The sequence below is a fragment of the Molothrus aeneus genome, chromosome 14 (assembly GCF_037042795.1).
Source record: "Molothrus aeneus isolate 106 chromosome 14, BPBGC_Maene_1.0, whole genome shotgun sequence".
NCBI classification, from domain to species: Eukaryota; Metazoa; Chordata; class Aves; order Passeriformes; family Icteridae; genus Molothrus; species Molothrus aeneus.
Genome location: NC_089659.1, coordinates 7,366,771 through 7,510,949, shown reverse-complemented (window position 1 = coordinate 7,510,949; position 144,179 = coordinate 7,366,771). Strand labels below are relative to the sequence as shown.

General features: G+C 43.1%; 3 protein-coding genes across 10 annotated transcripts; 1 reads left to right on the top strand and 2 right to left on the bottom strand.

Moving 5' to 3' along the window:
* The first annotated feature begins 27,471 nt into the window (after nucleotides 1–27,471).
* CD99L2 (CD99 molecule like 2) lies at nucleotides 27,472–58,254 on the top strand. Its single transcript, XM_066559485.1, has 11 exons — nucleotides 27,472–27,578; nucleotides 43,401–43,466; nucleotides 45,435–45,473; nucleotides 46,895–46,990; nucleotides 47,214–47,294; nucleotides 48,198–48,290; nucleotides 49,886–49,948; nucleotides 50,958–50,996; nucleotides 51,078–51,191; nucleotides 53,612–53,677; nucleotides 54,118–58,254. Exons 1-11 carry the CDS (start codon nucleotides 27,521–27,523, stop codon nucleotides 54,180–54,182), a joined length of 780 nt encoding a protein of 259 aa, XP_066415582.1. The 5' UTR covers nucleotides 27,472–27,520; the 3' UTR covers nucleotides 54,183–58,254.
* A 2,518-nt stretch (nucleotides 58,255–60,772) lies between these two features.
* MTMR1 (myotubularin related protein 1) lies at nucleotides 60,773–98,083 on the bottom strand. Of its 7 annotated transcripts, none has more exons than XM_066559478.1 (17): nucleotides 97,981–98,083; nucleotides 95,101–95,206; nucleotides 92,593–92,616; nucleotides 90,362–90,415; nucleotides 88,931–89,006; nucleotides 88,061–88,155; nucleotides 87,748–87,855; nucleotides 87,245–87,346; nucleotides 86,471–86,554; nucleotides 85,735–85,884; nucleotides 84,810–84,998; nucleotides 83,662–83,847; nucleotides 80,900–81,106; nucleotides 80,045–80,137; nucleotides 75,008–75,121; nucleotides 73,420–73,596; nucleotides 60,773–62,046 (listed from the first exon to the last, which is right to left on the bottom strand). In XM_066559478.1, exons 5-17 carry the CDS (start codon nucleotides 88,974–88,976, stop codon nucleotides 61,882–61,884), a joined length of 1,716 nt encoding a protein of 571 aa, XP_066415575.1. In that variant the 5' UTR covers nucleotides 88,977–89,006; nucleotides 90,362–90,415; nucleotides 92,593–92,616; nucleotides 95,101–95,206; nucleotides 97,981–98,083; the 3' UTR covers nucleotides 60,773–61,881. The 7 variants fall into 7 exon arrangements, with proteins under 7 accessions (XP_066415575.1, XP_066415576.1, XP_066415578.1 ...); XM_066559479.1 differs by having other exon boundaries at nucleotides 90,359–90,412; XM_066559481.1 differs by having other exon boundaries at nucleotides 90,362–90,412; nucleotides 97,981–98,066.
* Nucleotides 98,084–98,397: 314 nt separating this feature from the next.
* On the bottom strand, nucleotides 98,398–140,757 carry MTM1 (myotubularin 1). 2 transcript variants are annotated; one of them, XM_066559455.1, is made up of 16 exons: nucleotides 140,684–140,757; nucleotides 138,411–138,562; nucleotides 130,169–130,240; nucleotides 129,225–129,297; nucleotides 127,656–127,750; nucleotides 126,525–126,635; nucleotides 125,505–125,606; nucleotides 116,940–117,023; nucleotides 115,662–115,811; nucleotides 113,671–113,859; nucleotides 110,454–110,639; nucleotides 109,213–109,419; nucleotides 105,192–105,284; nucleotides 104,245–104,358; nucleotides 103,752–103,928; nucleotides 98,398–101,537 (listed from the first exon to the last, which is right to left on the bottom strand). In XM_066559455.1, exons 3-16 carry the CDS (start codon nucleotides 130,229–130,231, stop codon nucleotides 101,370–101,372), a joined length of 1,812 nt encoding a protein of 603 aa, XP_066415552.1. In that variant the 5' UTR covers nucleotides 130,232–130,240; nucleotides 138,411–138,562; nucleotides 140,684–140,757; the 3' UTR covers nucleotides 98,398–101,369. The 2 variants fall into 2 exon arrangements, with proteins under 2 accessions (XP_066415552.1, XP_066415553.1); XM_066559456.1 differs by having other exon boundaries at nucleotides 98,398–101,534.
* Nucleotides 140,758–144,179: the final 3,422 nt, after the last annotated feature.

Genomic DNA, 144,179 nt, shown 5'->3' with positions numbered 1-144,179 from the left:
AACTGAAGCACATGAGGCTCAAACCTGATACTGGACCATGCAGGTGTTTTGGCAGATCAGCAGGAAGATAAAGAGGTCAATAGGATGATGAAGGAGAGGAAGGGAAGTTTTGCAAGGCACAGTTGGGATGTGCATTAATATCTTTACATCACTGAAAAGCACAGGAAAGTCATAAACTGTGACAAGGTACCTAACTCAGGTTGCTACCAACAAGTGCTTACACTGATCCTTGATGATGTTGAAGGAACAATTGTTTTGGGGAGAAATTTAATAATAAAGGGTGTAGATTTCTGCCAACTGCTCCTGAATTCTTCTTGCTTTACATTTATTGGACATCATGTTTTCTTAACATATTTGATTCCTGTTTTGCTTCAGAGTGTAGGACCATTACAGCGAATGAATAAAAAATATATTTGAAATATATCTTGAAAGTGTTTTGAAAAATATATTGAAAATGTTTTTAAAATTGTTTCATTTATGCACATTCCTTTTAGTGCCATACATATGTACACAAGATACATTAAGAATCACTTTAAAGGAAGATGAACTTCGCCCAAAAATTGTGCTATTCAAATTTTCTTTTAAGTTTGTTAACCCATTTTAGGTTTAAAAGACATTGTCTATTGAGATTGGGGAGTGTGTTGTATATCTATAATTAACTTTTCTATTAACTACAACTTCTCATATCAAGACAAGTGTTGGATAAAATTCCTCCAAATATCTCAGCTGTCTGCACTTTTCCCCAACTAAAAGTAGATGCTTTTCAAAGAAAAACAGCTTCAATGACAAAAGAAAGACAAACATATTGAAAATATTAAAGCAAAATAAAAATAAAAAAATCTGCCAAACTTCCCAGTATCATCAGTGACAACACACTTTCAGGATCTCAGCAGCAGCCTAGTGTGGCATTTAGGAATATCCAAATAGCTTAGACCCTGCACAGCCCCTGCTGTTCTTTGATTCATAAATTAATGTTCAAATCCTGACCTCCGGATACAAAACCCCACTGAATTCACTAGAATTTCACAGATGAAGTTCAAGACAGAAATCAGCTTTGAGCTGCTTAATTTTAATTGGCCCATAGTATGTTTGCTGCTGGGAGATGTTTTTTCCCACCACTACACAAACTGGGAAGACAAAAATTTAGTAACTAAAAATGTCTTCCAGAATCCTACTTTCCTAAGGAAAAAAAAATGTAATTACATTTAAATGGCAGAGTTATTGATCTTACTATGAGCATGGTAACTGTGGTGTCTGGGTTGTCTTGTATTCTTTCTGTCCTGCCATCAGCTCACTTGTTTTCCACGTGGCTGCTCGTGTACTTACAATTGTGTCTGGTTATCATATGCTGAACATGATTGTTTTGCACTCAGATTTATTCCCAGCATGAAAATTATTTGAAAATGGGTGGAAGAGAGAAACACAGCCATCATTTGAGAAACTCACACAGCAGAGTGCTCAAGGGCTTCCTTTCAGATTTGCCTTCCATACCAAGAAAAGGCATTGTTGCAATGACAAGTGTGTTACAATAGGAAAAGCATATGGGATGCAAAATTAAAATCTCAGTCACAGGTGCAGAATCAAGGCAGCAGAGCAGTGCCTACACAGAACTCTTGCACTGCTCTTTTCTCCCTGCTCCGAGGCAAAGCTGGCAGTGCCTTGTCCCTGCAGAGGCGACTCTGGGAGATGCCCAGTGCCCAGGGCAGGGTAGTGAAGCGCCCCCCAGCACTGTGTCCTTCCTTGGCTCTGCTCAGGGCACTGCCTCCCCAGTCTCCAGTCAGCTCCAGTGCCCCAAGCTCCCCAGCCTGGGTCCTGCTCCTCTCTAGCTCCATCTGCCCCTCTCCCAGCTCCTGGCATGGCTCAGGGGGAGGCTGAGCCCACAGCAGGGGCAGCCAGTGGGACAGGGCACCCTTCCAGCCCCAGCTGAGAGCTCTCAGCACAGCCAGGCCCCTGGAGCCCACCAAGGGAACTGGGCACTTTCTGCTGCCTGTTCCACACCAGCAGGGCTCTGCAGCATGGCCACTGGGACTCCTGTGCTGTGGCAGGGCTTCTTCAGGGGAGCACAGGGGGCACCTACACTCAGCCAATGATTTGAATCACACCTGGTGACAATTTAAAGTCACACTTGTCAAGCCAGTGCAGATCCAGATAGAAATCAGGTGGGATTTCCCATGCACTGAGCATTCTGTATTTCTGAATGGCAGATTATGCTCCTCAAGTTCCTCTACTTCCAGCTATGAAGCATTTCTTCCCTCTTGTAGCAATTCTGGCCAACAACCCCCACTACTACTTACCCTCTTTGAATAATCACACCCTTACAGTACCTCTCACAGCCTAATGTTTTACAATGAAATCTGAGAAGCTCTGAATAATCCTAATAGCAGTGAGGCAGCAGCACTCGCACAATTATGATATAAAAGGTAAGTGTGCTCCCACCAGCTCTCCATTTAAATTTATAGTGATTGGTTCCATACAGTAACATGGTAAATGAAAAACATCCCCCAGCCTTCATTTAAGAGGTTTATAGTAAATAAAAAAATGCTGAGGGTTGTGTGTTGGCATCCAGCCTGGCAGCTCCAGTGCAGGAAGGGGATTCAGGCTCCTTTTCCTAGGCACACATAAAATGCTGGGTGATGTAGGGCTCTGCTCCATCAGCAGCGTGGCTGCAGCAAAAGGCTGAGCAAGTCAGGCTGCTGGTCCTAAGGAACCTTCTCTGCCAGCCTAGGCTGGGAGGGCAGAGGCAGAAATCACCTGTGCTGTCCTGCCCCTGCTTTGCAGAGACACTCCAGCATCTCTGCAGGGTTTGGTGATGAAGCATTTCCCAGCCACGAGGCAGAATGGAGTTCCCTGATTAATTCAGTACACAGTGCCCTGATCACACTGAACAAGGGCTGGCAACTGTCAGATGTGTCAAGTGCTGACTAAATTTTTTTTACAAGGAACACAGACCTGGAAGATTTTTTTAAACCTTCTCCAGAGACTAAAGACTGCTCTGTTGTTCTGAGCTTAGACTGCAGGGAAAACAGGTCTTCACTCACGAGAATTTAATTTCAGTTCCTTCACTAGTACCTTTAGAAAATGCAACTTGGGTCTGACCCTGACTCTTACAATTAACTTGCACCAGATCCTGTGCAAGTTAATTAGAAGAAAGGTGTAATTCTGCTACATAAAGCCAAGCATCTGGGGGATCCTCAACCCTATCCTGCTACAAAGTACATCACTCCTGGGTGAAAGCACTGAGGTACCTGTTCCTCTGTGCTCCTGCTGTCCGAGGCCACCCTGGCAGCCTGCAAGTCCCCTCTGCCCCTCGGCACCAGACCCACAGCACAGCTTTGGAGTAAGGACAGCCTGCACAGCCACACAGGAGAAGTGCCCGTGGCTGCTCTCCTCAGACCAGCCCCAAGAAGGGTCCTGCAGCCCAGACAATCAGTACAGCAGGCACCAGAGAGGCTTTCATCATCTTTACACTCCCAATATCACCTGTGCCTTCATTCTATGGTGCCCAAACTTCCTTCCTTACCATGAGCCTGCATTGCTTCTCCTGGTGAGGAAGGGCAGATCCTTCAGGCTTTCACACCTTCATCAAGCTGTTTCTACAACAGTGCTCAACACTGCTGCAGTGTCCTGACACTGTTGTCCCCTCATGTTCCTCTCCATCCATTTCATCCTTACAATAAATAAATGAAAGAAGGTGTTGCTGGCTGAGCCTCAGCCCTACAGAGCCCACCCTACTGACAGTCCCTGCAGTGAGACTCCTCTCCCCAGAGCTGCTGGACACCCTGACCTGTCTCCATCACCCTGCTTCAGCCTTCCCCGTTGCACACCCATATAAGGGATACTGTCTGTCTCTAATTTGCTGGGATTTCACACCAAGAAATGCATGCCAGTGTTTGTGGGAAGGGTGAAAGTCACCAGCTGTGCAACATCCACTGTCAGACTGCAGCTCCTGGCCCAGCTGGTTGTGGCTGGCATCCACCTTGCAATCCCCTCATTATTATGTCCCAGGGCTCACCCTATACTTAAGGAAGTTCTCCCCTCCCTACAAGAGGACACAAAGCAGAACAGACCAGTTTGTGTTTCTCAAGGCACCCTGGGAAGTCAGTGGTGAGGGAAGGGTTGTGCCAAACTGCCCCAGTAAATCCCTGAGGAGGAGCAGTGACTGTGCCCCCTCTCCCAGCTCCAGCAGCGTGTTCCTGGGCCGCCTTGCACATCTGCTGAACCAGGGTAAAACCAGACACTGCAGAGCTGTGATTGATGTCACCAGGGCAAGGCACTGCTGGAGAGGTCCCTCCCTGCTGCAGGAGAAATACTCCTGCACATTTCTCTCTCTCTGCTCACACATCCTGCCCCTGGGATCACAGCACAGCTAGAGGCAAAGCCTGATACGAGATTGTCACCTCTGCTACGAGATTGTCACCTCTTGTCCTCAGACTCTGGCAGTGCCCAGAAGTCCCAAGGCTTGTGGCTACTGTGCTACCCTGTAAAGGCAGAGGAAGGGCTTGGGCAGCCCTGCTAGAGTGCCTTCACACAGTACCCCTCAATCCCTGTGCTTTGGAGCAGCACAGGCAGCTCCACCTTTCAGGAGCACTGAGTGAAGAGCTCCAGCAGAGCTGGCAGCCAGCTTGCCTGCAGGAAGAGTTAAATGGGTGGAAGGAGGCAGAGGAATAAAAGGCCTTCCTTTCTCTGTTTGTCAGGCAACAGGTCACACATGCTTGCAGACAGATCCCAAAGCCTGTCTCTACTCTCACATTTCCTCTCTTCCTTTCTCTGACGCTTTCCTGACATATCTTCTTGTGCACTTTGCTCAGCTTTTGAAGTAACACTCCTCCCTGCTTGTTCTCCTTCCCACTCCTTGTCACTGAAGTCCTGCTGCTGTCATCACACTCCCATCAGACTTCTCCTTTCAACTGTGCGTTTCCACGCTGTCTCTCCCAACTGTCACACACGCTTCTGGTTCAAACATCTGTTCCTCCCCCTCCCAGGGAAGTTGCTCCAAAACAAGCTGCTTTCTGTCTGAATGGCAGGGAGGAGAGATTTGGCTGTACATGTGGCACCACACGACCATCGTGCTGCCAAGGGAAAGGCTCCTCTTCTGTGATTTGGTCACATCAGTTCCCAGGGCTGCAGGCTTAGGACCTCCTTATTCTGCCAGGAAGGAGAGTGAGGAGCCTGTTTCCTGCACCTTACAGCCTGGCTGCTCAGGGCTCAGCCTCTGCTCTGCAGGAAAGCAGAGGAAGGGCATACTTGCTGCCCTGCACAGGGGGAAGGTCTGCATGATCACTCTGCCCGTGCAAGAACGGCTCAGCCCAGTGGAGCACCAAGAGGCCAGCAAGGAACTGACAGATTACAGGAGCATTGTGGCTACCTAGTGCCCACTGGCTGGTGCTGCCTGCTGATATCAAAGGTCTTGTGTCACTGCAGGTGAGTCCCGGGCCAGTTCCAAACTCAAAGTGGGGCTAACCCAGGCAGCATGGCCAGCAGGGTGTCCTGCACAGCCTGCCAGTACCACGGGGCTCAGAGGCAGAGCACATCTCCAGACCTGTGCAGAGGCCACAGCAGCCCCACTGCCTGCACATCCAGCCTCAATGACACCATCAGGAAAGAGAACAAGTGGTCTCTGACCTGCTGCTTGCTCTGTCCCCATGTGCTGGCTGGAGGCAAGGCCCCAAAACAGGTGTCAGAGAAGAAGGTTCAGAGAGGTTTTATCAGCATTGCTAAGTTCTGCCCATTGTGAAGAAACAGAAATGTAGTTTCTATTCTATTCCCTTTTCAGCTGCTTGTAAGTTTTTCAAACAGATTCCTATTCAGGGTGAAATGTTCAGTGCTTGGTCTCAGATCAGAGATGATTTCTTTTATTTTCCCCTACAGGAACTGTGAGCAAAATACTAAATGGAGTAGATTTGGAGTTTGGGGAGCATGAGCAATCAGATATTTCCCCCTTGTTCCCTCTGATACCATATGTTCCAGTTGGAAATTTTACACTTGCAGACTGGTAACTCGTAAATGGTGGAGATGATAGACTTCAAATGTTCTCATTGAGAGGCAGAAAACAAACCCAGATTTAACAAAATAATTGGTTCAATACTGTTAAGATGAGTTTAAAGAATTCTGATAATGCTTTCCCCTCCCGTCATGTCCCAGGAGAGACAAGTACACACATTTTATTTCAATCTCTGTGCTATAATTTTAAGGATAGCTGACAAAAGGTGGTCTTTGTTAAGATGTATCTATTTGCTTTGAAATCCAAAGAAGTTCAGCATTTCCAGGCTGCCAGAAATCACAGACTTATTATTTAAGGAACTTTTGAGCTGTGCTGTCAAACCCATCAGAAGTCTGTACACTGCACAGCTCCCATTCAATGCATTTTTGTGCTCATTTACAAACTCTGCAGTGGAATTGCTTGAAGCTTTATTCCCTCAACTTGAAACTCACTTAAAACTAAAGCCAGGGAACCCCAGTGTTCTTGTAAAGGCATGTGTGGAAACCCAGCTTACAGAGGGCTATATAGACACCTATGTTGTCAGCTAGGTCACTTAAAACATCACAGTCCATCTAGCTGATTTTTTTACTTCAAAGTCAGGCCTGCAAACCCCAGGTGAGCTTTGGATAACCTGTTAATGCCCTGCATGTTGGTATAAACGCAGAAGTTACACGACAGACAATGAGCTCTGAGCACCGCGGGCTCCTGATTACAAGTGCTCTGCCACGGTCAGACCCATGCATGCACCACACCCAGAGATGGTTATTTACATTCTTTTCCAGGGCCAGGTTCACTAAGGGAGGCAATACTCCTGTTTCCCACTCCCACTGCACAGCACAGATGCCCTTTTGTGTCTGGGGAGACACTGCCCAGCCCATCCTGCTTCCCCCACTGCATCCACAGTCCCACTCAGAGCTGAGAGAGGCACCACTGACAGCTCACATGTATTCAACAACTTGGGCAGCACCAAAACAGCCCAGCACACTGTGGCATAGTAAAACAGAACACAAAAATCACCCTGTTTGAGCTGGAACTCACCACACACCAGGGCTGGCAGGCCATCCAGGAGGCAGGTGATGGCTCTCTTCCAGTCCCACTGACCAAAGTGACCCAGCAGCCACCTGGAACACAGCAAGAGATGAAATCTCTGACAAGCAGCTCCCAGCCTGTTCCCTGCCTCCACAGCATCTGGCACCAGCTACTTTCACCTCAAGCCCCTGATCTCTTTGATCTCCCAGATAGTTATGGACCTTAATGATTCATGATTGTTACATGAGTCCCACCTGCAAGCAGGGAAGCCTCCACACCAGCCTGCAAAGGTTATGGGATAGCTGTGGGCTCCCCTCCAGCCCCTCCTGGGAGTACTTCCTTACACCAGACTCACAGCATGGCAATTCTATTAAGTGCTATGGAATTAATCATGATTTATGCCAGTTGAAAGGAGAGAATGAACCTGTATCCTCACCTCCTGTACCACTGGTACTGCTCGAATCTTGCTCGTACTTCTGAGTGCTTTATTCCAGGCAGGTTGTTAGAATTACTCTGTGCCTGTACCCTTAAGCTCCGGTCATTCTTTGCTGTAATTCCTTGCTGTGGCTTCTGGAAAGGTGTTTTTCTCCCTCCACTCCCCACAATAAATGAGTTTGTCACTTGAAATATACTGCCAATGTGTTACATGTCCCACAGTGTTTGTGGTTATATCAGAAGTGTTTGTTTATAGCACCATAATTCAGCAATATCTTGATTACAGGAGAGATGGTGTTGTAACTCACTGTGGCTTGAGAGAATATTATTTTTCTTTTCCTTTAATATAAAATGTTGATTTTCAGTCAATACACTGAAAGAAAAAGGTGCAGTTGTTGCCCTAGTAACCAGCTGCCTTGTAAACCATGAGATGGTAGGAGCACAAGGTGTTAATTGTTCCAAGTGCTGCTTGTGGTCAAGGGTAGAATGGGAGAGATCACAAGAAACATCTGGGAAGATAAAGTCAGCTGGTGTGTGGTTGGAGAAAGCCTAGCAGGTAAAGTGAGAAGTACCACTGCCACAGAGGTGCAGGACGAGTGCAACCGTGGCCTCACGTGGAAGAGTCCCTGAGTGGAGCCTGCAAGAGCACAGCACACCCTGGGAGCTCGATGGGTTTTTACCAGGCACACTGAGGGTTCAGCACTCCATCACCACAGGCAGTAGCTCTCCCTGACAATGCTCATTCCCTTCTCCTGACCAGACCCTTCTGCTCTGTGCCCTGGTGTCTGGCTATGCTCTGCTCCAGAGGGTTCCTCCCTTCAGCATGAATTTAGGCTTGTCCTTCCCATCACACACCCACCTGGGCTGCAGCTCACCTCACTGCCCTGCTGAGCAGGTCCTGCTCTCTTTGCATGGCACAGCCTGGCACAGCTCAGTACCAGCATCTCCCTGGCTGATCCTGCTGTGCTCATCCTGGCTCTGCTGATGGCCAGGAGGGCAGAGGAGCACAGAGCATCTGTGCCTCTGCCCCAGCCCTCTGTGAGGCACAGCCCCCAAATCCAGTGGGTTTTGTGCTGGGAGGACTCTGTGTGCAAGGGAGAGAAAGGGAGAAGGGCTGCATGGGGCTTCCCTCCCGTGTCTCCTCCCTCAGACCAAAGCAAGCTGGCAAGCAGCAGCCTCATGCTCCACAGCAGCTGCCACCTCTCCCCTCTCTCCCCCTGCCCAGTCCTTGCCACCTGGAGAGCAAACAGCAATACTGTCAGGTCTGGGGGGAGCTTTTCTGCTTTGTAGCAATTTACCATGTCTGAATGCCCACTGAACCTGCCAGCATGTGCATTCCCCTAGGAAATAAAGGTAAGGAGCACAGGAAACACAGTGTATTTGCAAGATAAGCCCCTCCCAGGGGCAGGGTTATGCTAAGCAGGAGCCTCTGCCCCAGCATGGGACGTGGATTACATCTACACGACAGCAACATATGGAGAGGAGGGCTCATGTCCTGCAGAGAAAAAGGATGGGACACCAGGATTTTGCCCCCTTGGACTCCATTGTCCAGGGATGTATTCCTGATGTCTCATTAACTTCTGGGGGGGCATTTTTTTCCCCCCTGTTGCTTTTATTTACTAACTCTTGGTGTTTGTACTTTGCAATAAAGGCATTGCAGTGAACCATGCCACAAAGCCCTGAGTGCAATCTAATGACATATCACACTGGGGATGAAGCCTACATTTAAGCAGAGGCTTATTTTCTTTCTCTTGCTTCCCCTGGTCCAGCTGGCCATGACAATGCAGCCACCTTCCTCTCAGCACAGCCTGATGCAGACCTCTGCTGCTGATCAGGGCTGGGATTCCTGCCATTCATCCTTTACACTAAGAAAACACAGTTTGAGTGAATAAAGCTGAGAAACCATGAAGTTTTCCAAGCAGAGAGTGTCTGGGCGGCACTTCAGATAGCAAAGCTGCATTTTAACTGGGATCTGTGGGAAAGGCTGAGAAATAAAGATGAATGAGTTTGGTTGGGTAATTAGATAATAAATTTGAAGGCTCTGGAGTTTAGCCCAGAAATACAACCCAGTATATGTGGCTGGCCAGCCTGCTCACTCTCCTACTGCTGGCAGCACTGTCTTAACCCAGCAAGGGGACCTGTCCTTCAGAGTCCAAGCACAGAAATGCATTTGTGTAGCACAGGATCAGTGGCACAGGACAATCCTGCCCTCTGCCAGACTCCCAGCAGCTGGATTTGCTCCCCACAGGTGCTGCAGGACTCAAAGTTGGCTTCCCAAACCCAGAGGGGAGTTGGGCACTGGAACAGGCTCCTCATGGTCACAGCACCAAGCCTGACAGGGTTCAAGAAGCATTTGAATAATGCTCTCAGGAGCATGGTGTGATTCTGGGGCTGTCCTCTGCAGGGTCAGGGGTTGGACTTGATGATCTCTTCCAATGCAGGAGATTCTGTGGACTCCCATGCATATCTTGTGCCAGTAAATACTACTGTGGCTCTGTAGAGGGTGGTGTTTCAGGGTAAAAAGGGCAGCAGAGCCAGTCTGAAAGGAAAACTGGGAGTGATTTTGCTTCTGGAGTGACTGTTTTCCTAGATTCAGTTCTCAAATTGCTGCAGAGCCGAAAAGCAAAGCAAAGGCAAGTTCTCTTTGACTTGGGAAATACTTCAAAAATAAAGCAAACTCATTTTGAAAGGCACTTTGTCAGCTGCCCTATTTTTAGAATTGACTCCTACAGGTCCTTCCTTCAATGATAACAGTTTTGCCTGAGCAATGACTAGGGACTGCAGGATTTAGGCTTTTAATAAAGCAATTGTGTAATTAAAAATAAATGGGTCTCTAGTGTCACTATTTAAAAGAAAAGAAAACTTAGATCAAATAAGGCATTTCTTTCTTTTTGGTTTAGTCTGCTTGGATCATGCAGAGCTTTAATGACGCAGTCACAAATGTTGTATTTAAAAGGCCTCTTAGTTGCTGAGAGGAGCCCCAGGAGAGGGCTATTAACTGGCCAAATCAGGCTATTTATTTTTGTGAGTTTTGCAAGTTTGAAAAAGAGAGGCACATTTTCACTTAGGAGAGTGATATTTCAAATAGGTCACAGGAAACTCTGGCAGGCGGGGAGCAGAGCAGAGCGTCAGTAGGAAAACATTAACCAGAGACATTTTGCAAGTGTAAGTCGACATTTGGGTTCCTAATGGCTTCTGAAGTCCATTCAAAAATCTTTCAGGGAACATAAAATAGGGGCAAGGCACTGCAGCTGTGCAGGAGCCCCAGCCTGATCCTGAATCCTTTAAAAATGGCAGAGCCATGCCCGAGGTGCTGTGAGAGAGCCCAGGCTGCCAGCACAGCCAGTGGGACTTGTTTGGAGGAGATGGACTCTGCCTTTGGTCAGGAGAGAGCTGGGGCTCACAGCCAGTCAGTCCCAAAACCTCACTTGCACCTTCCCTGCCTTTAGCTTTGATTTTGATTCTTAGGACAAGCCATGAACTTCATTTTCCTCTCACATAATCACAGCCTGGAGCAAATCAGGAGTGACTTCAGTAAATCCTGTAAAGCAAGCTGCATGTACACCTTCAGCATCAGACACAATATATTTTAAATACTGGGTGGAAAAGGTCCTCTGCAGGCACAGCACATGCTCACCAATAGTACACCTTTGCAAACAGGATCAATTACCTTAAAGCCCACTCAGGAATGATTCAGGTGAAATTACTTTGAAGGACTGCTCCACCTCCCATTACCTTCAGCAGCTGAAGATGAAGCTACCCAGGAGTTAAGAAGCCTCTGGGGCAATGTCAGGCTGGGTCCTGTCCTGCTCCAGCAGGGCTGGGGTCCCTTGAGCTGCTGCCACACAAGCAACAAGAGCACCACAGCAATGGATATGGAAAAGTTTTGCAGGATCAGGGTGAGAAAAGAAATGATATAGTAAGATAATAAAAAGCAGTGTTCCTAGAAAGTGAGGTCTAATGGGTTCCTCTTGGTGGATTATAAATCCAGCAGCCATACATGTCATAAGACAAAACCAAAGTTAAAGAAAAAGTAACCACATCCCTATTAGAGCAATCTTCCTCAAGTTCTTTCCCTACATAAACTGAGTAATTCAGGACTCAAAGTACTGGCACGTGTGAGGCTGCAACTCTTGCTTCAGTTCTTCCATCAGTGAATAAGAAATCTCTATAAAAACACCTTTCTGTGACTGTGGTGGGACAGGCTCTCAGCACCACATTCTGCTCCTCTGGCTGGGTGACCAGGAGGAGCTGGGGGTGCTTTGTGCCTGGTGTTTTCACAGGAATTCAGGTTTTACATGACTCAGACAAACCAGTGCTTCACTGGATCAGAATTACTGGTGTAAAGGGAGCTGAAAGGGAAATTTGGAGCTTCACCAAAAACCTTGGCAGTCCATACACAAAATGTCAGACAGACCTGGCCCACAGCTTTATTCTTCTCATAATCACTGTACTCTGTCATAGTAACATAAAACAGCCCATCCCACCCTGAACCAACCCAACCAAAACCAGGAGGGGTTTCTGCCATGGCCTTGTCCTGCACTGTAAACAACACTGCACACTCAGCAAGAGGAAACCAGAGGTAGAGAGAGTCCCTGCAGCTGTGTCATAGAAGAAATCCCTGCTCTGACCCATGTGACAGGGGGGGCATATTTTTCAAAGGTGAGGAGGGAATTTATAGGTACAGGGAAAGCACAAGCATATTGCTTGTTTGTTTGGCATGAAGGAAGCTATAAATAGTGTGACAATTGTCTCCAGAAAGTCAGGACAACCTCTGCCCTGATTAGCAGCCACACACTGTCCCTTTGGACTTTACTGATGCCATGCAGGTTGCAGTCACCATCTCGGCTGGCTCAGTTGTCTGTTACTGCCTTTAAAAGTGCCCTAGCAAAAGCTGCCTTTTCCAAGGAGAGCCAGAGGCTGGTTCTCTGCCTCAGACCAGCTCCAGTGCTGGTCATCATCCAGTTGAACAGTAGAGCTCTCCAGCTGGACCCTGTGCCTGCTTCATGGCTGTAATTTTCCCAGACCTCCTCTGTACATTAGCTTAGCCTGGCAATATTTATTTAGCAGATAAAACTTTAATGCTGCTCCTGTAGAAATCGTTTGCAATATATTAACAAGGCCCTAATATTAGTCAAAAGCATTTTTCATGTGCCCCCAAATGTTTGGTGTAAAAGAATTAGCAGATGCCAAAGATGACAAGTTAACCAACAGGTAAAACAGAAGGATGAGGGTGATGAGGGGTACCATAAACCACTCTCTCCTCCAGAACCCTGCAGCTCACAGCATGCTGTGTATAATGCATGCAAGGTTATTGCTTAAAACAATTCAATATGATCCAAGTCCATCCAGACACAAAGCAACAATTCATCCTTTTCCCATGGATGGGCACAAAACAAACCATGCCATAGTGCCATCCAGGACAAATAGGTGTTTCTTGTTCCATGCATTTGTATGGACTCTCACTGCCTGCCTGCCTGAAGTGGGGTTTCAAGAAGGCCTGCAAAGATTTGGGGTCACTCTTGCTTTCCCTAAACCACCCCATCCCCTGCTCCCCTCCCAGGCACAGCCAGGGCCATCAGAGCCCATCCAGCCCCAGTCACAGACAGCTCCTCCTGGCCCCATGCTGGGCTGAGGGGGCCTCTCCAGGGTCACCTTCCACTGGGAAGGGCAAAGGCATTCCTCATGGTGATGGGGACTGGCAGTGCCCGCTGCACAAACCTCCCCCTGGCCTGTTTTCTTTCTTTCTCTGTTTCCCCATTCAGGAAAAAGCTTCTGTCACAACAGCTGCTGATTCATTTTCTGACTTGGTGCCGAGCATGCCAGACATAACATTTGTTTGCTGCCAAAGTGGTAAAAACAATGACTTACCAGCTCATTTTTCTTCAGTTGATTATGTGGTGGGGGGAGATAGGAGCTTTAATTAAAATTAGATAAGGAGGAGAATAAATCCACTGAGATGCAAAGAGCAATACTCTGGAAGGCAGGAGAGGGAGGGCATCTGAGGAGGTGCAGGAATAACCATCACTAAACAAAGGAAAACAAGGGAGTCCATGGTCAGTGGTGAGGGACTCTGTTGTCCCTTGCTGGCCTTCATCAACTTCTTGTCTCTACACTTTCCACCATCCAGATGTCAACAGCCTCCCAGACCAGTAACTCTCAGATCCAACGCTTTGCCTGCCAGACTGAGAGGAGAGAAGCCACCTGAAGATGGCTCCAGTGAGGGCAGACAGGTATACTGGTCCTTGAGCCTTTCCATTTTTCTTCCCTGATTTTTCTTCTGTGATGGAGGAGTCCCACCATTAACATTTATTTGTTTCTTAATACACTGACTAATGATTTGCTCAGCAGAGACAATCTACATCCAACCCACATTTTGGAATTGCTCAGGGCAGAGTGACTGGACTGAGATTTTGGTTTGCCTATTAAACACTAGAACCAAGTCTGGCTCCAGTGAGTGAAAGTCATGGTAATAACCAGAGAGAGGGTGGGGACCTGCTGTGGATGAACCACCCAAAGCCATTATCCCAACATGACCATTATCATTTCATCTGATGATAAAGAAAAGCCTAAATCATTCAGAGGCTACAAGAGAGATTTTTAAGGCAGATGTGCAACAATCCTCCCACAGGTGGAATGTGGCTGTGTGGTCAGATGCTACAATTCAAACCAAGGACTCATCAAGGACTACTTATCCAATGCCTGGTAACCTCTCCAAACATATGAGGAGGAAAAGCTCACTTTTAACTTCACAAGCTCTTGCATTCTTTGCTTTAAATAGTTGTTTGCTCTCTTCATCTGAAGGGAATACAAAGAATGGCTATTTGCAAATGCAAAACCCAAGATCAAGGAGTCATTCTTGTTCACCAGAGAAAATAAAATAGACACTAGAGAAGCTCTTTAGAAGGAAGGAAGGATTTTCAAGAATACCAAATAAGGCACCTAGATACCACCAACAAGCCACTGAAAAAGCTACACACCTTCTTGGTGGAATATTTTTGGAAAATCACTTCATTATGTCAACTTGTATTCAGAACCTGAAAGGAGTATCTTCACCACAATACTCTCACAGAATGGGGAAGAGGGGATTTAAGAGGTATATTATGTTCTCCAGTTCTCCACTCTTATCTCTGCTACACAACTAAACATTTCTTTCCTTGACTTGCTCTACCTGCATCACTTCACAGATCCTGTGTACACTGTTTCCTTGGATGGCATTGCTAAATTTCTTCACTATAGAAAAATGTAAGTGTTTATGTAAGTGTAAGTTAAGAAAATCTCAAGTTGCTCTCTCAAGCAGCCATGTTACAAGAACACCACCAAGAAAGATTTCTCCCTCCCATAACCTTTTGCTGATGCAGATCCCACAGAAAGCAGTGCTGCACTGCAGAGCAATGCTCAAGCTGTGGATTGACATACCCGACCATCCAGAGACACCCTGCCCTTCTGAGCTTCAGCTGGACCTCAGTTTCCCAGCACCTTTGCAAATTAAGTCTAGAAAACATTAAATTGTATTGCTGCATAAGGACCTTCATTTCCAGTCTTTTATCAGCAGGAATGATATTGCCATTCTGTACACTAGACCTGTTTTTGTAATACTATGGTTCATCAGAAGTTTTTATGTTAATACCAAATCAGAAATAATACACATGTGATTCATAATAATCTAACTGAATGGCTGCACTGAATGTATTGTAAGAAATTCTGGTTAGGCAAGAAACTCATTAAAGAAATAGTGACTACTATTATCCCACAGCATATATTGTTCTACTGGAAAGTTTCCTTGAGTAGTTTCTTTAATTAGCAGTTTGATATTTTGAAAAAGTGTGATCTCCACAACACACAATTTGTAACACAGAACTTGGCTGGCAAAACAAAGGAAAACAAGCAATCTTTTCATAGTTTGCATCTCTAGGGCATATCTTGTCATTTCTGCTGTATATATGTGTATAACTTAGTGACACTGTTCTTGTGGGATTTTGATTCTTAAAAGTTACTTAGATAAAGAGCTTTTTTATTGGAACATTATATATTGTCTTTCTTTTCCCCTTTTTTAGAAAATCCACATAAAATATTTGCATAACTTTGGGCTATTCAAATAGAAGACATTGACCCCAGCTGTGTTCTGGTGAATGAATCATTTATGTAGGAGCTCATTGCACAGAACGTATGGTATTTTATCTTTGCTGGGTTCCTGCCAAATACAGTCTGCAACAATTTTTCCCCTTTGCAGCATTTACTGCTTGATATCCTTTAAAATATCCCAGCTCCAAGTGTGAGAAAGCAAAACAGATTCTGGCCAGCTCTGGCTGAGAGATGTTTGCGTGGATACCCCTGTGCTGGCACTGAGGTGATCTTGTTTTTGGAGAACATCCATTCCAGATCTGAGACTCTCCTTGCACTGACTGCTTTTAATAAACATTGAATCAAAGTTAATTTAAACCTGCAGGGAACTGCAGAAGCCCAGGAGCAAGGGAAAACAGGGATCCTCTTCATAAACATAAGAACTGCCCCAGTGAGAGAGACAAACTTCCACTGCCTTGAACATCCCAAGCTCTGCACCTGCAGGGAAAGCCTGCAGGGAGTGAGGGAGGGTGTTTCTGCCACTGCTCTGCTCAGTTACAGCTATCCTCCAGGTATCACTTAACTGGAATTTGGGCAAGACACATTTCTGCCCAGAAGGGCAGGGAAAAAGATTATTTCATTAAGTGACTGAGGCAGTGCATGACCAAAGCCACTATTACAGCAGGTTTGATTTGAAACGCTGAGGGAGAGGTCAGACTCTCTCCACACTGATCTCCCAGGGGAGAGCAGATAAGGCAGAGTGCTAAGGTTTCCAGCTCCCACATGAATAGATAAGGTCTGAATGAGCAGCCTCATCTGTAGGCTGCTTCCCTAAGTGTTTTTCATAGCTTTCACTGGAAACCCTCATACCTTTCTGCACTGAATCACATAATTATGGTTTCCACAAGAAATTCAGAGCAGGATCTCCTCCCACAAAATTTCCTCTCACCTGCACTCCTTTCATCACCAAAGATGACTATTTGTCAGCACTATCTCTGCTGCTGAAAGGGTTCACAAGCAGCTCAATTTAGCAGCCAGAGTCAAGAATATTTCCCCATGTGCAAGCTTCTAAAATGTGTTTGTGTGTGGCATGAGCATCTCCATGAGGAATCCCTCATTCAGGACACACTTGCAGCCTCGATGAGCTCTCCCTGCTAAGCAAGGAGCTTCCTTCACAACAGACACCTCCACCAGCAGGAGCTTACCTTCCAGTTTCCCAGGAAAGCCTTGCTCAGATGGAGATACTGCTAGCAGGATGCAGCCCCATTAATCTCTGCCATCCCATTCCTTCTGCCTGAGCTGTTCCCTGTCACAGGAGGCTCTCTCTCCATCACAACCTCCCACGTGCAACTGGAACATAATAGCCTGGTTAAACCTGACCTGGGTAAACTCCAAATACAGACAAGACAGTGCTCTGAAGGTCACCAGTTAATTCATCTTTCAGCAGCAGATTATTTCTGATGTGAAATGTTTGCTCCTATTCCCTCAACAAAGCAAGCCAGAGTTTATCTGGTGTGAAGGACAGCTCTGCAAGTCCTTCCTGAGAGTCACCCCAGAACCTGCACTGACACCAGTGCCAGTGTTCCAGGGCTGAAAGTGCTGCTGTAATTACACTGTTGTACAAACTCCAGTTTTGGTTGCTCATAACTTCATCTATAATTAATTGTTTAGGCTGAAAATTTCTCCAGCTGGATTCAGCCTCAGGCTAAACTCTCATTTTGGCTGAAATGGCTTGCGTCTCTCCCAAGAATATATTTAAGGAAAAAACTCTCTTTTGCCCCTGTTAAAAGGGTCTTTTTGTAATTTACTGAGATGTTCTCACAACTCCATGCTTCTAAAAGCAGCACTTTGAAATACTGGCAGACTTGGCTGTTGTGAGACACGTCTCTTCATATTGTCAGGGGGAGAGAAGGATCACAATTTGGCCGTTTTCAGCCTCAGACTTAAATATATATAAACCTGTATAGGTATGTAGATACATAAACACACACATGTTTAACTCTGACTACCCTCAGTGCTGAGCAAGCCTGGTGCCCCACTGTGCCAGACACACCAGTGAGGGGACACACACAGAATCCAGCAGAGACCAAGGACACCTCTGCAGCTACAGGGCTTGCAGAGCTTTCACTGCAAACAAGCCCTTTGCTGCAGATTCTCTGGGGTACCAGGCCAGGAGAGAGCTGGGGTCAGGTCAAGCTGAGCAGCACACAGACACTGCATCTCAGTGAACACAGGAGAGGCAGCTACTGAAAAGAGCCTGTGATGAGCCTGGCCACAGAGCAAGGTGTGACCTGCAGGCAGTGGGTGCACACTGGAGCAGCAAACACGAGTCAAAATGTTCAAAAGCAGCCCAGTAAAGAGCTTCTGTCTACTCTGAGAACAGCCAGAGGTTTCTCTACAGAGGGCTGTTCTACAGTGAGACAGAAGTGGAGAAAATGAGTATGTGATCACTGATGATAAATAGCACAGCACAGTGCAAGGGGGCTGAATGCAACCTGCATGAACAATCTAAAGCTTCCTTCTTTAGGAATATCTGAAGTTGAAACCTTATGACAGGCTAAAGATGTACCCGCTTTCAGAGAAAACACATCTAGCAGTGGAGAATAAACCCTAGAAACCCAGGAAGTCTTGGAACATCTGAACTGAAAAGTAAAAATTACTTAATTAAATTTTTTACCAATTCAATAGAGTCCAGAGCTGTCATTAGGAAAAAGAAACCCCAGCACACATCTGCCTCCAAGCTAACCAGGAAAGCAAAATGGCCCCGCTCTAACTAAGAAATTAAAACACTTTTAGACAGTTCTTACTACTCTGTGAACATGAGTCAGTACAAGTGAAAATGGTGCACAGATGGGCCAGCACAGAAGCAACAGAAGTGCCGTGATATTTACAAGGGGAAAAAAAAAATCTTCCTTTACAAGTGTAAATATACCAGAGAAATCATCGGCTCGCAGCACAAACTGGGCTTTGATGTAGCAAACACTCCACCAGGGACAGCACCAGGAGGAAGAGGCATGGCAGACACTGCATCTGGAAAACAGTAGGCTCAAAGCACTGAGCTCTTCCAAGGAGTCACAACACACACAAACATGCCAGACACACAGACCATCCCATAGTCTTCATGCAAGCAGCAGCAAGGGGCCAAGCACTGAGCCAGGCCATGGAGAGATGCTGAGAAGGAAAGAAGTCTTGGGTCCAAGAGCTGGAAAGAGCATCGTGACAGCCCCACCAGCCTGGGCTCTGGTGCACTGCCCACAACACCAGACATGCAACAGCTCAGACACACGAATCAAAGCTGGTGGTGTTCTGCATGGAGCCAAGAAAGCAGCACCTGAAGCACTCTGTCCAGATCTGGGGTCCTCAGCACAGCAAGGACATGGACCTGTTGGAACAGGACCAGAGTAGGGCCATGAAGATGACCAGAGGGAAAAGGATCCAGGAAGACAAAACACCTTCCAGTACCTAAAGGGGCTACAAGAAAGATGGAGACAAATGTTTTACCTGTTGTGATAGGACAAGGGGTAATGGTTTTAACTAGAAGAGTTCACTTTAAATAGATACAAGGAAAGTTTTTTTGCAATGAGGGTGGAGAAACACTGGCACAGGTTGCCTAGAGAGGTGGGAAATGCCTCATCCCTGGAAACATGCGAGGTCAGGTCAGATGGGGCTGTGAACAACCTGATGTTTGGCCTGAACTAAATGACTTTAAAAGGTACCTTCCAACCCAAATCATTCCATGATTTTTGGGTCCCTCAGCCTCTCACAGAGCAGCTAACGGGGGGGGGGGTCTTTTTCTTCAGCCTCTCTCAGGTCTCCCCCTCAGTGCAAGCTGCTCTGAGTTCACAGTGAGAGCATGGGGCTGAGCTCTCCAGACTAATCACATTCCTCCCCACACGTCTTCCCCTCACCTGTAAAACAGCAATAACAATATTTACACTTCTGCAGTTGGCTCAAGATGTGGAATGAAAATTTAATTATCATCAGTGTTATTCACCTGTGAGGAACAGCTCCCAGCCTGACCACAGCAGGAATGAGTCAAGCCTGAGGAGCCCAGAGTGGAGGTGCAGGAGACAACACAAATCTCATCCCCGTGGTAAAGAGGTGTGGCAGCTTTGAATGGGAGAGAAACAGCTTCCCCATCCCTTATGAACTTGTTTATAGTGAATTATTACAGAAGTTTGTTATGGGTTTCCAGTTTGCAGGTCAGGCAGACTCCTGCCATTCAGTGCTCGGCTCACTGACTCTGCAGTGACACACATACTTGTGTTCTACGGGAAAACCATTTTTAAACAATAAATCCAGCTTTCCAAACCTCTCACCTCCCCTGGGTCCCTCTAACAACTTTTGTGGGTTTGTACTACATTGTCTCACTCCTGAAGACCTTTTTTCCCCAGTGTTGCGTGAAAGACCCAAGCACAGCAGGAGAAATTAATTAACAGAGCAGACAGCTATTCTGCCATCAAATGAACAAAATTAAACAGTACCAGAGACTTACACTCATAGTCACCCCTAAGTGTTTCACATGACAACAGCAGGGAAAACACAGTCCAGACTGTTGTTTTAATGTTGATAATATTCCAAAATCCACAGCGCTTACCAATTTCTCAGTGGAAATAAAACCTTTGACACCAATGGGAATTCTGTCTGGGCATGAAAGCTGGTTGTTGTACTATGATCCAGCAGTAAGAGTCTGTTTTGATTGTCAGATGTTTAGCACCATTCCCTTCTATGCCTGCCCAGAGCACCTGGGCTGACAAGCTGAGGACAAAACTTGAATACATCTGTGCACTCACGTGCTTTCTGCCAAGGCTTGTGCTGCTGAGGAGCTGATTCTGTTCTCCACTACAGGCAGGGTTTATTTATGCTTTGCAATCACCTCCCAGCAGCTGGAGGGCTGCCTGATGTGTCAGCCTGCTCTGCTGGCTTTTTGCATCTCAGCTGGTTTGTTACTGCTCGGATGCTGACCAGGACTGGGCTGTTAATTTCCCCCAAAATCATGAAGTTGTTAAGGAATATAGGGGGAGGGAAGGGGAGAAGGAAAGCATTATGATACAGCAACAGTAAGAGGGAAAAGAGTTAAAATGAAGACAGGAACAAAATTCAAAGGCGCACGAGTGTAAGACAGCATCACTTCAGGCATGTGTCAAAATAGTGTCAGATTTCTCTCTGTTCATTAAGTCAACAGTTAAACACCCACCAGCTCTGCTTTTTACTAGCCCTGGAGTTTTGCTGCACCTGGATAACCTCTCTGTGACATCAGCAGTAGAAACAACCGGGTTTGTCAGCAGATAACCTCATTCATGAGGAGGCTGAGTACCCCCTTCCACTCGTGTCACCATGAGGGCCACGAGCAGGGGTCAGGTCACAGAGCCCAGGTGGTGGAGAGCAGCCCAAGCACAACAGAAGCAGTGGGAAAATGGCCTGAACTTTAACAAATTTTCCTAGTTTTAAGTCACATGTAACAACACTTAGTATTTGTCCCCAGAGTTTGATAAAAAGAAAATTATGCCTGTAATACTAAAGTAAAAGCATCAAATTCATATCTGTCCAGCTAAGGTGGTAGAGATCACCAGCCTGTGGTGAGGAATGGTCCCAGCTATGGAACATCTGTGCATTCTGAGAAGAATTTCCCCTCTCCAGCACTTGGGGTTCTTAACTCCCTCATTTACAGAAGATTCACAGAGAAAAAACCTAACACATGAGTGCTTTTTAACAGGACTGTGAACCTGTAACAATATTTGCAATAAAATTACTGCCCTATTATAAAATTTTGTGCTGTGGTTAAAGAAAACGCAAGCAACCCACATGCAATAACTTAGGAATAAAATGTTAGTTTCCCTTTTTGTACATAACTTTTATTATACTCATTGGAACTTTTCATTCCAGGTAGAAGGATGAGTAAACAAGCAAACCCTTATTTACAAAAGAGGGGTAACACTGTCCAAGGGAGAGTGCATATTAGATTGAGACTGCAGTAATTTCCTAGGACTGTATTTAGATGAAAGAATCTGGGGCTTTTAGTGGTTTTGGCCTCAAAGGCCTTCCCAAGGGACGTGTATAATTTAGCTCTGATAAGTCTCCCTTAGGTTTAGGAGCCAAGAAGACAGACTCATCTCTCTTCTGCAAGAGCCAGCATCCAGAACTTGGCAACAACCACACTTTGCTCCCAGGCAGTGTTAGCCCTGAGCTGTACCTGCTCTTTGCCATTATACCAACCCAGGCACATAAATCAGCCCTGTCCAGTCTGAGGGAAAATCCCACACAGACACCTTGGCTGCCCTGACACTACCTGTTCTGCACTCCAATTTCCACACTTCTCAGTCCAAATAAGGCTGCTTTATGCACTGTTTTATTACTTCAGGTAATACTGCACACTCTCAGCAAGAGGAACAAAGACTTTGGTGAAAGCAAGCTTGTTTGTCTGAGGGTTTTGGGGTTTTTCCCATAAAAAAAAAAATTCTCCCCACTTGTAACTATGAACAGTCCTCAGCAGTCCTCACCTCAGTCAGCCAAAAATCACATGAGGTCTTTCTGAAAAACTAAGTTCTGTGCAATGAAGTTATTAACTGCTGGGAAAGGCAGAAAAGCTTTTTTACAGCTGTTCATTGATGCACTGAACGTCACCTTACACTCTATAGCCCTTTTGGATTCTGCAGACTTCTGGAGTAGGCTAAGAAAAAACAAAAATCTTAGCCAGAGCAGTCACACTGCTTCTTGAGACATGCTTTTTTTTTTGGGTTCAGGCCTCAGATTCTCAGCCAGCAATTTCTGTCCCTGCTGGAAATTGAAAAAACAAAACAAAACCCCCCAAAAACTGAAACAAACAAACAAAAAACCCAAAACAAAACAAAAACCCAAACCAAAACAAAAACCCACAAAAAAACAAAACAAAAACCCAAATAAAAACAAACAAACAAAAATCCCCCACAAACCACCAACAAAATAAAACAAAAACCACCCACAAAACACACCAGGTTTGTCTGCTTTTTAGGAATCCAGAGAACAAATATGAGTTCCTAAGGCATTTGCAAGGGATGTGAACTGACCCCAAAGCCCCAGCAGCCTTCCATGGAAGATCACAGTTATTATTCTGACAAAAGCCAGCAGTGCCTGGCTCAGGACCAGTGCTCCCAGACACAGTGCTGGGGAGTGGGAGAGGAGCAGCCTGGCCATGGCAGCTCCCATCTGGCACCCTGTGAGCCCATCCCTGTGCACACTCCAGTCCAGCTCCCACAGAAGGGGACAGCCAGGTCCACCTGATGCTGAAGTCCCCACACTGATGATTGAGCCTGTCCACACAACAGCTTTAATGACTCAAAACCTTTTCACACAGGGACCATGGCTTGTGCTGCTGCCTTCAGTTTCAGACAGGTGCACAAACCCCTTGGTTTAACCCACTGGCTGTCATCCTGCTGTGAATGAGGCCAGAATTCATTTTCTCTGTTTAATTTATGTTTCAACATTTTTATTCTAAAACTGTGCATGGATGCTGGGGTACCAGCAGGTGCATTTCATTGGTACACAAACCATACCGAGCAGTCCTGCTCTCACCCCTGTGTGCTGCAGCAGCACACCACTCCTCACACCCAGCCTGCTGCTCGGCTTCCTTTCCTCTTTCCCTTCTAAATGGCACAGACAGCCGAGGAAGAGCCAGGCACTCACCTTGACCCAGACTTTCTCAGCAGGAACAACCAGGTTTGAAATGAGAGAAAATGCTTGGCAGGTGCTCCCAGGGGACTGGCCAAAAATAACTGCACTCTCTAGTTAACGTCCATCCGAGTACTACTAACATTTCTCCTTTAAGAGTGCGGCTGAAGCATTTGGTTTACACAAGGTGAGGCATTTGTTTGCAGTTGCCCGGCAGACGCAGCACACAACAGGCAACAGTCAAACCCATTTCAATCACCGATGTAAGGTGCCCGCGCTCTCCGTACACACAAGGCATCTTTTAGGGTGTGATTAACTGTAATTAGGAACCTACCTCTCACCTTCGATTATAGCAGTAGTCTAGACAGCCAGTGTTGGCAGAGAACTGACAGACTTAAAATTACCTTGTACAAATATTCCCCAATGCATCGGTTATGCAAGGAAACAGACCGGAGGCTCTCTGGGAAGAGGGTTACACCGAGCAGCACTCGGCACTTGGCAGCAGCGAGGAGCAGGTAAAGCTGTTTACAGGGAGCTCTACTCAGCCGTGACTTCCACCCGGAGCGCCGCGGGCTGAGCGAGCCGGGGCCGAGCCCCGAGCGGCTCCTTGCGCTGGCACCGGAGAGCAAAGCCTGCTGGATGTCAGCTCTGGCTCAGCACCAGGGCCGGCAGCGTGGCCAGCCGCCAGCCCACTGCTCAGGAAAACCTACAGAAACCTGCTCCTTCCTTCGGCACGGGCGTGCAGCTGTGGCTGAGGAGCCCGGGAATAACCATCCTCCGGTCCTGCTGCGCGGGGCAGGCTGACGGCGGCTGGCAGCTCTCATCTATCTCCTACTACTACTTGTACCTCTCATCTCTCTCCTACTACTCCTTGTAGCTCTCATCTATCTCCTACTACTGCTTGTAGCTCTCATCTCTTTCCTACTACTCCTTGTAGCTCTCATCTATCTCCTACTACTGCTTGTAGCTCTCATCTCTTTCCTACTACTGCTTGTAGCTCTCATCTCTCTCCTACTACTGCTTGCAGCTCTCATCTCTCTCCTACTACTGCTTGCAGCTCTCATCTCTCTCCTACTACTGCTTGTACCTCTCATCTCTCTCCTACTACTGCTTGTACCTCTCATCTCTCTCCTACTACTGCTTGTACCTCTCATCTCTCTCCTACTACTGCTTGCAGCTCTCATCTATCTCCTGCTACTGCTTGCAGCTCCTACTACTGCTTGCCTTTTTTTTCCCTTTTTTTTTTAAGGAACCATAACTTGGATCATAACTTTAATCAAGACTTTAGAAAACAAAGCATTTAAAAAATTCGGCCAAATGCATTCCAGCTTCATTAAAGAATTTAAAAGCTCCCCGCCAAATTAGCAAATTTTTTAACTTAAAAAAGAATTGTTGTATTTGAAAATGCTGCCATAAAACAAGATCTCAAGCAGGAGATAGACTAAGGTCGAAACATAGTTCAGCCCCTGAAATTAGTTGCTTTAAATTGTGTATTTTCATTTTCCATCTCAAACAACTGTGTGGCAAGGCTGTGCATTGCTACATGACAGCTCGTTCTGCTTTTAAAACAGCAGCCCTTCAGTAGTAGCTAAATTGATGCCTTTTATGGGTCCATCACTTCCCGAGGGTAATTGATTAGCGCCTGTGAGGGGCTCTGAGATCTAACAGATTACATGTTCTGAGCCTGCTAAATTATTTGAATAGATTGAAGAAGAAAAAGATTCAGAATTTTGTGTGATCCAGTATTACCTTTCCCAATCAGCATTTCCCCTTCCCATATTTTGGCTCAGTTACAAAACAAGTGTGCTAAGCCCAGGGAGCAAGAAGAGTTGAGCATGACACCTGTTAAAATATAATAGAAAGCGAGTATATTTTTCCACGGAGAGTTTCTCTGATGACTGTTTATTCCGCTATTTAAAGATTACAGCTTTAATCTTGCTCAAGAGAAGAAAACGGAAAGGTCACAGCTCCGTGGAGCTCGGAGCGATCCGCCGGGCAGACTGCAGCCATACAACATGCTGTGCTCGAGGCTCTAGCCTCACAACACATCCTCTGTGGTGCAATTTGGAACCATTTAAACTCAGCTGCCTTAAACACAGCCCGAACCAAGAATAGCCTCGGCTCCCGGGCACAGGTCAGGCGATGCTGAGTCACTTGCTGGCCGGGGCCCAGGCTTTCCAGCTGCCTTGGGCTCGGCCTCCTTAAAGACACAACTTGTGCCTGCCGCCCGCAGCCCAGTTCCAGCTGGGCACGACCAGCCAGGGCTGGAACCCTCGAATGCCGGGGGTTTAGCCAGATGCTTGATTCCAATACGAAATCCTGGTTCGTGCCGCCCTGTTTCCCTCCAGCTTCGGAGCGCAGCGCTGCTGCTGCCTTCCTGCCCATTCAAAGCTACATTCATACATCTCTTTGTAATTATGAATCAACTCCCAGGCATCGGTGCACACCCCAGGCTCACACAGAACGGCAAACAATATACTGTCACGGGTTGCATCAGCTGCACGATGCTCTCTCATGCCTTCAGGCTTGCTAAAGCTGATCCAACGCTAATATAATAATAGCCTTTTTACCCGCCTCCTCCCCCAACAATTACCGGAGGCTTGGAAAGCCATTGAAATGCAAATAGCACACAGAGAGGTTATTGGGAACCAGGCTGGGAAGGTACAAATGCTGTCCCGTTAGTTTCCTTTAGTATGACACGAACGGGACTGTAGTCCTGAATTTCCCTTTGTATAAACAGGGAGAGAGGCAATATCGTGGATGTACAGACGGCCAAGTGTAGGAGCTGAAGTGCATCTTCTCCAGCACGGCTTCTCTTATCTGGGACTCCTGTTACCCTCCTCAGCTCTGCAGTACCAGAGAACCGCACAGCACACAAGTGTCTGTAGCTCCGATAATACCAGCGTGCCCAACTACACGAACTCACAGAAACGCGCGCAGTGTGGGTGTGAAAGATCTTGCCCCCACAAGGCAAGGCACTGTGGAGCCTGCAGTTTGCTCTGTGGCCAGATAAAAGTCAGAAATACAGCATCCCTCTCCCTGCTACCGTACCGCATCCTTCAGCCCAGGCGCTTCTACAGAGGACAGGACCCCCTCCCTGCCCCCCGCCCCATCATGGTCTGTTTGCCTGCTGGCTTTTCAGGTAATGTTTCCACGGAGGACAAAAAAAAAAAAAAAAAAAAAAAAGGCTTTCGGGATCCAAGGTAGTTCTGACACTCGGCTGGAGCAGCTGCGAACAGCAGTGGTACCAGCTGCTATGAGGTGAAATGGGACTACGATGACCCAGCCACTTCTTCAGCCTCTCAGTCCCCAGTAAAGCTTTAGGAATACCTCCTAAAAATAGGCTGCATCCTCATCCCCTTTTCTGCAGCAAAACAATCTATAAATATCGCAAAGAAGATGTTTACCCTGTTATAAACAAATTCCTACCCCCGTTCAAAAGAGCCATAGAGAAGAGGGTCCAGCAGCCGGCGCACAAGGGGTAACTTGTTTGCTTTGTCGAGAAGGCGGCTGAGGCAAATCTAACGGCACTTACGGCTACTCAAGCGCAGTTATTAACGCGACAGAGCCAACACAGCTGGGGGTGATGGCTAAAGGGTCAGTGGGAGGGGCAGACTGAACCCAGGAGAATCTTCTTGCCAAGGCAGTGAGACAGCACGGCCACTGGTCATCTCTGGGGAGCTTTCAGCCCTGGAGGTGTTCAGAGATGGCTGTGGCTGATGTAACCTGGTGTCCATGGGTCCCGCTCCGATGGGGCCTTTGGGCTGGAGACCTCCAGAGGTCGCTTCCAGCCAACAATTCCATAGCTCCGTAACCTCCACGTTAAACACTTGGCATTAAAGGGTGAAACTGCAGCAGCTCCTTCCCCTGTACTTCTGTACTGTCCCCGGAGCAGGGCACAGCTCCCAGGCCGTGCCACCGCCCCGTCCCAGCGGGAACGCGCGGCCGTCCCTGCCCGGGGCTGGGGGCACACGGGGCTCCCCCGGTGCCGGGGCTGACAGCAGCAGTCCTAAGCCCTCCCTCGTTCCCTGCGCGTCCCCCATCGCTGTTTGCCGTCCGCCTCTCCCAGCTCGGGCGAGCGGATGCGGCACTGACACCGATGCGGCGGAAGGATGCGCGCCGGGGCCGCGTTTTCGGCAAAGGGCGGCAGGTGCCGGGGCTCGGCCGTGCTCCGGGGCCGCAGGCCTACGGCAGACACCCCTCGGGTCTCCGCCGGACACCCCCTGCGCTGCGCGGGGCCGGGCGGGGGCGCGGCCCGGCGGGGAGGGCGGGGGGCGGTGGCGCGCAGCGCCCGCCCCTCACGGCCGCGTCCCGCCCCGGCGGAGACGGGAGCCGAGCCCGCGGCAGACGCAGCCGTGCCGCGCCATGGCCGGCCGCCGCCTCCTGGGGCTGCTGCTGGCCTTCGCCGCGCTCCTGGGCGCAGGTAGGGCCGGGCCGGGCCAGGCCGGGCGCGGCGGGAGGGGGCGGCCCGGGGGAGAGGGCCCGGGGGCGCGGTGAGCTGTGCGCATGATCGCGGCACCGGGCTCGGCCCAGGAACGGCGGGACCCCCGCCCCGGCCGGGGTCACCCCGCGGGATGCTGCCCCTGAGGGATGCTGCCCGCCAGGGATGCAGGCGGTGCGGCCCCCTCGCCGTGGGGGCTTCTCGGGCTGGACGTTCCCCCAGTAGCACGGAGCCTGCCCCGGGGGGGCTCACGGGGCCGGGGGGATGCGCCCCGAGGAGAGGCCCCAGCTGGGAAGGGATCGCCTCGGGGAGGGGGCTGCACCCGTCGGGCCCCACCCTGCGCAGAGCACCCCGAGTCCGCAGCGATGGCGGGGTGCCAGCCGGTGCATCAGGGCCGGGCCGCAGGCCGTCCTTGTCCCCCTCCTTCTCCCGGCCCCCACCCCTGGCCCAGCTCCGGCCCCTGACCCTGCTCCCCCGCTGGCCACGGGCCAGGCCCGCACGCAGCGCTGCCCTCAGGTGGGGCGGCTCCAGCCTGCCTTAGGTGACAGTGACAGTGCTGCTGACGGACGCATCGCGGCTGCCTTCGGGTGACAGTGTGACAGCGATGCTTAAGAAGCGCGATGCTGCAGGTATAATGCTCTGGAGCAGCCTGGGGCTCCGTTAATCCTAAACAGAGGTAGCCATGGAGTCACCGCCAAAGGAGTTGGGGTTTGTCTGTCTGCTCGCTGAGCTGTTGGATTAGAAGATTCTGTGTGTGACCCAAATTTGTCGAGCTGCTGGTTGTATTCTCACTCTTTTTTTGTCCCACTGTTATTTCTGCAGATCAGAACAGTCTAACCCAGAAATCGTTCCCAGCTAAGCAGCAACTAGGAAGGAAAAAAATAAAATACTGTTTTAAGGAGAGTAGGAAGGAAGAAATTAAAATCAATACAAAGTTTACCACAACTCTTTGTCTCCTTAAAAAACCCCAACAGTACTTTAAAAAAGCTGTGTTTGAATTCAAAAGAAACGTCCTTCTAAAGATTATGCAGAGGAAATATACAAGAATTATGTAAAAAAGCCTCAGAAAAGTTTTTCTAGACAAAATCTGCTATTAACCAGGAGGCACCTGGCAAGCACAGACTGGTTAGAAGATAACAGCATCAAAGCAGATAGCAAACTGAAACCCAGGGGGCTTTTGCTGTTGGAATAGATTAGGTTTTCCATGAGTCAGCCTGGAATTAGTTTGTTTGCATTTGGTACCTACCTGTTTGTGCACCTGGAATGGTAACAGTGTGGTACAGAGTTGGTTATGCTGACCAGGTTAGTGGCTGCATTTTTAATTGATGGATATCAATTTGACAGCCTGAGCTGAGACGGTGCATAAAATCTTGATTTTGGGTTTAAAAAAAAAAAATCCGGTTAGTCAGTACTAAAGCTATTTGCATTTTGTGTTTTTCGCAATGTGGGTAAACAGAAATGTTGTTTTGGCGCTCTTGGGCTGCAGAGTCCAGCTCTTAAATATCCTTGGCTGTGTTTGTATCAAAATGAATTTCACTGAAACATTCATAAATCATTCCTGCCAGCGTGAGGCTTCACAGGTAATTGAACAACATTAAGTTTGTCTCCTCTCCGAAGTGTTTGAATTGCCTCTCCGTGGCAATCACTGTGCCAGGGGGAGTTCTCTGCTCTTGGCTCCCGTCCCGTGCAGAGCCTTGCCGGCACGGGGCACGCCGAGCCGGTGCCGCTGTGCAGCACAGCCTCTCCACCTGGCCTCTGCTCCCTCCCCCGGGCATCCCGGCAGCGGCTCTCCCAGCACGTGGCTGGGAGCCTGCTCCTCCATCCCTCCCTCCCTCTCTCCCAGATGTGTTGGAATGGCTTTGCAGCAGCCTGAGAGAGCCTTGGGAGCCCTTCCCCAAGGGCACAGCCTCCCTGCCATCATCCTGTACCCACGGGAAGGTAACAGGTGCTGGCAAGGCAGTGGTTTCCCAGGCAGGGCATTCTCTGCCATTTCTTCAGAACAGCAGCAATAAAAATCACACTTCCGCATTGCCTCTGTTCCCCAGCGATTGTTGGGTTTTTTTTGGCTTATTGTTCTGAAATAGCTGCTCCAGTAGTGCTGAAGGCAGGCTGTGGGCAGCCCAGTCTCTTGGAAGCTCAGAGATTTACAAACTACCCAGAACTAAGAATAACAAACAACAAAATCAGTGCCTAGCATGATTCCTGCAACTGTGGTCCACCTGCACTACTGACACAAGACTGATGTGTGTGTTGTCTGTGACTGTCCAGTAAAGCAGGAGCAAACTTCACTTTTTAGTCGGAAAAAAATGGGTTTGGGTTTCTCTTTGATCACGTTCTAGTGCATTCCCCTTCATTGATGGCTGTGTGCTTCAGTGCCCTGTCTGGGCTGTCAGACACAGCTGTGCCACATCTGTCAGTGCCTCCAAGCTGCCTCTGCCCACAGCCTGTCTGCCTGTGGCTGCAGTGCTGGAAACAGGCGCTGCTTGTAGGGCCCCAACCCACTGGCCAGTGCTGCTAAACTCTGCCCCATTCCCAGGGTGCTGGGGGGCAGGAGCATTAAAGTATTTTGAGACGGTGGAGAAAACCAAACACCCTGCAAAGCCTGTTGGCTATAGCCAGAGGCAGGCATTCCCTACATGGTACTTTAAATTCACAGACTTTTCCAGAATGTAGTTATGTTTCATGTTTATGAGTCATTCAGGGTTAACCACATGCTTCTGGAAAATGGTAAGAGTCGAGCAAGAAACTTACCAGAATTGTTTTCCCCTCTCCTGTCCTCAGTCTCATAAGCCAGTACAGAAGTGCATTGATGTGTTTTCTTTGAAAGCTGGCAACTGAGGGCTTGTGGAGGGAGCACAAGGTTTCCTCTCACAGGCCAGGCAGAAGAGGCAGCTGCAGGTTTTGCGCTTTACCTTTTGTAAGGAAAGGTTGAAGAAAACCTTCGCTCTCCAAGCCGCAGTAGGGGCAGTTGGGCGTGTCCTCCGAAGTTGCCACCTCAGCATGACAAGCTGTGTTGTCTCCCGTGTCCTCATAGGCAGCATCTCACAAATCACCTCTCCTCCCGAGTGTGGCTGCCAGCAGCCAGCAGCAGTCACAGTGATTGCTGGAGTGTGAGGGCAGTGTCAGACAGTGCACTTAGCTCCCTGTGGCACACATGGCCGCAGTCCCTGGGGCGGCTCCCCTGCACCCGCTCCACACCTCAGTGCCCAGCGGAGGGCACGGGCAAAGCAGAAAGGAGCCATCTCTTCTCCAGATGTTTTTTTCAGCTGTCTGGACTCTGTTTTGCAGTGGGCAGCTGTGGATGCAGCTGGCAGAAAAGGGATGCCAGCTGCATCCCTGTGTCTCTGTGCCCCATCACTTGCTAGGATCACTCACCATGGATATTCCAGAATTGCAGGGAGGAATTATTTGAAGTAGAACAGAAGAGCTGGCTTTGGCATTGTTGTAGAAACTAAAGGAGATAGCAGCATTGTATAAAACTGCTAAAATATTTCTTATAATACATTATTGTGTTATTAAAGTTATAATTACCAGGTATCAGTGGCGAGTCAAAGTAATACATTTAAAGAATAATTTTTACTTAGATAATGTCTTAAGTGTGTATGACAAAGCAGGAGAAGCCAAATTGGTTTTCTTACAAATTATCTCTCATCTTTGAACACATATGCATTAATTAAATGTGCCATGCTCAGATATTTATGTACACAACTGTGGAAATAATTAATTTCCATGGTTCTACTTGTATTTAGATTTTTTTTCTTCTACCAGCCTGATAAACATGCTTGGAAACTGCTGTTTAACTCTTGAGGTTTTTTTTCCCCCTCTACAAAAATGTGATTTTTTTCTTACATCTGTTGCAAGCGTTTCAGCCCTTAAAGCACATAAAACAGAAGTGTCTATTGATCTCCTGAGTTGACTAGAATAAACCTTTAAAGCTACTCGGTTTAAACCCATTTTTTTTTTCTTCTTGGAGGAATATTTCCTGGAGGTTTAAGGCATTAACTTTACAATTAACTAAAGGAAAAACTGGGGTTTTATTAGACATTGCTTCTGAAGCCATTCTAACAACAAAACATATGCTTAATAAACTACAGAACACTGATGGCAAAGAGAAAAGCTTTGCAATAATTCCTTTGTAAGCGGATTGATACAATTCACAATCGGGGAAGTGCTCAAATAGAGGAAAGCAGGAGAAGACGAACGTGGCACATCAAAATGTAGAACATGAAAGGACTTTGAAAGGGAAACTTCAAAGTTAGGGATCCAGATGCTGGAATCACTAGCTGTGATTTAGGACGTGAGCACAGGAACGTGAGTGCTGAGGGAACAATGTTTTTGAGAAGGAAACAGAGTCCTGATACAAGGCATGGCACAGAGAGAGGTGAGTGCTGCCTCTGCACTCACAGGAATTTCAGTGGAGCTGCTCAGGGTCAGTTTTGGGTTTGATCTTCTGAGAGCTCAGCCTGCTGCAGTGATGGGGGTGAAGTTAATACTAATATATATTTATGAAACTGCCTTGCAGTCACTCCAAAATCCTTTTCCTTTGCTTTTCAGTCTTGTCTAGGAAAACCAGAAACTTATTGTGGGAGGAGAACTGGGGCCACAGGCAGAAAGCTGATGTGTGAGCTCTGTTCCCCAGCCACATGAGCAGCACCTCCAGGGAAGGAGATGGCCAGGTTGCTGTAGGGTCTGGTGCAGTCACCACATATACATGTGGAAAAGCCAAAGCAAGTGAAACCAGAGGCATTGGCAAGATTTTGGAGATGGTGGCTCAGACAGGGAGGAGGGACACTGAGAACAGCATCATTCTGCTGTTGGAAGGCTCTGTAGGTTGGTATAGGGTTGTCTCCAGCAAACAAGGTGCTGGGGAAAGAGAGCTGCACAGAATTTTCCTTGCCCTTTGAAATGCTCTCTTTGTGCACAGAGAAATCTGGCTAAAAAGAACTTGTCAAAGTTGGAATAATCTTACTGAAATCCTGCTTCAGAAGGACGTGCTCCAGGTTGTGTGTTCAGGGGTAACTGCAGCTCTGGCTCTGGGAGAGTAGAAGGCAAAAGCTAAACAAGCAGAAGAGATTTCCAGCCCCAGATGTGGATGGCAAAAGAGGTGCTTGTGCTGCAGAACAGATGTTAGATAGCTGATGAGATTTTGAACAGCACATTAGTCTGTGTCCCTAAAGCTTTGTCTGCTGGCAAAAGTGTCCTTGTAGGGGTAGGAGCTTGGGGAATGTCTCTATCTTAAATGTCTTATCTCTATATGATCTTTCTGTAGGTTGAACTTGAGCAGCTTGGTAGAACATGGCTGTGGTGACCAGCCACCTCCATTCAGGTGTTCCTGCTACTGCAGGACTTGGGTCATCTATCCAGACAGCAAAATCTGAGTGAAAATAATGCCAGGCTAATGTAGACTCAGAGTAAAAACCTCCCAGGTCCCCTCCTGCCATCTGGTACACAGCCTTCCTCGTGGAGCTTTGCTGAGTTTCCACCACAGAGCCTGGAGAGGGAGATTTCCCAGAACTGGTGCAATTTCACCCCAGCACATTTTCTCACCCTGGAAGTTCTTTTGGCCAGAGAATCACAGAATCAATTAGGTCAGAAAAGTCCTGTGAGGTCCTTGAGTCCAACCTGTGACCAAAGACCACCGTGTCAACCACACAATGGCACTGAGTGCCACGGCCAGTCTCTTAAACATCTCCAGGGACAGTGCCTCCACCATCTCCTTGGACACTCCATTCCAGTGTTTCATCACCCTTTCAGTGAAGAAATTCCTCCTAAAGTGCAACCTAAAATCACCATGCCACCTTACACCAATGCAGTGCTAGGCAGAAGAGGTTGCACCCCCCAAAATCAAACCATCCCATCCCATCCAGTGTTCTGTTTCCATCTGCTGCCAGGCTGCTCTGAGCCCCTGCTTTGTGACCCAGCCACAGGCTGGCTTCAGCCCCAGGTGCTCCCACTGGGTGTTCAGCCTGGCCCCACTCACCAGACCCCAGCTGCTGCTGCTGGTGCCAGCCTATCCCTTGCCCTGTGCAGAGACACTGAGCCCATGTCATGCAGTTCTGTGTAATTATTTGAGGAAACTGGAATGTGTTGTTTTCAACCAGCACTCCCCCCCACCCCAGGACAGCACTGAGCCTTGACCTCATTATGCTTTAAAAACACCCACAGATCCTAAACATGTCTTTCACCTCATGCAGAAAGTAGAGCATTTTTAAGTGAGGTTAAACATATATTTGAAAACACAGTGTATTCCTTCTTTCTTTTTTGTAATGATGGTCTTAACTGAGTGAATTATTTATACTTTCTCAGAGAAAATCTCAGAACCACAACAGCTTGCAGACAGTTGGGTTTGCAAGTGTTGGTGCTATTTCCTCTCCAAGTAGGGTCAGAGAGAGCAAGAGACCTGTTGCTGGACTTCTCTTTAAACTCACTGAGCATGGTTTTATGTTTAAATTATTTCATGCCATATTAATAGCACAGAGTGCTCTGTTTATACAGCACCTGGTCCCCAGGTGATGGGGATGCAGCAGAAGCTGGATACACACCCCAAACTCCCCTTTTCAGACTTCTCCAGACCCCTCTGTGAAAGCAAGGAGCCAAACTCACCTTACTGAAGACAAGCTGTTGGGAAAGGCTGGGGGATGTGGCACAGCTTCCCTCGCTGTGGGTGAGCCAGGAGGGGTGGTCTCACAGCTGCCGGCTGCGCGGTTAAAAACCACCACCAGCTCCTGCACCACCTGCTCAGAATTATCTCCAGCAGGTCTCAGTTCTTGCTTCCTTCTTGGAGGGTGCAGCCCCCCAGCCTGCTGTCTCCCCGTGCTGTTTCTTCCCAGGGCAGCCCCACCTGGATAAGGGATGCTCCTGGAGCACAGCGGGGGTGTGGGTGGGGCAGGAGGGTGCAGACAGCGACAGCACAGGCTGGGCTCTCAGCCCTCCCCACCTGACCCGAGCATTCCCCGCTTGCACGGGAGGGGCTGTGGGGAGGCGGGGACAGCAGTGGCCAGGCGGGAGCCCCGCGGTGACGGGGCAGACAGATGCTCTCAGCCACGGGAGCAAACTGAGCCCCCCATGCTCTCCCAGAGCCCTGCTCCATCTGTCAGCATTACCCGAGTCTTCTTCCCACTGCTGCTCTCCTTCTGATTTTAAATAGCACTGTATGACAGGAGCATCACATCCCAGGTGATGAGCCAGCATTTTTACTGTGTAATTCCCTATTTACCTACTTTTAACTACAGCACCTCCTCTTGATCTTTGTCTGATGAGTGCAATCTTTTTCCACTGGGAATCAGGTGATAAGCATTTAATCTCCTGCTTCAGTTTCTTTGGGTTCCTGCATCACTGACTTTGTCATCAGTTGTTCCTGCATGAGTTATGAGCAAAATGCTTTTGTGCCACAATTTGTTGTCTGGTTGATGAGCAGGCATCTTTGGCAATACACAAATTCATAGCCATTACTTAATGTGTAAGTAGAAATCATATGGCTAATGTGAATGTACATTGTGATCTTTCTGGGTGGACAGCAGGCAGGAAAACATGGAAGCAGCTGTTGTGGTGTAACCCCAGCTGGCAGCTCAGCCCCACAGAGCCATTTGTCAGGATGGGGGAGAGAACTGGGAGGGTAAAAGTGAGAAAACTGAGTGGGTTGGATCAAGGCAGTTTAACAGGTAAGGCAAAGCAAGGGACTCATTGCCCACGTGCCATGGCAGGCACGGGCTCAGCCATCCCCAGGGCAGCAGGGCTCCATCACCTCTAACAGTGGCTTGGGAAGGCAAACACCATCACTCCAAACGTCCCCCCTTCCTCCTCCTCCCCAGATTGCCATGCTGAGCTGGTGCCATATTATGGGATATCCCCGGGGTCAGCTGGGGTCAGCTGTCCTGGCTGTGTCCCCTCCCAGCTCCTTGTGGAGCCTCTTGCTGGTGGGGTGGGTGAGGAGCAGGAAAGGCCTTGGCTCTGTGTTAGTGCTGCTCATGATAAGGAAAACAGCCCTGAATTATCAACAGTGTTCTCAGCACAAATCCAAACCACAGCCCCATCCCAGCTTCTGTAAAGAAAGTTGACTCTACCCCCACCCAAACCACCACATCCCCCAATTTTTAACCCTGTACCCACAGTTATAGGAGAAAAGGAACTTACTGTACTTTTGGACCTTCACTAGGAGTCCCAAACCAAGGGAGCTAGGGTCCATGTCTCCCACTCTCTGCCTGGAGAGGCGGGGTGAGGGTTGAGGGTGGGACACTTGGGCACAGGGAGTGCCAAGGTTGCCCCTGGAGTGGCTTCTGCTCAGATCCTGCTCCTGCCCCAGCTGCCTGCCCCTGCCAGGGCTGGCTCTCAGCAGTGCTGCCCCAGACTGTGTCTGTCTGGGGACACCAGGCTGGTGCCTGCTGGGCAGTGATTGTGGCACCCCTGCATCTCCCCTCCCCTTGTTGCCAGGGCAGTAATCCAGTTCTCCAGCAGAGACCTGCACACAGCATCTCTGGGGACAAACCCGAGCTCAGGGTGGTGACATCTCTTGTTTTTTTATCACTGAAATGTCATCTTTAACCATTCTCCATCCTGTGCAGTTGGTTTAGTGCTAATTTCCCCTTGGCCTCTTGCAAAGTGGTTGGGGTGTGGAAATAAAATAATGTTGCTGTCTACATTCTTTCCCCTTAGGTATATACCTTGTTCTTCCTTTAAAAATCCCCAAACAAACAGCAAGAAAGTGGAAAAGAAAACCAGCTCCCTTTCTTACACACCTTTAAGTTATTGAGGGTTACACCTGGGGCATTTTCCCAGAGAGGGTCAGAGATTTGCAGAGCTCCTGTGAGGTCTGGGACAGACTGAACTCTTCCTGCCCTCCCTAGTCCTTGGCTGCAGTGTCCTGGCACTTACTCCAGGCACAGAATGTTGGGCATCACCCCATCCTCAGCACAGCTGCAGAGCTGGGCTCAAGCATTCCCCAGGAGGGGAGGAACCTTAAATATATCTGCTCTAAACCTTTCAGCCTTTTGCTCCGGGTGCAATTGATTTGGGGCTCATTGAAAGCAGGTTTTGGCAGTGCTGTGGCAGAGCCCTCTGACACAAACCTCAAACAGCAGCTATCATAATAAAGTTGCTTAGAAAACATCACCTGCTCCATGCACTGAGATGGCAGAGAGCCTTGGAAACCTGGAAAGCTTTGAGTGCTCATACTGAAGAAAACTGTTCATTATCTTGTGTTTCCAGAGCAGGACTACCTGGTCTGGCACCATCCTGTGATGGAAGAGCTGCTGAAACATTTGTTTCACATGGGGCCAGAGAGAGGACAGTGCTGTGGAGCCAGGGATGGGGCAGACCTGGCCATCAGCTGCCAGCCCATTCCATGGGAAACCCCCATGCAAAGCCTTTCCTGGCTTTGGTCCTGCTGACCTTGATGGGGCTTTGCTTTCCTTTAGAGCTGTTCAGGGTTGCTGCTGGCACTGGGAGGTGTTTGTCTGTCTGTGGCAGGGACCCTCAGCTTTCAAGGGTTCCTTGCAGCCTCTGTGCTGGCAAATAGGGCAGGCTCTATGCCAGCCAGTGACCAGATGCAGCTGTTGGCAAAGACAAGTCAAGGGCGCTTCCCTCTGGGGTTTTAAATCTTGCTGTGGAGGAGTGGAAAGGCTGTGCAAGAGGGCAGCAGATGAAAAACTCCTCCCTGCTGTGTTTTTTATCTGGTCTCTGCAGAGGGACCTGCTGGCAGCTCCTGGTATGGCAGCACAGCCTGAGCCCCCAGCTGCTCCCCCGGGGCTGTGGGACATGGCAGGGTGTGCAGGCTGGTGCTGCTTCTTCAGGTGCTTTGCAGGCAAGCTGCAGGTCTGTCCTTCCACAGCAGGTGGGGAGAAGATGCCTTCAGACCTTCTTGCAGCCCTCAGCATGGTGCAGGCTGGATGGGCACTGCATCCCTTGGGCATCCAGAATGTGGCCAGGCAGGTCCCAGCAGGGCTCCCCTGGCCACCAAAGATCCCTTCTGGCCCTGCCCCACACCGTGGTGCCAGTGATGTCTGCTGGCAAGGCTGCTGCAGGCTGGTTTTGCTCAGTATCTCTCTCCTGCTGGGTATAGAGCTTATTGGGTACCACTGCCAGATCATTTATATCATTCCTAGCAAGCCTTGAAATCAAGTTGCAGCAGACACCTGCCTCTCACGCAGCTGCCCCACAGAACCACGGTGTTATTCTGTAGCTTAGAGCCCAGCTGAGGTGTGTTGTCCTGAGCTGCAGACTTCAGAGCTTCCATGGGGGCTGTGCTGCCTCTCCTGGCCTGTCCTGGGGCACTGGCTGGAGGAAAGGCAGAGCTGGGGTTGTGGTGGGGCTGAGCTTCCCAGCAGGGGCCTGGGGGCAGTGTGAGCACTGCATGGGTCAGGACAGCAGAGCCCTGGCTGTAGAGGAGGATTTTAGGCATTTCCTTTAATAGGTTTCAAACACAACCACCATCAGTCCCTCCACAAAGAGAAAGTCTTCATTATGCAAATGCTCATCTTAAAGCTTTATTCATGCGCTTCCTGGCAGGCTTTCCTTTAATCTCAAGAGTGAGATTGCTTGGAATTACCATACACCCTTGTTAATTGCATTAAAAAAAATTCAGCAGAGGTTGTTTTTGCCATAATCAAGAGTGATTTTTGATTAGTACTTCTGAAAATCAAAATGTTTCACTGAGAATAGAGAGCAAGGACAGCAGCATTCTCTCATCCCCTGCAAGGAGCAGGGGTCGTCCCAGCTGGGGGAATGTGTCCCACTGCTCTTGACTGGTCGTGTCCTGGGCAGGATTGCTGTGTCCCCAGCATCAGCTGTTGGTCCCACTGCTGGGGAGAATGCAAGGGGTTGTTTCTCCTACACTTTGCTTCCCAGCACAGCCCCTCCACCCCTTGCCCTGGTGGGCTGCTGACAGCTTGTTTGTGCAGGGCAGCCAGTCTTCCCTGGCAGCAGCTGAGGAGATAAATTGGAAGTTCGAAGTCTGCTTTTTGAGGCAGAGCTACCTTGAGGAGGAGGTCTGTGCTGAGGAGGCAGCCTGGCCTCTCTGCAGGGAGCAGTGCAGCTGCACAGAAGCTGCTCTTAGGCACCTGCTTCAGCAGCAGTGCTACCAGAGACTGGCTGTGACACCCCAGCCCTGAGGAGCACTGCTCTCCCTACACACATGGAGCTGTGCTTTGGCCTTAGCAGTCAGCAAGAATTTGGGATTCACAAGTAAATTTCCCTCCCGTTTGGCAGTGGCTGGGACCAGTGCCCAGACAGCAGTGGGGGAGTCATTAGTGATTCCAAAGCTGTGCTCTGTCCTGACTGGGATCTGCTCTGGCTGGTGGTGGTGTGGTGTCACCTGCCCCAGCAGAGGTCCCTGGGCACACTCAGTGCTGCAGCAGGGCAGACCCATGCCCGTGGGGGAGCAGCCATTTACTCCCCACAGACTTTTGGGCTGTGTCTCTGCTGAGATGGCAGAAACCCCACTGTGAGGATGCAGCCCAGAGGTCCAGCAACACAGCTCTGCTCCCAAACCCCTCCTTCCCCAGTGCCCTGCCCAGAGGTCCCAGCACAGCTGTGGGTGCCCAGCCTCAGGCCCACCCACCCACCTGTGTGTGCCATCATCATAACTTGGAGCAAAAAGATGAGGTTGGTCACTGGGGACACCCTTTTGGCTCCCACAGTACTTGCTCTGCTGCTTTCCTCCTGCTCCCCCACCCTCTGTGGTGCTCCTGAGGTGGCTGCAGTGCCCACCCAGCCTGCACCATGGAAGTCAGGCAGTTGGAATTACTTTCTGCTGCCCTTGTCCCTGCTTTGCATTCTCCCGTAATCTCCCGGGCTGTCAATCTCGTGCTGTTGCAGCTCTCTATTCCCAGGGAAGCTAAACACACATATACTGCACAAAGAGATCTGTGGGCTGCTGCTAAAAATGGAATACACCTTGCTCTGAGTGCTGCAGACGGCCTGGCAATATCCTGGGTGTGAATTATGATACTGTAATTCAAGCTTTGTCAAACAGAGGGGCTTAATTAGAATATATATATAATTGTAAAAACTAAAAAGCTGACGAGTACAATTGTGTGTTTGAGCTGCCTGCTACAGAAAATAATGAGGAGAGAATACATTAAGGCACAAAAACCTTCTGCCTTCAAAGAGCAGCTAGCTCTGATTAAAAATACCCCCGGCAAGGCGAGGGGACTCAGCAAGAGGTGGGAGAGTCTGCAGTGCTGGCTCGGCCATAATTCTCACCCCTGTTACACAGCTTCTGCTGGACACAGCTGCAGCCTTGGGGTCCCCCCACCTCCCCATTCTGGCTTTGGGGCATTCATATTGGGTGCCCTGTGATGTCCCAGCTTGGTCTCTGTGGATTGCCAGATTAAACAAAAATATGGAAAACATACCTCATTTGCCTATCCCCCCCTCACCATAGAGCTGCAGTCCCTTGGGTGCTCCACTGCCCTTGGCTGTGGGCACACAGGGCTGGAATTGCCCCCAGTTGCCCCAGGGGATGTGTGTTTTCTCCCAGCAGCCAAAGAGCAGAGTTCTTCCAAAGACCCAGTGCAAGGGTAGGGAAAAAATTACCCAAACTAGCCTAGTCACCAGCCCTGACAAGGATCCCTTACTGCTCCAGCACTGAGCAGCCAGCAAAGGGGGGTTTTGTGTATCACTGCTGTTGTGGCCCTGTAACAGGTTGTAGGTGGGGATGTCCTGTGGGGAAGGTGACATGTCAGAGCATACACAACCCTGACTCTACTTCATGGGCATCACAGACAAAACTCTGCTGCAGCTCAGCAGCTTGTGAGTGCTGATGTGTAGGAATGGACCCCAAGCTCTCCTGAAAAGTATAAACCCTTACTGTAAAGATGCTCTGTGCTGTGCCTGAGTTCCCATCAGTGGGCCTTGGAAGCTCCACTCCTGCAGTGACTGTGGGGCAGTGTCAGGGCCCCAGGAGCAAAGGGATTGCACAGGACAGTGCAGGGAGTGGCAGTGCTGCCTCCAAAAAACTGCATGTGCACTGTAAACACACCTACCAAGAGCTAGGGGGGTTTCCAGTGTCTGGCCATGAAGTACCAGGTTTGTTACCACTTAATAACAGAGTAAAAGAATGAGGAGAGCATTCCAGTCTTATCTGTTGGAGTGAGCAGGGGAGTTTGTGTGCCTGTGACAGCAGCACTCGGTTATTGATCTATAAAAGGTCTAATACATCTCTGTAACACCCTTTGCATGAAATACAGGTGTTAGCTTCAATTAACTGGCAATCTGTTCTTAATCCTTGCTAACACCTGGGGGATCTGGAAAAGGATGTTGGTTTGCCAGGGCAGCGTTGGGGAAGCCCTGGGCACCGGGCTGTGCCAAGCACTGCTGCTCTGTGGGAGGGTTTTACTGGGCACTTCAGTGCATCCACAGTTTTCCCAACCCTCACTTGGGCAGCACTGCCACCTCTCCCACCAGGGCAGGGAAAACCCCCAGGATGCAGCTCCAGCCCAGGACTCTCCAGCAGTTGCTGTTTAGCTCAGCCCCATGAGGATGGAGGGCCCTGAGCAGCTCTCCCCCCCCTTGGGGCCAGCTGGCTCTTTGGAGGGGGATTTTGGAAGGGGCACTCTCCTCTCATCCTGGGGAGGGTTGCCAAGGGAGCTGTCACCAAACCCAGGGGGGCTGTAAGTGCAGGTCCTGTGAGCCCCCAAAGCCAGGCAGAGGGAGCCCATTTTTTGGGATGCTGTGTCCCCTGCTGGGCCCCTGTCCCCACTGGGGGGACATCTCTGTGCAGCCCACAATCCCCAGAGCTCTCCATTAGAGCGTGTGAGCTGCACACACCCCACAGCTGTCCACTCCTGCACTCGGTATTTGGGCTCCTGCACTAAGGCAAAGCATGGGCAGGACACACTGACACAGGGCTCAGCATGCAGCAAGTCAGTGCCTTGATACTGATTTAATCATGGAGAGCAGAGGGAGAGGGAAGGGAAGCTCCTGGCATTCTGCTGTGAGTTGGTGCTGCCACCACGTCCCTCCTGCCAGCTCACATGGTGACAGAACATTTTCCTCCTTCGGGCTGGTAACGCTTCTCATCCCACCAGAGAGGCAATGTGGGTTTCCCCTTCTGCCTATTTTTAAGCATGCTTTTATATAGAAAGAAACAAATGGTGGAGTCCTGTTAGTTCCTGGAAATCCAGTAAAGACTGGGGAAAGAGCTATTCTGGGGAAGGAAGACTGCACAGAATTGTCAGACTGACGAGGCTGGGGCAGTTGGCCAGCACAGTGATGAGTGTGCCGAGTCTCAGCACGGATGTTGGTGGTTTGGCAGCCCCCAGTGCAAGCCCTGGAGCTGGGCAGGTGTTTTCCAGCACTGTGGATGGTCTTGCACGTTTTTGACCTTGCTCCTTCACACTGACAGACCACTCGTTAACTCTGCAGCTTCAGGCCCAAGGAGGGAAAGATTTTGGGAAGGGAGGAGAGAGGCATGGAGGGAGGCTGAGGGTGGCAGACAGAGAGAGCCCTGCTGTGCTGAGCAGGAGGCTCTTCCATGTGCCTCTCCCTGTGGATTTCACGGGGATGTTCCCTGCCTCCCCTGCTGCTGGCCATTCCTCCAGGCTCACAGGGAGGTGCTGGCATCATTCAGCTCGATGAGAAACACAGTGTGGGCTGGGACACTCACTCTGCACACGCCCCCTCCAGCAGCACCTAACTCCTGCCTTTGCTGGGGGGAGAAGCCCACAGCACCTTCCCAGCCCCTGCGCCTGCTCACAGATCACATCAATGCCCTCAGGACTGCTGTGTTTCACAGGCAGCAGATGAGATGAGAGGTGATGTGTGAGTGAGTGGAACCCGAGCTGCAGCTGTTGCAGTACTTAGTGACCACTCTCAGTGAAGTTTTTCACTGAAACACTGATACCTGCTTTGTGATGGACTGGTGCCTTCCCATTGTTATTGTCCTTGTCAGTAAAGCTTTAAATTTATTCATGAAGCACGCTGGAGCTCAGGTGGCAATAGCTAAATCCATTTAGCAGTAGGAATAAGAGGAAAGCCATTTTAATGTTCTCTTGCAGTGCTGCAGTACTTAGCAAGCCCAAAGGATATTAATTACTCAGCATGCTCTGAGATGTAAAAGCATGAATTTATCAAGACAAATACATTCAGAACCAGGGTAAGTCAACAGTAATTAATGCCATGCAAAAAAGAGACGGAGAAAGGAAGGATTAGCTGGCCCTGTTGCAGGAGAACATGATGTAGCCCTGAGTTATCCCTGGGCTATGGGACTGGAGTTGTGGTGAGGCATCTCTAACAAAAAAATCTGCCTGTGCCTGTCACGTATATCCCTGGGATGGGGGTTTCATCCTGGTTCACATTTCCAAGGCAGAATGATGCAGCCTGCCTCTGAAATGCTAAGTCGTGCTTGGCAGCCAGCAACAGCTTTTTTATGCAAAGCCTTTGATGTTGGAAGGCACTTGAGAAGAAGAGGGGCATAGGGCTTTTTTGTTTGCCACCGAATTTGTCTGCACTGTCCCAATGTTTTCATGGAGTTTAGCAATCATATAATCATGAGCACAGCCAGAGATGAGTGGCAGCTCAAGAGATGAATTGGTAGGTTCTCCTTGACAAATCTAAGCATAAAATGTGTCTTTATACCACATCCATTAGGGCAGACAAATGGAAAATCCAGAGATGGCTGTTCTGCATTTAACAGTCACAGCATTTGGAGAGGGCTGATGTCTTCCTCATCACCAGTGTTGGGTCAGGCTTGGAAAAAAACAGCAAAAAAACAAAGCAATTTGAGCAAACAAGTCCAGCCATGCCTTATTTAGAGGTGGTTTACTCTGTGTGGAGTGAGTACAGCCAGTGCTGATTCTTTGTCTCCAGGTCATGGGGATGACACAGATGACTTCAACCTAGAGGATGCCCTGCTTGACCCCGTCACCAGGAGACGTAAGTCACATTTATGCTTTGCTTTAAAGAGGGGAAAACAAATAGATGTGAGTAGATGCAATTTGTTCTTTGGGATCTGATCTTTGGGAGGGTGGTAGAGGATAGAGCTGCCTCATCCTCACTGCCTGGGAGACACAGGGTCTGGGTTGCACAGGTGGAGCTGGGGACAGTCCTGGAGAAGCTGCCTGCTGCCCTTTGCTTGCTGGCTCCTGTGAGGAGCCACAGAGGCACAGCACACAGTGTTCTGAGGCAGCAGTGGCACTGAGCTTGCCCTTCAGGCTCCCTTGCCTGCCTCAGTAGTGCCTAGCAGCAGGCCTGGAGCCATCATGCAGTCCCTCCCCAGCTCGCTGTGCCTGGCCAGGCAGGGGCACTGCTGGCTCCTGCCCTGCTGCCTCTGCAGTGGGGTGCCCAGGAAAGCTCACGGTGCCCAGGGGCACTGCTCTGCCTCACTGGGGTTCCAGTGTAGCCCACCAGTCCAAGCAAACTCAGTTCCTCAGGGGTGCCCCACCGCTGGCAAGCAGCATTCAGTATTTTGGTGTTTTACACCCCAAGGACAAAACCTAACTGCCAGCACATCAGCTGAGGGATGGGAGGAGGCTCCTCTCCCTCCTTGGGAAATGTCACCTGCCTTACCCCAGTGCCAAGGGCTGAGCCCAAGGCCACTGTGCACCCACACACATCTCTGGCTCCATTTGCTCCCCAGCCATGGGGATGCTGTGGCAGAGCTGCAAATGCCAGCACCCAGGACCCCTCACTGCCCAGCACTCCCCACACAGTTCATGGTGGCTGTCCCCAGACCCAGCACCTGTCAGGGCAGCAGTGGGAATTGCTCCATGAGTGATGCCAGGCTCTGGGATCGGGCAGAACACACCCACCTGTATGGAAGGGAAAGCTGTAACACTGTTTGCAACCTCTTGTGCTGTAGACTAACAGCAGAGGGACACTTGTGCTGTGTTACTTTGGAGTTTATGGGGAATAGAGGGTGCTCTCTGCAGCTCTCCTGCATGGGATAGGCCGTGGGATATCAGACTTGGTCACAGGGCTGATGCAGCTCATGTAGGATTTTGCAAAAGCCATTTAATGCAGCATGTGAGGAGAGCTGGTTTGAAATGACTGATGGCCACCTCAAGTGGAGGGAGGGTTGTGTTCTCTGGGCTGGAGTCCCTGCAATGAGGGAGGGAAGAGGCAGCACTGTCCCCATGGCTTCCCCACGTGCTGCATCCCACTCTGGATTCATGTCAGCCCCAGAAAAAAGCAAACTGAGGTTCTGGAGTTGGGTCACATCAAACCACACCAGCACATTGAAAATGAAGCCCAGCAACACCACTACAGTCTAATGGAAATTAATGGGAATGGAGCAGCCACAGCTCTTGCTCATAATTTATTCATATACTTGGTAATGCCAGCCACTATTAATAGGCAGTGGTTCCCATATTGCTCCCTCCCTCCCCCCTCAGTGGCTGGCTGTAGCTTGTTTTAGCCCAGGAGCAGCCAGGGGAGGCTGGGATCTGAGTATCAGGGTGTCACTGAAAGCCCTCCAGCTGACAGGGAACCTCCTGTGCACAGCACAGGATGGGAGATTATCTGTCATTGGACTGCCTGAGCAGCCAGGGACACCAAAGCACAGCACCTCCCTGCTGGTTTCCACACTGGTCTGTGCAGTGCCTGCCCTTCCCTGCCTGCTGCTCATCCCAGAGCCTTGGGGCAGATTGCTGCAGCTCCCTGCTCCCCACCAGCTGGGCTGGGATGCTGGCTCAGCTCAAGGCAGCACTGGGCTCCATTTCACCCATGGGCTGTCCTGATATCCCTGTGGCCACACACTGTGTGCAGGGTGTTTGTTCATGGCCCTGTGCCCTGAGTTTACAAATGCAGATGTCAGAAAGCTCTGCTGACATCTTTGCCATTCATTCTCAATCCAGAGGTGATGCCTGTGACTAACACTTTTCCTCCCCATCTCTTTTGCCACAGCCACTCCCAAGGGCCCCAGGAAGCCAGCAGGTGGGACAGGTGAGACCTCCTTGCATGCTCCCATCTCAGCTCAGTGTGGGGTGCACTTCCCCTGGGATTGAGCTGTGAGCCCCCACAGGCTGCCCCTGTGTGGCTGAGTGCTGCTACCTCAGCAGCTGCTTTGGGACCCCTTCACTTGCCCATGGGGAAGCTGGAGCTGGTGTGTGCACCTGCACTGTTCCTGTGTGGCCAGAGAAATGCAATATTGATATTTCTGTCCATGCTGAGGGTGAGTGGCAGTGGAGTGTTAACAACCAAGGCAGAATTTCGCACACTTTGCAGTATCCTATTGGAGAAGACACAAATCACTGCTCAGCTACACAAGAGCTTTTGTTCCTGTCTGCATGGCACTTGTTAGCTTTCCTTCCAGGAGGAAGTCCAGAGAATATTTTCCTTCCTTTTTTTACTCCAAGATATCCCCAGACTGCATGGAAAGTACCATCTTGGTGACACTTACCCATCCAGAGGAGAATGGGTCTCTCACTGTTGGTGCACATCAAATGTGCTGTCTGGCCAGCTCCCAGCAGTGCCATGGTTGAGGAAGCTCCCTTCAATTCACTCCAGTTTTGTTGCCAGCAGCTCCTCTGGCTCAGCTTTGGCCAAAGAGTTCCTGTTAAATATAGCACAGTCACAGGAGCTGAAGGGTTGCTCAGTCCCACTGGAGGAGCCTGCAATAAACTGCATCAGAGGAGTGCTAAGAAGTAAATCCACTCACCCCTGCATGAGGATCTTGGCACAAATTTAAGCAAATTCAACTGTCTGGCTCCTTGGCCACCATGGTCTTCGGTAGGGACAAGAAGAGCCAAGTGCCAGAGGCACATGCAGGGCTTCAGTGCTTGGATTGCAGCCCAAAAGAGAGGTTGTTCCATCCAGTGAACTCCCGCTGGGAAATGGACACGTGTGGAGGCTTAGGCTTTGTCTCAGCCAGTTGCTTCTCCCCCAGGAAGTGTTTTTGGATGAATGGTAGCACTGAGAGGCTCCTGCAGTCGATTCCTGTGCCCTGGCCCCTCTCTGTGCATGCCCTGCTCAGCCCAAGGTCACTCACGGGCAGCTACACAGGGAGCAGCGTCCCAGCCACTGGCTCAGTTCCACGGCCCCTTCTCATTTGTCCAGCTCTCAGGAGATGCTGCAGGTACCAGCAGGACTCCTCCGGAAGTGAATTACTTTGGGATTGCTGGGGCTGGGCAGCAGCCACAGCTTGGATGGGGACACTGAAATGGTGGCCAGGCTTTTCTGAAGCCTTTGTGATAGGTCACGCTTGAGCAGCAAAGTGGCTGGATGCCCTTTCCAGCTCCAGCCTGGTGTGGAAGGCCCTGGCAATGGTGCAGCACCATTGCACAACACCCACAGAGCAGGGTGTGTGCCAGCAGCCTTGTGCTGTCCCCACAAACAGGAGTGTAACAATCCCTTCTCTCCTGCAGACTGGGATCTGGCTGATTTCTTTGACACGCCTGTGGAGACAACCACCAAGCCAGCCAAGCCCACTCCCAAGCCCTTCCCCAGGCCAGGGAAGCCAGGTAATGCAGAGCTCTTCCCTGCAGGCTCCAGCATCCATCCCCAGGCCCCCCAGGGGAGTGGTGCCCCTGGGTCAGCTGGAACTGTGTAAAGACCAGAGCTCTGAGCTGGCCCAAGCAGCCCCAGTCTCCCAGCAGGGTGGGGGTTTCCCCTCAGCACTCATCTGAACCCACCTTTCAGAGGGTAACAGCATTTTGAGCATTTTGGGTTTTTTCCTTCCTTCAGACAACGGCTTTTGGGACGTTATTCGCACCACCACAACCAAGCAGCCAAAAACTACAAGAGCCCCTCCTAAGCGTAACCCAGGTGAGCATCATCTCCACAGCCCCTGCTGCTTCACTCCAGCTCTGCTGCTGGCACAGGGGGAGGACTTGGGATGTGCCAGGATGGTGGCACTGCCCTTGTCCTGGTATTTACAACCTCTGGTCTGTTTGCTCACCTGAGATACCTCGAGGAAAAAACATCAAAAACCACGGTGAGGACAGGACATCTGAGCATTACCCTGCATTTCCCAGGGGATCTCAGTGGTTTCTGGACCATGTTTCATTCCCATGCTTGCTAGAAGGCTGTGGGCTGGTTGTGCTCCCTGTCATGGCACAGCCCTGTTGGGCTCCACTGGCAGACACCCACAGGCTCAGGGCACCCTGCCAGCTGAGCATTTTGCTGCCTGCCCAGGCTGGGTTTTGGTTTGAATCAGAATAAACTCAGGAGAGCACTGGTGGGAGGGCACAGTTGGCTCTGTACTGGGCTTTTAGCTGCTGTTTGTCAGAGACAGCATCTTCTGTCAGGCAGGCAGCTCAGGAGACCAGCTGAGCATTCACAGAGGAAAACAACTCCAAGGAATCAAGCCACAGCCATTCCAGCCAGCATGTGAGCATGGTACAGCCACCTCCCTCCCTTCACTGGCTGGGCCCTGGGGGCACCAGTTTGGCTCTGACTTGTCCTACTGGCCTCATTTATCTGATTGCCTGGCACTCCAGCCATGGGGACCCTGTTCCTGCAGGAAGGACAAGGTATTCCCCAGCACAGCAGGGTGGGGGCATGGAACAGGATGGGTTTGGAAGATCTGCCATGAGGCCCATAGCAGAATTGGGAAATGCTTGTGCCTGGAGCTTCATCTCTTTCAACAGTGTTTTTCCCTGATTAATTAATTAATTTCAGAGTTCCTCAGCCTATCACCACATTGCTAACCCTGGTCTTGTTTTCTAGAAAAGGATCCTATGGATTTTGACTTGGCTGATGCTCTTGATGATAAGAACGATAGGAAAGATCCTGGGAGGCCGGATGTAAGGCCAGGTGAAGGTAGGCTGACCTCTCCTTCCTGTCCTGCTGTTCCCTGGGGCCTGTAGGAGATCCTTCCCAGCCTGACACCACTCCCCCCAAGAGATGGGATAAAGAGAAACAGGTGCTACCTGGTCCAGTGTCCTGTCCTGCCTGCTCAGAGTAGGGACATTTCCACAGGCAGCTTGATCCTGGGGAGGGAAGGAGCCTCTTCTTCAATGGTCCTTGGCAGAGGGGGGCTCTTCCTAACAACTTGCTCTGTGTCTGTGTGCAGGTTTTTTCCCCCCAGGGTCTCTTCTGATCCATTAAGTTGCAGTGGTTGTGTTGAGTTCCCTCCATCCCCAAACCCAACAGCTCTTTAACCAAGGACTTGGGCTGCTGGGGTTCCCACTCACTGCCAAGGTGTAAATCTAGAGCAGGCTCAGGTCCTGGCCTAACACACCCTGTGGGCTGGGAGGGATCTTTTTCCATCTCTGAAGTACTCCAGTGAATGAATCATTTGTCTGTGAGGATTGTTCCCCTGAGCACTGGAGCTGGGAAGCAGACTTTGCACGGCTGCTTTATTGATGTTGGGATGGCTGTACACCCTGCTCACATGCCTAATTAACAGGCAGGGATTTTATTACATTGTATTAACTAGGTGACTTGTCTGCACTTTGGTATTCTGGGCTTGCTGAGTTTTCAGGCTCCTGCAGGAAAGGTGGAGGTGTTGAACTGCTGGAACGTGGCACTGGCCACAAACCAGCACACACATTCCCCCAGCATTGCTGCTCCCTGGACTGCCTGGGACCTCTCCAGGCTCTGGCATAGTCAGGGCTTTCATTCTTTTCACACTCATTACTGAGCCCATAAATCTGGTTTTTGTGGTAAGCTGATGAATAAGGCAGTCTCTTCCAGTTAAGGCAAAGGAAATCCTTCCCAATACACAGCATCAGAGGAGGAGCCTTTTGCTGTCTCTGCTCCCATCACTCACCTTGCTGCACCCCAGGGCTCCCTCTGGGACTGCAGCTGAGACCTTCAACAGCACCACTCATCCAGCTGCAGATTCACAGACCCTGCTTCTCTGTACTTACCCTGCATTAATTAGACTTGCCCATTACAAGATAACTTTTTCATGTGTACCAAAACCTGCTGGTGCTCAGATTTCCCCTGGACTGTTCTGTCCCTCTGGGAAGGATAAGGGTCAGCTCCTGCCTGCAGGACCCCAGGCCCAGCTGGTGCAGCCAGGGGCTCACTGATCCACAGCAGCATGGCCACGGCACACACAAACCACTGGGTCCTGCCTCCGCCACTCTGACCACCAAAACATTTAATGAACTCTTAAATCACCAGTCATCTGTGATTATCAGTCATCCTCACATCCTAAAAATCACTCATTTCAGTAAAAAAAATAAAATAATACAGTAGCATTTAAACTAGTCAGTTATTACCTCCTCTAGGACCTCAAAGTAATTCAGGGTTAACATCTGGTAACTGTGAGAGAAGCAGTACTACTTTTTGACCAGTCCCAGTTGCCAAGGGGGGATGGAGCGATGGAGCAGCCTGTGATCCCAACCTCTGGCACAGCTGTGGCTCCCTCAGGTGCCAGCCACTGTTTGTTCCTGTTCCCTTTACAGGATTTTCAGATGATGACCTGGCCAGCATCGTGGACGGTGGCTACAGCCCAGACAAGAAGAAGGGTAAGTGCTGACCTAGGTATGGTTGTTTTCTTTAGCAGTCCTGGCTCAGGGTTACCCCAGCTCCTGGAAAGGGCCCTGTGCAGAGCTGTGCTCCCCTCCATGGTGGGGGAAAAGGGGTCTCAGCCATGGAGCCAAGAGAGAAGTTCCTGGCTTCTGTGGTCATTCCTGGTGCCAGCCATTGGAGATGCTTGGTTCTGATTCCATGGAGGCTCTGCAGCTCCAGCTGCCACCAGGGCAGACAGGACTTGTGTCTCCCCATCACCTGGAGGGCACCCTGGTGCCATGCATGGCTACATAGCCTTATTTGCTTTTCACCACATGACCACCAATGTCTGGAACAAGGGGGAAATCCAACAACAACCGGGATAAGCCCTTCACAAGGATCCACAGCATTAAATATTAAAAGCAGTCACATAAAGAGCTGAACACCATGAGCCTAATCAACATTTAATAAATCCCCGTGCCAAGGACAAGACGCATCAGAGGCATTAATACAATGCTGACCTGCTTCCATAAATTCAGATGTGAGTGACTCGGCAAGGACTGCAGTTTCCAGTGGGAGCAGCTTCTCTTCCCAGCCCAGTTTCTCCAGGGAAGGTGATATCAAAATAGACTTCAATCCAATTGAGGGTTCCCTGATGTGATGGAGCTTAGCCAGTCACCTCCCTGTGATGGCACCCACGTGCTGTGTGACACTCTGACAGCCCTGCAGGTGTTCCCTTGACACTGAGCAGTGGGGGTGAGGGCAATTACCAGACACAGGCAGAGGTGTCCCACAAAACTCCCCCCATGCACACATAGAGGGACAGGAGCAGCTTCAAAGCCCTCAGAAGCAAACATGAGCAGCCCAGTGGAGTGTGGAGCAGCAGAAATGCTGCAGCCCATGGAGGCATCTGCCCACGCCCAGGCCAGAGCTGCCCTGTCATGTGTGTCCCCTCCCTCTGAGCCCGGCAGTGTGGGGAGCACAGGGCAGGGAGGTGCAGGGCACTGACGGATTGTGTCTCTGCAGGTACCAGTGACAACACCGACAACAACGACTACAGTGGAGGTGGGTGTGCCCCAGGGGATGGGGAGGTGGGAGGGAGCTGTGGGTGAGTGCCCATCCCTGAGCTCTCTGTGTGCCCCGCAGTGGCAGAGACGGGGACAATCGCCGGCATCGCCAGCGGCCTGGCCATGGCGCTCATCGGGGCCGTCTCCAGCTACATCTCCTACCAGCAGAAGAAGTTCTGCTTCAGCATCCAGCGTGAGTCCCTCCCCCAGCACCCAGGGCACACAGCTGTCCCACCCTGAACCCGCTGCCATCTCCCCCCAATGCCCCCCAGCTGGCAGAACAAAGCCCCGCACAGGTCACTGAGCCCCTCCATGTCAGGCTTTGCACAGACAGGAACCCACAGCCCCAGGACCCAGTGCTACCCCTGGGGCTCACACAGCCCCTCACACCCCACACAGACACAGCCCAAGGCCAAACCATCAATACCAAATACAGAAAATATGAAAAAAAAAACCCTCCCACCCCAGAATAACCAAACCAAACCCCCCCAAATCTCAGCAAGCAGTAAAAACTCACTGGGATGCAGGGAAGGGAACAGGGGCAGTGTCTGCATCTGGGGCTTCAGCCCACTGCACCCTCAGCAGGTGTGTGACAATCATTGCAGTAAACTCCAAATTAAGTAGCAAAACTTACCATAAAAGACCTTTTGCATGAGCTGCCCCTTAGAGCTGCTTGGTGCAAGCATTGCAGGAGAGTCCTCACAGCCTCAGCCCACAACACTCACCTGACCACGGTGGCTCCTGCAGCTCTTTATGAGAGGGAAGTTACAAGCAGCTGAGTTACAAGCTCCTTTTTTTAAATTAATCAATTGAAATCTCCTGTGAGTCCTATTTGCTCTAGGGAAAGGGTGTTTGGGGTTGGAAATTTCTGTTGGGATCATGCTATTTTCCCAGTTGTGCCTGAAACAAACAGTATTTTGGTAAATTAGATCAGCAGGAAAAGTCAAATGAATGTGATAGAATGAAACATTCTTGTACATTCCCCCCACTTAAATGATATTTTGGCAAGAATAAATAATAAAAGAAATGGAGTAAAGGCTTTGATGAGGAGGAAGCTGAGAGACACAAAGCCCCAGAAAGGCAGCAGGAAATTAAAGTTAATTATAAAGGAGGATTAATTTAAGCCATCAGACATGGCATGCTGGGCTAATGTCAGGCCTTAGATGCATTGCAGTGCATGACAGAAATCTAAGAGTTGTCAGCCACTGCTTTTTATTGAAAAACATAAATTGCATTTGCTGTTATTCCAGCAAAACACATCTGACCACTCACTTGATGCACAGAGGAACAGGCTCACTTCTTTCTCTGTCCTTCAGCTTTGAGTCTCTTCTAAAGAGCATTTGCTGATGATTCCTCTAAAGGAGATGCACAGCACTGCCTAGAACTCTCCATCCCACTTTGTTTTCTTACACCTCACCTCGTACTCACCAGCCGTGCCCTGGCTGTGGCTCAGCCTCTTGCTGGGCCTGGGCAGGGTGGCAGCTGCCCCTCTCCCGCCTCCACAGCTTGGCCAGCTGCTGCCTGCAGTGTCCCTGCTGGCATGAGGGCTTTATGGGGGTTTTCTAGCCAGTTACAGAACCCTTTTCTCCTGAGTCTTGGAGGCAGCAGCTGCCCCATTGCTGCCCAAGGCTCCCACCACACTCCTTTGGCTTGGTCCTGGCACCATTCCCTGCCTCCTTCCTTCACTGGGAGATACCAGTGAGCCCTGTCCAGAGCTGGTGGTGAGGCACAGCCAGTTCCTGCCACACCCTGAGCTATATTTATATGTGCAAACAAGTTCTAGATGCCTATAAAGTGTGTGCTGCATGGCCTGATTGCCTCAGGCATCATTTGCAGACCAGCACCTGAATCCCCTTCCCTGGTCCTTCTCCAATGGATGCAACAGCTAGCACAGCACTCCCACCTCTGCCTTTCCCCACAGTTGTCCCTCACAGGAGCTGCTGAGGATGCCTGAGGTTCATAGCACAACCCAGCCTGTCTTAATTCACCTCCAGCTCTGAGCTGGACCATCCCTTTCTCCTGCCCACCCTCCTGCAGCCACCCCTGCCCACCAGAGCCCAGCCTTGCTCCGTGGCCTCGGCTCCACTTGTTGATAACGTTGGGAACTTTGCATTTAAATAAGGGACTTATTCGGGATTTGACACCCCACTGGGATCCTGCTTCATCACCACGGCCCTGCTCTGAACTGCTGCTTGGAGCTCTGCATAACTTAGCTCTTAATGAGGCTGTGGCACATCTCTGTGCTGAGGCACACAGCAGTCCTGTCCGGGAAGCCTTCCTCCCTTCCCCTCCCGCACTCCTCAGAGCTCAGCTCCTTACACAGGAATTAGCTGGGCTGTCTCTCGTGATAAAGATGAAGCAGGAGCCTCAGACAAAAGAGCTGCTGCTGGAGCTGTGCCTGCCAGGAGCTCCACGGGCACTTTGAAACCCAGCAAGTCTCAGCACTGGCTGTAAGTTATGGAGGCTTCTGTGCTGCTGTCACTGCAGAGGAGGTTTCAAAAAGGCATCTCAGCTGTTACAGCTCTGCGCCCATTACCAGAGTTTTTAAGGCATCAAAGCAAATAATTTCACTTTCTACCCTTCCCCTCTCTCTGTGTTTATTGTGCTTCTCAGAGGGACTGAACGCCGAGTATGTGAAAGGAGAAAACATGGAAGCTGTCGTGAGCGAAGAACCCCAGGGTGAGAGCCTTGCATCCCTTACCCCTGCCTGCCTCCCTCCACTAAAACAGCTTCACCCAGGGACTTCCCCAAAGTCCCCGCTGCTGCACGGAGCTGCTGTGTCCCTTTGATGCTGGCACTGCTTAGGTGATGCTGCAGCTTTGTGAAACACCCACCACCGAGCTTTTACCCCTTCAGTGCACACAAAGGAAAGCCTGCTAAGAGCCCAAGGAGCTGGTGCTGCAAACGATGGCAGTTAAAATGTTAACACGGAGCTTTCATGTAACCAGCCACTGAGAGTCTGGCACAAGAGAAGCATGATCCTTCTTTCAGTGACAGACAATCAAAGCTGCTGCAAAGGCTTTTCCAGTGTCACACACAATCAGCCAGTGCTGGGGTTGCTTGTGCCCTGGTTCCATCGTGTGCTATTGTACTCATGGGTTTTTTTTCTTTCTCCCCAGTTAAATATTCAGTCCTGGAAACGCAGTCAGCAGAGCCACCAAAACAAGACAGTGCGAAGATATAAAGCGTGACCCAGGGCTAGAAAAGAATCAGTCAGCAGCAACAGAGATCTTAACGTGCTTGTAATTTAGCTTTTAATTTAATTTGACTCCAAAGCTATTTAATGTGTATTTAAGCTTGAACTGGCTTTTTATTGCTCTAGGCTTTAGGGTTAGACTGGTAGCATGTGTTTATTTTTTGTGAAGAGGTTTATGTTTACATCGAAGCAGTAGCGTAGGATGGGTGTGCAGGTGGATGGAAATCCACAGAAGGTGCTTCAGCTGTAGTTCAGTTTTCAAGAGCTTACAGGTGTGAGGACAGTGAAGTGCCTGTAAATAGCAATCCAAAGCCAAACCCTGCAAAGCACCTCAGCCACCTTCTGCCTTCAGCTCTGGGCAGTGTCACTTCAGCGGTGGGGACAAAGCTGCACATTTCCCAAGGGTGGATCACAGTCCTTCGTGTAGCTACACCTAAAAATGAAGTGCCTGTGGTGGGTCCTTGTGTGGGGCTTGGGCTGAGCCAGGTGACTCCCTGCTCCCAAGCCAGGAGTTGAGAATGCTTCACCACCACCACCCAGTGCTCGGCTTGCAACCAAAGGACCTGATTTTCACAACAAGCCACAAATACAGTTGATAATGTGTGTGCAGTGTTCACTTCTGGCAAATGCCATTTGAATGCTCCACTGTGCTGCAGATCAGAATGGAACTGAAGTGATACAGTTTGTCTTAAGCTGCACCAGGGGAAGTTTAGGTTAGACATCAGGAAAAAATTCTTCACTGAAAGAGTGATTGGGCACTGGAATTGTCTGTCCAGGGAGGTGGTGGGGTCACTGTCCCTGGACTTGTTTAAAAAAGACTGGATGTTGTTGCCATCTTATTGCAGAGGTTCCATACTGTTGTCTCCTTTCACAAAAGTTCCACACCTTCTTGGTGTTTCTTGTGGGCATCTCCTCAGAGCACTGACTCTTTCTTCTTCACAAAGCAGCCACTGACTCCAGTTCCCCTCTCACCCAGCCACCCCACTCCTTTATAGCATCTTCTTCTCATTGGTTGCAGCTGTGGCCTGGTAAAGTCAGGCCTGCTCCTAATCTTTGACCATTGGCCCAGCTGCAACTCCTTAGGGGTGAGATTACTTTCTACACTATCTTTATTTTCTTATATTCTATCTCCCCACAGGATGTGGCACTCAGTTGATGAGGAGGTGCTAGGTTAGGTCATAGGTTGGACTTGATGATCTCAAAGGTCTTCTCCAACCCAGTCCATTCTGTGATTTTGTCTCTGTGGCTTGAGATACCTGCATTGTCACCACAATTAAAGCTGTGTGCATATGGATGCTTTCAAGGACAGGTTCAGATCTCAATCACACAGAACAAGTGACTGATTTAACCCATAATAAAATAAACAAAGCAGGTATCTTAAGGTATGTTAAGACCTGTAATGCTCAGTACAACAAAACTCAAGCTTAACAAGATGCAGTCCCCTCCTTTTATCAGTAACTATCAGGAGTTGCTCCCAGGCACCCAGAGGCAGAAAAAGGATTTAAGCTTCACTCTTTGTGTCACTGGCTAACCTTTAAAATAGGCAGTACCTCCTGCGAGGACAAATCCTCCATCACTGTCCTGCATGGGGTTCCTGCAGCTGCCTGCAAGCCCTGGGCTGCACTGGGACAGTGCACACACAGCCCCTGCCATGCTGCTGAACTGCTGCCTAGAACTGACCTTCACCACCTTGCAAGAATTTCTGTTTAGATTTCTAATGCCTGCCCAGCAACCTTTCTGACTGCTGCTAAAATATGGATAACTGCCACTTTCTGGTACATCTTTCCAAATCAATGGTTGCTTAAAAAGCATGCCTTCAAGTGAAGGAAATTTCACTTCACATGGTGTAACAGGCACTCACTACTTACATACAAACCTGAAATGTGAGCATTTTGTACAGGTTTGCAAATTCTGTGTATTATGAATGTGTATTAAGAAAACCAAGCCTTTCAGTAAGATGTACAAATTCTCAGCTTTCAGGTAGACATGACTTCCAGAAGGGCTTGCCAGGAGGTGAATGAGCCCAGGAGCATTGCTGTCTAACAGCTCCATTTGGAATGAAATTGCCTAGTAACTTGGTTAAGTATTTTACAATAGCTGCACAATTCTTTATGCTCTTTTGAACACTTGCATTTTTAAAGCCTTATACTAGCTCTGGCAGAACAGCTACAGTGGTTTATAAGGTGCCTCACAACTATTCAGAATGCTTAGGCTACAATGATACTACTCTGAACTACTGCTGCTTTGTTTTATGAATGTCTGGAATAGGAAAGAAATGTTAATTATTGGCTCAGATAATGGAAGCATAGGAAAGAGATGGGATGCACTGTTTGCTTACTCCCACAGAAAGTTTTCATGGAGGAAATGTGCTCTGCAGAATTTGCAGCAGGAGCTCAGGTGCCATCGAAGCCACACAGCTGAGTTTGTGTATTTCCAGTCCCAAGTACCAGCACTTGTTTTTTGTTCTTAGCCAAACACACCTGAAATCTGTAGCATGAAATGTGTTTTCTGAAAGTTACTGTAGATGAAGTGTTACAACAGGGCATTGATGATCACTAGAAGCTGTTTGCCCAGCTTAGATCTAGTGCCCGTAATTGCTCCTCTCCCTTTGCCAGTGACTGTGCCAACAGTCAGTGTGGTTTAAAGAGTACAGCACCTCCCCTCCCTTGGGGAACTCTTCCACTAGGGCACAGAGGGACAACTCTAATTCAGAATACTACAGGTCACAAATTTAACAAGGAAAGGCAGCAAGCTGTTTCACTGGAACACCCACCCCAGCTTTTGGGACTCAGATGCTGCTGCTTTGCCCAAGGCTCTTCTGTAATGCTGGTGACTGCTTAAAACTTAGTGTATGTGTAGGTATGTGGAAACCCATAAATGCACACCTCCAAAGTGAATAGTGACAGAATTCAAGATTTCTTTCTCTAGCATTTCAAATAGGAAAGTACTTGCAAATTCTGCAGTAGAGAAATTAGGCTTGGCCTTCTCTTCAAAACTGAACAAAAGTCAGTGTCTTAGTGGTAAACGTCAGCAAAGGCTCAAATGATTTTTATTGCTGTTTGTCCCCTCTTCCATCTGAACTGCCACCAGTCTCTGAAAAACAGGGAGTTTATATCATCTATATTTTAGGCATTATAACAACTGAGAGGTTTCCTGTATATTTTCCTGGTAGTGATCCAAGTTCTGGAACAGCTGACCCAGCACTGACCTCTACTTTCATTTAATTACTATTTATTCACTTTAAATTGGGATATGGATTTTTAAAAAATCCTGCATTTAAGCTCTGTATACATGGCATGAACTTTCTTGTCCTTTATTAAAAAAGGCAATAAACCACTAGAAAATTGGTTTGCTTTTTTTTTCATGAGTCCGAAACCTCTATATAGACGTCCTGAGAGTTTTTGTACTATGTATGTTGTGAGCTTTTTTTCTTACGACACCTCACTTCTAAAGCTATTTGAAATGGCAATAAAATGATTCAGAAAAGATTTGTCAAAGGTTTGACAGAGAAGAGAGAGAATTGAAAGAATTCAGCTGGCTCTTTTCGTGTTTTTTCTTTCAATTACTTGCATTTTTCTTTGGCAGTACTTCACTTCAGATTCCTCAGCTGAGAATACTCTGACACAAATTTCAGATCTTTCTGGCACTATAAACTCAGTGATTTTCAAGCAACCCCACTAACAAGTGCTCCACTGTCATCCTTAACTGCTCATTTGTTGTGATAAAACTGGATTAGTCCATAATACTGCTTCAGATTCTGAAAAACAAGGATGAGTCGGCAGGCTGAGCTTTAAAAACTGCTTCTCTAACAGATGAGGTTGAGGAACAAATGAAGTTCAGAAACAAGAGAGTTGTGAAATTAGAGAACTCCTGAGTGAAGTTCTAACTTAGAAGCAAGAGAGATTCCTTGCTGCTGAAGAAGTGACCTGTACCAAAGGAAGGTTGAATGTTACTGTAACAAAATACATTTTGTTAATGTGTGTGTAAGGGTCATGGGGGTAAAAACCAGAATTCAACTACCTTGGAAAACACCAAATAAACCAAATTGACTAGAAAGACATTTTAGACTTGATTTTTTTTGTGGTGGTTTTTTTTTGGTTTTTTTTTTTTTTTTTTTACATTGAAAGTAAGCTGCAAGTGTTTGGCTATATCCTTTTGGTACATCACCTCTTCTCTAACTGCACTGAAGACTTCATTTAAAAATCCAATCCAAACTAGACTGTGAGAAAAAAAATACCACTATGAAAACTTTAATGGTAAAAATGGAGTATTTGCACACATACACAAACACTCTCTCTCCTCAGGTCATCAGCTAAACTCACGGCAGCGCCTGAGGTTTCCTGCAGTTTTCTTTACATTTTCACACCCAGTGGGATAAATCTCCTGTGCAGTGCAAACTAAGCTTTGTATCATGATGTGATTTTTAACCACAATCAAAAAAAATGGTTTATATTTCAAACTAACTACTTCTGACTCATGTTTCTTAACTCTTTCCTCCCAGCTGCCCAAGATCTGGCAGTTGAAAGCTATCAATACTCTCTTAGTTCAGCAGATATGGTCTCAGGAAATGGACATTCCTTTCTGCTTTTTACCATAAACGTTTCACCTGGGGAATAGTCTGAACTGCCCATTTTACTGTGTCCTCTGTTGTGAGGCTTAGTGCACATGAATGAGAGCTCTTGATTCCTTGTTTTCAGCTTTTAGAGAACCAGATGTTCTTGGTGTTACTACATACAGCCCATGAATTAGTACAGCTTCTCTTGGAAAATGAAAGCAATGAAACACTTCTTGTTTAAAGCTCTAACTCCTGGAGAAGGAGGGAACAGAACCAGGCAGTTAGGAGTGTTTACTGCCTTTAAAAGCCTTCTTCCATTTCAAGGAAACAGCAAAAAAATTACTTATCTATACAGGGGAAAGAAGTGTAAATTCAGCTCTGAAACCGAACTTAAAAGGCATGGTCTGTGATGCTGATGATTCACTTAACCTACTTTACAAGCAAAAAATGTGTCAGCTGGTTACCAAGGCTTCATCCCCTTCTGGGACACTGGATTCAGGTTGTACCCCCTCTCATATGCCACTGAGAATAGGGAAATCCTGCAAGCCAAATGCAGCTGCTTGCTGTCTTTGCACATTCCCTTTATACTGAGCAGTCAAAACCAAAAACCAAAGCAGACCAAGTGTTTGAACCAGAAGTTAACAGCTCTGTCCAAGGTGCAGGCAGGGAACAGGATTCTGCTTGTCCCTTAGCTAGTTCAATACTGCCTTATTGAAAAAGAAAAAAAAACCCAGAATTAGTGGTTAAATCAATAGGAAAAAATCTGATTATCAGGAAGCAGAATGAGTACAACAACAATCATCTCTTCAGTGCAAAGCTATGCTCTAAATAACCCATGTGAGCTACAGGATACCTCTGAGCATTTCTCTGCTAAGTGTGTACAAATACATCCATTGTGCTGCCACATGGGACAGCAGGACCCTCCCCCAGAGCTCTCTCTGCACATCAGGGACTCACTGAGCTCTGCTGAAACTGGTGGATCCACAGCCAGTCAGCTGAAATAACTGATACTCCTCTATGCAAAAACAAATTCTCAGAGTTTAGCTTTAAAAATCTCAGAATGCCCAAGCTAATCCAGTCATTGCTTTTGCAATAATTATAGAGAAAACGTTGTGATTATTAGCACAAATATAGAGAAAAACTTCAAAAGATTTTCTTTAGCACTGCATTTTGGAGATAATGTGCTTTACTTTAATATACAGTAGAAATGTCAAGGAAATCTGAAGTACAGAATAGTTTAATTCAACACCAGCTCAACATATTTTGGCAATGTAAAATTCACTGGTGGCACACTGTTCAGCAGAACCATTTTTACACAAAACCATCTTTCATCTATTTATAAAAAGCCTGAGGTTGATTAAGAGATGCAACATTGCAAGCCTTCCCAAACTGTGTTTGTGTAGGTGAATATTTATTCTAAAAAGCATTCACTACATAAAAAGGACACGTTGAAATACCCTGCACTGCACAGTAAACATGAAGACTGCATACAGCACTTGAGCCTCTGCAGCTGAGGTCAGGAAGGTGCTCAGCAGCTCACCTGGCTCATTAACTGTGTGCTGGGTGGAGTTACTGCAGAGAATGAGACACAGAAAAGCTCCGTGGTGTATCAGGAACAAAAGTGCAGCAACAAGTGAATACTCACAGTCAGGAAAACCCACAGTCACCATAGAGAATCAAATGGCTCTAAAAAATGGGGCTTAATTCCCACCAGCAGAACCTGGAGCAATACAAGAGTCAAAAAGCAGAGCTGCAATACTTAAGTTTCCTAAGGAGAAGAACCAGATTTTCATGAAATACAGCAGGAAAACAATCCAGGGAAAATTTGCAGCATGCATCATTTCTAGGCCTTCCAAGAATGCCAGTGAGTAGTTTTCTAAAAGGAGGAATGTTACAGTAATCAGATACTGTAATCAATACTCTCCAATATGAGTATTTCTGGGGGGAGATGCAAGAAAGTTGGGAATGTATATTTAACATGACAACACAGTAAAATTATTACAGAAAAAAATGCTAGTAGGAATTTAAAAAACAAAAGCCAAGAGGCTTTATTTCAAGAAAAACAATTAATATCATATTATTCAAAAAACTTTGTCAAACAAAGTCATTGCAAGTTAAGGTCCTCAGAAGGGTTTGCACAGGCAGGATCCATTTTCTGAAGGTACAGCTTAAACCCACGGGAGGATGCATATGGTCAACATCACATACACATGGGTGTAAACGCACACAGCTTTGCATTTTGTGTGTACACTTAGAAACAAAACACACTTCACAACGTGGAGCTATACAGACTATACAATTTACACAGCTGGGTGTCATTCCAACCCCAAATATTACCATTTGCTAGAAAACAAACTTTTACTTTGTACAAGACCTTGACATGAGCAAGTTTACCCCTTGCTCAGGAGGCTGAAACTGAACAATAAGCTAAACAGTCAAAAGACTTTATTTCAACTTGTACAAAAGGCATTAAAAAACCTAAAATACGTGCTTTACCAAATATATTACATCATACAAGTCAGTGTGGTGTACTTGATAAACCCAGCTCAACTTCATCCACTTTTAATGGCATATTTAGTTCGAAATGTAAAACTGACTACACTGGAAAACATTTATTTTAAAATCAATTTCCAAGTGCATTACCTAAAAAAAATAAATTGCTCTAGCAAAAAAAAAAATAGAAATATATATATATATATATATATTACTGAGTGAAATAAGGAGCTCCCATTCAGAAAAACATTTTGTGTTCTCTGTAAGCATCATGTGGCATTTCATCTGATTCTCTCAACCAGGCATAGTACTCTAGACAATGTGTGAGGCATTTTTCTCTCTGCTTGGCAGACGGATTCCTTTTTAGAGTGGTTAAATTGTTAGTTGCTCAAAACAAAGTTTAATTTCACGATTGGTGACTTAGCTAGAGTGTCAAAACACATGTGGGAACTGCCAACAAGAAAATACATCACATCTACTGAAGCTCTTTTTGGCCTCATTGTGATAGTATCAGACACAGAGTAAGGCATGTAGATCACAGCAATCACAAGTCACTCACAATCCTTTTGTGATGGGAGAAGCATTTCACCCTCCTCTGTGTTACCTGACACTGGTTTTTCACATGGCTTTAGTTCCACATCACACAGAGGTGTGCACTGGTGTGGCAGAATGGGAAGGAGATGAGCCTCTGTCAGAGGAGGAGGAAATGGAACGTGTGGCAGCTTCCCGCTGCAAATCCTCAACCTTCTTCTGAAGCTCTGTCCTGATGGCCAGCAGCTCTTTAAGATTTTGGTGGATTGGAACCTGCCAGGTAAAGAAACAAAAGGCTTACTGAGACTCTCATGGTGAGTTATCCTTTCCAGCAATGCATCTGCTGTTGCTTTCAATAACAAGGAATTCAACACTTGTGAATTTCAGTTTGTCGATATTTAGGGAATGTGTTTCTTGAGTCATTTGAAATGAAACATTGCAGGAAACTGTCCCTTTCTAACAACACACTTGACAGGAAACCTATTAAAAAGTGTTTGCAAATGGTTTATACCAAATATACTCCAATAAATGTACCCGCATCCCTCATCAATACCACTGTCAGCTGAACTCAAAATGCCTTTCCTGGGAATGATTTCTCTGGACTGTTGGGACAGGACTTTATACATAGAGTTAAAAAAGCTGGTTCCATATGGAGCATCTCATTACTCTTGTAACCAGGCATCTTTCCAGGAGCCTGACCCCTTCCAGTGGGAAAGTGCAGCAGCCAAGTGAATGGTGCCTGGACCTCCCAGAGTCTTACTCCAATAAATCTCTTACAGAAGTGCATTGTACAGGTTTCTGCTTCTGACATTACCCAACAAACATCAGAGATGCACCACTCTGCATCACAGCCCTTTCATTTCATCTGAAACATTCAATCATATTGTGGCCAAAGGAAGATTCAAGCCATACTGGACTTTGCAGCTGGATTTGTTATCTCAAACAAGCAGAGAGAACCCTCCCCCTCTTCAAAATTCCACAACAAGGCCAAAAAAGTTTTACTGTAAGTTGCTTTTAATTTATTTTATCCTGTACAAACTCTAATTGTTTATAGCTTTTGGAAAGAGCAAGAGGGGAAAAGAATTTAATTGCACTGATGCAACCATCATGGGGAAATGCAGCACTGGGATTGCTAGATGAGTAATTTACACCTGGGCTTCTGGAATGCCAGGCTCCAGGGAATTGCATTCTCCCACCATCAGTTCCTGCTGCCTGGCAGAGATTGTTAAGGCTGGGCTGCACATCTGAGCCTGCCACCTGCACGTGGTGCCATGTGAAGGAAACAGCAAAAACCAGAAAGGGTTTTTCTTGCTATCAATACACAACTGAGTCACAACTTACATTTTTGTGAATTCTTGCTTTTTAAAGAACATACATCCAAAATTCATGCATTTGATATTTTCAAAACCTAACACAGAAAGATACCATTTAATTTTTAACTCTTGTTCTAACTTAAAACAATGAAATAGTACCAAAGGTCATTTTAGGTCTACAATTTTTTGGCCATATAGTTTTTTCCTGTTTGTGGCTTAGCCCATGAACAGAAACTTCAGTGTATAGAGAAAGTGCTGCTCCCAGTACCCTGGGAGTCATTAATTCATCCAGCATGTCATCTACAGCAATTTTAAAAGCAAAACTTTTGGAGTCCTCTGCAGAACAATTGCTGCACAGCACCAGCTCCCAATGACCCTGGAGCCCTGCCCTCACTGTGCAATGAATTCCCTCTCTTGCAGTTTTACCCTCCATCCTCTATACAAACTCTTCAGCAAGTGAGGCCACAAATCTACAGATCTCCTTCACTGATCAAACACAAAGCACACTCTCCAGAAAGCCAATCTCATTTTTCTGAGGGAGACTACAGAAAGTGGAACAGCTACAAACATGACAGAACTGAGCCTGCTGATAAAGATTAGCCAAGATGCTGTAATACACACTGTGGAAACTTCAAATTTCAGTAAAGATTGAGATTTTCTGGAATTGGCATCCCCTGTATTTATTTTTCCCCCTCAATAAAAGATCACTTTCTCACAGACTCCTACTTTAGATTTCTTTAGGAAGACATTTTCCTGAAACATGTAGGTCCCTACCAGAATGATTTACCATTGGGATCATCAGTCACACAATGGCTCCCTGGTCATGGGAGATCTGTACACCCAATTTCTGCACAGTTAACCATGACTCAGGGAACCAGGGCAGATTTCACACGAGCAGCAGCTGCTGCCTTCACTGCAGAGCTCACACCCTCCCAAAAAGCAGCTCCACAAAACTGGCTTTTGGGGAACCTACTACAAATCTTTCCAGGATACAGCACAGAAAAGCTGCTGCAGGACTTGGCAAGCTCTGCAAAGTGCTCTGAGGAAGAAAAGTGTGGCTGCACCTCTCATCCCTCTGCATGCCCAGAGCCTCATTCAGCAGCTCATGCTCCAGCCTTGATGCAAGTGCTGTTCTCCCCACAGGTCCATCCTGAAGAGCAGAGCTGCCTCTCAATAAATTAGCTAAATAACAATAATGACATTTAAAAAGCCTGTGTATATTCAACTCACACACAAAACTCTTCAACATTAAGATTGCAAAATTATGCTCTCAAAGAATTAGGAGGTGTCAGAATGAAGATTACTTCTCCAGCCTCAATTCAGCCTTCCTGTATATCTGTAGAAAATCATTGGTCAAATAAATATTAAAATACTAGCTTCCCCCTTGTATTCCTCATTTACTCAGTGCACAGACTGATGCTACTTAATTAATGAGAAGTTATTCAATATTTCGTTTTCTTTGCAGTGTCTGACCTCATCTTTTATTTATTGTTCTGCATTTAAAATGCTAAAGTTTCCTTTTCTGTACTTTCATCTCATGTCAAGAAACAAATTTATTTCTGCAGCACCCTAATGAGGTATGGGAGTATTAACACACTACTTTTACAAACAAGGATCTGAAGCCAGCACCTGCTAATTGAACAGAGAACTTGGGAATTCTGCAGCTGGGGCATGTGGGGATCAAGCAGGACACCCAGTAAATAAGAAGCACAAATAGAGGGACCATTCTGTTCCAGGTGAGCTCCCTTACAACAGAGGAATCCTGTGGCAAAGGCAGGGAGAAATGTCATTTCTCTAGGGGACAACTCTGCCTGCAGCCATGTCCCCTCCAGCCCACCTTCCCAGACTGTGTTCCATGGGTTGAACAAAAAGCCAACACCTCCAGCACCCCGAGCATTATTCACCCCTAGCCCCTATTCCCTGCTAGACACAACTCTCTCACAGACTCTGTGTAAAATCCATCTCTCACTCCTTTGATTTATTCTCAGTTCTTGAGAATTCACTGAGATTATTGCAGCCTCAGACCTCCAAACTGGAGGAATTTCTTCCAGGATATGAGCGGGACAGTTTCTGAAATATAATCTCACTAAAACCTCATGTTTTCCCTAGAGATGGAGCATTTATAGAAAAACAGCCCCTTGCCCCAACAGAAGTCCTGTAAATTTCCCAATATTTTTGTATGGGAAAACATTTTTCTTAGTCACATTCTCATAAGCAACTGAGCCTTCTTGGATTAAGTTTTACAAAACAATTCAGTCAGACACACAAACTTGGGGACTCAATGCAAACCATTAGAGCCCAGCTAAGCTGTGAGCAAGGCAGAGTAGAGTCTCATAGTAGGGGACAAAAGGGGTCACCTTCAAAATATTGGCCATCTTTCAGTAAGGGCATGCTAGATTTAAACACTGCAGGACAGTTCCACATAAATATCATCATGCCATTTCATCTGGCAGTGTAAACACAACAGAGGGGTTTTCTGATATGATGCCTTTCCCAGGAAAAGATTCTTTCTGATTGCCATTAACACAGCATCATGTAGATGCACACAATAAACAATAAAATTCCAGAAACAGGTTTCACTTATTAAACTTCCAATACACACTTCAATTTCATGAAATAACCGACCAACTTCAATCTAGAAAAATCTCAAGCAGCTCAATTTTCAAGCAGCTGACAATAGCTGATTTTTTAGTAACAAAGGTTGATATTCAAATTACATTATCATGGGGTAAGGAAAAGGTGGTACAGGCTGTTGAGGTATCACAGAAGTTCCTACAAAAAGACCTGAAATGCAGCCTGGCACGAGGATGAAGGAGGACGAGTAAAAAGATGAAACATCATGAATTAAATTCTGTCATGAAAAACATCAAAATTAAAAAGTCAGTTAATTTCCACACTTCCTGAAGACTTCTTCCCAGGGAGACCTGTTGCTGTCAGTGTATCCTCAAACCATCCTGCACAAATTCTTACAGATAACCATCTCCATTTTTGTCACTTCACCCTGTTCTATTTCATCATGAGATTCCTCTCTCAATTAAACCTTCTTCAGAAGGAAATGGGTCAAACACCCTGCACACAATAACACCTGTAATGGTTTGCTGTGAACAAGGCTCTCCTTCACTCTGCCACTGTTTACAATGAAAGGAAGTGGGAGAGTGACAGATTCTGCAAGGAACAAGAAGTTGGAGGAAGATTGTTTATTACAAGATCTTGTTACCACCTTAACCCTAGAACTGTGTACTTGCACAGCACAAGTAGCATCTCCAAGGCAAGCTTTTATTACTGTCTTGTTAAGAAATCCTGTAATTGGTTGGCCTGAGATGAATTTGTTGGGAAGCTGACAGCAGCTGTACTGTTTCCTACTCTCTCATTCTGCCTCTCAATTAGGAGTGGAAGCTCAAAAGATGACTCTGGACCTATCACCCAGCTGCATTCAACTTATTTTTTGCTCTAGTCCACAGATTTTCAGCAGAGTATGCATCCTTTCCTTTGTCACACCAGTGTCCCCACGGTGATGCTGCCAGGCAACACTCGGCTTCTACAGCCATCATTTCTGTCCATAACCCAGCTAAAAGCACAGAACTATTTCTGCTGCATGAGAGGAGCCTACACAGATGAAACTCTACCCAGCAGTGCATCTACAGTTTGGCTGGGCTGGAAAATTTCCTGGGCCATTGCTCTTCAGGATGTTTTTCATGTGCTATTTAAACTATTATCTCCATGTGCTGAAAAACAGTACATTTAATTTCTGTGATTTAACACAATTGTCCAGTAAAAATGAAGTAGAAACATAAAGGTGAATGTACTACATACCTTTCAATGGTTTTTGGAGGGTGAACTTCATTTAAAAAAAAATCTGCTATGTACTATTTACAAGAAATAGAAATAGATTTCTCTAGTCACATAAAATTTACTATGAACAGTTAGAAGCTGATCACCCCAAAACAAAACTGGCACTTGCACCTAATATAGCTAGCAACAGAACCAAACAGGGACAAGAATATGGAGTTTGCCAACAGCACCAAGTAGTGGAGAAAAGGGCCTGGATCTTTGGGAAGTCTGACCTCAGTCCAGGCATTAACCAAAAAGCTGGCCCAGGAAAAGCTGCAGAAGAATCTGCCCACAACGTTTCAAAAAGACTTTTCAGTGTTGGGGCTTTTTTCTTTTGTTCCCCTCTCAATTTTTTCAATTCTGGCATCTTTCTGCTTTAAGCCCTAACCAAATTTTGTACCATCACATTCAAATTCCTAGTTTTATTCCATTCCCTTTCACTGAGTTATCTTAAGGAACTAACTTTTTTTTTTGTAAACAGAAAGTAAAAAGAATATTCAACTCACCAGGAAGATTTTATTTAGGGAAGCTCACATTTTTTCCCATTTCTTCCCATTTCAACATTTCTCTACATTTTTAGTTCAACTTCTCTTCACCAAGCCACAATTCAACATAGGCCCTGATTCTCTCCTCATACAATCAATTCATTCACCTGTAGCTCCCTTCAATTTCTGCAATTCTTTCCTGCTACTTGCTTCTCCCTTCCCCTTTCCCTTCCTATTTAATTCAAAAGCAGGTACTTTTCCTCCACCTAAACAGTAGGATACCTACTGCCTACACTGAGCAGAAAAATATTTACAACACTGCTAAAAACATTCTTTATTACTAAACCCACCATTGATATGAAACCATTTTTTAAACTGAATTATCTACACATATCAAAAGCAGAACCTGGTGCAGTGTAATGCTGAGCACATGCCACTTCACAGTTATGATGAATTATTCCTGCTAGGGAAGGATTTGAGGAAAAATAAAGTGGTTTTTTTAAACTATGCCCACTAGACAAACTATAGTTATGCTATACCATATACATACTACATCCCCCATAAAAACCATCTAGACATAAGGCAGCTTCATTTCCTCAGAAATTCAAGCCTTCCTCTTCATAGAATTACTACAGTTCACTTTCAGGACTGATTTTCAGGTTTTCATTCCCAAGGAATCCTTCAGGATCCTGAAGTGCTTTTGGATAGCAAAATTTGTCAACACAAGGATGGATAAAAGAGAAATTATAATAGTTACTCACTTATAATACCACCAAGTCTTAATTGGATGGATATCTAGTGTGTGTTACTCCACTAGCTCAAGGACAGCCATTCACATGAAAATTGTTCAACAGTGAATGCATTTTGCCTTGTTCAGTGAGCACACTTTATCTATTTTAGCAACAGGGAAGAAAAGCTGCAGAAGAAAATGGTTATTTTAAATTCATTGCTCAGCTTAAGACCGTCAGTTTTCCAAAAAACTTGAGCTTTTTGTTCCTCTCTGTGAAGAACTGGAACTCTGACAGCCTAGTGAACAGGACACCTGTAGCAAAAGGCAATCTCAAATGATGAAGACAGCAATTTTCAGTAATAGTCAATACTTCCACACTTCTTGCTCCTGAGAGATCAAGCAAAAAGCCCTTGCCTCCTGGAAAAACAAGGGCAAAAATTATGAATTTTGGATAGCAAAACTCATAATATCCCCACAGCTACCAGGTGGGAACTGGAACAACTCCTAGATTTCCAGACTCAGGAAGCTGCACATGCTACCAGCTGATGCCATTGCTTGTTAAAACCTACAGCCCACTTAGATTCAGACATCTGAGACATGAGAGAAATGGAGTGCTTTCCCTTCAGAATGTGTTAGAAACCCCCCAAAATTAAGATTATTTGCACAGTACTAGCTTCTCCCATTCTGTGCACATTCTGATGTTCACCAATTTCTTTTTCTTAGGTAACTACAATTTCTTTCAGCATCCAGGATAAGCAGTTAGTCTTTATTTTATTCCATACTGATTGAATACTGAGACTTTCATCTATAGATAAAGATTATCTGCAGTAAACTAGACTCTGGAAATCTTTACTTGACACCCAACTAGAGAGAAATTACCAACTACTGGCCAAAACCTGCCTCATCTCACAAGAAACTCTTTGTTAACTGCAGGGATGAAATCTGCTTTGCTAAGGTTACACTCAGCTGTCTAAGCCACAATTCCTTCTCCTGACATCTCCTGACTCACTCTTTCATCCAAAATCAAGGACTCAGGACCAGCAATGCCAAGCAGTTCCAGAGCTGTGTGATAGCTCTGTCCTGCCACAAAATGGTGGTAAATCTAATGTGTGGACTTTCAAAAATATCCCAATGGCAACTTGCTGGGAGGGGAACACACCAGGCAGCGTGACTGCAGGCAGGGATAAACACATGAACCCTCCATGTGCCAGGCAGCAAGTTACATGCAGTAAGTTACACATTATCTCATTACATGCAGGATAAAGCAGTTCAGTAATTATATTTTCCAGTTTATTGTCAGCAATTTTCCCAGTGACACTCAGGATCTTATTTGTTGCTTTCACTATACAATATTCTGTGTTTACTGACACTGAAGCACAGCTAACATCTGATTGCTCAACTGTTCAACACATCAAATCCTTTGGCAATAGCATCAAATACAAGCAGCAATTTTAAGCTATTTATATACTTTGCAGTCATTTCTGTACATACTGAACAAACAGCTTTACTTATTCCTACCTTTCCCCTTCACATCTTTAAGTGAGCTGCTAACCAGCCAACAGAATTTCCTGACTCTTGCACAGAAGTGTTGAGATTGCCTTTAGCAGATGATCCCACCACAGAGGCTGAATTGAATTTCTAGGTGATAGATGGTGCTGGCCTTTTACTCTGGGTGACAGTCCACACACATGAAGGAAACAATGAATTTGAAAAATTACTATGGGATTTCTATGGTTTCAACATGAGCATTGTGACCAAATTTACAGAACAGAGCTTGAAGACGAATTACCAGGCATAGAAAAATAAAAAACCCACATAAAACTAAAACTGAACTAAGCCTTGTCCTCCAAGTGTTAAAACATAATTTCCAAGAAAGCATAAAAAGAACGAAACACATCCTAATGGACTGGGCAAAGCTTGGTGACTAAAATCCATTATTTTCCTTGCCTCTCACAGCTTGACTTGAAAGGACTGGAACTTTGACTCATGCTCTGTATATATGAATGATGGGGTGTGTTAGTTCAAAACTACTGCCCCTGCAGAGATCATGTTCATGGCTCTGTCCTCCCCACCTTCCAGAGATGCCCAAGGAGATACCTAATGACATCTGGCAGCCAAAACTCCTCAAATCAGTGTCAAGAAGAGGATGAAATGACTACACAGAAAAGGGAAAAATACATATCAACTGAAAAAATTCAAAGGCATCACATTATCTAATGTATTCCAGACAAGCAGGGTCACCTGTAAGGCCATAACCACAGATCTCCACCTCTGTATGACAGAATGGAAGAGCTTCTCTTCCACATGCCACATACAAATACACATTTCTCTAACACAAAGAAAGAGCAAATCTGAAAAAGGTCTTCTCAGTCAATGAACTCAAATAAGACAGAACTTAGATCTATCTAATTTTCTTAGGACAAGAAGCCAATAATGATGTAACACCTCCAAACTCAAACAAAAAACCTTTTTATTTCACTTAAGAATTAGAATGACCTTGTTGAAGGACAATTTAGCAGCAAGAAATGTCCACATTTAACCTAGAATTTTCCACAGTGCTCAGTTCTCAGACTCCTGAGCTTTGAACCCTATGGAAGGAGGCTGTGTGTCCTTAAGTGCACAAGATCTACTGCAATACAAAAGAAACAGGGCTCTTGATGCAAATAACCATGATCAAAATCACCATCTCAGGCTTCCACAACGCTCAGACAGAACTGAAGTTGTATCATTCTAAGCAATCTTTATAGAACATAAGAATAATGCTAAACCCTGTATGTCCTAGAGCAATGAAGAATATGCTCAGACTGTACAACACTGGTAAAGGCTGAGACACAGATATTTGAAGACAGAGTACAATAATACAAAAACAAATAAATGGTTATATCAAGTTAGCATTCAGTAATTTTCAAATTTAAAAAATTACAGGTCATATATGCACATTTCCAATAGAAAAGAGGCAATGAACTGCAATGAAACTTCTCTCAGTCCATTTGAAAATCAAGCTCACTAATCAAGTGGAAATGAGAAAACCTAAAATATTGCCTCCAACCAAAACCTGCCCTTCTGCTCCTGTGAGATTTCTCAAAACAGGTATCAAAGATCCATTCTGATTATATTCAAAGTACTATTATTCATCTTCCCTTAAATTCACCTATTGGGCTTCTTCTCCTTTTTTGGTGAGCACCTCAAAAACAATAAACATGGTTTAGTTTTCTAAAGATATTTTTTTCAGCTGATAAAACAGTACAAGGTTGCCTTGAACTAATCATCAGACAACTTATTAATGTTAAATATTTAATTTTCTCTTATATTTAGTTGAAAATCAAGATAACACATTAAAAGGTATTCAACAAAATTACCTTTTATCAGTAGGCAGGGATGCCCATTATTTTAATAAATCCACTGATTAAGAAATTTTTTCACCAAAGATAAGTGAAGGCCTGCTGGATGTCACAGGGTCATTGCCTTTTTTTCTGTCACTGAATGCATCTGAATGTTACTGAATTGGTTAACAGGGTGTGACACCAAACAATGCAAACATAGAGGAAAGCAAACTTATGTTGTGATTAGTATATTCTTATTGCACTTAGTATATTCTGTGATTGCAGAAATTGTTTATTTATTTGCTTGTATGAGTTTCTGCTTTCATAATTAGACTGGTGAATGCAATTCTGAATAAAAAAAAACAACTTGTAATTTCTGCTGCTAATTTATCCAAGTAGATTTGAAACATTCCCAAATGTTGGTCATAAACATAAATTCAGGCCAGAGACAAGAGGAAAGGGATGATATATCAAGACAAAACTTACATGGCAGAATTAAAAAGTTGAAACACTTTTTAAGTACTTGAAGAAAAGCAGGTGCAGGAAAGTTAAAGCAGTTACCAGGACTCATTCTCAGGTCAATGAGCCTCATGGGCAAAGTGACTGAGGAGCATCTCCCAGAGAAGCAGGCAGAGCACTCAGCAGGGAGCAGAGCTTTCACTAAGAGATGACAGCTCTGCTGTTTCCTCATTATGTCACCTCTTCCCCACCCTCCCTCTTTTGGAGCAGAAGTGGCTTTCATGTGGTTCACAAAGCCTGCTTGCTCTCAGGGCCTGGAGATCTTCACCAAATCCAAGTCATAAACCAACACTGCTGCAGCTACTGCAAGCACCACCCAAATGGAATTCAGCAAACAGGCTAAAGGAAAGATGGGATTTTGCTAAAGAGCAGCTGACAATTTCACTTGAAAATTATGTAACCTAAAATACACTATTTTTCTAAGTTTTAACAAGTAAGAGAAACAAAGCAGCTCAGAGGAAACACCTCAGTGAGAAAAGCAAACAATCCAGACTTTTCCAGGACCTTAAAGTTATTTCTCAGAAACCTGGACTTCTACCAGTGTAGTGGCCTTGAAACTTACCTTGGAAAATCATCTTTTAAAACAGCCTCTGACTTGTGGATGTCTGATAAATCTGAAACTCACATCTCATTCTAACTGCTAGAAGATGAAAGCACCTTTTGAGCAATCACTTAATACAGGTAATTTATCATAATATGCTTGGAGGTACCTTGGAATGTTACCCTAATAAAGAGATGGTGTAGCACACTCAGATATATTATGGTTGTGACACAATCTGAATGTTCTTTCTTCAGACTTCTAAGCTTGAGAACATATGGAGCATTTGTCTGATGAGATTTAGAGATTTATCTGAATAGCAGACATCACTTATAAGAACAAACACTGGATGAATCAAGGAGCATGTATAGGGAGTGTTTAATCTTTAGTATACCAGTTTAAAACTATAAAAGTCAATTGAAAACAAGCATCCATGGGATGCTTAGTTTAGAGAGCCTGCAAAATGAGTTGGTTAGTCCAGTTCTTTCAGAAACTGCTGCTGTAATTTATGTCAGTGCTGGGGAAGAGGCAAAACATGATTAAAACAAAGGTACACAAAAACTAGGAGAAGGTCAAGGCAATAAAAGTATTAAAAAGTGTTACAAAGTAATATAAAAGTATTATAAAAGTAATCTTCTGACAAAAAAGACTGTTAATCATTACAAGCCAATACAGTGATACTGTCACTCCCTAGTTTGTGACTGTAGAAAAAGGAAAACATCCTTTTTCCAAGTCTGACCACATCCTGCATTATCTTCATGACAAACACTTTTTCCCCTATCAGCTGAAATATGTGCAACAGATGAGCATTTTGTATTAAATGCTGCATTTGACACTAGGAAAAGTAAGAATTTCTCTTGATCTCTGGGACCTTCAGTAATACCTGAGGACATGTGAGAGCTCCTACCTGAGGCCGCATCCTGGGGTTCCACCTGATGTAGTAATTCACCCACAGCTCCAAATGGTTCAGGCTGGCAACAGGATACAGGACATGGTTTTCATAGTTTACATAGAAGGGATTTGTGAATTCCTCTAACTGGCTGTTTATATAGGACCACAGAGATACAGTCTTTGTGCTCACCTCCTGATGGAAAAAAAGTAAAAAAAAAAATAAATTAATGACATGGATTGCAAAATTTTAAAATATGATGTTAATAGTTGTCAGTAATTCTGTCAGAATTTTACCTTATCTACTAGAAAATTACAAGCAGTCTGAGAACACTTCCAGTAGCTGACCACTGAACAGCCTTAAAACTTTAGCAAAACATCTGAACACTTATTTTGGACCAAGGCTAATAGAGAAGGGAGATTGAGACATATTCTCTTCAGAGACACTAAAGGCTAGTTGAGCAAAAGCAACCTGTACTGCTCATAATTTACAGCAATATATACAATACTTAAATACATGCTTACACACTGACCCACTAAACTAAAAAGATTACCTTTAAGAGGAATATCAGTGAAGAGACAGGGAGTTTGGAAGATCCAAAACAATGTCTGTGAAAAATAATTTCTCAATCTTCCCACTCATACTATTTGCTCCTAACAAATAATTGATATTATGCTTTAAACTGACTACTTGTACCTTTATTTGCACTTCTGAAAGTTGTACTATTCTAAATTTAATCAGCATAATAATGGTTAAATCAAAGATTGGAAATCTGAACTTACATCAGATCCATTTTGCAAATTTAAACTCCTTCAGTGTTGTAAAGCATGTGTTTCTACTACTGCTGTGTCTTAAATTGCATTTCTCTATTGAGAATTGCATCTGACTATTCATTTATGAAAGAAAGCTGTCTGGAAACCCTGCATTTGCTGAGAACATGTTATTCAGCTCCATCTTGTGGTATTTACATGCAACTTTTCCCCTACAGAAGCAGTAGAGACAAATTAAAAAAAAAAAAGGCAGAACTAAATATAACAAGGAATTTTTGAAAATTTGTAGCTTGCTCGAAAAAATGAGGCAGTAAAAACAACAAAGCCACAAGTAAGCAAAAGTGCATTTGGAATAGCAACACACTTCTATTTTTTCTTCTCAAACACACAATCTTTCATTGAATCCTAACTTCATTCATTTAGATAATTTTAATTTTTGTAGTCCTCAACCACAAGTTCCATCCAGTTATGTCCTAACCTGCCACGTCATCCATAGGAGTTCCTTCAGAAATAGTGAAAGAAATACTAATATTATTTGATAATTACTACTATTTAAAATTTTGTGTTTTGGCTGAAAACACCTGCAAGAGGACTTATTAAAGCCCTCAGCCCCCCAGACAGATGATAACTAAAGAGTTATCACCTAAGTGCCACCTCACTAATATATGCAATTCTGTATATATTACTCATACCATGAAATTTAATGTCTGCATTGTTTTTTAAGACTATGTGAGAAATGTATTTAAAAACACAGCTCAGACAATCTTAGGTCATTTTCTATGCATTTTAATATAAAAATCAGAAAAACAAGAATGTGCATTATACTAATTATTTACCTCTTTTAATCTCTCTTTTTCACAGTTGCATAAGAAAGTCCCGAAGAGACAACTATAAAGGTGATCCAGAATGGTGATCAGAAATAACTCATTGAATTCAAAGGCTGCAGGAAACTGATAGTAAAAAAAAAGGGTAAAATTATTCTCAGCATTATTTTAAGCAGTGTGGGAAGGAAGAAAATCAGACATAAGAAGTAACCAAATAATCCAGGTGAGATTTTTGTCCTATTTAGGGATTATTTGCAGGAAAACTCAGCAATTTCAGTACCTCCAACTTCAATATTTTACCTATGTACTTCTCTACAAATACTTCTCAGAGCTATACTTTACATTCATTATCCAAGTATACCAGAATACAAACATTAGCCGATGTGAAACTGGTGATATAAAGCAATCCATTTTAAGAAGCTCTAACAGTGTTCTGTTCTACCCTAAGCCCTCTTAAACATATGCTTTATATCTCCTATTACAGAACAAGAAAACATTCTGGGGGAAAAAAAAATAAGATAATGGCATTTAAGAGCTTTATTTCCTATTTCAACATGCAATGAATTGAATAATAAAGACTACTACACATACATTGTGCTTAACATTTAATTAAAACTTTTCTTTCACTTTCTACTCAAGTAAGTTACTTTTCTCCATTTCACCCTGAGTTTACCATCAGCTATATACAATAAGCCTTTAATCCCTCTTCTTCTGTATGGGAAAGTAGATCCTGTACATCTGAAATGAAAGAACTCTTATTCTCATGAGCACCATTAGGTGTTCTATTCACAAGCACAGGTTACCTGATATATTCTAAGACAAACAGTCAGAAATCTGAAAATGTTTCTCCTAATTTGTAGAGCTCTAAAAATTCTTAAAGGAAGAAATAACTGCAAAATGCATGGACTGCTGCCCATTCAGGTGGAAAAAAGTCCTTCTTCAATCAGATTTTATGGTAAGACTATGTGTGGCAACTGCTTGATGTGCCAAAATAACTTTGTGTCCAGTATGACAAAGGTAGCAAATACAGACATAGAACGATAGACATTTAGAAGAATAACAAATTGAGAAGACTTAAGGAAAACTTAAGAAGTAGCATTTCTCTCATTAACAATAAAGAGCATGAAAAACAGAATAATGTCCAGGACAAATGAAATAAACTTTGTGCATTCCCTCTAAAAGAGTGCATCTTCACTGAACTTTGCTAAAAGGCAAAGTTTTAGATTCAAAAGGCATAATTTCCTGTTATACGTAGAAATCTTAAGTCAATATTTCAGATGTGCAGAAAGCACAGTCTTAAGAGGACTGGTTTCTGTTTTGTGCCACTGAAGAACACTGAATACCTTGGCAAGTGCCTCAAGAGCTACTTAAAATGAAGATGACTCCTATAGTTAGGAGGAATAATAGCAATTGGGACTGTGGGTGAACTAGCTGATCCAGAAATTCCTCTTCAGTGTCAGCTGTGATTTATGAAGGGCAAATGTTTATTCATGTTGAAAGTAAAGAGTTGAATAACACACAATGGGTGTGCTTGTATTAAATCCAGAAAGAGCTAAGTTTTAAACAATGTTTCATAAAAAACAAGATTGATCTAAGACAAACATTGTAAAAGCATTCTCTTTCCAAGACTTCTCTAGCTAATACATACCATGTCTCGACTGAAAACTTTGAGTAGGGAGATTATCAGCACCATGACACAGAAAATGAATGGGAGCCTTCTTATGACTCTGCTACAGATTGTGCACTGTTCACCAGCACAGTGTGCTCACACTGGGGCTTCTCTTGCAAATCATGGGTTGTTATCAACCTCCTCACCATTTGTTTCTATAAGGCATAGAGGAAACTAAGATTCTCAAAATCTCTTTTTCAGTCATGTTCATAAGTTAACTACTTTTGAACTTTCTTCTCTCTAGGAAATCATGCCAAAACTTAATTACAAAACAATGATGTTAAAAACACAGCTATTACTTTAAGGAAGTATGAACAGAATTTGACAAGCAGGTGTGCTGAACCAAGTCAGGAGAAAATTCACTGGGTCTCAGATCTCAGCCTGCTGTGTCCAAACTCAAAGCAGCAATCAGATAGAGAGAGCAAAAATAATTTGCAAAGCATCAAAATGGTATTTGGAAAAACTTTGAAGACAAAGTGTCTCCTAGAGGGACTCTCTCTTTAACTGAAAGCATTTAATGAGCCCTGTCACATCAGGGCTCTGTGTTGTGACAGGTCCATACTAATCAGAAGGAGGCTGACGTGGCCACTATTCCAATCCAGTGAAGCATATTCAAAGTTCCATACATCAGTGGTTGCTCTCCAACTAGTTTATTAATAAGTGATAGCACTTTATTGAAACCCAGTCTTTGGATACAAGGGTTGTACTGTTGGGGCTGATGTATCAAGACTGCAGAGCTTCTATTACTGCTGCTGAAAAATCAGTGACCTAAAAATGCCTTTCTCTGTAGTTCCAAGCCTATTAGCGTCTGCCTGAAGATTCAGGTGGAAAAATTCCCCAAATGGAAATTTACTTCTTCTCAAATCCACTAATTATGAGAAAACACACATGTCATTAAAATCTCCCACTTGTTGCTGCGGCAGTTGTTGGGGGTTTTTGTAAGGTGGCATAAAAAAAGAAATTATCTTGTTTAAGTCTGATGGTGAGAAGTGGCATTTGATTCAGAGACATGCAAAATACACTTCCTTTTTAATCAATGAACTTGTTCTGTACTACACTAACTTTGAAACACTTGGCAGAACAACTGTGCAATGGACAATAATGGTTAACTGAACACTAGACAGAGGAACAGGGCACTGCTGAATCCAGTGAAAAATGCATCTACAGCAACAGCTGACACCCAGTAACAAACAGGATGAAACTTTCTGCTGACTTTCTACAGACCTTCCTCCTGTGAGGGTTCAGTGCATGAAAGGTAGGAAGTTAAACTGCAGGGCTACAGGCAAATTTTACAGTTCTGTTTCATTTTTAACCAGGCATCAGTATTTCATCAGCTCACACGTGGCCTTTCCAGTTTGACATCTGCTACTCAGTATCACCAGAATTTACTAACATAGGAGGGAAATCACTTCACCATGAGGTTTTTATTAAAATCTGATGTCAATGTACTTCTCTCAAGTTCTCCGTTATTTTATTTGTGTCATGAAGACCATAAACCCAAAGGAAAATATAAGGCTGTCAAGGCCTATATTTCATGGTCTGAAGCTATCTGGATATTTGTATCTTAGTGGGAAGTTAGAGATTCTCTCAGTTAAGGTGACTGTTTTAAGAATGTAACTCTTAGACCCCAAAAGAGCCTATTTGCTTGCTTTTAGCCCATGCCCAAACCAGACCCCTTACACCCTCCAGTCATTAACACTCAAGCTTACTTAAGCTTTGGAACATTTCACATATGTTTACCATGAATTCTAAAGCACAAAACTATCACTGTTTTATGAGCAAATGATCTACACAGTGATAAAATAGAATCCTGCTTTTCAAAGGTCTGTGTCAAAGTAATGACAGTCTTCACATCTATTCTCTAAGTGTTCAAGTCAACTGAAAAATTAAAATAAGTAGGCAAGAACTGTTCAAGAATAACTTTTTCTATTTTTTATTCCTGTACGACATTAATGATTTTTCAATGTCACTGCTGTTCAAGAGTTTCAGAACAATTTCTGGATCCAGGTTTTGAACAGATGTGGTATTGGCAAAATGTTTCACAGATTCCCCCTCTGCCCCCATCCCTTTCTCTTTTTTAAACTAGAGGCAACTAAACTGTTTATAGCAAGAAATAGGAGGCAGCAAGGGAGATCACAAAAACAGAAGAGGCTGCTCTCAATTAAGGATCTCCCCAGAGGACTTTTGTTCCTACCAGGTGTTTAGAACTGCTCCTCTTTGCTATTGTTATTAGCTTTCCTCTGAAAGAGGGACAGAATTTTTAATTTATTTTCTCCAGCCATACTAAACAGCACACTAATGCTGAAATATAGATATACAGAAAGTCTACAAGACCCCCTGGACAAGGGCCCAGTATAACAGCAGGGAACTTTCATAAAGCACCAAAGATGACTGTTTTGAGTACAAGTTTTGGAAACTATGATCTAAGTTTTAAGAACCATGCTCAGAACAAGAAGACTAAGGTAAGAGATCTGGGAGTGCTAGGATCAAATGGAACCAGACTGTCACCCTCCTCCCTTCAAAACAAATCACATGCTACAGAGACTTCAGTGTAACAGCTTTTACCATAAAAGCACAGACCCATGTTGGGCTTCAAGGAGGTAAAAAAAAGGAAAAAAGAAAAGATAGAAGGGAAGGTAAAAACCAAAGGAGTCAGGCACCAAGAACTTCTAAATCACTTGGAAATAAAGCCTTCAGGTGAACCCATTTCAATAACTCCGTTAAAGAATGGCAATATAAAACCACAAAAAAAAGCTTAGGTTTTTGCTCATGGAGGCACAAATAAGGAAAACAAAGACTAAATCCACTCAATAATTTAACATTTCAGAACAAAAATGAGAATCTGAATATTTTGGTATCTTAATAATCACTAATTTCAGAGATCTCCCCTGATCTAGAAGTAGGAGCAGCAATGGAAGTAAGAAAACTTATCAGAGAATAGGCCTGTGTGGTATAAATGCTGTCCTGTATACATAAGGATGAATATGTTCACCTTTGAGACTTCCATAAAAGAACTCTCTACTACCCTCAGGTCACAATCAGCCCAGATTTTTGCTGTTATCTTAAGGACAATCTAAATCCATATGAACATTTACTCCACCAGTGAACACGCAACACAAATAATTTATTTCATCAACAACTCTTATTTATATAAACAGCAAACCCTTTGTAAGCCTGTTTTAAAGAGAAAAAAATTTGGTTCCAAGACAAAATCTGTACTCTAGCTCCCTGTACCTCACTTTCAACAGAAATTCCCCTCTGCAGCCACAGAGCAACCAACTTCAGGTAAACGTGCTGTAAAGGAATGTGTTCTCCTCCACAAATTATGTTTCCAAGATAAAGACTGATAGCTCATAGAAATGCACTCTTCAGCATCTTACCTGCCTTGTCATTTGCCAAACACAGTCAATGAACTGCAGGAAGATGGGAGATCTGTCAGCATCCGCGTGATCGTCGTCTCCATGTCCCACTCGCTGCAAGTCAGAGCACACTGATTTCAGCCTGGTCTGCAGCACCATCCCAACCCTGCAAAGCTCAGGAACTCTTCAATATGTTTCAGGAGTGAACAAGATAAGCAAGTCTTCCATAACATTAACCTGCATTTTTCAACTACTAAAAATGCCTCCCAATATTAACTTAGGGACATTCCTTCAGCATTTAGCAGAGCTGGAAAGCTCTACCAGTTGCTTCCCCATCTTCTACTGCACAGCCACTGATTTCTAGCAGTGGGTGAAACTGGTAGGAATTTATTAAGACTGAACTGAAAAAATGGTTATTCTATATCCACCTGTCATAACTACATGCCATTTCTACTAAATAATCCTAAGAGTCAGAGCCCACAGACTGTCATAACAATTTATTCTAATTCCCCACTAACCCATGTGTTAAATAAACACTTGAACCTTAAATCAGAGTAATAACTCCAGCCATTTTACACTTTAGAAACCTTAACTGTTTTCCTTGGTTTTCCATAACATAAGTTATAATCCCTCATTCTCATAAAAAAGCCATATGATTTTTCTCACCATTGCACTCAAACCACTTCATTTTTATTTACTTTATATTATACATCACATAGAGGTTTCTGGTTAAAAATGAATGGGTCACAGTTCTCTGACACACTCAGACCATTAAAAAGACACCAGAGACAATAACTAAAATGCAGCAGTGAAAAAACTGCTATTCAAAGTAAAGTCCTGAAGGTGACAAACTGCACACTAAATTTTCCAGCTTACCATTGCAAATCGATGTCCAAAACTTATCCATTCTTTCTCTACAAGCACTTCAAAGCCCTTGATGGTTCTGTAGTAGCTGTCCAGCATGAGCATGGCCAGAGCAGTGAGCTGGGCAGTCCGGTCCCAGCCATCACTGCAGTGCACCACTACAGAGGTTTTACCAGATTCAATTTTATCTGCAATTCTTACTGCTCCAGCAAGAAGCATCTTAAACAAAAATGAAGAAACAAGTGTATTAAATACTACCAAAACTTTACTAAAAAAAGAAAATATTAAGATTTTATACTCTTTAAGTCATTATGTCTTAAAATTTCGGATTAATTACATAACCATCCTGATGACAATACTTTAAATTAGAGATTTCCAAACAGTGGTGTGCATGTTCCTAGAGGCACAAACACTGCACTCTCTTGTTCAGACAGAGAGCTTACCAGCTCCCCATTACTAGCAGCACATAATAAATGAACCTGGAAATCCCTTCTCTAAATTAATTGATATTCTGTATTATGATGAAAAGACACAAATACTGTAATCTATTCCAAAGGCTGAAGTTTCGAGGTTTTCAAAAGTTCATTTCACATTAATCAAACCCTCTATCTTGCTCCATTTTCAAGTTCAACTGAAACTACTGAGTTTAGAGAAAAGGACAAAGCATCCAGCTAGTCTGTACCAAAACACAACCCAAACAAACCCAGAAACCCCTGGCTGGGAGCCAGTTCTGATTTGTTGCTGCATGAAGTATACATGATATTCAGCTTCTGAGCTGACCACCAACAGCCTGCATTTGGAAGTATGGTAGAACTGAAGGATTCCAGAGGGGAAGTATCAAGAAACAACACATAAGTGTCCATGAGAGAACAGGGTTTGTGGTATGAACTAGTTAACTGCCAGTTATTTCAGTTAGAAAGCTCTACTGCATTAATATTAACATAGTTTGGTCTTCAATAAAAGCAGAAAACAAATCTATTTAACATACAGGTATGCAATAGCTTGCTTTAAAGAGAACACAGATGCCTCTGAAGGAAAACAGCTGGAAATAAACAACAGAACAGGTACAGGAAATGAGCAGGGAATGGGAGACAGAAAACACATTTACTATTAATTCAGCAGATATCTGTGGAGTGTGTGAAGCACTTTATTCCATTCAGTGAACAGCCTTTAGAAAACAGCTTCCTCTACAAATTTATTATTCTTCACAGATTTTTCAAAACTTGGTAACCACCACAGTATTTCAGTTAGGGCTCCTAACAAATAACTGGCTTTGGACTGGTTTACAAAATGAGAATTGAAAAATAATTAATACCACAAGTTCTACCCTCAGACAGAAAATACTCCAGGTATGCAATAAGCACCAAGTGCCTCTACTCATGTTGTTATTCCTGTCTGCACACACAGAGTTACTGGTGCCTTCACTCCTAGACCATGTCTGGAGCACTGTGGGTGCAGGGTTGGAAGGTGAGTTTCCAGTAATGCATTGCATTCAACTGGGACACAGCCACACTGCTTTGAGCCCAGAAAACAGCAGATGTGTTTAGAGTAAAGCTGTGGAGTGTTAGTGCTACAGCAAGCTAAATCAAAAGGCAAAGAACTCTTGGAAGAAATCTCAGAGAGACTATCAACACTGTTAACACAATAATGGCAGCCTTCAAGGAATCAGCCTGTAGTTTCTGCTGTCAGGACCATTAAAGTGAAACAGCATGTAAGGGACAGATCCATGAAGAATGTCATACATGCATCAACTTATCAAAATCATTTAAATGACATTTCCAGTTGCTATTCTGACACCGCCTGATCCAAGAACCCCACCAGAGTCAGTGGCAATGAAAGGTGACCACAAACACAAAACACACAATTGTAAAAGGCCAGGCTGATAAAAAAAGTGTCCCAGATACTCAATGCTGTTAGAATGAGATTCCCAATGCTGTTTCAAATAGTTCAAATTCAGGCGAACAAAAAATTTAAACTGTTCCCAAAATATAATTAAATTTGGCTCCTAATTTCGTGTTTGCTCCCTCTACTGGCTCTGCTGCAGTTGTCAGAGACTGCTTAACAGTCAAACTAATGAATGATCCCAAACATGTTTTGCATGAGTGACATTTGAGCCAGCTGCTAATAAAACAAATTACACTCCATCCATATTATTCATAAACAGAGGATTAAATGTGGTAATGAAATAAGCTACTCTACAATAATTTCAAAGGTTAGTGAAACTGACTGTAAAACTGAGTGTGGTAGTGATTTATTTTAATATTATGTTAAATAATAGGGCAGATGATAATCTGATAGATCAGTGGTTACAAACAGCTCATGAAAATGTAGGTGCCCATCACAAGAACTGTAACATTGCACAGAAGGAGGGAAGGATGAGAAAGACTGTGGAATTCACAGTCAAGTTCTTTTGGCAGTGGCTCAAATATACTCTGAAGTTCCCAGTGCATTCTTCCAAACAAGAGGGATAATCCTGGACTGCCCACAAACATTCCTTCTCAAGAAAATAAAACACAGCAGTAAATATGATACTGTATTGCTTGGAATTAACTCACTATCTCCCAGTACATAAAACTAGAAATACTATGTTATTATGGAATGCTTAAAATGCTGCATTCTAAGTGATTATTTAAAAATTACACTTTTTCACAAGATTCTTCTGATTGAAACAACATGCTTGAGTTTCAGCATTATTTTAGGAATATTTTCAGAAGTGCAAGTTAAAAACATGGCTTAAAAAAAGTAATTGACTTTTCACACCAAAAGCATTTTACCCTTATATATTCCAGCCAGTGTGTGGAGTCTACGTTTGACAGCCACCGAGTCTCATCAATAGTAGGATAAACAATTTCTTTCAGTTTCCTCAGGGATTCTCTCATGACATGGATATTGTGAATCTCCAGAAAGACCAGCTCTGCATTTGGGTAGGCACTTTCACTTTCATATCCTCCACCTTTAGCCTGTCATTCAAAAGGTAAAAATAGACAATGAGAAGAACACGTATAGGACGTCAGTATAAGGTGGAGAGAGTTTTTTATTCAAGTTTCAGAATTTTCTGAGAGAGGAGATTATTTTAGTGCTGATAAAAACATATTTTTGGCTTCTGGTTTTCTAAAAAAAAAAAAAAGGAGTTTTTTTAGGTGAAAGAAATTCTAATTGCAACAGGCTACATTTGATAATACATCCATATACCTTCACTGCTTTATTAATGAAAGTTTTGGTCTTCTGTGAGCTTTGTTCCATAATTTCTCAGCTATATCTGTGGGTCTGTCCTTCAGCTCAGGCTACAGCCAAGATCTGAGGTCACCATTTGTGGTATTTTCTGGGTCCCCAGGGCAAAGGAGGAATTGAGAATCTGACTCCATGTTCTTAGAAGGCTAATTTATTATTTTATGTACTTATATTATATTAAAGAATGCTATATTAGAACTATACTAAAGAATAGAGAAAGGATACAGACAGAAGGTTACAAAAGAATGATAATGAAAACTCGTGACTGCTTCCAGAGTCCCAACACAGCTGGACAATGATTGGTCATTAAGTCAAAATAATTCACATGAAACCAATCAAACAACCACCTGTTGGATAAAACAATCTCCAACCACATTCCAAAGCAGCAAAACACAGGAGAAGCAATCAGATAATTACTGTTTTCAATTTTCTCTGGAGCTTCTCAGCTTCCCAGGAGAAGAAATCCCGGCAAAGGGATTTTTCAGAAAATATGACAGTAACAATATCTTCATGCTGCCTTTGATTCCTGCCAGCCTTTCTAAAATGGTACAAGCAACTTACCTTCCTGCCCTCTTTAGGCACCCTCTCTTATCTCTTTTCAACAACAGATTCTCCACATTGTGATATCTGGCTCAAGCATGAGCCTTGTGATAAGGCTGATGAACTAATGCCAGTTATGATAGAAACCTACCTTGTTTGTATCTGCAACACTATTCTGCCTGGCATCAAAGATGATAAGTTTATGTGACTGAGCATTGGCATCCATAATTGTCTGCAAATATTTTTCATCTTCCTTGCAACGTTTATCATTTGGGCCAACTGATGGCTGGCTGCATCGTGTTATCGTTGCCTGACTCTCAGGATGAATCCAGGACAACACCTGGAACAAGAGACAATGATTTCATTTACTACACTACTATAAAAGCAGCAGGCCAGAGAACAACCAGACAATCACATTGCTTATCTGGCATTATTTCCTGGCAAATCAACAAATGCAAGTTTAAGGACAGGCTGATGCAAAAACATATTGACAGCACACTAGCACTGACTGCTCATCCCAAATCTGAGCCTGAAATACAGAGTGATTCTAAATATCTTAGCTGTTATTTCCAACAGCAACTAAGCCTGTATTATTCTAATTGGAAAAAAAAAAAGGGCAATGGAGGAATAAAATTTGCTTCCATGTGGAAGAATTTGGATCTATATACTACCTTGCTAAGCATGAAAACCAACACAGTCTAACAGATTTTAAGTGGTTCTAATGCTAACTTGTCTATTCTCAAGCAAAGCACTATGGCTATGACACATTCTACTCCAAATAAGAACACAAGCTGATACATGCCAGAGCATGAGATACCATTGTGGCTAGAAGTGCTAATCCAAACAAAAAACTCAGTACATAGCACAATAATTGTGCAATTAAACTCACACTTGAGTTGCTCCCTTCAGTTCTAAACCCATTAAGTCTAATTCTTCTTTCTTTTCCCCACCCCCCAACTCAGGAAGGAAGCCATCCCACTGTTGTTTAAAAAGCAAAGCCTAAAAGAACACTAATATTTTTTTAAAAGCTACAAATTTCTAGAACACTTCTATTCTCTTGTACAAATTTCACTTACAGGAACTCTCCCTTTTGCTCTAAATGCTGCCACTTTTGAGAGGTCATCATCCTTCACACTGGTTGGCACAACAAGAACAGCAGGGTATGTATCACAGAGCTCATAGGTGCTGTTAATTTTGGATATTTTCCAACTCTCATTGGGCAAGCCCTGTGTGGAAACAAAACAATCTTGCATTTTTCAGGTTAGACCTTTACATATCTCAGTTTGGGGCAAAGAAAAATTTTATGTGTTGCATGCTTTTAAAAAAAAGGCATGCCCACTTTTTTTTTTTTTTAATAAGCTATAAACTTAGGTCTTCATGCTGAAACATAAACCAGTGGAAGTCTTTATACTAAACTGATAAGGAAAATAACCATATTGAAAATGCAGATTTAAAATTACAAACTCCAGTTACTCTTCTGTTTAGTGATGTTTATTCAAATTCAATTTTTTGTAACACCTGTGTTTTGCAGAAACAGCACGTGAAAAATGTGGATTTCAGAACCATGTTAAGTTAGACCAATTCACTCAAGTACTCAGCACCTGTATCTCCATCAACTTTAGCAGGTGCTCAACACACTCAAACTCAGGCCACTTGCATTTTATTATCTAAACATGAGCTGCAGACAGTCAGTCTATGTAGCAAGAGCTACACAGACTGAAAATGTTGAGTTTTCTGTAACATTTTTTCTTTGTTTAAATGGCTCTGGGGAGATGGAGAAAAAAAAAATACACCAATTATTCTATAACTTACCTGCCTCTTATATTCTGCCATTGGATCATACACTTTCCAGCCATTAACAGCAAACTTTTCTTTATAGCTGAATGCAAAAAGAGGCTAAAAACAACAAAACAAAATCATAAATTACTGCCTGACAGGTTGTAAGCACAGTAACTCCAAAACAGTCAACACTCCAGTCTTTCAAATCTCAAGCAGACATAACACCTTCAGTCAAGACTGGAACACACTGAGCTAGAAAAAAGATAGTTTTTTCCATTAAGTATGAGTTCCATTAAGCATGAGTTTAAAGTTCAAAAAACCAACATAGGAAACAGAAAATTGAAGTTACTTGCCTCTGATCACACAACACATCAATGGAAATGCCAAGATTAGAAAATTGGTTTCCTACCTCCCAACAAGTTCCTTACCCACACAAGCAAATGAAATAGAAATCTGCAGCTAACCAGTAACAGGACTAATTGTACCTATTTGTTGTATGACATAGAACTTCTAGATTTAATTAGCTACTGCAGAAAATAAGAGTCAACACATACATATTTTTAATCAGCAACATTAGGCAAACCTAGATCTCAAGGGTTATGCATAAATTAACTTCACCAATAGCAGACACAGCTGTGTTTGACGAATTAATGTAAAAAGCACACAGGGTCAGAGTGGCCTGCCCGCTCTGCAACAGATTTTATGAATCCACACTTCAAAGTTTGTTATACAGCCCTTGTATTTCCTCCCCTACACTTTCCCAAAAGAGGAGAGCCAGTGACAGCCTCTCTCCATCTCAAGACTTACCAGCCCATTAGAAACAGGAAATGCACGTGTTACAAGGTTTTCAAAGATCTCCAGTCTGTTCTGCTCTTCCTGTTTATAGGCCAGCCGCAAATTTCTCATATCCTGTCAGAAATAAGTTACAGTTTTACTCTATGATAAATTAAAAAAAAAGAAAAAGCAGTTTTAAGACATTTGATTGAATGAAGGCATATATGGAACACTAAGTCACTGACATCATCTAACCCCCAACAGAACAGAGTTGGGTAAGCATTCATGAGATAACTAGGACTGTCAGTAGAGATGCTTGATATAAAAATTTCCACTTTTCCTTTGAATTCACTCTTCAGACAAAAGGCAGAAGTGTTTAAGACTGCAAGTATCATAGAGGAATTGAAATAAATGACGCACGATTCAAATACAGGGAACTGATCAGACAGAAAAACAGCACACAGGCTGGCAGATTCTTCTTACAGAAAAATGAAATGAAAATAATTTACTATTAATAAATCTCTACCATGCCTTACCTTGCAAACTATTTCTATACCACAAGAGTTGTCTCCATGGCTCTGTACTCCAATTTTTTCCACCCTACTTATAACTCCAAGGGGAACATCAACAACAAAAGGTGGATCCTGAAATTTGTATATAAAACAAATAGATGTTATTACATGAGAAGAAATACAAATTACTATTATTCATGTGTGTTTCATTAGAGCCAACAGCAATTCCAGTTTAGTAAACTGCTGTGAAACATCACATGGAACTTGTCACTTTCTGAAATCTACTTCAGCAACATTCCTACCTGAAACTACAGGCAGATAGATGGTGAAGTCTTACCCTCTCAACACTTTTGATAAACATTCTGAAGTCCGTCACTGTGAGCGTACCACTGACTGCTCCCATAAATGGACAGATATACATAACGTCCTTAGCTGGAAAACAGATCATTAGAGCTTTGTTTTACTATTATAGACATTTGTTGCATAACAGTCTATTTTCATTTGAAACTCACAAGATATTGGCAGCTCCATAAGATTTTGAAGCCTGACCTCTTTAGGAAAGTCTATTCTTGCAGAGTTGTCTTTATCTCAACAATGAAAGGAATCAAATTCCTCCCCTGCTGCCCCTGAGCACTTGGGGCAGGCAGGTCCCCAGCAGGTACCCCAGGTGCAGAGCAGCCACACTCGCCCCAAAGACAGAGCATCCAAAGTGGCAATTACTGATCCACAGGCACCCAAACTCCAAGTAATTCAGTTCTATGCCCATAGCTTTGTTTTCACTTTTTTTCACTGGTATTCTTTCCTAGCCAAGTACTGCACTGCTAGCACAGAGCTTGCTGTCACATGCCAGAGTGAAATAAATCCCACTAAGTACCAGAAACTAAGCTCACCATAACTTCATCTTTTTTAAAGAATAGAATTTTGAATCTATGATATATCCTTAGCACCTCTAAGCAGAAATACAATACATACATCCCTATGGAACAAAAAATCCTTAGGAAAAGAAATATTGTCTATATGGAGCAAGTCATCCTCTGGATCTGATTTCTCCTTCCTACACTTGGATTTACAAGACAAAGAAAAGAAATCCACATTAATTTTAAGTGGCAATAAATGAAATAAGAAAAGTCAAAAGGAAGTCATATTCTGTTTTTAAATAAACCAGCAATTTAACAGTATTCAGTGCAGCACTCAGTGGTACACTTACCAATAACTTTGATTGATTCTCCAGGAAAAAGTGGAGCCTCTTCCATCTGTGCCAGTTTGTTTCCATCCCGCAGTGCCTGGCAAAAATCCAAAATCATGAGTAAATCTCACTCTCCATCTGTACCACATCGATATATTTTGATGCAAAGTGCTTTTATTACCAGATTACTGGAACACAAGAAGTGTGTCTTTTTTAAAATCACATAACTGTACTAAACAGTACCACAGTAAAAGAAAAAAACAAAAAACCAACCAAACACAAAACTAAGTATTATAAATTTAACACAGACATACATGTTAGTTACATATTAGTAACAAAGCATTCATGCAACAATTAGTTTCACATGCTAGCTATATATAGCATACAAAAATATGAACAATAAGATCAGCCCAAATTATTAATTAATAATTTGTTAGTGTTTTGCTGAATGCAGGTATTATTTGGGGTATTTTATCTATTTGAGAACATTTTAAAGCTCTTTTGTTTTTTTAAAAATTCTGACGCTGCTTATTTAATATTTGAGTATTTTCATCTGAGAGAATTATATGGCAGAAACTTTATTTAAAGATTTTAACTTTGTGATTTTGATAGTAAGAAGCACCCCACAATGCTCTATTTCAATCAATACCTTACTAAGAGTGCCACAGGTTATGGAATAGGTTCACTATAGGAATTTTGGATCCAGATGGTCAGATTAAGAATGAAGTAATAACAAAATATAGAAGGACAATTAGCAATTTTAAAATAAGAGTTAGTTAAATAAATTTTCATTGAGGTAAATGGCTTCATTGCTGAATGATACATGATGGATCCTTTGCTGGCAGCTATGATTTACAATGTACTAAAGACTGTAATAAAGCATAAAACAGTTTGTGGGACTGTTAAGGACCATGTAATAAAGTGATCTGTCTCAGGTCAAAATGATGACACATTAGGGTCTCAATTTTTTACATTCTGAATGAATATAATGGGGTAACCTGTTACAATAAACTAATCCTCCCCTTGTATTGCAGCTCTGATCCACACAGAAGTAATTGGCAGGATCTCTCTGCTTCCACACAGACTACCCCAAGCTCTCCCTAATAAACAATTTCTAAAAATATTTCAGCTGATCTCTGGCTTCAGATTTCCTTGGAAAATTTTGGAGTTTTACATTCAGCAATCAATCACAAAAAATAATGTGCAGAGAAATAGCCAGTGCTTATAAACTGAGGGTGGATGTGCTCTGTAAGCCAGGCTTATGTTCAGTATTATATTTTAGACTACATGACCTTACAAGAAAACTCTGTCTGGCACATAACCAGTTACAAGTAAATGCTTTCTAGGGCTTCTCTTGAGTAAGAAAAGTAAGATTTGTATGCAGTGTAAGAGTACTACTTTATAGTACCTTGCTACATAGTTAATGAATGAAAGATGAGTAAAACTTGCCACCTGATCAGGTTCTGCTTCAGAATGATAGCCATTGTGTCCATCCTGAATCTCCTGCTTTGCATGAGGCAGCAGTAGGGCAAGAGAGAAGTAACAGCAAAAAAATTGCAGACAACAGGTGAAAGGACAGAATCTTATCTTTTTTTTTTGTTTCCCTTTTTAAAATTTCCTTAAAAAGACAGCATATACTTTAACTCCAGTTTAGCTTTCCAAAATCTTCCACTCCCGGCACACACTACTTTCCACAGAAGGGAATCCAAGCTGTTAGCACCATCCCTTGAACATTACTTGGCACAACACAAAGTGAAAAATTTACTCCCTTTTTCACAAAAGAGTCAGTGCTGGTAGATAAGAACATAAAAGTATGTACTGTCTTTTTAAGACAAATAACCTTACAATGAAGAAAATTAATTTCAGTATGCCACATGCTTATCAAGAGAAGAAATTGAGTACAACTTGCAATGGCAGCATTATGGGAAAACTCATGCAATCTTTTACAGAAAAAAAATAGATTGACATCAAATAGAAGTACCTAGACATTAAAAAAAAAGCTTTGCTGTGTAAAACACGTTGTAATTGAACTCTCAATCTTATAGTTTTACATATCTTTCTAGCAACTTCTATGTTGTTGTTTGAAACTTGGCCAGTAACTTTACAGAAACTAAAATTACTACTCATAGCAAAATATGCAAACAATTCACATTTTCAAGCAATTTATTTTTGCATCATTGGCAGCAAATCCTGAACATTAGTTCAATTTCCTTAATAAACATAAGGTCCTTTTGCACACTGGAGAGAAGCACAAATGTCACTGGGTCAGCTGAAGGAATTATTTTAACATGTTCAGCCAAAAATGTTCTTCCGTCTTCTTCCTTTAACAACTGGAGAGAGGTTGTGCTCATGACAGTCTATTGCTCCCAGTTCAAATGCAAAGAACCCACTTGGTCAGACTGTGAAATCAGCCTCAATCTAAATTTACAAGTGTTGTTAGAAGTCAATTTTTCTTTTTACAGTATTTCTACAAGAAACCCTCAAGAACAAGCTTAGAAAAAGGACTTCAGATAATTTGAACTCTACATGAGTTTAAAAAGTTGTATGTAATTAAAAAACCTTTTCAAGTTATAATGTTACTAACATTTTGGTATGGGTAGAATTCTGTCATACAGAAATTACTTAAATTTCAGATTATAATTACGTTGTTTCTGAAATCAAAGAAAAGTAGACACTGTGATCTCTGGAAGAAAACCAGCAGGACAATGAGCAAATACACCAAAAAATTGAAATATATGAAAGACAAAGAAGCAGAGCAGACCATTCAAATATCAAAGCCTTTACACAGAACTGGGAACAACTGAACAAAACCACTTTTTGTTACTCAACTAAGACCAATTATTTGAAGGGCTGTCTATTCAAAAGAAAAAATATATGAATTTGTGGTTTTGTATGATTGGACTAAACACATAATTTTTAAATAGGTAAACAACAGATGAGAAAAAGAAACCATTCAGACTTCATCTCTTGGTTTCAGACTGAACAAGAGGTCTTTGTTTGAATCAAAGTGTTGGACACATTTCATGAACAATGTCAGAACACTATCCAGATCATTTCTCACTCCATAAATGTTACCAAGAGAGAGGGGCAAGAAAACAAGGCATGCCCTTTTTAATCTTCAATGGACAGTGGGCAAGCCCTGGTCTCAAAATTATCATTAAAAAGATGTAGGTCATTGCACTAGTGCCTAACTTCAAACCTAACTTTCAATCCTATTACAGCTTGGTAACAACTAATTTAAAACAAGTACAAAGGCAAGCATGAATTTGGAACTTACTTAAATAGGACAGACACAGACAAAATGCTTTTACCACTGGTATTCCTTAGCACAGACATGTTAGAGCTGCTAACACAGTACTCTGCAGTCTGAAGCACGTAAACCTGAATTGCAAGCATCCATTTTGTCAAAATTAATGTAATAAAACTGAAGTTAGTATTGCACATTCATAAAATAATTTTAAAATATTGCTCTCTTCCATACTGACTTTCATTGCTCACGAAAAGATTGTAATGTATATAAAGCATTTTTGTGGCAAAGAAGCTGTTGCACTGCATAGCAAAATGGCCTGACTGGTTCATAAAACCATTAATGAGGTAAAGAACGCTTGACACACCAAGATCTCACACAGCACAAGAGACACACAGGTAGGAGGCTGTTCACTGCTAGCCAAAGGTAATCTTACCCGTATTACTGGCCTCCTGTACACCTGTTAGTTAAAATACAAAATATTATCCAATCAAACACATGGATGTGATTTGTTAAAGATATTATATCTTATTTCACCAGATTTTCAAAAGAACCCTACTCCCAAACATTTTAATTATAGCTGGGTTTTGAAAGAACAAACCAAAACTATGTAGAACTAATAACTCTCATTTGCAGATTTTTTGGTCTAAAAAAAAATCTCAGCCACTTGATTTTAGTGATGTAACAAATTCCAAGCTCTTTGAAAACATTCATTCCTAATCACCCTTTTATCCTGCTACACTGTGCTATTGTTAAAAGAGAAGAAAGAGCCTGGTAATCCTTCTAGGTGGAAGACAATAAGCCTGCACTAACAACCATGAAGGAGAGGCACCGGACCTTTCAGAATAAGACAACTCCTCTCAACTTCTGAAGGTGTTTGTAGCCAGCAGCTACAATCAGAGCCATTTTCATTTATATGAGCCCCTCATTCAAGAACACTCTGCAGGCAGAGCATGTGTCAGAGAAGACACATAGAGCAGAGCTCAACTCATACTGAGATCACTGCTGCTGCAGGGTTTAGCAAGCAAGAGCTCCCCCAGTGCTCTCCAGTTCTGACCATTCCATTAGCTGCCCCCTTGCTTCCCTCTCCCCTGGTAAGCTAAGTCACATAAGAGTAACGTGAGTAACACTGCTAGATACAAGAATCAATGTATTTACCTGGTTTTGCAAGCATATTAATTTAAACAATAAAAAAAGAAAGAATAAAGCAATGAGTTCCTGGTAAATCCAGCACAAACTAACAGAACTGCCTGACCAGTTCCAGAAGCAAACACACACATCTGACCTGTTCTGAAGGCTCTGAGTTGTAAGATAGTCTCTAAATGCAGCAATTCGAGGTAACCAAAGGTAGTGAAGACCCAGGAAAGTGCATCAAAAGAGAAAGATGTCTCAAAGGAAAACTGAGCTTTTCATGTGTGGATTCCACAGTAATAATGAACAAACACAACCTGTTAGTGGTACTGAGTAAGCAACTATAAAAAATTCCATCACGTTATATACAAACATGGGATTTCAAATCACAGCAATGCAATGATGCCGAATACGATTTATCCACAAAAAATTCTTCATTTAAACCATCAGGCTTAAATCCTTTTCTTTCATTTCTCAGAGAGAGAGAATGAAGTAGAATTTTAATTAGGCCTTAAAAGATTTATTCCTGTTAAATAATATCTGAGATGAGTTTGGTATAGAGATGGAATTTATTCAAAATTAAACAGTGCTCTTCATTCCAGAGGAATGCACTCTACTCAGAGATAAACTGAACACCAGGCTTACACACATGGATTTTACTAAAATGAAATCCTTGGCAAATACAACATCAACAGATGCAATGCAAGGTTTCCCACAGAGTTTTACCAAAAATGATGGCCTTGACTGGGAGCAAGCATTTGCAGTTCAGCTGCTGTAGTATGGGAGAGCTACTCTTTACAAACTGCTGACTGTGCCAACTGTGTGAAACTCTGTTGAGGTTGAACTTTTAATCACACTGCAGTCAAAAACATTTTGTGGACTCATCTCAGACTCAGGGTGAGTCTGACCTGCTGTCACTCAATCTAAAACGTGCTGTTTCCAGACAACATACTTCATAACCACAGAGTATATGTGAATTAAAATCAAGCTAAAACAAAACAAGAGAAAGACATAAAAACTTTCCAGTGGCCATTCTCTATGAACAATAAAACTGTTACAAATCTAGGAAGTAAAAGGGATCTAAACAGCAGCAAGTTGGGCTTCTTAAAGGGAATTGAAAAACATGGGTAACTTTTGTCACGTTGCGAGAGGAGAAAAACTGCCCATGCTCCATTCCTGACAGCTGAGCTGAATGGCTGCATGAAGGGAACAGCCAGTGAGGGTGAAAGAACAGGGGCACAACAGCACAGTGGAACTCAGAGAAACCATACTGTGCAGTCATTACCTTTGTGACAAAAATGCTGCTGGGAGGGAATGAAAAAGGTGACTTGTTTGTTTGATGTTAAATTCTGTGTCTCTGGAGAAACCCCATCAAAAATGATACTCAACTATGTTCCCAACACAGTAACAAAGACAGCAATTTATTTTTTGTGGAATCTGAGGAGCTCAATTCTGCACTCTGAATAACACACACCAGAAACCGTTTCAACCTATAATCTACTTTCCTAATTATTTTACAGAGTAATCAAAAGAAAACTCAATTTTGATGTTTTATTCAAAACATTGACTTCTAAAATTTTCTTTCACTTCTCTGTTAATTTTTATTCTCTAGACTTCAATGGCACTATTCTAAATGTGAAGGAAAACAGGAAGCAAATTCAAGAGACTCCTATGGATAATGAGATGTTTCTAGTTCTGAAACACTCAGTGATCACTCAAGTACTTACCATTGGCTAATCAAGATAGCAAGGACCTTCCCCATCTTCCACTCTTGTATCTTAAAACAAATCAATGCATTCTTCAAGTCACTTACCCTGTAGTCTCTGGACACACCCTCTGATGGGACAGACCCTGAAATCTGACTCGAAATGGTTGCAGCTATCAGCTGTTTACACCATTCCACGTGGGATCCAGTTGGGCTACAAAACCAAAAATTTAAAGTTATTTAGCAGTAATTCAAAATGTGTACTTTGAACAGCACAGATCCACAAAGCAACACTGTAAATGATCAATAACATCATAAAACTTCGTTTGCTTTGTGGGCAGAACAAAACTATTTTATTACTCAAATTACATAAAAGAATTTTACTAGACCATGTCAGAGACACAGAGCTGCCAGGAAGTTAAAAGTGAGGTTAGGGTCCCAGGAACTTAAAAAATGTTCTGCTCCTTATCCAGTGTAATTTTTACCATTCACATGCTTCTTTCTTAAATCCATCCATGGAATGAGTTTGGCCAAGTAACAGGAAACTCCTTATATTGTCCTTATAAATATGTCCTGATTATTCTGTAAAGCCTCAGAATTAAATTACTTTGTGCTAGTATTAAAAAAAATTAAAGTATGCTAATGTTGTATTCTATATTAAATGTTGAAAATACATGTTGTCTGAAGGGTAACTTCTAGTTAGCTGTAACTTTTTCCAATTAATGAAATAAACCCTGGATAATCTTTCACATGACACATCACTGAATTGTACAGCACAGGGTGTTTACAAGAACCCTAAAGCATCTGAACTGCACTAAAGCCCAGGTGATGCCATTTCAGAACAACCCCCTGAACAAGACGTGCTCACAAGTAATGCACTACTGAGAGGGAGAAGCAATGACAGTCTGAAGTGCACTAGGTCTGTTCAACACACACTGGTATCCAAGGAAAAACTGGGAATGCCAGAGGGAACTGCTCCCTGAGTGTTACCACAGCCTCAGATGGTATCTTAGATAATTGCCACTTCTCTTCACACCATTCAGCTGTGTTCGTCTATAGACTGAATGCTTATTCAGAAGTCAAATACAGAAAGAAATTTTTTTTTTCAGTTAATTCATAAACTAGCTTTGGATTCTATGAACGCTCCATGACACTGAAGTGAATATACTTACAAATACCCAGCGCCCAGCAGGTGCACCACATCTCGGACATTAAGAGGGTGAGGTAACACCTTAGATGACCAATTACTACTGAAAAAGAAACCTTTCCTTACAAACCTCTGCCACTATAGCTAGGCATAAGGCACAGATCTATGCAATGTCATACCTGAAATGGAAGATCTTTCAAAAATTTTCTGATAAATTTTAATAGCTTTCTCCCCACCTGCACATTCTACAAAGGATTAGATCTCACAATCTTGTTTTGCAACTAAAACACATCTATGATAGTCCTGCTTGAACAACAAAGATAACTCTCAGGTTAGTGCTGAACTTAAACCCAGATTTACTTAGAGAACTCCTCACTTGAGTTCTGCAAAAGAGCCCAACACCTAAATCCTACAGAAATCCTTTTCTTACCTCATTTATTTCTCCTTCTCTCACATCTCTTTAATTTCAAGTATAGCTCTTCAGGGCTTGCCTAAGTTTGTTTTCAAATAAGCACTCACTTGTTAATTAAGAAAAGGGTTTATTTTTCTATGGCTTATCTTCACAAGGAATCACTACATCAACAGAGCTAGTAACAGCAGGAAAACAAATATAAATGCAGGACCAACCCCTGAGACCAGTGCAGGGGACGTGACAGTGTTCCAGAGAACAGTGATCACACTGAGGTGCCTTCTCCCCATGCACCAATGGGGCACACAGCAGAACTGAATGCCTTTGCATTCTATCTCATCTGCAGTCACACACATCAACCCGGCCTGGTACAACCCTACTGGCAAACAAGTGAACTGTATGACAAATGGACATAACTGGGCCAGGAAAGAGCAAGATCTGAAGAAGGGAAGATGAAAATTAGGATAAGAAAGTACATTTATAAGGAATACAAAGGTGTACATTTTGATGACAGAAAATGGACATTTGAGTTCCATCCTCACTAGAATGATGGAAACACCCAGGTTTCTACTGAAAGAAAAAAGAGAATACAGAGACTGGAACCTAGCACTAAATTTAAATATTCTTTTTTATTTAGTTTTCATCAGGGTGAGATTTCCGTTCATTTCTACTCTTGCTTAAGGATTTTTAAGCTCAATTCTGAAGCCCACCTTCAGCTGGAAACTTCTGAGTGAAGTAATGTCTCTGCCAGCGGCTGCTGGAGGAGATGCGGTCCCACCTGGCACCGTCCTGGTGAGACCCTGCGGACCCACCGCACACACGGACACACAGACAGCATTCCGGGACACACCGCACACACGGACACACACCAGGGACACACAGACAGCATTCCGGGACACACCGCACACACGGACACACACCAGGGACACACAGACAGCATTCCGGGACACACCGCACACACTTACAGACACACACCAGGGACACACAGCAACCGAGGGGGCACAGCGGTGCCTGGGGACAGTCCCACCTCTGCAGATTCAATACATGCACGGAAAAAGCCCCAAACCAATCGGGAAGAGTCTCAAAACCCGCGGAAGGTCTCAGCTCGGGTTTGCAGGACGCTGTCCCAAACCCCGGGCCGCCTCAGCCGCGGCCAAGCCGGCGGCAGCACTGCCGGCACACGGCAAGCGCAGGAGGAAACTTTGACAACAGCCGGTTCCCGCCGCGGACCATCCGCCGCTGCACAGCAGCCGCCCTCAGACTGCAGCTTCTGGGGCCGGAGGGGTCGGGGAGGCCGCCCTGATACCGGGGGACCGCGCTCGGCCGAGGCTCGGGCCGAGGGGCGCCCGCCGCCTCCCCCGCCGGGCCCCGCAGGCCGCGGCGCCCCCTCTCCCGGCGCCCGGGACATTTCCCGGCCGCCGGCCCCGCTCACCTGTCCAGGGTCTCGGTGCTGGGCTGCCGCGACCCCGCGCCCGCCGCCGCGGCGCCCCCCGCCCGCACGGCTCGCCGGCTCACGCCGCCGCCCTCCACCGCCGGCCCCGCCGCCGCCGCCGCTCGCTCCATGGTTCCGGCCGCGCCGCCGGGATGGCGGGCGGTCTCCCGCCTCTCCGCGGCGCCCGGCCCGGCCGCCACAGCCCAGCCCGCTGGGGCCCCGGCAGCGCCGAGGGCTGTCACCTGGCGGCGGCGCCTTCCCAGAGGCCCCCGCGCCGCGATGGGGGGGGCGGGCGGCGGGGCCGGGCCGGGCTGGGCTGAGGGAGGGCTGGGCCGAAGGACGGCAACTCCCGCCCGCCGCCCATTCCGGCCCCAGCACGGAGACGCGGCAGGAAAAGGGGCTGGTGGAGGCACAGAGTTCAGCACTGACATCTTTATTTTCCCCTCCCCGCACATACACGGCAGACGGATAATGTTCACTGCTCTCCCCCGACCCACGGCCTGGCACGTAGGGCCCGGCTCCAGAGCAGCCCCGCGGCATCCAAGGAGAGCGGCCGACATGGTTAGTGAGGAAGCGGCAGTACTGAGGAGATCCTGCGCTGGTACTGATCATACTGATCATGTTTTCTTCATGCATGACAGAATGCTCGCTGCGACACAACATCTGAACTCAAGGCGGAGGTTAACAATACATCAAAAGGAGGTAGCACACAAGTCATGTCTTAGTTACAGCCATAACTGATGCTGGGGAGAAGGGTAAGGCATGAGCAAATAAAAAAAGGCATTCAACAAATAACCTTTCTAAATAAGTAACAGAAACCCAGCATAAAACCTAGCTTATTCTCCTCCTGTCCATGGAAGGAAGAATACAAAAGACATAAACTAGCATTCCAAGACTGACATTTCTTATGGGATATTGGGCATTCATTGCTGGTGATGCTGACACCCCAGCTCTGCTTTTCACCCCTCCTAAAAAAGGCACTCAGCCCCTCAAGTCTCATCTTCACGAGCTTCCCCAGGTGTGCTCCTGGCAGGGACCGGCGTGCACAGAGGACAGGAGGTCTGTGCAGAACAGCCCAGAGCACCCACTTAGGGGGAAGGACAGAGATGTTCTGCTAGCACTGATAAATCCGTATGCCTACATTCACAAGTAGTATTTTCCAGAACAGACTGGATTGAAATCACCTTTATGTTGGTCTCATATGTAAAAACAATTAAAACACATATCCTATCTGCTGGCTTGAAAAATTCCAAGTCTGCAGAGAGCCATGTTAGAGAGCTTCAAAGACAAATTAAGCTGAAGAGTAATACCAAGTAATATGTAATGAAGTAAGTGCAAAAAGATCCTTTCCATTACATGACACTTTCCCAAATGTAACAGGTTATCATGTAGTGTTTACACAGTAAAAACTATTAGATTTTCAGAACTTTATCACACCACTCAGAGATGTCACCAATATGTTAAACTCAAATACACAACTTTAAATATTCTAATAAAAATAGCGCTTTTTTTCTTTAAATAAATCACAAGTAGAAGGCAAATATACCAGAGTATGCATAGCTTTCAAAATGTAAAATATATCATGAACAACTGGGTATCCTTCTTCATTTATCTGATGTAATGAATCTTAGCAAGTCAAGATTGGGGGACAACATTGTTATTTTGGATACACATACTCGAGAGCATAGATGGGAGAATGAAATTTAGAGGACAAAAGTCATAAAATTCTGCATATTTAGAGCACACATGCTGTATGCTCTGAACTTCCCTGAAAACACAGTGCAACTCAGTGCATATACTGAATTAAATCCAGAGGCGGTATATTTTTATTCCTTTGAAAAAATACTGTTTTAAATATTCCATGTCCTCTAAACTTTGACTTATTTTATCGAACTATACCTTTAAATTTAGTTTTCATATGCAAAATATTTACATTTTATAAACTTGCAGAATTTCTAATAAACTATATTATATACACTTACACAAAACTTAATTTATATATAATCCTATTATATCTTGCAGATCAAAACTCACCACATGTACAATAATTTACAATGACAGAAGCCTCAAGCATCAAAATATCTCCTTTAAAATAACAATATTAGAGTCCTTTACAGATTCTGATTTGCAGTATTTCCTGGATTGCTTGTATATTATTAAACTTATGAGAATATGCAAAATTTTAATTAAATATCAAGAGCAAAGTTTGTACTGTCATAAGAAACGCTTGCAACTATTTAAAAATTACCTGAAAGGAACAAATTAAAGATTTACAAAAAGCCTCTGAAAGTTAGGCTTGAAACTAGAGCTCACTTGAATGTTCAATATAAGTGCACACACTCTATGCAAATCTTGGATACTGAAGCCCCTTAAATACGTTAGAATAAATTTGCTGAACAGGAGTTAAATTAAACAGTAAAGTATAAATGTACAAGTTTTCAAAATTATTTATAACTGAGAATTTTTGTCTACTTTGGTATAAAAGCTCCTTTAAACAGGCACATTTATTTTTAAAAGACAAACAGAAGCTTTAATTCTATGGCTATTGCTGGATATTTAAGCAATGTCTCTGTGGTTCTGTTTTTCATTTTATAAACCTTCTTTTGGAAACATTTAATTCTGTATTAATCCAAAGAACCAATACTGCCCACAGTGATAATTTGTACTGTACTTTAGTGCTGAATAGCTAGCCCAAACAGAACTTCTCAGAAACCAGTACAACTTTCATTTGTTCTTTTTAAAAAAAATAAAATCAATTTACAATAAAAAAGTTTCTTTTATTTTGATATCTACTGAGCTATTTGAATTTTTTATTTAGAAGCATATCACTGAAATGCCTTCCATATTTCTGTTTATTTAAAAGAAGGAAAATTTGGAATTCTTGGGTAATCAGAAAGTTTCAACACTTCTTTCTGACATCTTACAATATAATTTATTTTTCTCTCATGAATTCCATGAATGTATTCCTAACAGGAATACAGACATACCTAATTATATACAGTGTTAATATTCCTATTGCCATTATTGTGTTTATTCATGACAGGTAAGACTGAGCATGAATTTCCTTACAAAAACATGACCTAAAATGTAATAAATTAAAGCATTCTTATGAAAACAATATATCAATTTAACTTGTACCAGACATACCAAAATAACTCTTAAAGCCCTCCATAGCTATGAGTTGATTAATAATGTTCCCAGTCCACAGGTTCTGAAAGGCACGTAATCGAAGAGCTGGGTTTGTTTGTTTTGAAGTCCTCCTCAAATGAAGACAGTGTAAAATAATTTGTGTTAGGACAGTCTAGTGTAAGGCATTAGAATATTCCTCTTTAGAGATCTATGTTAAGCACCACTTGCTATTACAGTATAGAAAGAAGCCAACATTTTCTTCAAAAATGTGTTTGTACTTGGGACACCATTTGTGAGGGAGATGATGATGAGGCTGATGAATTGGGTATCTTAGCATTATTTGTGATCTGAAGCTCTTCAAGTCTCCTGATATAATCATCCCGCAAGGCAAGGAGCTCCAGGTAACGCTGCTCCACGGGGTTTGGCTGCTAGGAAGAGATCCAGGTTAGTCTGAGCACTTCACTCCACATACTCCTACACAGGCTGCTCGAGGATCTGGGGCTTCCTGGCAAGTGTAGCACATCAGAGCTAAACAGAAACACTCACTGCTGTAACCTGAGAGCCCTCTGCCTTCCAGCTGTCTCCCCCAAAGTCCATCTTGGCACAAAATCCTTTGTCCTAACTCAGTAAAATCAGCCGCCACTTCCTGGAACATAGGGATTTTATTTTCTTGTTATCTAATATTGTGTGCAAGATAATTACTTGTATACCTTGACCAAAGCTTTTTTCCTGACTTACTAAAAGGTTTTAGAGTCCAGAAGCCAAATGTCTCAGCATCTTCCACAAAACACAGTGTTTAGCCAGATTATTTTAGCTACACTGATCAGATTAAGATCCATGTCTTCAGCTTAAATAACTTCTCTCACTGATGAAATTTACTTGAATTTTTAGTAGTTAATTTGCAACTTGGTGTAACTAAGTGAAAAAACTTTTTAAAGTGATTTTCCTATGTAAACTTGCACGTGTTTAAAATCAACTGCTCTGGCTTTCAGGAGATTACTCAGAAAGAGCCTTTTAACCATTTCCAGTTTGAGCTTAATGTCCTTTTCAGACTAATGAAACAAATGGAAAAGAACTATTACAAATGTCCAAAGCAGAGAGAGAGCCTTAAGTTACCTTCAGCTGAATACACCTGTCTAGAAATTGCTGCTGTTTCACAGTTAACTGCCTGTAATTCAAAGCTATCAGCAGTGGAGTTTCAGCAGCAAATGGCTGAACACTGCACCAGTTCAAAACCAGTTCAACCAGCACTCTGAGATGCACCCATCTGAGGATCATGATGAATGCTGAGGCAACTGTGGAAGTTGCATCAGTGCTGATGTAGGTACTAAGATGACCGGTGATGTAGGATAATAGCTTTGCTAGCAGAACATAATTCTAAGGAATAGACTAAGAAAGGTCATCAAAAAAATGATTCAGGCCACATGTCATTATTCAGTTGCTTAATTGAAGATGAAGCATAAATTTCATGTGCAGAAAAAAATGTTGCATTTTGTGTTCAAAAATGGTGAAAATTAGGGACCAGTAGTAGCAGCATGGAATACTGTCACTTGGGTTTGCATTTCCAAGGAGAAACTCCTGCCAAAAAGCTCTCTCAAATAATGGCAAACTGCATTTTTAAGTAGATCTACAGCTAATGTGCATGTCTTATCATCCTTGATTTTCTAAAATAAATCTTTATATTCACCTTTTGCAAAACACCCTCATCTTTCACACCAAGCAACAAAAGCTTTAAAACCAGGACTTCCAATTCCAAAAGGGAATGTATTTGTAAAAAGCCATAGCAAACTGCCAGGCTTTCCTGAAGCCTCTCAAGTGCTGTAAATAATACAGGAGATCAGCTGTGCAAAAGGAAGTGTATTGCTTGAAAACTACTGACTCATTCCAAGGGCTGGATGTGAAGACTGCTTCTGTCAAGCAAATTGCTCCTCTATCTTCTACTCAAATCTCCACAAGCTGTTAAAAAGGACAAAAAAGTCTCTATACAAAATCTTTATGTGCCACGTGGTGGTGATTTCCAGCAAGACTGTAACAAACACTGAGTGTCCATATGGATTAAAACCACAGAACTGAACTATGTGTCTTTTGATAAAAGCTTTTCTGGACTTCCAATCTGATTTACTTGTACAATTTTCAATAAAAGCTTTCATCCCCAGTGTAAACAATGCTGGGTCATCAATGTTACATAAAAAAATTAAATCTTACCATCAATTCATATAGCTTTGAAAAAGAAAGGACTCAACAGGTCATTTCATTTGTAAATTGTTTCATACCCTCTCTAAGCAGAAGGAGAAAGAGCAAGCAAATGCAACTGTGTTCGTGTTGCTAATGCCCCTCTTCAGGGATCAGCAAGCCCCACTTCTAAGCATTGCCATTCAGGATTTAGTAGCATCAAATGCCCTTAGACATGTGTACAAGAAAAAGGGCTAGAAAGAGCTCAAGAATGACTTGCTACTAAACAGAGAAATAAGTTCAATGAGCTAAGAGACAGCTAAATAATTGCTTATGCTTTTTCCTCCATCTTTACAAAAAATATAACATTAAAAACCGGACAGATTACAGGTAGTGCTCTACAAAATCTACAAAATCCTTATTTCCTATGTCTAAGAGCATTTTTAGTACGTTATAGAGAATTTACTTACTTGTTGCCGAATCCTGGGGTTCCACCTGATGTAGTAATTAACCCAGAGCTCTAAATGGCGCATGCTGGCTACAGGGTAGAGTGCTCGATTAAGCTCTTTACTATAAAAAGCATTGGTGTATCTAGATTTGTCACTGTTTATCAAAGACCATAAGGATAACGTTCTCTCAGTCACTTTCTAAAATGAAATCAAAATAAGAACAGTAAATATATGCATAAAATCAAGAAATCCATCATAGAAGCCATTGTTACATTCCAAAATTAGCACACTTCTGGTTTACTTAGAAGCATAATACATTACTGTATTATAAAGATTCCAAAGCCAGTGCTTGACAAGAATTTTAGTGACTGCATGGCACTATTCTATAAGAAAAAAATCCAGTTCAAAATCACTGTCTGCAAGGGCTCTAACCAAATACAATACAACCAAAAATCCTTGCAATCACCTACAGTAAAGACAGCAATGCAATGACACAATCATTGGTTTGACCAACCTCTTTTTCTCTGAGGAACTCGCTGTTATACAGGAAAGTGCCAAAGCGGCAGCTGTACAAGTGATCCAGGATTGCAATCAGGAACTGCTCATTGAATTCAAAGGCCGTAGGAAACTAAAACCAGGAAAGACAAACTCATTGTTTACATGGAAAATGCAGGGGGATATGCACATGCCCTGGTTAAAAGGCTGAAGGTAGAGTTTAGAAGTGCGGATACATCTGCAAATAATTTTTAAGATAATACTTTCATATACTTTATAGCAGACTAAGTGTTCCAATGACACAAGGTGTTCAACTTTCTCAAACTAGTCACTGAAAAATCTCTTCTCAAAATGTTCTAGCTACCTTTAATTTATAAAATGAATAAAGTACAGAATGGTTACACATGCTTTTACTAGCAAGACAGAGTAAGATCTCTTCAGTGCATTCTTGCAGTCCAGCACCACACAGGAAAATAAAGGTCCTGATCCTTAGTCCTAAGTGGACTAAGTTCAGTGCTTTGTTTCATTACTTACTGATATTACAATGTTTAAATCACAGCACTCAAAAGCTCCCTAGCTTCTTTTTTAAGCATAGATAAAACAGGTGTCCCTGCAGTTCAAGGGACAGCTTCACAAAATGGTCAAACAAAACAACAGACCCCATTAAGAAAGTTGGGTGCAATTCCTGTAAAAGCTTTCTGCCAGGTATGAAACATCCCTCAGAATGTGCCTGAGAATCCCATATCCAGGAACACCAGCCATGCCTGCACAGCCAGTGCCATGTCCAGCAACATAACCACAGCCTGTATATCACCTTCAAAAAAGTAAACACACTCTTTTTTACTACAGGTCAGAGCAGAGGGGTATACTGTCCTCTTCAAATACTTTTTCAAAAAAATAAAGATGTAGGGTTTTAGTTCAGTAATCTCTTCACACTGTTACCTTCTGAAGAACAACACCACATACCTGTTTAGACATCTGCCACACACAATCAATAAACTGGAGAAAGATGGGCGATCTGTCAGTATCAGCATGATTTTTATCACCGTGGCCTATTCTCTGAAATGAAGCAAAGCAGCCTCCTGTTAACTGAAACATGCTATTTTATGGCAACAGACATGGTTTCTTATTTTGTACTAGAGTGTTAATTCTTTTGCAATAAAGCAACCCACTGTTAAAATTTCAAAATTAGTTACTGCACCAAGGAGGAGAGATTCAGATACAGAAACCCTGCAAAGCTGTTCCAAAGATATCTGAAATAAATTCCAAAATGATAACTGGTCCTGTTATAAAAACCTGTTGATTTTTAGACAAGCAGAACTGTGGAAGCATCCATTACTTAACTAATCAAGACATATTCTGAACTACATTTACATGGTAAGTCTGTCAAAAGCCAAGGTGCATACTTTGTCTTCCTTTTTATTTTAAGCCACTGCAGGACCTAGATCATCAAATTATCCACACATAATCTTCTCCTCCATACTTGAACTTTAATATTCACCCTGAGATAGTAGGCAAATATGAACAAGATCAAAAAAAATTCATGTTCTTGACACAAAATTAACAGATTGTTTAAGTTTGGGTGAGCCACTTATTCTGAGGTGCCCAAAGTAACAATCAAAGGAATTTGCCCCACAGACAAAAAGTAATTTGGTAAAAGCTGTTTTACTTCCTTTTTGCATTTGATAGCTGAGAACAGGTAAGAGATTCAGGGAAAAAGAGTTTCTTTTCATTCCATAATTCTCTTTGAATGTACTTGCTGGAGGAGACAAAAGAAAGGCAGGTATGTTGACCTGAGATGTTGTCTATCTGCCTGTAAGAGAGCAAGCTTAATGCCTCAAGGACATGAAAAATCACAAGAGCAGTACACTACTCTGTACAATGGCTTCCAAGACAGTTTAAAATAATAGAATTGAATGGGAGGAAATAGAGGGAGATGAGGAATTGCAGCTGAACTCAGTCAACAGTAACAAATGACTAGAAAAGGGCTATAAAGAAGAAAACAAAATTGGCTTCCTTGCTCTTCAGTTTTCATGGCTTGAAATACTCAATATCCATTAAGAATCATATATGTGTGTAGTAAGGAGTGAAAGTCTGTCCACTTCCACTATAGTTAGCAGTTTCAGGATGTCTGACTATTTGCCATCTATAATTTTGTCTCATATTTGAATGCATAATTAGAATTAAATTCCACATAAGCAAATTTATCATCTGGAGAGTACACTAAATTCAGCACACATAGAAAAGTTGGGGTAGGGAATTCCTTTTCAACAAGGAAACTTATTGCTCACCTCATTTGATATAAAATATGGTGAGAAACTATTAAGTAGTCTACTATTTGGTTATTTGATATTAAATAATCCACATTGCAACCCTGGTATCATAAAAACACAAAGCTTGCACCAGCCCAGACAATGTAAGTAATGCTCTACTCTTCAACTCCCTCCTGAAGGAAAATGAAACAGCAGTTTCAGAGATGAGGTTCAGGAGCTGCTCTAACTGCACTAAATGTCTAGTTCTCACTATTCAATGTCACAATTCTATCACATAATTACCCAGCTAAAAAGGAGTATGAATTATCATAATATTTTCTGCTTGCATTATAATTTTTTAATCATCGAATAGTGAAGGTTGGAAAAGCCCTTTGAGATCATGGGGTCCAACTGTTAACCCAGAACTCACAAGTCCACCACTAAGCCATGTCCCCAAGCAACACATCACAGGTCTTAAATCTGTCCAGGGATGGTGACTCCACCACTTCTACAGAACACTCCAGAAAAGATTGACTTTCACTATAAGCTAAATAACCCATCAAATAAAAATTTACAGTACTCTCAGATAACAGCAGATGGCTAAAGAGTGGCTTCAACCGTTTCCAAAGATTGCTACTTGACTGAGCAACTTGGGAAAATAGCAGTTTAAGCAAAAGCAACTACTTAAATCACTCTTATTGCTGCTACATTGTCAGACATGAACCAATGGACTGAGTGAATCATCTGGAAGGGATGCCAAGTCCTGCCTCATTATTTGGAAAAAAACATCTGTTGAAGGAGAACAAAATCCTTTGATTATCCAACTAAAATGAATGGTTTAACAAAAAGAAACATAGATTATTTGAATTTATTAATAATGATGAAGAACACACAGATCTCTTTTTAAGCTCTGTGGTAAACCATAACACATGTTTCTGACTTCAAGTGCCCTAGTTATACCATCTAATTTTATCTGCATCCTGACTCTTAACTTTTTGAAGTACAAAATAAAACGTGAGAATAAAAAGTCAAGCCACTGGCTTCACATTTTCCTGTGGCTGTACCAAGACAGAATGCTTAAAGGTTTATAGAACATTATCACTGCTAAAAGACTACAAGTAAGTACACAAAAAACCAGACTACTCCCAACACCCAAAATACAAACCTCCTAAGCCTCAAAGCACCTTCTGAATGTCAGGTCAGAAACTGCCACAGCCTACAAGCACATGTAAATGGTGAGGTGATTTATGCTGAGTAGCTATACATGGATTTCCAAAGGACTACAACACTCCTACATGATTGTAAATGTAAAACGGGCATGAAACACACAGGTAGGTAGATTTTTCCATTTCTTGATTTTTTCCAGATTGCCTATTTTCTGAATTTTAGCAATATTAATATCTTTAGAATATTACACTAGGGACAAAATATCCATGCAAGTAACTCCTAGTGAAGTTGTAGAAACTTTTTACTGTGAATTACAAGGTTCAGCTCCTACAAGCAACACTGTTGTACTGTTTATAGTAAGTAACAGGCAGTCCCCACGGCAACCTAATCTGCTCCTCCAGGTTCCTCATGTAGATTTCCTGGTTAAATGGTTAGCTGCCACATTTAGAAGAAGTTCCACTAAGACTTTGAAAAGTTTTCTAACACAAAAAAGGATGAACAGGATCCCTTCCTACCCAGAATATTCTGTGAATTTTCTGTGAAAATTATTCACATACCTGTGAAATATTAAGGACTTCCTATGGAAGCAACTACTTGAACCTTCTTAGCTTCTAACCTTCTGCCCAGAAGACAACTGAACAGAAATTAAGCCAGCATTACCAATGACAGCCTCTTGGGAGCTATTACAACAAGTTTAGAATATTTGGGAATCCGCATGCAAAATCTCTCTTAGAAGACACTGGTCAAACTCATTCATCTGCTCCTTGTGACAGTCAAAACAGTCCAAAGAAAGAGTGATGGAGAACCTCATGTCCCAGCTTTATCTGATCTTCAGCTGAAGAATTTGAAAGGACACAATTTTTCTGCCTCCTTATTTTCTTTCTGCCTCTGTATTTTCTCAATAACCACAGTGACCCTAGCAATTCCATTGTAGCCATGATATTTTCTGAAAAATCCTTTCCTTAGGATTTTTTCTCCTGAGAAGCTGAGAGGCCTCAGGAACAAAATGTAAACAATGATTATCTGCTGCTGTGGAATGCAACAGGTGCAGCTGTGATTGGGCTCATGTGGTTGTTTCTAATTAATGGCCAATCACAGTCAGCTGGCTTGGACTCACTCTCCCTGTCCAAGACACAAGCTTTTGTTATCATTCCATTCCTTTTCTATTCTTAGCTAGCCTTCTGATGAAATCCTTTCTTCTATTCTTTTAGTATAGTTTTAATATAATATATACCATAAAATAATAAATCAAGCCTTCTGAAACATGGAGTCAGATCCTTGTCTCTTCCCTCATCCTAAGACCCCTGCAAGCACCATCACAATTCCATGCTTTTAAAAGGATGCAAAGGACAACATATGAGTTCTCAGAGAAAGAATAGCAAGAAAAATATTGATCAAACAGGTCCAAACCTAAAACTTCTGCTCAGTTTACCTGGAAATGTTTTAAATCCAAGTTCAAAAATAATGAAAGGAATTATCAAACCCTGATGCAAAGCAAGCAGTTTAACACTGGAGCTTTTCAAAAAGTTAATACCGCACAGTCTTAGCAATTATCTTCTAATTCTTACCGATGCAAACTTGTGTCCAAAGCTGATCCACTCTTTCTGCACCAGAACTTCAAAGCCTTGGATGGTTCTGTAGTAGCTGTCCAGCATGAGCATGGCCAGGGAGGTGAGCTGAGCCGTGCGGTCCCAGCCGTCGCTGCAGTGAACCAGCACCGAGCTCCGGCCTGATGACACCTTGTCTGCCACCTGGATGGCTCCTGTCAGCACCAGCTGGCCAGAGCAACACACACCAAACAAAACACAGCTTAATTCTGCTCTAATTACAGCTCTACGTTGATTTCTTTGTATCTGAAATAATGCTGTTTCCATTAAAAGACCTGAAAAGAGCAGTGTAGTTAATTGGAAAAGAATGTTCTAGATGATCAAGTGAATTTCTTGCATAAAAATAGAGAAACTGATTGGTTCCCTAATCCCTTAGTAAGATCAAATTCATCTCACAGCAAATTCTTAAAAAATGGGGCAGAAAACAGTAACCATGATAAACCAAAGAACATAAGCTTCTTTTTCAAAGAAAGAGGGGATTTACCATAGGATATACTCTCTAAAAATTCAGTGTTATTTCATTTGACTCCTTTCTTTGAACTAAATGACTGAATTATCTCAGTTGTTGGAAAAAGGAGCTTGCACCCTTCTAATATACTTATTTTCCAACTATTAAATTAAGATGAAAATTTTATCAAGTAGGATTCATTACATAATACTCTAATTACTTTTGCACAGCTGTACATGAGGCAAAAGATCCAAAGGTCAACTAGTAAGAACACTGGTGAATTACCAGCTTAAGTATTTTATTTGTGCTACCAGATGAAAATTACAAAATTTACAAATAAATTTACAAGATTTATTTACAAAACTGTAATTCACAAAATAAAGTCACTTACACACTGAAAACTGAAGTATTTACTAATATCTCACTATGACAGTCATTTGCAGGCCTGTATTGCAAGAAACCAAAATAAATCAGTTCTCATGCATGTAAAGCCAATCAGACTAAGAATGCATTCTTCTACTAAAGACTCTTAACTTGAGGCATGCAACAAACACTCAGTTTCACCTGTTGCTTAGTTATGAGTCTCATAACATACTCTAAGATTAGTTGGCAAAAAAGCCAACACTCAGAGATGTTGTTTGTGTAGTCCAAGTAGTTTGATGTATTCTAGGACTATTTCAAAGCTTAGCAAAGAAAGCCAGTATGACATGACAGATTTGGACAAACATCTTTCAAACAACCAAGAAAAAATTACCTTTATATGTTCTAACCAATGGGTTGATTCCAGACTTGACAACCAGTGTGATTCTTCCACATTAGGATAAACAATGTCCTTCAGCTTCTTCAAAGATTCCCGCATGACATGAATGTTATGAATGTCCAAGAAGGTAAGTTCTGCATTGGGATATGCATCTTCACCTTCATATCCTCCCCCAGTTGCCTACAAACAAGAGATCTGAAATTAACTTTAGTCATATATACACTCTTTTCAACAGAGCAAGAAAGGAATGAATGCCATTTGACATGGAAATAGACAAAAATGATAAAATGTTTGGCCAAATAAATTTAAATTTAAGAGTTCAGTTAAGTATAAGATACCTTTAATTTAAAAATGATGTTCAAGAATCTAAGATTCTGTCTTTAAGAAGTAAATTAGCAACAACATTAAAGCTTACTTTAAACTTTCTAAAACTTCATTTTAGTGCTGAAGACTAAACACATATTTAGACTGTTAAGATATTAAAGAGTGAAAACTCTGCTCTGCTGCTGCTCTTTCAAAACATTTAACCATCACCAATACAGAGGATGTGCCTGGTCACAAAAGGAAGCAGAAAACCCACACATATTTAAGGGCACACAGCCACCAATGAGACTTTCCAAAGATAAACATGAAATTGTTTGGCTTGGAAAAGACCTTTAAGATCATTGAGTCCAACCATTAATCCACAGTGCCAAGCCCACCAGTAAACCACACCCCCAAGTGCCACATCTTTTAAATACTTCAAGGGACAGTGATTCAACCACTTCCCTGGACAGCCTTTCTAGAAATAAAATTTCCCTGATATCCAATTTAAACTTCTCCTGGTGCATCTTGAGGCCATTTACTCTTGCCCCATCACTTGTTACTCCGGAGAAGAGCCTGACCCCCACCTGGCTGCACCCTCCTTTCAGGCAGCTGTATAAAGTGATAAGGTCCCTCCTGAGCCTCCTTTTCTTCAGACTAAACATCACCAGCTCCCTCAAGCTCAGAGCACTGCAAAATTGCAGCATTTCCTGCAGACAGCAAAAACATGCCATAAAATTTGGATAAATATATTTTGCCTTTATATGCCATTGCAGCCACCAGCTATACATCAGACAAGAGCCTAAAGCACAGTGTAGCCTTTCCCCATGAGTGCCACCAACACTGCTGTACAGCAGCACAGTATCTGTGTTCTATTCTATCTCTTTTCTCAGATGTTGGGTTATTATCAGAGCTGTCAGGCTCTGCAGTGAAAGAAGCAATGAGTGTATTTTTCTCTTTTCTTTGATTGTTGTGAAGTCTTTGTGAGGTATGACTGTAATTTCAGCATCAGGGCTGCTGCAGCTCCTGACTGTCTTGACCTATGTACAAGAAACACAGCAGTCCATGAGTAGCACAGCCCAAAATTTTGCTTAGACAAATCTTCACAGCTGCTCAAAAAATATTTTCAGAGCTGATCAACACTGCTTTGCACTTTTTATGTCATTCTCCCTCAGATCCAGGAATGTACCCTACTGTGTCTACTGCTCTGATTGAGCATTTCATATTTAGATATATGAAGAATTAATTAAAACATGTACATACCAAGTTTGTCTATAAGACATTACCTTAAACTTTTCTGCAGTTCTTGTACAAACTCAATTTTTTACCCCGTTTGTTTCAAAGATGCAACTGACAATCTTTCCAAAAGGTAAACAGAATGATGACATGTTTTGTTCACCCATAAAAATTCAGTGTGCAAAGGATAATGGGATTTGTACAGTCAAATGCAAACAATTGAGGCAGACCCTCAAAATGCAAACCATCAGGTTAAAACAGCCCCTAGGACAGAGTCTGTGAAAGAATGTGTGCTATGCACACAAGCATAGTATCAAAGCTTAACAAATTACATTCTGTATTATAGAGAAGGCTGTACAGGTACAAATAGGGCTGTACACCTAACTTGCACAGAGCAAACTGCCAGTATTATTGTCCCCCTTGAATTATTATTGTTATTCGTGAAAGCAACTTAACATTTGTTACACATAAAGCTCTTAGATGCAAACAACTTTTACCATTTCATATTCCTTTCAGCACAAACACTGAAGAGGACTCATTTCACTAAACTGGTGTTTGCTTTGTTCCACAGGACTATTCGGAAGCTGGAATTCCTTCTCTCCAGATAAGAACACTTGTACTTTCACTCAGGTCTCAAACACTCTTGAGCTCAGCTGAAGCTCTTTGCTGTGCAGACACACACCTTCACTAGTAAGCACTGAAGAGCATGTCCCTTCATGTGTGTTTGCTAAGGGACTATCCCCAGGTGTGGCACATTCTCTTATGACAAAAGCATTAAACTTGGGTCCTTCACCTAACATGGTTTTTGCATATAAAGATAGAGCACATCCATGTCTACTGTGCTCCATGCCAAAAACAACACTGATACAGAGTACTGGCATTACCTGAGCTTGCCTAAATAGTCTAATCCTCAACACAGCTGAAGGGGAAACAGAGGAGAAAGCAACCCACAGGCATACCTTTTCTTCCTGACAGGTTAGAGGAGATGATTTTTCAAGATCTGTTCCAGCCTGGGCTAGTATGAATCTGATCCCATTTAGGTTTTGACCATAAAGAAACAGTCACCTTACCCAATGAAAACACTGTTTCTGTACTTACCAACTGCAAGCACCCGGGGAAGAACAACAGGTACGAAGGTATCCAAGATCATACCCATACTACTTTACACTGCAAACACTCAACTTATTTATCACTTTCTCTTTATTTGATGGATGCCAGAATAGGTCTGAAGTAGACCATGTAACAGTTAGGAAGACCCAAACAAAGGATGCCTGTCAGTGGGCTTGGCTTTATGCACACATCCTTTCTAGAAAGCAATTCTCCCAGAGCATCTGCAGGATGCACAGAGGTGGCCTGTCATTCCAACAGGGGTCATGCTCTACAGACCAGTGCAGAGTGCAGTCATGCCCAACTTCAGTCCCATGCTAGAATCTGTGCTTGGCTGAGAACAGACACAGTAAAGCATGTCTGGAAATTCACATATGGTCCTGAAACTCTGCTTAGGGACCTACTTTAGACACTCATGTCCTTTCATGGCCTTGAGGCTCAGTAGTTGATTATGTAAATTTATCTACATTAAGATTACTACTATTCCCCAAAACCTCCTCACAGAAAACTGCAAAGTCTCCTCCTCACTCTCTTCAAAACCAGGACATTAGAAGCATCTGTTTACCTTGTTTGCAACAGCATTGACATTGGGCCTTGCATCATAGATGGTGAGTTTGGAGATCTGCCCGTTGGCCTCCCTGATGATATCGAGGTACCTTTCATCATCCTTGTTCCGCTTGCCGCTCATTCCCACCAGGGGCTGACTGCAGCGCATGATGACAGCTTGGGTCTCTGGGTGAATCCACGAGAGAACCTGGCCACATGGCAGCCAAGGAAACTCATTTTAGTGATGAAATCATAGCTTAAAGCTGTATTCTTTAAAATAGACACTGAAAATTAACACCTTTCTTTTTATTTCTCCAAAATACCATCCCTTGACATCTCAACTGCTTCTAGTCCTATAAGATTTAATAATAATCTTCCAAAGAGTTCTCTTACATATTTAATGCTTGCTGAAATCATACTTACCTATATAATCCAAAGTATTTTAATATTTTCCTACAAGTCTTAGGTTACACAAATATCCTTAAAAGTAAACTAGTAACAAACACAGCAATCTCTGCTGAAACTAAAATCAACCCAGGAAAATGAACTGATTGTAGAAATGGTGACTAAGATACTTCAATTCTACAAGAACAACTTTTCCCCTTTTTGGATAAGGAAGGGAAGTTGAACTTTCCTGCAGTATCTTGAATGATTTCTCTTCTCTTAAAAGCACATTTTGTTCCTCAGCCCTCTTTACAAAGAGAAGGCACTGGAGCGAAGCACATGCTGTCTTTGTTGTTCTGAGCCAGAGAGGACTTGCCACAAAAGACAGTGAGCTGCCCAGGGAACAGATGCAGTGCCAGAGATTAAAGATAAGCAAGAAACCCAAGAAGCAGGCAAAAAACCGCAATTTCATTGTTGAAAAATATTAAGAAACAGTATTCTCACCCACTCCACAGGTTGTGGGTTACAGAGTAAAAGAAGATCAGAGTTCAAACAAAAAACCCTCCAAAATCCAACCCTCAGAAACTGTTCATTCCTGAGGTGTAGATCAGAAACAAGACCTGGCAGGGGGGGAGAAGGGGTGAGGACAAGTGGCTATTTCTTGACAAGAATAAAATTACTATTTAAAATTACTATTTTAATAAAATTACTATTACCAAGGTAATTACTTGCTGTACAGGCATACCAAAAGGCCTGTCATGAATTTTGAGGTGACAGGGACGACACCATTAGGTTATTAGAACTATATGCATAGGCTATACATTACACATATGTATTCTATACACATTACATATTATACAGATATGTATATATAGTGTATATATAGTAAATTTTTAATTATAGACCTAGTCTGTCAGTAAATACCATATCTGATAAATGTCTGTCATATTGAGCTGTGCATCTGTTTGAAACAGATTTGAAGCAGCTTTCTGATACTGTCTAAGAATCCAGCACATCTTCCGAGTTTGCCAAAGGGAAATACCAGTTAAAACAAGTATTAGGATAGAAATTTTATTTTCTATGGTGCTATAAAGAGCTGATATACAAAAATTCTCTCACCTCATAGAATTTTCATTACAGCAACTCAAGAAGTCAAATGGGTTTCTCTTATTCTACAGATTAAAAAGCCCAAGAATTCACTAAAGAGACTATGCATGAGGCCTTATTTTAGAACTGACCAGTGCAACTATGTATAAATGCCATGTGGTTTGCTTGCAGAACAACATTTGTGATTACTTTTTATGGGCATTCAGCAATAGTAACCAGTGCATATGGCAGTAAGGCTCCTTCCTCATCAAGGGAAACTGCACTGCTGGCCACTGTTACTGGGCAAGTCAAGTTAAAACCAATGAAGCTGTCATGGGTGACGGGGGAAAAACGGAAATGTGGTTTGACCAAGATACCAGTTCCAAGCAGTGAAAACCACCAGCCAATCAAAACTATTTTGCCACAACCACTTTCAAAAAAAAAAAAAAGCATCCTCTGCGTCATGTTCAGCAAGAAGTTGTCTGGATGTAACCTAAAACTAGCTACACTTTCAGGAAAGTTCCACCAGCCAATACCCACCGGGATTCTATTTCGGGACCTAAAGGCAGCAACCTTCTTGAGATCCTCATCTGTGGCGTTGTAGGGCACGACCAGGAGCGATGGGTACGTGTCACACAGCCCGTAGTGCTCGTTGATGAAAGTCACCCGCCACCGCTCGTTGGGCAGCCCCTAAAACACAACATGCAGTTAGCCCATGTGGTTTTGGCTGAACAAGTAGTAAGTCTGCTTCTGAATTTTACATGACATTATGGCCACACAGCAACAATTTAACTAAGTACCATGTCAAAGGAATAGAAGCAGAAAAGATTACCAGCTCATTGCAGATGGATTCACAGCCTTAAACAGCTGCAGAGCCATCTCATACCCTTATGCACACAATTCTAGCCTTATAGTAACTTCAAAACAATGACTGAAACTAGGAGATGTATTTCTTTAACTGTGGGATTGAGGAAAGAAAATTACCTTCTCTCCTTGCCTAAAGCTTTGCTTTCCACCTTGCCTGGTGAAGAGAGACAGTGGAGGAGAAAGTTGCACTATAACCTTTCTTCCCTGTAGCCTGGTACTACCATCAGGTTAAAAGTAAGATTCAGGGTAACTTTCTTACAGAGAAAGAATATCTCCTAGTTGCACTCTGACCAGTAAGGCATTTCCAGGAGAAATACTGCTAAGTCCTCCACACATGCACAGTGGGGTTTGTATAGGTGTTTGTATTTTACCTTTTTTGGGCCTTAGGCTTCTAACCATGAACCAAAAAAACTACAGAGGGTAAAAAAATTAAGGAAGTTCTTATTGTTTGCTATTTATTTTTTTGTCATACTTTAGTTATCTAACAGACATTTTAAAATGAAATATCATCCTCTTTCATTGATATTTTTCCAAGATCACATAAGGAGCAAGGAAGAATACTCATAGACATCTATAATTTCTGTAAAGCAATGCTGTTTCTAAAACAAGCTGGATTTTTTTTTCCCCACTTCATTTTGGGAAGAAGAACAAATCCAATCTATGTTTAGGACACTACAGTTACATATTTGGCACATTCTCCCCACCTGTGCTCACTAAGCAGTGGCACATTGGAAGAGGCATCAATAACTTCCTTCAGAGCAAAGATTACCTTCCTGTGACATTCTAGTGTTTTTTTAAAGGCTCAAGTGTTTTATTTCTTTCCTTTACTTTTCTTCAAGTTGCAATTCCATCCTCTCCCAACAGCTGATAAGAGAAATGTACAAACAGTAATTTCTCTATGCAAGCTGGGAAATGTGAAAGCACCAGGCAATGGCAACTGTAATAACTCACCTGTCTCCTGTACTCAGACATTGGGTTGTACACCATCCACCCATTTTCAGGAAACTTTTCTTCATTTACAAAGGCAAAAAAAGGCTGTAAGATATACAAGAAGCTTCTTACACCAAACTCTGACTGCAAATGGCAAATATGAGGGCACATCATCAGTTATACCCCAATGCTCACAAGCATAAAATAGGGCTGACTGCTCTGTGGCAGCCCCATTCTCTCTATTTATATCTGGTATGTGAAAGACTATGGAGCAAAGAAGAAGTAACAAAAAATACAGCTCTGGTAATGAAAATAATGAAAATATCACAACAGTTACCAGGTAACAAAAAAAAATAGAAATTATAAAGGTTAGCTGGTTGGATTTTTTTCTTTCTTACTGTCAGGAGATTGAAATGTTTTAGAATGGTTTATTTCCCATATTTTTCACATTATCACTAAATAAACCACTGTCTTCTCACCAAATTTCTCCAATAGGCACAGCCTCAATTACAACATACAACATTAGATGGTAAATTCAAAGTGGAAAAAGGTTTTAATTGCTATTCATTGCCACTAGGAAGCAGCTGCCCTTCTGCATCTCTCCCCAACTGATATTTACTAAGAGAAATCCCAATTACTGCAAAACTCCATGAAAATGAAAAAGTTGCCATTGAAAATGAAATTGTTAGCTGCTTACATTACTTACTTTTTACTTGCTTTATTACTTGCTCTCACAATTCATTTATACAGCAGAGCAGCCTCACTGAGCATTCCAGCAAGTTCCTCATACCTTTCATCTTCCTTCTCCTTCCAACAAATTCCAAGTGGGCTGTATTACCTAACTAACCCCCTTCTCCTCCCTTGGTTTGTTTTATAGTTTAGGATGAAAGCAAGAGGAATGTTTATATTGAGAAAATTGATTTTGGTGGCTGACAAACTCTTCAGATACCAAAAGCAGCAAGAAACAAAGTTGTTTCAAACAAAAAAAAAGAAAAAAAGAAAAAAAAGAAAAAAAGAAAACACAAAAGAGAATGTGTTGAGCTGAGCTAACTGAGCAACAGCACACAGACCAGAAACAGTGCAGAGCCCATCATAGCCCATCTGTAACAAAACAGCTGAAAGTCCCTGAGCTATTCAAAAACCCTTGAAGGGGAAACCGAACACTAAACTGAACATCCCACACATGCAGAAAACCCAGTCAGCAAGAAAAAAAACTTGTGGTCTAAGGTGCTGTGATTCCACCTACAAAGGTCCAGAATGAAGGGAATTCTTCAAACCTGCACCACCCCCACCCCTCCAAGAGGAGGCTTTGAACCTTAGGAAGGCTCTGGGCAATCCTGCTCAGCCCAATAAGTTACACTGCTTTAAACACTGAACAGCTCATATCAAAACACAAAACTGAATCCCCCTCAGAAGGAGGTTTCTTCTCATGTAGCTCAAGCAAACAAATATTTTAAAAAGATGTTACTGCTCACTCAAGATGCTTTATGTCACTAGTTTTACAAACTAGAATTTTAAATTAAATCCCTATTTTGAACAAAAGCACTCCTTGGCAATTTGCAGAAGTAAACACTGCATTGCCTAGTTTTATTTTCTGAATGTCTTTACAGCTTTTAAAGAGGTAGACCCTTCGGTGCAAGTAAACATTATAAATTATTTTTACTAAGTAAACTGCCCTCAAATGGTCAAGTGGTACAGAGGGAAGAGATGAAGAGGTGGACATCTACTCTCCCAGAAAAAAACCCATTTCATTAAAAGTAGATGCAAGTATCAAAAGTTATTTAAAAACCTGAAAAAGGCTGTTTAATTGCAAACAAGGAATACAGCAAAATGGGAATATCACTATCTGAAGCAGTAGATGCAACTGATTTGCTGAACTATCAATACACAGCTGCACACAAGAACCATCCCCTCCTCCCAAAGGAATTTGCTATATCCCAAAGAGCAACTATGCTAAGAATTCACCAAGGACCCAGAGACAAAGGAGAATCTTAGAACAGTATGAAACAGAAACACTGGAATCCTAACAGGTCACCTAAGATGTCTTAAAGGCAGGAATAAGTATTTTATTTAAGTTCCTACTTACTGCAAGTTTCCTCATGAGAAAGTAAAAATTACCCATCTGAAGCCCTGGTAAGTAAAACTCCTGAGTTTATTACAGTGCACTGTGATAGCTGCTACATAGAACAGGTTTTTACTGACAAAAATAAAAAAAAGGTGTTGTTCTGAACTAAAAATAAATGGCAGCTATGCTGCTCATGTCACCCACAAAAAATCCACAAGACAGAGGAAAAAGTGCATTTTGTTTTCATCTTTTAAAAAACAGGGTTAAATTTATTATGCATGAGGGGATGGATTGAATCCTTTCTGAAAGAACAATGTCCTACTCTGTACAGCATGAGTCATTTAAAATGCTTGGCTACAGCAGCTTTACCACATCTGCTACCAAAGCTTACAGTCACACAGCCCTTAGCTGTTTAAGTAGACAATTATTCTTCATCAGTTTTGCTGATATTTCAGGTACTACAAATTCCTCCTATGTTGCTCAATTAAAAAAAAAAATCTTTAGTAGAATAGATCAACCAGCAAAAACCTGAAGTCTTAACAGATCAGAGAACACTACAATGAATGCAAAGGTGTATGGAGAAAACTTTGGACTCAGATTTTTATGTGAACAATTCAGAGAAAACTCCTGCATTATACTACTCAAGAACTACTAACTGCTGTCGTTGGAAACACAGCAACATCCCCACCCTACCTTAGGCCCACTTCTCCCAACAAAATACACAATTATGGCTGGGTTAAGTTGTCATTAAAACAGAGTAGGAGATACACAGATGCAATACTCTACATACAGTTACACTCAATTCATATAGGTCTATTTAATTTTTAATTCCAGTTTACCCTGACTGTAACAAGCAATCCACACTTATAACCACTAGAATCATATACTTAACATAAGATATAGGCTTGGATACAGTTACATTTTCTGACCTGTGTCAGTACAAGCCTTATTTAGCACGTGTTTGGACATGACTTATTTTTGTTTGAAAGAAAATGTGATAATGAGCAATATAATTTCTACTGACTAACATTTTTTATTGAATTGGGTATTTTATTATTCTAATGCAACTAAACTAATAAACCACATTATAGTGAACAAGTAAATGTGATAAATACATTAGTTAGATCCCAGAAGGGTTTGCTATAGTTCAGGCTAGCTTCACATCTGCACTAATGACCCACATATTTCTACTTTTGTCCTGAATAATCCAAGATTACAGATTAAATGCAGTATGTTTGTATATTTATGTCTTGATTAACTCAACGCTGCTGAAGCTTTCACCTCACAGTACATGAAATCTGAGTGCAATTCTACAGTGCAGCAGGCAAATGGAACAGAAATACACAGGAAGGAGAAATTATGCCATTCACAATACAACATGCATAGGTTCTCTTCATCACCTGATGTAAAATTTGAGAGGTGCTATCTTAGTAAAATTACACGGCTTAGCTTTTTGTGGATACAGGCTCCTTCACATTAGAGCCCGTCACACACACTTGCATGTGGGGAGGGAAGCAGGGAGGTCTCACACTGGGTACAGAGCAGCTGGGTGGGTATTTTATTTATAGCCTTCAGATGCAGAGGGCAGAGCAAGGGCAGAGCAGAGCCACACGAGCAGGGCTCGGGATGGCCTGGTGCCCAAGGCAGGAACCCTGCCAGCCCCTCTCAGGGCACCATCACTCACCCAGGAAAGCCTTTCAAATACCACACTAATTAAAGGTTGGTTCGTTCTATGCCTTCTTCACACATCTTCCCTTCAAATCTATGGTACATCCCTCCTAGATCCTCCTTCTCCCCAAATAATACTTTAGGTACTCAGAGTCTCCACCCTGACCTCCATTCATTTTTTCTTCCCTCTACACACACAGAATTCAATTCCTTCTCTCATTGTTAATCCTTCCCTTGTGGTGTTTGTGAGGGTCCCCAGGACGAGGTGAGAGATGAGAATCTGACTCCATGTTCTCAGAAGGCTGATTTATTATTTTATGATATTCTATTATAGTAAAGAATACTAAACTAAAACTATACTAAAGAAAGAGAAGGATACAGACAAGGCTTAACATTTTTGGTAAACTACTTTTTATGCTTCACTATGCAAATAATAGTTTACTTCCTTGCAGGTGTTAACCAACAATTTCAATACAGTCTCTATTTTTAAGCCTCCTACAGATAGAGTGCTTGTCTTTAACATTCAATTTCTCCTTCTCATGTAGTGCACAAAAATAATATGTAATACACTGGTTGCTCAAAACACAACATAGTTCTGTGAGGTAAAGGAGAAAGCATCTGCAATCTCACAATTACAGTTTAGCAAGCAGTCTGGCAATATAAATGTAATGTAAATATATAAATATCAATATAAATACAATAGCTACATATTTACTCTTCATGGAATCACAGCACATAAATACATGTTAGACTTGTACATGAATATATAATGTAGACACAATCTAGGAAATCTTTGACCAATCTATGCATTGCAAAAGAAGAAAGCAGCAGAACTAGAATAACAAGGTGCCACACACCTGTGAAGAAAATCCGTTGCATTTTCTATTTCTAACTCACTGATGTACGCTTTTTACATGTAATAAATTACTTTTTACTCACTGTAAAGGTTGAAAGTTTCTCAGTGTATTTAAAAATAAATACATCATAATCCTTGCCATTATTAATGGTGTTTAGTATGCCATTACTACAACCTAGCCAGTTACATCTTACCTGTTGATCTAAAAACTAAGAGCAGACATTGTAGTGCTGGTATAACTTTGTGAACACTGTCACCTCACACCACTGCTGCCCTGGCTCTGATGTGACACGGGGAACAAAGCCTCAAGCCAAGGGGTTCTTTGCAAATTCAGGTGCTCTGTCAGAGCTTGCCACCCCTTTGCCAGCCTTGCTCCAGCTGAAGTCATCTCTGCAGATCCAGCAGCAGCACTGGTGTGAGCCAAGCCTCAGACATTTTACATGGCCAGGAGGAGCAGTGACATCAGAGCAGTTCCAGTCAGCCAGCACAGCCACCAGAGCCTCACCAAAATGGGCATTCCCACAGACCTACTGGGGTTAGGAATAAACACAGACTGTGCAGATACCCTGGTGCTGAACAATCTTATAAAAATGAAGATGTGTACTTTCATGGTAAGATCAGGAAGTGAAGCAGCTGCTTTGTAGAAACTAAACTACAGAGACCAAATATATCTCATCTTTTGTGGTGTACTAAAACATCTCATTTGGGGGGGAAGTTGGCTATTTTCTTTTATTTTTCCAAACGTTAAAAAAAAGCAAACACTTTCAGCAACAATTTTCTTTCAATTAGCACAAGTTTGCAAATAGCAACAGCAGCTGCTTGCTTCCCATCAACTAAGCTGTCAGTCAGATGAGCTATCAGATTTTACTTTGTGTTACTGATTCAAGGATATCTGAACCCAACCTATGCTCAAACTGGAGACAGACAAGAATCAGCTTCTGAAAGTAAGCACCAAGGACAATGCTGAGGCAGAGAGGAACAGTTGTGATTTATTACAGGCTCTCAAACACTGCTGTTGGGATGGTGATGGAGACAAATCTTGAAAACAGTAAGTACATTGCAGTCAGAAATTATCTTTTGGGTTTTATTTACCATCCATTTGTACAAGAATGGAACAACATGAAGAAAACAGAAGCAAGGCATCTCTGCCAGTTCCTGTTTAGGATCAGCTCTTAGGATAAAGTTCCACTACAGCTGAAAATCAATCATATAAAAATATTATATAAAATATAAAAATACAGATAAAAATCAGGACAGTAAAGCATTAGAACTTTATTGTCTGATGAGATCTTCTTTCCACTGCAAAGATGTACAAGCATCAGTGCTGCTGAACCAGCTAAACATCCAGGATGCATTTCCACAAGATGGTCTGAGCTACATTAACATTTAATCATTGACAAAAACAGGACATCCCCCTTTTTTCTCTCCTGTCTTCTCCCTGCTCCACTCATATGTCCACTCTTGCACTGGTTCTGATGCATACTGATTTCAAACCAGGTCTCCCCATATCATCCAAAGCAGCACAGGGCTAAACAGAATATTTTGTCTTGGATAAGTGAGTTATGCTGGCTCAGTGATTATACAAATATCAGTTTGATATTAGAAGAATAATCAACCACACAATTGAAAGGCAGAGAGGAGACCAGAGAAGAACAAGAGCTCAGCATTTGAGTATCAGAGGGCTTCCATCTGCACTCAGCTGTCATGGGGAAGTACATCACATTCTTTGTAGAACACCTCTCTGAGTGAGCTGGCTGCACTCTAGGGGGAAGGCAGGCATGCACAGTCCCAACACTGCCACATTCACACAGTGAAACCTTGATCTAACCAGCCACTGAAAGGAGCAGTGCCATCATCCCTCCTCATTCACATCCACCCAAAGATGCTTTGACACCACTCTCACTTTGGACTAACAAGACAGGAAGTAACTCAGAGTAAAGCTTTTATTTTTATCTCCTTGTTAACTTTAGTTCCTTTCACTTCCCTATCTGGTTCATCATGCAGCCTCAAACTCATGCAGCAAAAAGCAAGTCAGGAATGGAAAACCAGGCAGAAACACTCACCTTTGGCAGGACGAATTTAAACTGCTTGCCAAAATACAATGAAAGCACACCAAAAAAAATCACACACTTGCTTAGCTCATGTTGAAGTTAAGGGCTCATCAACATTGTGACATTAGAAAATAAGGACAGCTGCAACTCAGATGGAACACAGGCTCACTCTATTTCCCTCCAAAGTAATCCTGATTTCTAACAGGCATGCCCTGCTTCAGACATAGTTGTGAGACAAAGTACAGCCACTCTTCCTCATTGTCACCATCTCCCCAACTTCTGTGCTTTACTGAATCCAAGGGCCCGATTACTACTGCCTCAACCAAGACTTTTGTTATTAAGCTTAACTTCTGTTGGCAAGCAGCCTTCACATGGACCATATAATGATGAGCTTTACTAGGTTCAACAGGTCCAGCAAATCAAGCAGGAAGTGGCCAACTCCACACATCACTCACTGCCATCACCAGACAGGATCTCTGGGTCCTTCTGGATGATGAACCTACTACAAGTGCACATCTCATCACCAAGGTATTCATGCCCCATAGCTGGGTTATCCCACAAGACACTCTCCTAAGTCAGTTACAACTTGATTTGCCCATATTCACTACATACAAGCCTCAAAAAAAACCCCACCCTCTTCCTCATGATAATGTGGATGAGATTGCATGGGCATGATGGAATCTACAATACAGGAAATATTCAACAATACACTTGACTGTGCCCTGGATAACCCAATCCATAACCCTCTTGCAACAGAAGCCAGAACCCTGTGATGTCTAGAAGACACTTTTGACCTGAACCTCTCCATAACTTGGTATTTTCACATACAGCTTCTTCTTTTCCATCATACTTTCAAGGTTCACATATCCTGTCATCCTTTCAATCATTCTCTATTTTAAAATGGATAAAACGGCAACAGAAGAATTAGATATATTCACTTCTTTAACAACTATCTTATTTGTGATTACAGCTCCTCCCACCTACTCAAATGTAAAAATCTGTTTCATTCCTGAAGGCCTATTTGTTAACAATACAAAATACTCTAAGCAAAAGCATTTCTTTTCCCTTATGCTTTCGCTCCACAGTTTGTGTATAGAATGAAAATATCTGCAGAGAAGTTTTAAAGAATTAAATGTTTATAAAGTCTACTCCATTGACTGACACATACATTCCTGGAAAAAAGTAAGATTCTTGCTGCAGCCTTGTATACTCAACATTTCTTTGAACAAAGTTCTTAAAATTCAGAGCAGAAGCTCCCAATACTTTGTGAACAGTGCTCTTATACAATTATCCTAAATTAAAGCACACCAATAAATTGTAAATTGAGCATTACAATGGACAAAATAAAGCATTTACTAAAGAGATGTCAAACCACTCACAATAAGGACAGTGCATGGATTTCAAAAAAATGATTAGCTATCATCATTGTTGCTCAATTTCTTCCATAAGACACTTTTTTACCCTGAAATAAATATGTAAATTCACAAGTGCATTCCTGTTATATTTTTCATTAGTTTAGTCAATAAAACAAGTGTTGTCTTACCATATCTTTTCCTCCTGAAGTAAAACCCTTGGTGATTCATACTTACCATTGCCTTGGAGACTGTTTGATTAATTAATGTTTTCAGGAAATCAAGTAAGGCATGTATTATTCCCTATATTCCCAAATTAGGGAGGATAACTTGCAGTTTCTAAGCAATGAAATCTGTATGGAGCAGAGGTGCTCAGTAGTGTATCTGGAGTACATCCATAATTTTACAAAATATATAGATTTAAGTGTCGTAAATATAAAAAAATAAAAGCTGCTGTTTAGTTTATGCTAATGCCAGATTCTGTTGTTACACTTGTGAAGCAGCCATGATGTAGCCATTACTAGGTCAGATAGGTAGTTAATTGCCAAGAACTTTGCATTAATACAACTCAGCAATAGAAATGATGTAACTTACCAAGTTATGTGACTGGGGAAAAGCATATTTTGTGAGGACTTCAAATATATCTCTTCTGCTGTGCCCTTCTTGTTTTAATGCAAACCGTAAATTCCTCATATCCTAAAACAAAGCCATTATCTGTTAGGTGAACCAAAGCTGTAAGATGCTTCTCTCTGTACAAGTGCTATATTATACACTAAACATGATTTAGAATCTGCTTGTAACACACCTCAAACCCTTGTGAATGTTCAGTTTTATTTCTTATCCCATAAAATAGAATAAGAATTGTACAAATAAAGCAGTACCACACTCTGCATGCTGCAAACGGCCCTTTGGCATGAAGCCATCAGAAATGGCTCTATTTCATTCACTAAAAAGTCTCACGAGCTATTCAAAGTTTGCAGGATGGGAATTACTCTGTTTTTGAAAGAAAGATTTGCCAATAATCTGTGTAGAATACATTGTTCCTATGTTCTCATCACTGGTGTCAAAAATAAGCAATCTGTGCATTAGCTGCCAAGAATCAAATGTGCACACACTCAGTGAATCCAGTAAAGGACTCTGAGTTATCCACTGGGAACTCCCCTATGACCATAGTTTTCCATGGTGACAATTTTTTGTGACACTATATATATTTTTTACATAAACTTTTCACTGGCTTTATAGTTTGCAAAGACCTTGTTTGAGATGTTCTTCAAAGATACCAGAATTATTAAAAATACTCATTTTAGAACAAATGAAATAACAAAGCAGTGCAGTAATAATGCCCTAAAGTACAGCTGACATGCAAAACCTTGTCAATTAGTGATTTGGAAAGCAAGACCAATCCCTCTCCTTGCACACAGGTAGGACAGTTAAACAGCCCTTTATACAAAAGGTATTTCCCTGTCCATTTTCAAAAAGCTCCTTTTAAATTCATCCATAAACATGTACTTTTTCATCCATAAACATGTGCTTTTCCCTTCCTATAAATAGGTAATCAGTGAGGAAAAAAACCCTCTCGATTTCATTTCCAACTGAATTATTGGAAAGTCTTACTTTACAGGTTATATCTAATCCATAAGAGTTCTCTCCTCTGCTTGAAGCTCCTCCCATTTTTTCAATCCTGGAAATTACACCCAATGGAACATCCAATATCACAACTGGATCCTGCAAGAAAAGATTGAGTAAGGAAGGAAAAGATTAATGTGAGAACAAGACTCAAGTTCTTATGCACTGCAGAATAGAAAGCAGACATGAAATACATACAGGAAACAAAAGCATGTTTCTGCCTTTGAGTCTCCTCTCCCAGCATGTTACGAAGTCTGTACAGTCACTCTACAGCCTTGAGCATCATCCAGTTTAACATGCTACAAAAATATTTCATGCCTTGTTCAGTATGCAGAGAAAACAGTGGCAACACCCTAAGAAATGCCTTCTGCTACACACTGATTGCCCCTGCTTGTTAATACTGCTTTATTGATACACAGCATAAAGCAGAGCTAAATGAAAAAAGACATTACTAGTACAGTTAGCTACAGCCAGAAAGGCCTCAGTTCAATAGTTCCAAATCCTTATTTAAAAAAAACCCAACATTATGGAAGAGATCACAAGCACGTTTTACTCTCTTCCATGTCACTGTTTATCAAACACACTACCACTCCCCCCACTCATATAAGGTTCTACTGATCAAAGTATTTTTCTTTTCTAACAGCAAGGACAATTAAAGTCTTGGTTTACTGAGAGCCATTTTAAGAACTATTGCACATCATTAGTTACTGCCCTTGATCTATCACAGATTAAAGTGTAAAGTGAACAGCTATCAAAAAAGCTCTGACAGACAAAAGATAAAGGTATCAGTTCAGTCTAAGTGATTAAACTGTAATTTTACCAGGCAAAAATCACACTTTTACAGCACAATTAATTTTAAAGAACTTATATTGTAATACAGATCTCTCAGTGGCACAAAGGCAACTACTATTTAGTCATTACAGAATTAAGATATGGTTATTACTAACATTACAGACCATTTCAAGCAAAAAGCCTCCCATGCAATCCCACAAGCATATGTGTGCCAAAACTAAAACAAATGAACTGTTTGGCCACAAAATAAATCAAAGGCAGTGGGGGGGAACAGAAGGGAGTTTAAAGCCAACTCATCCCATGAAGTAATTGTGACATGTTACTCACATTTTCCACACTTCTTAGATACAGCCTGTAGTTTGTGATGTACACTCTTCCTTTAACTGGGCCATTAAATGGACACATATAAATAACATCCTTGTCTGTAAAAAATGTAGTATTTCTTAGAAGATTGTGAAAAGACAAAATGAGAGCTGAGGACAATATTACTTAAGTAGCAGTAAAATAAAACAAGAGCTGTACTCAGAGGTGAATTAATTTAGAAAGTAATACATCTGAGTTTTATCTTTAATTTTTGAATTATTAAGAAAATGTGAAAGACTCATATACTAAACTTGTCCAAATTAAGTGCACAGATTTCAGTAGCTTTCCCTAGTTATATTTGTGTTTTCTTTCTCAGCACTACACAGGAGGGCATAGAACAGGGAGTACTGTTATTACTGTAGCACAGTCTATTCACCATCCCAGAACAAATACATTGTTGATACTATTACACCATTCTGTAAACAATTCTCTACTGAAGTAGTAGTTGAAGTGGAAGAGTGTTTAGGGAACTCACCATTCTGCAGAGAAACATTACATTTCAATTTGAGGCAATCAAACAGAGTAGGGCCATCAGTGTTTCAGCAAGGAGAGTAACAGAACAAATACTAACACACACCACTCAAAAAGATTTAAGTGAAGCAATGCAAGCACAATCACAGAATTGTTAAGGCTGGAAAAGATATCTCAAGATCATTGAGTCCAATCATGACATTAAAGACTTCCCTATTTCTTCCTGTCCACTTATTTCTTTAGCCCAATCTATTTATCTGCCTTCCACAAGAAGTGCCCTATTCCAGTGCAGTTCCCCAAAGCACAGACAATTTCCATAAGGATCACATCATACATCCATCTCAGTCCCACACCCTCTCCCTCACACCTTCCTCAATAAAAACAAAACTACTTCCTCTGAATCACCTCTTTGTTTTCAATTAAGCCAATCTTGTTTACAAATCCACCCAACAAATCTGGCCATAGGGGAGGAGACGCTGCACAAGTAAAAGAATCCAACAGAGACTTCCATTTCAGGAAGAGCCTCCATCAAGAAAAGAAAACTACACAGTACGATAATCTCCCTCATGCTGCAGCATTTGTGTATGTAAAAGCCATCAAGAGCAGAGAAGCCCTGTTCATGCCCTCTTGTGTCAAGGGAAGCATAAGTGGTACTTTGGGAATTCACATTTAGGCTTAAATTCTACACCACTCTACAAGGTATCAATGCATAGTGGGTAGAACACAGAATTCTCTTGACTTCAGGAAGCTTGGAGGAGCTCTCACCACTCAACATGTGCTGTTAAATCTGTAGATACAATCAGGACACAACTTGCAATTTCTTTCTATGGGAAGATCTGGCCTGTGTAGAAACCAAGGTTTTAAGACTTAAAAGTTATTTGTGATAAGTGATAAAAAGAATCTTTCACAATTTCTTTGAAAAACTCATGACATTTCAGCATGACCTTACCTTTGCCCCCAGCCCAAAGCAGTCCAAATTACAAAACAATTCTGTAAGATACAAGTGTTTGTATCTTCAGACTGCTGAAAACCACTGCATCAGGCACCTACTGAGCTTCATACCTGTGACCCTGGTCTCCCCTGGCAGACGAGGTATTTCTTCATTTTGTTCCCAATTAGTTCCATCTTTTAGATTCTAAAGAAGAGAAGCACAACAGCACATCACAGTTTATTTACAATTTCAAGTTCCAGATTAAAAATAAAACCAACCAAACTTAAAGGTAATTCCTGCATGGGAAAGAACAGGTCTTGCCAAAGTAGGAATTCACAGATTGAACCAAAACAGGAAAACATACCACTACCTTACAATGCAACTATGAAATGTTTAAAGGTTGAACAGATCTGAAACATAAGCAAGTTTTAATCTTTCTCCTAAAAGAATAGTCAGTTATTTGTATTCAATTGGAATTAAATCTCTATACTCTAAGTTCTCTGGAAGTTGTGTGCATTTATTTTTCCAAGTACGTTGGGCTTGGAAGAACAAATCAACTGCAATTACTTAAGCAATGTACTCACAACTATCACACACAATCTACTGTTTTCTTGCACCCTGGTTACATCTTCTTCAGCTGCACAGCATTAGAAAGCAGAGGGACATGACACTTAGATTGTTTCAATATATTTTTCACTCTAGATGAACATCTTAAAACTGAGCTAGACAAACATAGCAAGGTATAACTTAGCAATTGTAATACAGAATCAAAGGCAACAAAGTACCCAAAATTTTCAAGAATGTCACAGAATATTTTAAAGTAGAAAGCAAGGATAAGAGTAAGTACATTAGAACTGATTTTAAGGAGTCTCTTGTTAGCTATGATAGCAAATACTTTGCCCATCCACTCCAAAAATATTTAAATCATCTCAGTTAACTGCATTAGAATTTTAGCAATAAAAGTAAGCATATACATTCAAGAAGCTTTTGGTTGTTTTTCTAACAAAATATGCAAGACAATGTTCTCTGGGAACTCTGATGAAGAAAACCAAAACATGAAAAAAGTTACACTTACCTGTTTACTTGAGGAGTTCTCCAAGGAGTTTGAATTGTATTTAGATGTTGATGATGAGGCCATGCCGGGTATCTGACAAGTAAACACAAATTGAAGACTTAAACTACCTCCTGAGCTGCAAGACTATTTCCAGGAGAGATTTTAGACTTTTGAGGTCCACAGGTAGACATGAAGAACTTCAAAGAACGTTTTGCAAGCTACCAGTAATTCAAAAAATTACACAATCCCTCATAATTGAAGGTTGCTATTCAAAAACATCCAAAACTAACAAGAAATTCATTTCTAGCTTTGCAATTGGCTCTTATTATAAGGAATATCCTGACTCAAGCTCTCTAATGGAATTCCAATGTTGGAATACGAGTATTGGTTCAGTAAACAGACATTAGAGTGCTTGTTTTAAGTCACTGTATACACATATTATGAAATGCTACCTACTTGGAGTATTATTGCACAGCTCTTGAAGTCACAAGCATGTCAATACACTCATGTGGTTCAAGTTTAAAAAACACAAGAAAAAGAAGGGCTTCCACAGTACTTCTCTGTTTAAAAACAATCCCCCATTTCCTAACTGAAGCTTCAGCTAGTACAGCAAAAGAATGAGGGTACAGCCTTCTGGTTTGAATAACCTTCGTGCATTTAAAGGAAAAGGATGTTCTTTATTTTTTAAATGGTATTAATTAAAGACAGAATCTTGTGTGACAGAGGATTCATCATCTTAATTTCACAACACTGCACAAGGGAATTTTAGAACTAACACTGGGAAAACACTTCCCTTTCACTACTCACACACCCTTCATCAACTGATCTGACATCACAAAGCAGTCTTGAAGAGATTCTGTTTGTTTGTTTGGGGGAGGAAAGACAATTACAGACTACAGAGGTTTTGTTTCTATCGCAGAAATTTGTAGTCTTTAAAAAGCACTGTCTCTCCCCTCTCAGCATGGGAAAGTTTGGCCAGATCTCTGCACCATGAAAAGGAGCCCATGCTCCTGTCACAGGAGGGCTGACAGTGACACTGCAACAGTCCTGTAACAGAGACACATTAAGCTGCAAGAGAAAAAATGCTTTGACATTACTTTAACAGTACACCAATGGTCTGTGCAGGAATAAAGTGGAACACCACATCCTGTGGGTTCTACAGGGTTGTTACCCAAATCTTTCATATCTCATTAAGAACACAGGAAATTTGACATTGTGTTTAAAACTGCAATATTCAGTGATACAGTTTATCAGTAAAAAAAAAATCACATCCCTCCACACACAAAAAAAAAAAAAAAAAAAAAAAAAAAAAAAAAAAAAAAAATTAAAAGAAACAGAAACAGACATTCAGCTGAAGAAATGAAGACAAAAAAAGCTTTGAATGCCACAGAGCCTGTGTGACCCTGCACACAGAGGTTACTGCCTCCCTTCTGGGTGTCCAGCTATATTAACCTTCTCCAAACACTGAAACAGGGGCCCTGAACTACTTTTAGTGAAATGCCAACAATTTCAATGAAAACTAATTAGCAATCAAAATTAAATCCTTATCCTTTCAAACTACTCTACACAGAAATACTCTTGTAACACTGGAGTCTAATATTTTGCCCACAGAGTATTAAGATATTTTCACAGCTTTTCCTTCCTTGCAATATCTTACATACTATAAACTTAAAGTAGATTCAACTTTTGCTTTATTGCCATGCCAACTTGTCAACATCCAATACTTGCTCAGATAAGATTCTTCAATTTATAGAAGTTTAAGATTTTATAAATGTAAAAAGCATATTTAGTCAGGAAGTTGTTCTAAAAATTTTTCCATATGAAGTGTCCTTTTTTGCATATTTTAAGTGAGAAATGCCAGGTGAGACAAAGGCACAGCAGCCCCAGTTTTTCTATGTCAGCAGAGACCAAGTAACTGCAGCTTTTACCTGGAGCTCACGTAAATTTAAATTAAGGCTGCCTCAACCACAAGAGAAGTGAGCAAAACAAGCCCTAGAAAAGTGACTTTTAAAGGATGTGACAACTCCGAACAGATCTGCACTGCAAAATGGAAATTGTGACTGCAGCAGGTAGCGGCACACCCGAGCTGGCTGATCTTGCAACCACAGCTACTCCAGCAGCCAAGGCACAGGGAGAGCTCAGCAGAGCCACAGGAGCCCAGCCGGGACCGGGCACTCACCTCAGAGCCCAGGAAAACAAACGCTTGTTTGGCCACTCCCTGTGCCTTCCAAGCACAGGGTACTCCTGCTGCTCACACAGGGAACAGCACCCAGTGTTTCAAAAGCCTTCTGTTTGCTCCTTTGCTTTCTTTATTATTTCCTTCCCTTACTGCACAGTCACTAAGTTTGGGCTGAAGTGCAGCATTACATGAGATGAGTTAAGATTCTGAAAAAATCCAGAACACTGATTATAATTCACACTGAGATGTGGAAAAGTTAAAATAAATAGGCAGAGATCCTGTCAGGTTCTCAGAAAAAAATTCTCTTTGAGGAAGCTGACAATACAGCAGGACAGAACTCCCCTTCCCCCCACACTGCCACCCCACCAGGCCACTTCAAGCAAACAAGGTGTGTGTGGTCTTGCTGCAGATGTTTATGTTTCTGTGGATGCAAGTTGACTTTGTGTAAGATTCCCCCAACTCTCCCTGAGACCCATTTCTTTAAACATACTTGAAAGTGAAAATAAATTCATTATCTGACTTCAATTTCTATAGAAAACTTCACTCTAGAATTACAACCAACTACTCTGTTTCATTTCCAACACTTCAATGATGCAAATTAGACTTATTCAGAGCTAATCAAGTTGAATAAATATGTAATGAAGATAAGGTGTTATCTGTGACAGTATTTTTTAAATCCATCAAACATTTTCACTAAAATTAATGTGAGTTAATTTTATCAGTATGCAAGTGGAAGAATACTTCTAATGCTTAAAAATTTTTGCTTTGAAATCTAGTCATACCTAAAAATCCCAAATACTAATAAGCATATTTATAACCACCCACATTTCCATAAGTAAGCTAAGTCCTAGTAATTAGTTACAGAGCACTCATTAGACAGCATTTAGAACAGTGTTTTGGACCCCAGTACAAGACAGGCATTGATAAACTGCAAGGAGTTCAGCTGAGGTTCCCCAAGAGGAGCAGAACATGGAGCACCTGCCCTCCTACAGTGAAAGGCTGAAGGAGCTGGGAATTGTCCAGCCTGAAGCAGAGACAGCTTCAGTGGGACCTCACAGCTGCTCACTCAGCCTTTGAGGCACTTGCTGAGAAGGCAGAGCCAGGTCTTCAAAGTGGTGAGTGACAAGATACAACAGAAATCAAAACAAACTAGATTCCAGCTTGATTTCCAGGAAAAAAGAACAACAAAGCCCTTCTTTTGCACTGTAAGGCAGTCAGGCTGTGAAAACAGGCCCCAAGGAAGTTGCAGTCTTCACCCCCAGAGGTTTCTAAGACCCAGCTGGATAGAGCTGCGAGCAACTGGTTCTGATCCTGCTTTGAGCAAGAGGTTCAACTGGAGGCCTCCTGAAGTCCCTACCAACCTGGATTATGCCTCTGTGATCTTCAGACAATAGACAAGATTAAGTTCTCATTAAAAGTATCCATCAAACAAGGACACACCCTTAAGGAAGTGGACTTCTCGATAACAAGAGAAAACAAGTTTTCAAAAACATTTAAAACTAACATGAAGTATTTCCTTTTTAAATATTATTTCTTAATTTGTCTAATTGTAGATGCAGCTTCTGGCAGCCACCCAAAGTAATATTGCCATGAACAATTCAAAAAAACATACTCCATCACAGTCTTAAAATAGCTACAACTTTCTCATTATCACAGAGCAGCAGTAGTGCTTCCACACAGGGAGACACCTTTCAAGTAGTTTTCCACTGCAAGCACATTTTATTCCCCAGTACTCATGTGTTCTTCTAGACTTGCACAAAAATTGATAACCTTACAAAGCTCACACTTGTCAGCAGCTGAACAGAAAGAAAGTTACTCTGCAAATTTAAAACAAATCAGACAACTTTGTGATATTCTGCAGTTAGCAATAGTTGAAAATTCATTCCTGAATCTAGAATAGCAAAGAGACAAAGCAATTTTACTGGATTTAACTTGAGCTGATAAACAAAGCTTTGTTAAAGTTATCAGAACTTAATATAGTAACACTATTGAGAAATGGAGGCTCCAGTGATCTTACAATAACTAACTACTTGGAATCAGTGTTTTCATTAAACATGATATTTATACTTGTGCTTCCTAGGATTGATGGGAATGGAGACACACAGCAATGTTTGAAAGGTATGCTGGTAGTTTTCCTTGTTAGAGTAACAACATACAGAGGCAGTATGAATACACAGCCTTGTGTTTCCCATACAAAGTTAAAAGCATAAAACACAAAGTCCTAAAACCAAAGGCACACCTGTCAGAACCACAACTGCACAGATGAGGTAATACATAATATGTAGGAGGATTTCAGAAATAACATACAGAATAGTGCAGAACTCCAGGAATTTCTAAGAGAGTATCAAAGCTAAGCTAGGACAACAGGAAGGAAAAAGGCAAACAAAAGTATTTCACTCTAAGTATTAAGCAGAAAAGAACATAAATCCTTTACAGAATAAATATGGAAAAGCAGCAGTCCTGAAGTGTCAAGCCAACGGCAGCATCTAAATTATCAGCTCACCAAAGTAAGCACCAGCATCTTAACACTAGTAAATACTTATTTACTCCAATGAAGTCAAGAGTAGCCATTCATCTCACCAAAGCTTAATACAATTTTAGGATAAGATAAAAAGACATACAGGGGTACAAAACAAGCCACAAGAATGATCTAAGGCAATGAAGGCAGTTTCCCAGACATCAGCTGTCCCATGCCAAGCAGCACCAACCAAACAAAATGAAACACAATAAGACAATACCATAACTAACCAAGTCCACAGAAATAAATACATCTCTTTCAAGCTCATTTAACCAGATGTATTTTAGCACAAAGGAACTATACTCAGAAACAAAGGTAAGGTAGCAGAAGTATCCAAAGTTACAATGCTCCAAAAAACGAAGTAGCATCAAGTGGAGCACTCCAATTTCAAAGAAGTTAAAATATGCAAACAACTAAAACCCCACAGAAAACCCACACCAGAGAAATACTTGCTGATGTATATTTCCAAAGGATAGAAACCCAAGAACAATTTCCTGCAATAGTGAAAAATATCAATGCAGGGGAGATTTAGAGGCAAAACTGCTTGGGCTGGAAAGGACCTCTCTAAGCCATCTGGTCCAATCCTCCTAAAATGAGCAGGGGCATCTTTCAATAGATCAGGTCACTCAGAGCCCTGTCCAACCTCACCTCAAACATTTCCAGGGATGAGGCATCCTCTCTGAGCAACCTGTGACAGTGTTTCACCATCCTCCTGAAAAGCTTTTTCCTTTAACTAGTCTAAACTGACCCTACTTACATTAAATCATCACCGTTGTCCTATCAGAATAGGCCCTGACAAAAACCAAGTACCCATCTTTCATTTAGATTCCCTTCAGGTACTGGAAAGTGCTACCAGGTCTTCCTGGAGCCTTCTCTTCTCCAGGCTGAACATCCCTGACTCTCAGCCTGTCTTCACAGGAGAGATATTCCAGTCCAAGATCATTAACCATAATGATGTTGTTTGTGCTCTCTTACCTCAACTGGCAGATCACAGAATCTCCTATTTCTGCTTTACCATCACCACTACAGAGTCTAAAACCCTCCCAAGCATAACCTCTTTGTAATGCAGGTCACAGACCTCACCTTGCCTCAAGTGGGTCCTTGTGATTCTACTGATCTGAGACTGGATAATACCACTAGTGGGTCTTCTCCCTTAATGCCTAAATAACATTCCCTATTCACATGTACTTACTAAATCTACATTTTCCAGGGAAGCAATATGAGCTTTCAAGTCTCTCTGAAAGTCTTATCACATCAAGGTGTAACCAGAACACACAAAGCAAGCCAGCAGTGCAAGCCTCAATGGAATACTGTCCATGCAGAATCTATCTGCCCTTCTGCACCAAGGTTCCCAAGTCAGTTAAATCAAATTCATCAATAATCACTATATTAAAAAATCTGTATCCTTCAAAACAGTATCACAAAAACTCTCTCAATCTGAAGCTGTTTGCTCAGCACCAATTCTACACCAGGCTTCCCATCCCTAAGAAAAATGCACTCCAAAATTGTTGCCAATTCTCTGCTAGACTGTACAGCAGCTGCACAACTCAACACAGACTGCTGAATTTGTTTGTCAAGAGCCAGAAACGCTCCCTCTCCCAGAAAAAGCATTCTCTTGTTCCCTAATGAGCCCTCATTTGACAGGTCAAGTCATTGTCCCCAAAGGATTCAACACAAACAAATACAAACAAACAAAATTCACAACAGTCAAGTGACTGTTAATTCACCAAACCAATCACAAGTGTGTCAGCTGCCTGCCCACTCAGATTTTACAGGCTCACTATAGTAGGGAGTTTTCAAGATACTAGAAGGAAGACCTCATACTAACAATAACTGGTATCCTGAAAACAGAAATCTACAAATGGCAGCAAAAGAAAAAGCTTGGCAGAAAATTTCTCAGTGCCACCAGATCCTACACACTTCTAGGAATGAGTTCTTAAAAAGAAAAACCTCTTGTAGCCTGTACATGGAAGACAGGTGTTGAACACAGAATAGTTGGAGGAAGCAAAAAAATTCTCAATTCTGTCTTGATTGATATGAGTTCTGTTTGCATTTGAAGTATTTTGTTTTATTGTCTTAACATGGAACTGAACTCCCACCCTACTTTCAAAGTAAATCACAGCTTTCAACAAGACCTAACATAAATGTCTGTAACATTGCTTTTTCTAATTATCAATCCAATTGATTACTGCATTCATATTATATTGAAAATCCAGCTTAGGGTGATATCCTAGCTTTTGTCCTGGCAAGCTTTCTTTTAAGAGAATTACAAGTCCTCTCACAAAGAGAGGATACAGAGTAGAACACATGCCATCATGGATCTGATGGTTAGATCATTTTTGTGCTTTGTATCACCATTACAAATAAAAGCAGCACATTCTTTAGTAGTTATACATATCATTATTTTCTAGGGCCTGTATACCAGCAATAGTTCTATTCCTTGCAATCTATGCTAACAATCATTTCTGTCCACTTGTACTCACTTATTACTAATCTTGTATTTGTTCTATGTCTACTACCTTTCCCTTGCCATGATTCTCTTTTTTCCTGGACTGCTTCTTAATATTCATTCTGGTAGCTGAGTTCTAACGTGGAAGTTCAGTCCTGTGAGTGGATCAAAGGAAGCAGTTTTCCCTCTAACAGCTAAATCTACCTAGATTAGGTGGCGTGACAGAAGTGAGTGGGTTTTTTAAGTAAGCATTTGTCAGATTACCTCTAGAATCAACATTACATCTGTAAGAAAACTATGCCTGAAGGCTGCTCCGTGGCTTTCTAAACCCACCCAGTCTATTTTCACTGCCTCGCATCCCCTGCAGGGAATGCATACCTCCCACATTGTCAGAAGCTGATGCAGTTGACAGGAAAGCCTATGGGACAGCACACACAGCTTCCCAGTCTCCTATTAAGAAAGCCTTCAGTTGCTCTCTGCTCATTCTTCTTGAAAGACATCCCCTTAGGCCACTGTAGTTCTGTTGCTAAAGATCTAAGTGATGATTCCACAGGAGAAATGGAAATTGCATCTGTTATGCAATGATATACTGCATTCAAAAATGACACTGTAACAGTTAAAACTACACCCCCCTACTCCTAACTTTCCTTTAAGAACATGTACAACCCATCAGACATCCTCTGCCATCTGCTGTTTAGTTCCTTCTTCCACTACATGAATACACACAATGCCAAGGAGAAAGTCTACTTTTTAAAGTACAGACCAGCTCAGAATGGTACTAAGTGGACTATGATTTTATAGATTATGACAAAGTCATTTACCAATCATTGCTGGATTCCATCCCTAAGAAAGGAGACATTGGGACTACCCTGCCTAAGTCATTCACAGGGCAGCACCACACCTCTGGAGGTGCTCTCTTTCAAGCAACAGGCAGGGTCTTTGCTGGGCATAAAAACTTGGATACTTCCCACACTGATGGGTCCAGTGACATCCCAGTCTCTGCTGTACAGCCTTTCCACTCACTACATGCACTAACATGAGTTACTTAGATATGGCTGGGAAAAAACACATTCTACCTTACACAAAAGTGTACTACAGTCTACTAAAAGGCACTTACTTTTGTTCTCTCTTGCTCAGAAGTCTCCAGATTCAACCAGTCATTTCAGTTGAATAAAATATAGATGCCCACTTCAGTGTCAGATGTCAGGAAACTTGGGTTCATTCCTTCAGCTTTACAACAACATTTGACTTTTGTGCTGTAGCTGGTGCCTAACAGGAATGGAACAGGTAGGAAGACATGTTAGCACTGCCAGAAAATTTCAATTGACATTACTTTTGAAAACTTCAGAAAGGAAGCAAAATCCCAGAATAGTTGCTATCAAAAAAAATCTGGAGAAAGGAAACAAACAGTACTGGTTCTTTTTATGTTCTACCTTATGTCAGGATGTTTGGCATCAAGTAGGTGGAATTGAGAACTTTCTCTTCTCAAACTCTTAAGAACTAGTTTCAAAATGTTGTTAATCAGTTTCATTTCCCAAACACAATTAGGAATGTCTTTCATATGAAAAGCTATGCAAAGTCAGAAGCAATAAACAAAAAACTTATTTCTACCCAATTCAGGTTCTTAGAGAAACCAGTATTTTGTGTCCTTTGAAACAACTCAGACAATACCTACAGTTTTACAGCTACTTCTCATTAAATCAGTTGTGCAGTGTAAATTAACTATTGCTAACTAACTCTGTAGCTCTACATACAGGAATACAATAGCACAGGGTTTGATCACCCTTGATGATGCTACATGCCCATGTCTTCAGTGAGAGTCCTCCGCAAGTTTCCTTCTGACCAAGCACAGAATGATAAACAGCACAAAAAGGGAGAATTCTACATTTTATTGAAATCAGCTCTATAGCTCATCTCCTGGGACACTTGCCACACAATGAAGTCACAAACAGTGCCAGAAATTCTGCGTGTTAAGACTCTGTTAATAACTGTACAGCCTAATCTTTATAACTACCTAAATAAAAATTAACTTTAAAAAGAAAACTGTAGCAAGGAAGAGGTTCTGGTTTTACAACATACTGTTCTTGTACCATCAGATACCTGGTTCTTTGAATATGGCTAATGATAAACAGATTTATGACCACTAGCAAGCAATGGGCACAATTCCTGCCCCAGAAAAGAAGCTGTGCCATAGAGCCAAGCTACCTTTTAAACACCTAGTTTTTGTCAGTGCCTATTGTGGCAAGCCAATCTACAGACCCACAAAAAAAAAACATTCTCACAATTTTAACACTGAGTTTGCCTATGCTGCTTTTATAGCACTAAGGTAGCACTGGGGTTTTCTGTGAAAAAAACTAACACCCTTCTTATGCTCTTAAAACACGCACATCTGAAAAAAGCCCACACCAACAAAACAAAATCCACCAACCACACAAAGTAGAAAACATGCCTTTTGACTGCCACAACACAAAAACCAGCAAGAAGATCTGTTATCTTCAAGAACAATTTCATGCTTTAAATCAACTAAATAGTTTCCTCTGAAATTGAAGGTTTCAGCTTTTTAGTCATGAACACTGAAAGAAGTCACATGCCTCAGAACAACATTTAAGCCAGTCAGAAATGAACACTACAGCGGCTTAAAGGTCTGAAAGCGAATCAAGAGCACTCGGAACATCACAGAGAGGACTGAACAGGAAAGGTAAAAATTACACTTCAGAGGTGTCTGCTGAGCCACACTTTGGCAACGTCTCGCTCCCAGACGGATGCTGCACACCGAGTGCGAATCAGGAGAAGCGGGAGCCCAGCGGCCACAAACAGCCCGGGCAACCGAGCCCCGCCGGCCGCGGGCCCCAACGACCGGCCCCTGCCCGGGCCCCGCACACACCGACACGCACCGACACCGCCGGGACCTCGCACCGGCACTTCTGGGCCCCAACGACACACAGCGCTCCCGCACCGGCACTGACCGGGCCCCGCACCGGCACCCCCGGGCCCCAACGACACACAGCGCTCCTGCACCGGCACTGACCGGGCCCCGCACCGGCACCCCCGGGCCCCAACGACACGCAGCGCTCCCGCACCGGCACTGACCGGCACCGCCGGGCCCCAATGACTCACAGCAGCCCCACACCGGCACTCTCGGGTCCCAGTTACACACAGCAGCCCCGCACCAACACTCACCGGCACTCCCGGGCCCCACTGACACACAGCAGCCCCGCACCGGCACTCCCGGGCCCCAGTGACACACAGCAGCCCCGCACCGGCACTCCCGGGCCCCACTGACACACAGCAGCCCCACACCGGCACTCCCGGGCCCCACTGACACACAGCAGCCCCACACCGGCACTCCCGGGCCCCAGTGACACACAGCAGCCCCTCACCGGCACTCACCGACACTTCCCGTGCTGCCGCCGTCGCGGGCCCGAACACAGCGCTCACGTGACGGGCCCGCGCCCCGCCCACACCGCGGGGGCTGCCGGGAGCTGCGGCCGAGGGGCGGAGCTGTGGGGAACCGGGCGGGGCCTCACGGAGGGGCGGGGCTTCTCCGAGGGGCGGGGCGGGAGCGGCCCCTCAGGCCGTGAGGGCGGGCGGGGCTCTATGGCCCCTGAGGCGCTCGGGGCTGTGGCCGCCGCCATCCCCGCCTCGCAGAGCGGCCCCGAAGGAAACACCCGGGGAAAAGGGAGGGGAGGAAAGGGACGCGCGGCCAGTGTGAAGCGGATCAAGCTGATGGAGTGATCAGACACCCCAAGCCTTCTGGATGCCCTCTGGACACCAATGAACACTATAATAAAAGGAGTAAACGATAAGAATAAACACTATGCTAAAGGAAATAAAAGAATTGGTGATGCAAACGGGTATCATTCATGTAAAATTAAAATTAAATAAAAATTGTCCATAAAATGGCTGTTGGTCCTGTACAGGGAGCAGCTGTGCGTGTCCGGAGGGCAGGGTGGAGATCAGGCACTCTCTGTGGTCTCATGGTCTCTGCTCTCAGGAAAGGGGGTTTGTGATATTGCCAAGCCTTTTTGATGTCGTAAAGCACATTTTTGAGCTACAAAACAGCAGTGTCCAGCTTCTCCAGTAGTATGACCGACCCTAACTTGATCCCCCATCAGTGGAAGGACAACTCCTCCGTGTTTGCAGGACTGGACCACAGAAGAGCTGATCAAAGAAAAATTAAAAAAAAAAATACAGAAAGTAGCTGGTTCCTTTGTGAGCAATGAGGAGCTCTATACTCAGTTTAAGCAGCTCTCACAGAGCCAGCAGTGCTCCCCTCACACCTGCGCAGGGCCACCACTGGCTCTGGCTCCTCTGGGGGAAGATCATCCCCTGCCAGTTCACGAGCATCGTACCAACAACTACATCAAAGATACCATATCACCTCTGTTTTTCTATGTCTTCTTGGAAAAGTCTTTGTCCAGTTTAATTTTGGCATGTGTATGTACATTATTTCTTCTCTATGAACAAATAGTTACACCATCTGAAGAGCTGACTCTGACCTAAAGGCTCCTTGAGGTGAATCATGCATTTGTACAAGGCAAGAAGTACTTTTGGAAGAAGCCACAAGACAGTAATTTTAACAATAATTTTATGCATTACTTTTAGGTGCCACCTTTATTATCAACAATTTATATCTGGAATTCCAAAAACTTTAGAAAATCAAAACCAGAAAAACACAAGGGAACTGGGCTGGTGCCTCTTATGACAGAAAAAAACTGTTTCTGGAGTGAAAAATATTTTCCCACAATAAGCATGGAACTGTGTGTTTTATATTAATAAGCAGCAGGAGTAAGCAGTGAGCAAAAGAAGGAGATGAAATGTTCACCTCCCTCACACAAGTAGTCTTGTCTGCTGTCTTCTGGTATGATATACCTTTGCCTCTGACATTATCCTCTCAGCAAAGATTAGCTAAAAAATCCACTGATGCAGTTTTGAAGTCTTGCTTTGATGTATTCCAGTGTGATGTGTGTATATATATATATATATACGTATGCTCAGGTCTACATACATATGTGTATGTACACACAGAGGATCCTTTACTTGATCATTCTTTCAAGGTTTCATTCAAATCATGTTTTAAAGGTTTTTCTCTGTCATCCTGAGAACTAGAACTCATTTCTGACATGCCATGACTCAGATCACTAAAAGTGCTCTCCCCAAATGTTCTCATAAATTTATTTCCATCAGTTTTGTCCTAGATTTTTTCCAGCCTGGCTTATGCCCTTTGCATTTCTTTCAGATGACAAAGTCTCAAACAGCCTTTTGCTCATATGACCTTTAATGATCACAACTATTATTCCACCTGAATCTGTCAAGTGAAATACTCACCCTTGTTCAGTGACTGACCTGTCCCTTTTTTTCCTCCTACATGTCTAAGACACCTACTGGCACATTTTTGAGGGACTGTTTTTTACATGCCTTCTGGCTTCCAGTCAGTATTAACCAGCTCTTTCTCCTTGGGTCTCTGCTCTAACCACTCCACACTTTATCCCCAGATAATTTGTACTATGACCACAGTTCAAATGACCTTTTCCACTCTTTTTTTTTTTCCCCAGCTATGCCTTCTCAATGCAGATTGACTTGCTTTCCTAAAAAACTTTAACTTGTATCTCTAGTACTTTCCTGTGACTCTTCTGTGTGACTTCATCTTCCAGTGCACTCAGTCACAATCATTCTGTGAATCCCACACATGCATGGTCAGGCACCCCAAGTGATGTGAACTGGAAGAAATGTGCTTAGTCCCCTAACTCATGATCCACCCAGTAGCTCCTTGGATCTGCAAGAGCGTGAATTATTAACATTATTAACATTTTGTTAATAATGAGTGGGGTGTGGGGATGTTTAGGCTCTCTCTGTATTTCTGAGCCTGTCCTTGCTGTGGTACACTGCTGTACTGCAGGATGTGGTGCCTCCACTGTAATCAGCCCAGACAGCACACAAAGACTCCACCCTCCAATCCCTGCACCATCTGGATAAAAACTGGTTAATTGACAATGCTAATGTCATTTTCAGCTCAGTACAGTTAAAACAGTGTCAAGCCTTCTCCCACAAGTACTCTCTACTTTATCTATTATGCTATTATCTGCCTGTATGTAATAATCTTTGACTCAGACCTTTCCCTAGCCCTTTATGGTCAGACTATGTCTAAATCTGTCCTTATAGCTAAAACTCCCATCGTCTCAAATCTCAATTACTGCAACATCCTTTCCCTTGGCCTTGAAAAATATAACCTTGTCTTACTCATATTTATTGAGAACACTACTACAGTGACCATTTTTCTAAGTCTGTCATTCTCACTGTGTTATTCCACTCTTTTCATCCCCGTGCTGGCTCAGCCTACTCTATCATGTGGATCCTTCCCTTCCTGTCTTTGCTTTGGAGGGCCTTGGCAGCCTGTCCACTTACCATGTCCATTCCCTGCTGACATCTAACTGCAGCTCCAATCAGCTCCCCTGGCCAGCTTTCACAGCCTACTTGTAATACATTTCAACAAGTTCTTTTGTGCATTCTCATTGATGCCTTTTATTTCCAAAGATCCTATAAGCAGCCCACAAGTTACTGGTAATTTTCTTTAAAACCTCTCCTTAAAACTTTTCCTTCCTGTAGTGTCTACAACAGAGGATCACAGTTCATTATGCTGCCTCTCCTGCCTGTATTCCTCAGTTCTCTAATTTCATACTTTGTAAAGTAGAAAAAGTATTGACCCTGATACACACCAGGCTCTTGTAGCACTATGGTAATGCAAATAATAAATACACATGTAGAACTGAGATGCCAGGGGGAACTAAGGCATTATGAGATTGATGATATAAAATTGCAGTTTGAGAGCACAACAATACCTGATAATAATATTAACTCATTTTCCTCCTATTCTGGAGAAAAAAAA

What these genes read in the sequence shown, in the direction of transcription:
- CD99L2 (XM_066559485.1), top strand. Translation starts at nt 27,521, where the DNA reads ATGGCCGGCCGCCGCCTCCTGGGGCTGCTGCTGGCCTTCGCCGCGCTC. An exon ending in CAACAACGACTACAGTGGAG is followed by an intron (nt 50,997 to 51,077) that starts GTGGGTGTGCCC and finishes TGTGCCCCGCAG; the next exon opens with TGGCAGAGACGGGGACAATC. An exon ending in GTTCTGCTTCAGCATCCAGC is followed by an intron (nt 51,192 to 53,611) that starts GTGAGTCCCTCC and finishes TGTGCTTCTCAG; the next exon opens with AGGGACTGAACGCCGAGTAT.
- MTMR1 (XM_066559478.1), bottom strand. Translation starts at nt 88,976, where the DNA reads ATGGAAGAGGCTCCACTTTTTCCTGGAGAATCAATCAAAGTTATTG. An exon ending in AGAATCAATCAAAGTTATTG is followed by an intron (nt 88,156 to 88,930) that starts GTAAGTGTACCA and finishes TCTGTTTTCCAG; the next exon opens with CTAAGGACGTTATGTATATC. An exon ending in AAAAAGAGAGATTAAAAGAG is followed by an intron (nt 73,597 to 75,007) that starts GTAAATAATTAG and finishes TTTTTCCATCAG; the next exon opens with GAGGTGAGCACAAAGACTGT.
- MTM1 (XM_066559455.1), bottom strand. Translation starts at nt 130,231, where the DNA reads ATGGCCTCATCATCAACATCTAAATACAATTCAAACTCCTTGGAGAAC. An exon ending in TGTCTGAGTACAGGAGACAG is followed by an intron (nt 115,812 to 116,939) that starts GTGAGTTATTAC and finishes GTTGTGTTTTAG; the next exon opens with GGGCTGCCCAACGAGCGGTG. An exon ending in AGTTCCTCAGAGAAAAAGAG is followed by an intron (nt 103,929 to 104,244) that starts GTTGGTCAAACC and finishes ATTTCATTTTAG; the next exon opens with AAAGTGACTGAGAGAACGTT.